Raw genomic sequence first — 144,179 nt, 5'->3', positions numbered from 1 at the left:
TGAAATTTACTTTTAATTTTGAATTAATTTCGAATTGAATTTCGAATTTAATTTAATTTTGAATTTTTAAATGAATTTTTAATTTTTAATTTAATTTTGAATTTTTAATTGAATTTTGAATTTTGAATTTAATTTCAAATTTAATTTGAATATTAATTTGAATTATGTGTTGGTGCAACCTTAGGTCAAGGTTGACCTGGTTGACCAGACTCGAGTTGACTTGACTCGAGTTGTGTTTTGATATTTGACGAGTTATGTTTGACAATGTTTGACGTGAACAGAAAAGTTGTATCTTGATGTTTTACAAGGATACAAGCTTGGGAGATTGTGGGTGCAACCCGTGGTCAAGGTTGACCTGGTTGACCCGAAGTGAGTTGACCTGACTCGGAAAAGTCCAAGCAGGGAGCTTGGCACGGGAAAAGTCCAAGCAGGGAGCTTGGCATGGGAAAAGTCCAAGCAGGGAGTTTGGCATGGTGAAAAGTCCAAGCAGGGAGTTTGGCATGGTGAAAAAGTCCAAGCAGGGAGTTTGGCATGGTGAAAAGTCCAAGCAGGGAGCTTGGCACGGGAAAAGTCCAAGTATGGAGACTTGGCACGGAGAATTCCAAGTATGGAAGCTTGGCACATGGGAAGTCGGAGGGGGCTCGGTAGCTCGTTCTCCGGACTGTGGTCAGAGAGGGCTCGGGAGCTCGTTCTCTGGACCGGATGGAAGTCGGAGAGGGCTCGGTAGCTCGTTCCCAGGAGTCAGAGAGGGCTCGGTGGCTCGTTCTCGGGACGGATGTGGAAAGTCCTGGTGAGTGAAGCGAGGCGATAAGTCCCGTGAGTGAAGCCAGGCGGTGGGAAAGTCTGGTGAGTGAAGCGGTGAAAATCTAGTGAGTGAAGCTAGGTGAAAGTCACGGTGAGTGAAGCCGGGAAGAGGAAAATCTAGATGGATCAAGGTGAGCGGACATCCGGTGTTGAGAAGGTCAAGTAGGTCAAGGGGGACCGGATACTTGACACGAAGAAAAGTCAAGTGGGTCAAAGGTTGACCGGACACTTGGTGGGGAGTCTTAGCAGGTCAAGGGTGGCGGATGCTAAGCATGATGTACCAACAGGTCAAGGTTGACCGGATGTTGGTTTGGAAGGCTTGGGACTTGGTTTGGGCAAAAACCAAGCTCTGGATCGTCGATGGATCGATCCGATGCATGAGTATCTGGATGATGCGGTGACCGATCGGTAATAACAGTAGCCTCTTGAGTGTTATCGATCGGTCTGCGGACCGATCGGCAGATCGTAAGGCAAGAAGTTCGGGAGAAAAAGGAAGGGACATGCATGCTGATCGGTCCCTGGACCGATCAGAGGAAGCTCTGATCGGTCCCCAGGACCGATCAGGGTCTTCCTGGACCGATCAGGACATAGCCTGATCGGTCCAGGCTTAGCCTGATCGGTCCCCAAGACCGATCAGGGACAGTGTGGACCGATCAGGTTGGAGCCTGATCGGTCCAGAACTATCCGTTGGCTCACAACGGTCTTCTGTCTTCTGCTGTCTTCTGGCTTCTTCTTCGCAGGTGGATGCAGGTATAAAAGAGGCTGAGGGCTTCTACAGAGGGACAACTTCTTACTTCTTCTTCCTCCTCTGAACTGAGCTGTTGTTCTTCTGAAAGCTGTGCTCTTGAGCTTTGCTGAGCTCCGAAGCTTCGTGTGAGCTTCTTCGACTGAGTTGCTTGTTGGCATTCGTCCGTGAAGTTGGTGCTTCATCCGGGACTTCAGTCGACGAGAAGGCAAGCGAGTATTTGTACATTCATTGTGTATTTTGTTCTTGCTCTTCTTTGTATTTCCATATTGCTGTTGCAAGCTATTGTGGCGAGGTTTCTCCACCCACAAGGAGTATTTATTAGCCGGTTCTCCGGGGACTCATCCACCGACGGATTGATAGGGCTCGTCCACCTTACGGATACACCGAGGAGTAGGAGTATCAACTCCGAACCTCGTTACATCCATCGAGTTTGAGGTTTGTCTTCTTCCTTTTCGTTTCTACGGTTTCATTTCCGCTGCGCTAACCCTAATCGTAGGAAGAAACGGGAAGAATTTGGGTCGGCTATTCACACCCCCCCTCTCTAGCCGCGATCGTCGATCCTAACATTATGTTCTTAATATTATTTTTCTATTAGCTCCCCCTGGATCATAGCCTCGATATGGTCTATCAAGGTAATAGACTTGATCCTTGGGGACCCAATAGTGACCAGTTCCAACTTGATTAACCAAGTTGGATTTTGGCACCCATGCTTGGAGAATTTTTCTATTATTTCTATTAACTAGCGATAAATATGATTTGTATTTTATTTTAGTTTTAAATCCAAGTCCAGTTTTGTTGTAAACAGCTCGCTGTTTTCCAAGAATATGATCCAGATTCTTGGAGCCCAAGATGAACCGTTCCAACGTGTCCTTGAGTTCTTTAATTTGAGCTTTCAAATTGGAATTTTCTTCCTCAAGTTGTTGGACTTGAGTTGAACTTCCAATTTAAACTGACTCAGTTAAAGAGCTCGAGTCAGTCACTTCCTTAAGGGCTGTTACCTCCTTTTGGAGCGACTTAACCCGGACGTTGGATTTAGCCAACTTTTTTACTAAGTAAGGTAATAATTCATGCAAGTTATCTAATTGAAATTCTACGAGTAGTGAACTTACAGTGGGTTTTGGTCCTTCGGAAACGAATGCGGATTCGTGGCTTCTATCAGACTCGGTGTCTGATTCGCTCTCGATGTCTGATTCGCTCTCGGTTTCTGAATCGGGCTCGAACTCGGACTCGGTTTCAACAACATGTGCTAGTACTGGTAGAGCGAGAAGGCTTGCTTGCTCTTCTTCCTCTGATTCGGATTCATCTGATGACTCGGACCAAGTTGCCTTCAGTGCTTTCTTCTTCTTGCTTGTTCCTGCAAATAACGCAACACCTTCCTCGGCCGGAATAGCATTAGTCTGCTCAACTAATTTATTTATTAAAACATGCTTACCTATTTTCGTATGAGGAATACCTTTGTGTAGCTCAATCAGATTCTCCCATAGCTCCTTAGCGCTTGAGAATGGGCCGACGCGATTCAGCTCCTTATTCGTTAAACCACACTGAAGTGTATACGTTGCTCTTGCGTTTGCTTCTACCTTTTTGATAAGGTTCGCGTCCCAGTTCTCGTACGGTAGTGGCTTGCCGGTGCCGTCAGTTGGCAGTTGAAACCTGATTTTGATGATCATCCAGACTTCAAAGTGAGTCTGGAGATATGCCTCCATCCGACCCTTCCAATCTCCGAAATCATCTCCGGAGAAGAGCGGTGGACGAGCAGTGTTGTAGCCTTCTTGATGAGCCATTTTAGAAAGACAATCTCGCAAAATAAACACAATAAAACTTGTTCCAAGACTTAGTCTTGGATTAGTAGTGCGGGAGAGAAATAAAGATAGTGATTCAGGAATTTCGAGAGCAAATAATAAAATATTATTAAAATATTATTAAAATATTATAAAAAAATATTACTACAAATTTTTGAAAACACGATATTTCACTAATTCCAATCAATGGTGAAAAGATGAAAATAGATTTTTTGAAAACAATTTTGGAGGGAAAAAAATGAAAGGCGTTGTACAAACGACAAAGCCACGATATTTTTTGAAAACAATTTTTTGAAAACACGATATTTCACTATACAAACGACAAAGCCACGAAAAATGCTTGAATGGTGGTTGCATCAGTTCAAAGCGAACCTCGCTCTGATACCAATTGTTGGATCGAGACGCGCTAGAGGGGGGGGTGAATAGCGCTCGTGGCTATTTCGTACGATTATCGGAAAATTATAAGAGTAATTAAAACGCAGCGGAATAAAATAAAGACAAAGACACAAAGGGATTTACTTCGTTCGGAGCCTAAGGCGACTCCTACTCGAAGGCCCACGATCCTTGATCGCTTCCGGTCGGCAACAACTATAAGCTCGATAAGAATTACAAATTATAAATGTAACAACAATTAGAATAACTTTGTACCGACAACTTAAAGAAGAGAAAAACGAAGCTCCGGGTCGTCGGAATGTTGCAGCAGCACTTCGGAATGACTTTGTTAGCAGCACGTTGAAGAAGGAAAGCTCAGAACTTCATATATTGAAGTGCTGGTCGAAACCCCCTTATAAAGGGTGTTCAAGGCGCCTTGAAGGCTATTCAAGGCGCCTCCATCTACTGGTCTTCGCGTGGATAACATCTGATCCGGTCGAACTTCATCCTCTCAAGGCGCCTTATAGCCCTCTCAAGGCGCCTTCAGCATACGCACGCTTGGCGCCTCGGTGGTGACCGGCTCGACTTTTGCACAGGCGCCTCAAGCTCCATGGGCGCCTCGGATTATTCATCAGGGCTTTAGGTTGCTCCTTTGCACCTGCAAGATACGTTAGTCCCAAACACTATCCTACAACACAAAGTTAGCACAATAAACATGATAAATAAAGTATAGACAGTCTCCGGACTGTCCGGGTCTGACTTCGGGTTTCCAACCGGAAACCCTAGGTCGACCCGACGCCTACTGTTCCCTCTATGGGGAACGCGTCCTCACCTACTCCCCTCAGGAGAGATTACCTGATGCCAGTCCGGTCCTCCAGACCTACTGGACTTTCCGCTTAGGGTTACCACCCCCTAAGACCTAGGGTTACCACCCCCTAGGGTTTTTCTCCACCTAGGGTTACCACCCCCTAGGACCTAAGGTTGCCACCCCTTAGGGTTTTCCTCTACCTAGGGTTACCGCCCCCTAGGACCTAAGGTTGCCGCCCCTTAGGGTTTTCCTCCACCTTGGGTTACCGCCCCCTAGGACCTAAGGTTGCCGCCCCTTAGGGTTTTCCTCCACCTAGGGTTACCGCCCCCTAGGATCTAAGGTTACCCCCCCCCCCCCCTTTAGGATTTTCATTCACCTAGGGTTACCACCCCCTAGGACCTAAGGTTACCCCCCTTAGGATTTTCCCCTGCCTAACCGCAGTTAGGACTTTCCTGAAACACTCATTCAACATGTTAGATAACAGAGAATCTTAACTTTGAATCCCTTTGCCATTATCAAAACTTAGGTTCGATCGTCGGATGCTTCCTGCACCAACAGTCATCTCATGCGCCATGCATAGCCAAGCTCTGATGCGGTCCCACAACTGTCTCGTCTGCAAGTAGTTGAAGAAGAGGTGCTCCTGCGTCTCCTCTGCATTGCCACAGAAAGCACAGACCCGCTCAGCATCATCAAGGTACTCCAACCAATCCCGGGTAGGCAACCTACAGTGCGCGAGTAATCAAAGAGTGAATCTATGACTGGGCTGGATGTGCTTCTTCCATACTATCCCTGCCCATGCAACATGGGCTCCAGCATCTCTGAAGAAGTCATACACCTGACTAGTGCCGCAGCGGCGTGAACTCTACTGGCCAAACCAGGTAGCCAAGGTCTGTTGAGCCATCGCTATGGAACCAGCCTAGGTAATCATCTGATCTCGTATCTGGGCTATCTGCTTGAGAAGCGGAGAATCTGTGTGCTTGGGCCTCCACCTCCATATGTCCGTGTCCTGCAGATATGTGTGATGAACCCACCGAATCCAGAGGGTGTCCTGCATCTCATGTATGCGCCAAAACACCTTTGATAATAGAGCAGTATTCCAAGCCTTTAGTTCTCTGAACCCCAACCCTCCTTCTTCTTTAGGTTTACACATGTTAAGCCAAGCAATAGGGGGGTGCTTCAATGTCCAAAGAAAAGTCCGACATAAGCTATAAATGCGCTCGATAACTCCAATCGACAGTGGTAGGATCGACATCCAGTAGCACTCCACCCCCTGCAGGACAGACTGTATCAACTGTGCTCTCCCCGCATAGGAAAGCGTGAGCTTCGACCAAGCACTGATCTTCCTACCCAGAGCATCAATGAGGGGGCTATAATCTGCAATCTTCAGCTTCTCCAAGGCTAAGGGGATCCCTAGGTATCTGTAAGGCACGTGTCCCTTTTAAAACCCCATAATGGTGAGCAAGTCCTACCGCACATCCTCCTCAAGTCCTGCCGCACATCCTCCTCAAGTCCAGCCATGTAGATGCAGGATTTGCTCAAGTTCAGCCGCAAGCCCGCTGTCATGCCAAAGTTCTCCAAGCAGCTCATGAGAATATTGGTGAAGGAACGGTCACCCCTGGAGAATAGCAGTAGATCGTCAACATATGCCAGGTGGGCTATGCGGAGCCCCTGGCACCTAGGATGAAAATGGAAATCTGCACGCTGTGTTTGCTGGCTAATCATGCGGGCCAAGTACTCCATGCATATCCCGAAAAGGTAAGGGGAGAGAGGATCACCCTGCCGTAGTCCTCTAGCACCTCTGAAATGTTCATACATGTCACCATTGATAGACAAGGAGAAACTGGTCGTAGTGATGCACTCCCGTATCCAAGCAATGTAGGTGGGTGGGAACTGCAGCCCTACTAGCGCCTCCAATAGGAAGTCCCAATGCACTGTGTCGAATGCCTTTTGGAGGTCTATCTTCATGATGATACGAGGGGAGATACGCTTCCTTTTGTAATTCCGCATGAGCTCCTGTGCTAGATGTATGTTATCTGTGATGGTTCTCCCCTTGACAAAAGAAGCCTGGGCCGGGTGAAGAAGATGATCAACAACCTCAGCAAGTCTAGATGCCAATAACTTCGAAATTATCTTGTAGAAGACTGTACAACACGATATAGGCCGGAAATCTGTAAGTCGACTAGCTTGTGGTACTTTCGGCACTAGTGAGATGAGCGTGTGATTCCATTGCTTGAGGAGCCTTCCATGTCTAAAGAATTCTTGTATGGCAGCCACCAAATCCCCTTTAACAGTGTCCCATGAATGCTTGAAGAATTTGGACCGATACCCATCCGGCCCCGGGGCTTTTTGATCACCAATGCTAAAGAGGGCTCTTTTGATGTCTTCTTCCAATGGCAGAAGGACCAATGATGCTTGCTGTTTGGCATTGAGTGCCCTCCCAAAAGCTATGCAATCGGCTCGGAGTGGTGTCCGTGAGATACGAGTGCCAAGAAGCTCTTTATATGTCTCCATGAATTTGCCTACAATTTCATCTAAGGTGGTTGTTGTGCCCCCATCTCTTTTCTCAAGCACCACAATCTCTCTTCGCCTATTTGTTCTTTTGACTAAGGCGTAGAAATAGGCCATGTTTCTATCCACCTCACGTAAGTAGCGGCACTTGGCTTTTTGGGCACAAAATAGGAAATCATCACGGTTGAGTTGATGGCTTGCTTGCGAGCTTCTTGGTAGTTCCCTTCAAAAGCACCATTAGTATAGCCTAATTCTTGCATGTGTTGTAGTTCCTCTTGTGCTCTTTGTGCTCTTTCTTTGATGTGCTGGAAATGAAGCTTGTTGAATTGCCGAAATGTGCCCTTTAGCCTTTGCAACTTTTTTTTGAGCCGAAATTGTGCATTTCCTTCAGTTGGATCCAAACTGAGGCTTGCCCATTTATCCTCCACCACACTACTATAAGCATCATGAGTAGTCCACCTGTTGAAGTACTTGAAAGGTTTGTTGATGTGATCCATGGCTCCCATAAAGGTGACCAAGCATGGGGTATGATCTGAGATGAAACCCGGTGGTAAGAAGTCAGCCATGCCTCTCATATCATGCTCTAACCATTTCTTGTTTATCATGCATCAATCTACATCAGATCGTCGAGCGCCGATATTAAATACGTGTCTACACTAAATCGTCGAGCGGTGACGTTAAACCCGAGTCTTCACCAAATCACCAAGCCACGACGTTAAACACGTGTTTTCACCAACGGTCGAGCGACGACCTTAAACCCGAGTCTTCCCCAACGGTCGAGCGGCGACCTTAAACCCAAGTCTTCCCCAATTATCGTACCAAATCTTCAAGCGGCGACGTTAAAATGCGTGTCCTCACTAACAGTAGAGCGACGACCTTAAATCCGAGCCTACCCCTATGGTCAAGCGATTAGTCGCAGATATGAGATCAGGGGCATTTACAGTCAAAGATAAGAAAAGTTGTGAAAGGAAATGCTTCGCCGAACGGGCGCACATATATTAAAACCAAAATTTTGAAGATTACATTTCAAGATCACAGTTGTAGGATAAAAACAAAAGCTTGGCCGAACGGGCGAGCTTACATTGAGACTCAAAAATTTACAGCACTCAGCCTCACTCAAGGTAGTCCAGAGCGTCGTCGGGTAGCGACTCGGTCATCTTATCCTGACTGATAACGTTGTCTTCAAGGTTTCGAGAAGGTGGCCGCCTGCCTTGAGCTGGTCGATCGTCTCGTCTATTGCGAGGTTGCTGAGCCGAACATAACGAGCGACAACTTTATCATTGAAAGCGTCCAAGCGGATGTAGTTCTGTCTTAGTGTTGCAAACCGACTCGGCTCAGTGTCCTGGCAAATCTTCATCGCCGCTCGGGAGCCCTCTAACTCAACCATTACCTTCCCTAGCTCATCCTGGGCTAGCTTCAGTGCTGCGTCCTTATCAGAGAGCTGCTCCTGGAGCTTGGTTTCCTGCGCCGATTGGCTCGCTCACTAAGTCACCATAAAATCTTCAGCCTCTTTGAGCTTGCTGGTGAGATCTCTGACGTCCTTGTTCTTCAGTTCCAGGTCCTCGATGGCCCGGTTCTTCCTAGTTGTAGCCAACTCAATCTTCTTGTCAAAAGTGCTGACATGCTTCTTGAGTCGACCCAACATCTCCTCCTAGCAGGAGGTTTTAGCCCGTTCAGCATCCAGGAGCTTGGTCGTCTTTTCCAGGTCGCCCTTCATCTTGGCCATTTCCCTCAGATCGGCGGTAGGTTGGCTGCTGGAGACTTGCTTCCGGAACTCATCCTCCAGATGAGTTAGCCTGTGGCACATGGCCAAACTCTCCATCCAACACTACAAACAGGAAAAGGGATTAGAGCCGATAGGAGGAAAGGTAATCACAAGGAGCTTACCCCAGTTGTCATTTGGGTATGACTGTTGGCGAGCGCGCCCGGGGGCATCACCGCCGCTCAGGATTGGGTTTCTTCCCAAACTTGGGCGAGCGGAGCCCGTATGATGACTTGATGCTCAAGAGTACTGACCGGGCACTCGGCTCACTATACTCCTCTGTTGGCAGGTGAAGGATCGTCGCGACCGCCCGAAGCCGAGTGGGCCGAGGTTGTTGGGTTGGTCGGCCAGGACGCAGATGCTGGGAGGATGGTCGATCGCCAAAACCTCAATGGTCGTGATGGCGGCATGGAAGCTAGGGGCTCCACGGTGATAAGCTCCTACGACAGCTTGGCCACTGAAGGAGTCCGGTCGGAGGATATCTCGGGCGTAGTCTCAGGAACCGCGGAGGGATTCGAGATGCCGACCTCGACCCTTTCGGCAGATCCCGCCACCGAGGCAACAGAGCATGAAGACTCTGTTCGGCGCCTTTTACGCCTTAGTAACGGCTCGCCGGAGGAATCCGAACTCTCCGAGCTGACAATGGCCACTTGCTCAGATGGTTGCTTCGAGCCGCCGGCAACCTCGACACTGGGGCTTGGCTGGCTGCCCCCCCCCCCCCCCCCCCCCCCCACTCGACAGGGTGGGAGTCGATGCGCTCTCATCTTGAGAGCCGACCGGCTGTATGCCACAGTTCGCTAATTCCTCAATGGCAACCGCCTCGATCTCGACATTCTGAAGCTTCGCAAGGCCGGACATTCGAGCACGCAGCATGACTTCAGCTGCAAAAGAAGCAGAAAAATCAGTTAGAATCAAAGGAAAAACGTATATGAAACCTCTTACCTAAGCTGGTCGGGAGCCTAGCATGGATCGGACTCGGGCCGAAGATGTACAACACGCCATCAATCAGCAACTTGTGGATGCCATACTTCTAGCCGGCCAGCATGGAGGCAATGTGAAGGTAGTCCGAGCGGCTCTTGTATTTCTTCAGGTCGGGTTGAGGTGATAGGCCGACCTGTCAACCGGTCCAGAAGCTCGGCCGTTCGGGGAGGCGTATAAAAAAGAAATATTCCTTCCAATGTTTATTGGAAGTCGGTATTTTGTCAAAGAAAACCAACCCGATTCGAGACTGAAACAGGAAGGTACCCAGTTCGGATTGTTTGGGGTAATAGAAGTAGTGAAAGGCTCGAGGAGTCAAAGGGATGTCGTGTAGCCGGAACTACACAATGACGCCGCACAAAAGGCGAAAGGAATTCGGTACAAGTTGTGGAAGGGGAACACGGAAATAATTATAAACTTCAATGATAAAGGGATGGATAGGGAAGTGGAGACCGACCATAAATTAGTCCTGGAACAGATAGATGGTGTCGGTCGACGGTTCATTTTGCCGATCGGATGAGGAAGCTAAAATGATCTCATGATCGAGGGGAATCTCGAAAGCGTTCTTAAGGCTCTTAACGTCACCCTCATGAAACCTAGTCTCCATGGTGGTGTACCAGAGTCCGGAAGGGAGGTCCGACACTGAGAAGAGCTCACCATTGCGATGGAAAGCAAAAATAGTGAAGGAAATACGAACGAAGAAGCAAAAAGATCACTGGAAAGACACGAGGAACAAGGAGAGGTCGGAGACCGAAAGAGAATAAGAGAAGGAAGCTTACGGGACGAGGATCATCGGAGCAGAAATGGAGAAGTGGCCGACAACACGTAAAAGGCCGCTAGAGAACGCGCACAGAATCGTCGGAGAACACAAGCACAACAACACGAAGGTGAAGGCAGTGAGGCAGTGAGGCAGTGAGCTCATATACCCCGGGCTCGGTCGACCGGAGTCGTCCGATCTAGGTCACGAAAATCTATGCAAAGATCCAACCGTTAAATTTAAACCGCCAAACATTGCCATCAATGCCTGTCACGTCAGGCGTGCGGCGGCTGCGGGTCCGACACATGGTGAGCTATCACTGGACGACAATTAAGAGCGGCATGGGAACCCGTTCTTCCTTAATGAAAAAGAATTTGCATGAATTCCAAGATATTCGGGTGACATCAGCCGAGCCCCCGCTCGCCTAAGATAGCCAAAGGAAAAATCCTACAAGGGTAAACATTTGTTCTTCCAATCGGATCAAAGAAGCATGATGCTTGGCTGAGCAACTACTTTCAGAAAGCCGATCGACGAGGATTAGGTACAGCCTGACTGGAGTCTATACAATGATGAAGGCTGATCGGGGAAGAAATCGGTGCACACTGGTCTACTCAGTCGGACTGCAGCCTTCTTCGACTAGACTTAAAGAGAAGGCTTGTGATGCGGTGATAAGGGGGGAAGGCCCGACCCTAGTGGAGGTCAGTGCCATGGTGGGGGCCAGTCAAGGCAGTCAAACGCCCCTAGGCCATTAGTCGATCGGGTAACATGCTTGCCCGATCGGGATAAGGAAGACCCGATCCGAAATCATAACAGCTCGACGAGGTTTCGAGCTTCTGACGCTCAGAAAGACTTCTAGGTATCTACAAGAGCACGCCAAGCGGCTTCCCCGTTCGGCCTTATATAGAGCTACCAGAACAAGGCGGATTTACGACCGAGTTATGCAGAAATAGAAGAGCGGTTGAGCGGCTTTCTCAAGACAGCGGAAGCGCCGGTCGAGCAGCCTCCCCGCTCGGCCAGATAACACATTCATCCGAGCCGAGCGACTATCCCACTTGGCTCAGTAAAAGACACTCCTAGCTTGATATTATCTTTTTAGGAGCATGTGCCACTGACAGGCGGCATAGTCGGCGGCTGGTTCAGACAGAAGATCGTACGACAGAAGCTTCCACTGTCACTTCAGAAATATGCTCGGCTCGTTAAGGTATTGTGTCAGAGACACTTTACTGATACATCTTTTCAGGGAAAATTTTGAGAAGCGTGCACGCCTTGGGAAGCATGCACACACACTATAGGAGCTCTATATAAATGGGTGTCCAAGCTTCAACGACGGTATGTGTTAGATGCGATAATCCACTATTGCTGTTACAATTCGCTACTTTGCTCTGCTTCAACACATCGCCGGTGACTGATTTGAGCGTCGGAGGGCCATCGCCAGGACCCCTTCCTTGGCTCGGCACTAACGCAGCTGTGATTGCAGGCAGTAGCGGATCTAGGGGGGAGCGGGGGTGTGCTTGAGCACCCCCTTGCTCTTGAAAAATTCCACCAGTATGTTGCAGTCCGAGGGACAATGAGAAGAAAGACAAGCTCCGACTCCCTTCTTTGAGCATCCTCTTTTTTTTTTGTTTGGATCCGCCACTGATTGCAGGGTCTCAAGTGTTGGATCGTGAAACGTCGATAGAGGGGGGGGGGTGAATATCGATTCGAAAAACAACATTGAAAAGAGTTAAGCACAGCGGAATTTAAAAGAACAGACACAGTAATTTTACTTTGTTCGGAGCCTGTGACGACTCCTACTCGAAGGCTCGTACTCCGTGAGTACTTTTGTTGGGCAATCACTATCAATTCGAATGATGATTACAAAATAATTAAGTACAAAAATTAACAGAAATAAAATATCGACAAGAGAAGAAGAATTAGACTTAAGAAAGCGCTTTGTCGGAATAGCCTCGCGGTGTCGCAGGAGTGTAGAGCAGCAGAGCAAGCAGTAGATTCTCAGTTCTGAATTGATATCTTGAAGCTCCACCCCTGGGGCTTCTTTTATATGCTGCTCCGGGCGTCTGGATCCCTTCCGGGCACCCTGGTGCGACGTGGCAAGTCTAATCAGCGAACTCCACGTGGCGACGACTTGGCTTGGATAAAACTTGCCTCCGGGCGCCCGGACCCCTCTTCTCCAGAAAGTCCTTCTCCTGCAAGAAAAAGTTAGTCCGAGGCAAATATACCCTGCAACACAGATTGTTAGCACAGTTTTATAGATAAGCAAAGTGAGTATGAATTAGCAAAAAGAGTATGACTTAGATTCCGTCTTTCCGAGACCGGAATCTAGTCACGATCTCGACTTAGATATCCGAAATGGATCTAAGCCGGATCGACGCCTAATGTTGCCTTCCTGGGAACGCGTCCTCACAGTTACTCCCCTCCAGTGACTTACCTCACTTACCTGCCAGACGTCCGGTCAGCCCGTCGACCCGTCTGGATTTCGTGCCAGCTATCCCGTCAGCCCGTCGACCTAGCTGGACTTCGTGCCTAAGCGTCCGGTCAGCCCGTCGACCCGCTTGGACTTCGTGCCAGCTATCCGGTCAGCCCGTCGACCTAGCTGGGCTTCGTGCAAGACATCTGGCCAGCCCGTCGACCTGTCTGGACTTCTTCTGCACACTCGATCAAAGTGTTAGACAACAATAAACTAACTTAACCTGATTTGCCATTCATCAAAACCTGAGTTAGACCGTTAGTGCTACCCGCACCAACAATCTCCCCCTTTTTGATGGAATGACAACCTGGTTAAGTTAGTGAAACTGATGCAAAAAAAAATAGAAAAAGAAACGAGTAAATGGTTTTTAAGTTAGTTTGTATTTTTCAGTTTGGTTTAGCTAACTTAACCACCTAACCCTCCCCCTTTGGCATTCATCAAAAGAACTAATGTCAAGTTAACTTAGGGGAGTTTAAAATTAAAAGATAGGGTTATCTTTACTTCTAAAAAAAAACTAAGTCTTGAAAAATAGATGATTTATAACTTAGTAACTTTGAAAAAAAAATTTTATGTTTGCAAACATCACTTTCAAAAAGGTAATTTTCAACACTAAGTTTTTGCAAATCAAATTATCAAAATTAAGTTAAACCTAATTTTTCAGAACTGGATTCAGGATAATTTTCAAAGTGAAGTTAAATTAAATTTAAACATTAAGAAAAATGATTTTAAACTTTACTTTTAGTTTTCAAAGGAGTTTGGTAAAACTAATTTTGGTAAAGTAAAATAATTTTTAAAATGAAGGAGTTTTTCAAATATTTTGTAAAATTCTTTTTCCAAAATCAAATTTTCAAAGTTCAAAAGTACTAGTTTCAAAAACATGGTTTAAAATACTTGATAAGTTCAGTTTTCAAAGACTAAGTAAAAAGGATAAAAAGTTTGTAATTTAACACAAACAATTTTGAGGTAAAAAGAATTTTCACAATTTTAAACAATTTGATTTTGAAGATTGATTTTTAAACTTTGATTTTTAAAATTAAGTTTAAAATTCAATTTGAAAAACTGAATTAGTTTTATTTCTCCCCCTGAACCTGACATTAAATCAAATGTCTAACCAGTTAGTTACTGACTGACTTATCAGAAGATAGCAGCTTTCACTTGGTTAGTTAAGTTAAGTTCAACCTTAACTTGATTAATGTATATTTTGTATTTAACGCCCAGACTTATATCGATGCACTGAAATAAGCATCTTAAGTCTTAGGCAAGTGGCCTATGCATCTTACCCCTTTCTATGTTCGTCAAACACAAGCAAGGTAAGCCTAGGGTTTTGGTGAGATGCTCAAAAACTAGTACTATGGGTATATGCTTTCTAAGGATTTTGAACTAGTCTAAGGCTAAAAGTATTTTTTTTAAATCTAAAAATGGGAAAGTTTAAAATAAAACATGTTTAACCTATAATTTGAGAACAATCATTTTTTGAAAATATTTTTGAAATTCTAAACTTCTAGACTATTAAGATCAAACATAATCAATCCATATCAGAAATAACGCTAGATAGATCAAAAGTATTCTACAAGTGATGTAGATAACAGAAGTGTGTCATAACTAGAGCTACTGAGATGAGGAAGGGGGTGGTCCAGATCCCAAGGAGCGGAGTAGTGTCATCAGTTCAGTGTGTCGAGTCTGCCCGTCAGCTCGTAACTCGGAGACCTCTCGCCGCATGTCTCGCTGAAAGTCAGAGTTCTCCCGCTGAAGACTCGCCATAGCTCTCTCTAGTCCGGTCATACGGTCGGCTAGAGTGCGAGGAGCGTGACGTGGTGCTTGAACTGGGGGTGGTGGTGGAGCCGGAGCGGCCTCTGTTAGGACCAAAAGTAGCTAGAGGGGGGGGGGGGGGGGGAATAGCTAGTCGCGTGCTCGTCGTTCGGCGTTGCTTGTTTCTTCAAAGATATGGCAGCGGAAAATACAGAAACAAATCACACAACGCTAACACGGTTGGTTTACTTGGTATCCACCTCACAAGAGGTGACTAGTCCAAGGATCCACACCGACGCACACACCCTCCACTAATAAAACTCTCCTTTATGGTAACTACCAAAGGCGGAGAAGCCCTACAAGACTCAATACAAGAAGAGAGGAAAGGGATACAAGAAATACAAGCTTACAAGCTTACAATGAGTGCAAAACCCTAACCCTAGTTTCTTCTTCTTGCTTTGATCCGCCTCTTGACTTGGAAGAACCTCCAAGAACCTTCAAGGACTGGCGATCTCGAGCTTGAGAAAAACTGTGGAGGAGCTGGTGAAGATCTGAGATGAATCGGTGAAGAGATGCCGCAGGATCGTCGCCTGCGGCCTTAATCGACGCAACGGTCGGATCTCGATCGATTTGAAAACTCCCAATCGATCGGGGAGGCTTTGGATCGATCCATGGATCGATCCAGAGCGCCTCTGTGCTCTGGAGAAAACGCCTGGATCGATCCACGGATCGATCCAGCGCTTATCGTGCGAACCAGCATCGTCTCAATCGATCCGTGGATCGATTGGGACCTCTGGATCGATCCATTGATCGATCCAGAGGCTCTCTGTTCGCTGGGAAAGGCCTGGATCGATCCACTGATCGATCCAGCTCTTGGTTTTTGCCCAAAACCAAGTCCTAAGTCTCTCAAACCAACATCCGGTCAACCTTGACCTATTGGTACATCATGCCTAGCATCTGGTCACTCCTTTGACCTGCTAGGACTTCCCACCAAGTGTCCGGTCAATCCCTTTGACCCACTTGGACTTTTCTCTTTGTGCCAAGTATCCGGTCACTCCCTTGACCTACTTGGACTTTTCTCTTTGTGCCAAGTATCCGGTCACTCCCTTGACCTACTTGGACTTCCCAACACCAGATGTCCGATCTGGATTTTCCCTTGCCTGGCTTCACTCACCAGGACTTCCATTCTGCCTAGCTTCACTCACTAGGACTTTCACCTGGCTTCACTCGCCAGGATTTTCCTCCTGCCTAGCTTCACTCACTAGGTCCTTTCTTTTGCCTTCGCAGTCAAGTATCCGGTCATCCTTGACCTACTTGACTCTTCTTCAATCACACTAATCAGTCCCTGATCAGAATCTCCCCATATGAACAACTGCACCTGCATTATCCATGTGTCTACATGTATTGTCAAACATCGAAACTATGACCAAGACTCAAGCTTGGTCAAACCAGTCAACCTTGACCTAAGGGATATTGCACCAACAATCTCCCCCTTTTTGATGTTTGACAATACCTTTAAGTTTGGACCATTCTGAGTTAAGCTAATCCCATAGCCTTAACTCCATTCATGCCAAAGTATGAATGTTGGTTCCCTTCATTCTCCCCCTATGACCTCCCCCATAGGTAATGAAGGTCTAACTTAAACCATGCATTCTCCCCCTATTGGCACACATCAAACCATCTTTGAGCACACATCAAACCGTGCCTCAAATTTGGGCACACATCAACAAATTCACTTGTTGAAAACTCTACGCTGAAGAGTTGCTCATCGTTGTTCACAACTTCACTCCTTGTGATCAACACGATAATGAAGGTCTCATACCCTTCATTATCCTTAATCCTACATTCTCCCTCAATGTAGGCAAATGCCCATCCTTGAGCATTATCCACTTGAAACCACTTGAACAATGAGGATATCCACTGCCCATTAAGGTTCAAACGCTCAACCTTGAGCATGTTCTTAACGGAAGGTTAACCATCTCCCAAGGTTCATGAAAAATAATTTTCATGTCTTTAAAGAGTCTCTGCCCCTAAAGACATGGCGGTAACTTCTGTCATTGCACCAACAATGACTTGGAACCCCTAAAACTTTAGGGAACCAATTTTAGAAGTTTGGAGGTTCAAATATTCAAAATTTGAAACAAACCTCAACCTAAACTTCAACTTAGCCTTCCTTAACCAATCCATCCTTGTTTTCTACACGAAAACACCCGTTTGATGTATACAAATGTATTTTCAGGGGTTTGGAATGGTTACATTGACTAAAATAGGTTTAGAGTGCTGAAATCAGACCTTCCCAGCCAAAATCAGCGTCCTGGATCGATTGGAGTTGGGTTCCAATCGACTCAACCTATTTGAATCGATCCATTGATCGATTCAGGATGTGTGGATCGATCGGCGGATCGATCCAGCGAGCTTCTGCTCGCGAGAATTGCCTTCTGAATCGATCCACTGATCGATTCAGGCACTCCAATCGATCCATGGATCGATCGGAGCTCTGATAGTTGCTGAATTTCAAATTCAGCCAACTTCAGAAACCCCTAGAAAATTCTACAAAAATCCAAAAATCGTAAAAATTTGTGTAGACATTATTTAGGGTATACTTTATCATGGAAAAATAGTTTTCTAAGAAAATACTTCATATTTTCAAAGATTGACACAAACTTGAAAACTTGCAAAAACTTTAGTGTTTTCTTCAAGTTTGTGTCTAACTATTCAATGACGATTACTATCAAAAGATAGCCTTCACCAAGGTTTTCCAAAATTATTTTAAAAACATTTTCAAAACCAATATCCCACCATGTTCCTTGGGCTTAATGCACATTACTTGTACACTAGCTTTCCCAATGATGGGAAAACACATAACTATGTGTTTTGATGAACTTAAAACTCAAAAGAATGCACTAAATCAACATATTGAGTTTTGTTCATCATCCTAACATCTCACTTGTATCTAATGTGCACTAAAACACATACAAGTCATCTTATAGGTCTTTGTGAGATGTGAAATTTTGGTTTTGCCCTATTCTAAGGATCATGCATATCTATCTAGGCATTTTAGAGATATTAGACATCCACCTAGGATGTCACTTGTTAATAAGTGTTGTTAAATGCCATTTGTCCTTATTTACAAGGAATTAAACTTAATGCATGATTATGTTATGACATACATCAAAAGGAAATAATTTTCAACAGAAAATATCCTATAACTACATGATGTATGAATGTCATGACATGGTATTTTTGGACTTTTCATAATAAAACATGAATGCAAAAATAAATATGATGTCATGGCATATAATAGGCAAACAATCATGGCAAGGTTTAGCATAAATAATATATATACCTAGATTATCTATCTAAGTATCCCTAGTCACTTAGCTAACTCAAAGTATACTACTTGTTTAAAAAAAAAAAATTAAACCTAGATTGCCCTAAATGCTTCACAGAAATGCCAAAACCTAAATTGACATTTCTATTTCTCTTGATTTGTTTATGCCACTTAAAAATTAAGCATGTCCTCAAATGTTGGCATATTCCATTTTTCATCAAGAGTAATCACATAAATCAAGGCCCGGATTGCCTTAAATTTCTAAGAGAATACCAAAATCCCAACTTGGTATTTCTCTAGGTTTTCCCAATTTATGTCATTTTAAGATAAAATCAATTTTTCCACCATTATGCACATTTTACTCTTTCAAGGAGTAAATAATAATTCCATTTCATTTTCAAAGGTTAACAAAAACCTTGAAAATGCTCCTTGAGTGTCAATTTCCTCAAAGTTGGGTTAACTACCCTTCTAATCGGAGTTGACACTCTCTAACCCATCTATGGGGTAGAGAAGATGCTCCTAGGAACCCAACACCTATTGGTGCTCCTTGGATGCTCTAGGTACTCACTAGGGATAACTTCCCTAGATACCTTCCTAGTGACCTTATTGGGCTTCTTCGAAGCCTTGGTCACATTTTCTAAGTCAACTCTAGGGATGGCCTCCCTTGTGACCTTGTTAGCGACTTTCTTAGACTTCTTAGAAGTCTTAGTCACTTTGGTTGCAAAGATACTTCTAGGGATATCTTCCCTTGTATCCTTGACTTGACCTCTAGACTTAGGGTTCGTTCCATAACTATATGGAACCCTATGATAACTAGGCACATCCTTCTTAGCTTTTGGTTTGTATCCCAAACCTCTATGGCCATTGGATGGCTTTGATTTTCCTAACCCTAAGTTATGCTCATTTTGCCCTAATAGGATATTTTCCATCCTTTTTAGGGTCTTTTCTATTTTATCAAGTCTTGACCTCAAGACTTGATTTTCTCTCACTAGGTCCTTAGTATTTGATTCATGAGCATTTTTGTTTCTAGGCTTGTATCTAGAATCCTTAGAGTTATCGCCTAGGTTTTTATCTACATTCCTAGCCTTAGGGATAGTAGTTTTGGCATGTAGGGCCACATGCTTTTCCTTAAAGCCCTCATGCTTCCTATTCTTATGGTAAATCGCATTAAAATAATAAAAATTAGAACTATCATGCTTTTTACCATAACGTAAAGAAATAGGCTCAATAAATGTTACCTTCTTCTTTACCTTTGAGGCTCCCCCTTGACTAGTGCCTCCTTGAGCCTTGACCATCTTCTTCCCCTTAGGGCATTGACTTCGGTAATGCCCTTTTTGTTGACACGAGAAGCACACAATGTGCTCCTTGCTCTTCTTTGTCCAGGGGGTGGTCTCCTTGGGCTTCTCCTTGCCCTTTTGTGTCACTTGACCCTTCTTCTTGGCCAAGTTGGGACACTTGCTCTTGTAGTGCCCACTTTCCCTACACTCAAAACATATTATATAATTTTTATTTTTAATTGAAACATTTATACCTTCTTGTGTAGGGATGACACTTGCTCCTCCATTTGATATTTCTTGAATGTTGGAGGTGGCACCTTCTTCTTCTTCACTTGACCCGGATGTAGAAGTTTCTCCTTCTTCTTGATCTGGCGTCACCAAGGATTGCTCCCCCTCAATCCTAGAGGTGGAGGCTTCATCATCTTGAACATGAAACAAAGAGTATGCTCCCTCCTTGTTCCCTTCGTTGCATTCCCTTGAGGATGAAGCTTCTTGGATTTCCTCTTCTTCGGAGGTTAAGCATCTCTCAACCTCGGAGTCCTCCTCTTGGTCTTGCACCAAAGAGTCACCCTCTCTGGATTCTTCATGATCTTGTACAGTGGAGGGGATCTCTTCATGAAGCTTGGCCAATTTGCTCCATAGTTCCTTTGCATCTTCAAATTCTCCAATTTTGCAAAGGATGGTGCTTGGCAATAAATTGACCAAAAGCTTGGTCACTTTGTCATTGGCCTCGCACCTTTGGACTTGCTCTTGGCTCCACTTGCTCCTCTTGAGAACTTTGCCCTTTGAATTTCTTGGAGCCTCGAAGCCTTCCATTAGAGCAAACCATTGCTCTATCTCCATCATAAGGAAATTTTCGATTCTTGATTTCCAAGAATCGAAACTCGTGGAAGTGTATGGTGGAGCCACTCTTGTGTCAAATCCAAGTCCATCTTGGAATTGCATCTTGAAGTTGAGCTTGATAAAGTCTTGAACTTGAAGAATTTGCTCCAACTTCTTCACCCTCTAGCTTTTCTTGTTATACTTGACCCTTCCGGCGATGATTCCGGTGAAGAGCGGCCTCGCTCTGATACCACTTGTTAGGACCAAAAGTAGCTAGAGGGGGGGGGGGGGGGTGAATAGCTAGTCGCGTGCTCGTCGTTCGGCGTTGCTTGTTTCTTCAAAGATATGGCAGCGGAAAATACAGAAACAAATCACACAACGCTAACACGGTTGGTTTACTTGGTATCCACCTCACAAGAGGTGACTAGTCCAAGGATCCACACCGACGCACACACCCTCCACTAATAAAACTCTCCTTTATGGTAACTACCAAAGGCGGAGAAGCCCTACAAGACTCAATACAAGAAGAGAGGAAAGAGATACAAGAAATACAAGCTTACAAGCTTACAAGCTTACAATGAGTGCAAAACCCTAACCCTAGTTTCTTCTTCTTGCTTTGATCCGCCTCTTGACTTGGAAGAACCTCCAAGAACCTTCAAGGACTGGCGATCTCGAGCTTGAGAAAAACTGTGGAGGAGCTGGTGAAGATCTGAGATGAATCGGTGAAGAGATGCCGCAGTCATCGCACGCCTGCAACTCAAATACGACGCAACGGTCGGATCTCGATCGATTTGAAAACTCCCAATCGATCGGGGAGGCTTTGGATCGATCCATGGATCGATCCAGAGCGCCTCTGTGCTCTGGAGAAAACGCCTGGATCGATCCACGGATCGATCCAGCGCTTATCGTGCGAACCAGCATCGTCTCAATCGATCCGTGGATCGATTGGGACCTCTGGATCGATCCATTGATCGATCCAGAGGCTCTCTGTTCGCTGGGAAAGGCCTGGATCGATCCACTGATCGATCCAGCTCTTGGTTTTTGCCCAAAACCAAGTCCTAAGTCTCTCAAACCAACATCCGGTCAACCTTGACCTATTGGTACATCATGCCTAGCATCTGGTCACTCCTTTGACCTGCTAGGACTTCCCACCAAGTGTCCGGTCAATCCCTTTGACCCACTTGGACTTTTCTCTTTGTGCCAAGTATCCGGTCACTCCCTTGACCTACTTGGACTTTTCTCTTTGTGCCAAGTATCCGGTCACTCCCTTGACCTACTTGGACTTCCCAACACCAGATGTCCGATCTGGATTTTCCCTTGCCTGGCTTCACTCACCAGGACTTCCATTCTGCCTAGCTTCACTCACTAGGACTTTCACCTGGCTTCACTCGCCAGGATTTTCCTCCTGCCTAGCTTCACTCACTAGGTCCTTTCTTTTGCCTTCGCAGTCAAGTATCCGGTCATCCTTGACCTACTTGACTCTTCTTCAATCACACTGATCAGTCCCTGATCAGAATCTCCCCATATGAACAACTGCACCTGCATTATCCATGTGTCTACATGTATTGTCAAACATCGAAACTATGACCAAGACTCAAGCTTGGTCAAACCAGTCAACCTTGACCTAAGGGATATTGCACCAACAGCCTCCTCCGAAAACAGTGCAAGCATGAACTCATCCTGCTCGGCCTCCCCCTGTGCGTCTAGATCGGGCTAGTGCTGTGCCCCCCCTCCGCCAAGACATAGTACCGTCGTCCTCATCTATGTGGATACCAGCTAGGGAGAAGTTCCTAGCTGCTATAACATCAAACTCGGTCATATAGCGAATGTCTCCTCTAGTGACATCAATGTCCAAAGAGGACATATATGCTGTCAGAATGTGACAGTAAGGCATGTTGACTCGTCTATTAGTCACGTATCCAGCAGAGTAGATAATGGTGGAGAAGATAGGTAGGCTGATGTCAATATCTAACCTATGACTCAGGGCATAAAGTAAAAATGAGTGAAATGGGCGCATCACAGCGATGTCACGTGTGGTCAGTGGTAGAATGCAGAAGACTAAGACCTTATAAAGAGCGTAGTCCTGGACTCGAAGGTCTACTGACCTAAACTGGGTCACAGTGGGTACTCGCTCTCCCCCAAAAAAATACGAATAAATCGTATCAAGAGTGATATGCGAGTAGAGATCTCCGAATGGTAGATCCCTGGGAGGATAGCACAAAAAAGGACAAGTGGATGGACGTAACTCTAAAAACTCCAGGATAGTCGTAGGGGATAGCGTGATATCAGTACCCGCTGCCCTAGTAGTATAGGTAAAGTCGTCTACTTTCACTAAGTTGTTGTAAGTGAGTTGAGTGAACTTGGTGTGATCTTCAGTCATGTGTTTGGAGCAACCACTGTCCAAAATCCACTTGGTTTCCTACAATGAGTAGGAATTAAGGTTAGTCTTTTAAAGTTAAATTTTTAAAATGATTTTTAAAGTTAATTTAATTTAAAATAATTTTTAAAGTTAATTTAATTTTAAAAATAATTTTTTTAAAGTTAATTTAATTTTTAAAAATAATTTTTAAAGTTATTTTGATTTTAAAAATAATTTTTAAAGTTAATTTAATTTTTAATATAATTTTTTAAAGTTAATTTAATTTTAAAAATAAAATTTTAAAGTTAATTTAATTTTTAAAATAATTTTTTAAAGTTAATTTAATTTTTAAAATAATTTTTTAATTTTAATAAATTTTTAAAGTTAAGTTAATTTTTAAAATAATAATTTTTTAATTTTAATAATTTTTAAAATAAATTTTTAAAGTTAAGTTAATTTTTAAAATAATTTTTAAAGTTAATTTAATTTTTAAAATAATTTTTTAATTTTAATAATTTTTAAAATAAATTTTTAAAGTTAAGTTAATTTTTAAAATAATTTTTAAAGTTAATTTAATTTTTAAAATAATTTTTTTTAAAGTTAATTTAATTTTTAAAATAATTTTTTTAAAGTTAATTTAATTTTTAAAATAATTTTTAAATTTTAATAATTTTTAAAATAAAATTTTAAAGTTAAAGTTTTTTAAAATAATTTTTAAAGTTAAGTTAATTTTTAAAGTTAAAAATAAATTAATCGTAATTCATTTTAGTTATTTAATTCGAAATTCAAATTTTAATTTAATTTGAAATTCAAAATTTAATTTTAATTTGACATTCAAAATTTAATTTTAATTAATTTTAATTTAATTTTAAAATTAATTAATTTAATCCTTATTCATCTCACCCGATCTAGATTATCAATCAGGGAATCCTATAATTTTGTGAGATGAATTAGATTTAATTACAGAGTTTGGTTTAACTTGTGTTAGATTCAGGTTTAGCTTTTGGTCTCAACGAATAGGCATTCTTCGGATAAACTTCTAAGCTTGGTGAGTCACTTGGACGTCATTAGAAGTAACCAACCTTTTGAGGTTTTCCGAATAGTCCTATCCACGGAGCTTAGTACTAAACCTTGGTCTAACTAGTTAGGATCCATTTAAAGGTAGCTTCAGTCAGTTCCACTTGGCCAAATGCACCAGATTGAAGCCATATCTTTCTAGGCATACGATGCCCAAGCTTCCCCAACGTGCTATCATCAAAAAACTTCACCAGTTCCATGATTCAAGTTAAACTGGGTCCCTTTTTAACTAATCCTAATTACCCTGCCGGGTTAGTTTATTTGGGTTACCCTGTCGGGTAAGTTAGTTTTGGAGGTGCCAGCTATTCTGGAGCCTCCCCCTGAATTATTGGCCTTTAATTTAAATTTTCGTCTTAGGTTTGTGTCTATTTCTTTTATAGTTATAATTAACTTGGTGATAATTTATATTTTGTTGAGTTTTAAAATGTTTAAATTTTGAATTTTTTTATTTAGGTTTGTATTTTATTTTTTGATTTGGTTTATTCGAGTTTATATAATATATTTTTTCTTTAGGTATATAATATTGATTAAGTCCTACTTACGTGGTCAAACATGCTTTCGGAACCCAAGCTTGATTAGTTGATTTGTATTGAGTTATTAATGATTTAAAAGTTTTATTTGAGTTCGACTTGTATCCGAGTTCGGTTTTATTATAACACGTCTTTTGATTATTCAAGATTAAGTCTAGATTTTTTGATCTTGTAGTGAATTTTTCTAGCATTTCTTTTAACTTATTAATTTCTGATTTTAATGATGAATTCTCCTCAAGTGTTAGATCTTGAGTTGGATTTGAATTTTTGATTTGTTCCTTGAGGTCTTGATTTTCCTTGGGTTACCCTGTCGGGTAAGTTATTTTCCTCAAGGAGTGATTTGGGTTAAATAGTAAATTATTTCTATTTTAAGCAATTTACTATTTAAGCAGGAAATAATTTTTTTTAAAAAAATTTTAAATTGAAATATACCTCATCCGGGCCTTCGGAAACGAGTACGGACTCGTGGCTCGATTCGGGTTCGGACCCGTCTTCCGATTCATCTCCCGATTCGTCTTCCGTTTCAGCTTCGCGGGCCATCAGCGCGAGGTGGCTCTGGTGCTTCTGCTCTTCTACCTCCGATTCGTCCGAGGAGTCGTCCCACGTTGCTTTGAGGGCCTTCTTTTTGGTCAGCTTTGGTTTGTCGAGCTTCAGTCTTGGGCATTCGTTCTTGTAGTGCCCTTTTTTGTTACATCCGAAGCAAGTCACGTTCTTTTGTTCCGCGGGAGAACTGATCTTTTGAAGGTCCTTCTTGCTGAAGCTCCTTTTTCTCCTGGTGAACATTTTTCTTACCAAGTTCACCAGGTATTCTTCGTCTTCGGAATCTTGATTGGAATCTTCTTCAGATTCAGACTTGCTCTTCTTTTCTTTGGAGGAGCCTGCAAATAAAGCAACACCTTTCTCGGCTCCAGCATTAGTTTGTTCATGCAGTTCTAACTCACAAAAAAGCTCGTCTAACTTTAATTTAGATAAATTTTTAAAAATTTTGTAGGCATCTACGATCGATGCCCACAAACTATTACGTGGAAACGCATTCAATGCGTACCTTATTAAGTCTCTGTTTTCCATCTGGTGGCCTATCGCGTGGAGTCCGTTGAGGATGTCCTTGATCCTCACGTGCAGTTGACTTGCCGTTTCCCCTTCCTGCAATTTTATATTAAATATTTTATTTAAAAGTAAGTCTCTTTTTGTTACCTTTGCGTCGCTCGTTCCTTCATGCAGCTCGATCAGTTTGTCCCATAATTCTTTAGTGTTCTGATGCGGTCCGACCCGGTTCAGCTCTTCTCGTGTTAGACCGCAGTGTAGCGTGTTGATTGCTTTGTTTTTTGTCGACGCCTTTTTCCTCATGTCCGGAGTCCATTGTTCCGTGTCTAGTGGATTTCCCGAGTTGTCGACTAGGGCTCGGTAGGCCTTTATGACGCTGAACCATTGATCGTAGTCTGTCTTTAGGTACACCTCCATTCTTTTCTTCCATTACGAGAAGTCATCCCCGTTGAATAGGGGAGGACGTACTGTGCTGAAGCCTTCTAGTTGAGACATCCTGCACACAAGTAAATAACGAAAAAAAAAATATCCCAAGACTTGGTCTTGGATTAGCAGTGCGGAAAAAAATAATAGAAGTATCTAAATTGGTGTTGCACCAATTTAGATTTAATTGCAACGAAAAAAAATTCCAAAACAGGTAATAATACCAGATTGGAATTAAGCGTAAAACTGAAAATCGAAAAAAATAAGAATTAATGTAAAATACCGGAAATAGGCGAATATTAATAAGGGAATTTTTTGGAATTTTTGGAAATTTTTCGAGAATTTTTCGGAGCTCGTACGGACGAGTTAACGGGGATAAGATTTGGGTTCCGGGAAAGCCTGTTTAGGCTACCCATTTAAGCAAGGAATTGTTTATTTTATAAATTCCTTTTTCCTTATTCTTTTTTTATTTTATTTTTTCCGCTGATTCCTTTCTCCCTGCTGAACTCGCGCCGACGCCAAGCTTCCTCCCGATCCTTGCCCTAACCGCTCGGCGGTTTCCCTTCACTTTTCCTTCATTTTCTTCCTTCCCGAGCCACACCACCGATTCCTCTACTCCCTAACTCTCTGCGTGCCTGCACCAACCCAGCACCACCTTTGCTCCGCCATCTCGCCGAGTGACGGTGCCACCACGGCCGCGCGCCGAGCCCTAGCTAGCCATCGGCGCCCCTCGCTGTGGAGTTTCCAGCGCCGGCCACCAGATCCGGGCCCTAGCGCCACTGTCACCACCACTGATCGAGCCGTCGCCGGTGCCCTAGATCATCGGCCAACTTCCTCCTCTGCCTTAGGTTATGCCGAGCCTCTTCTTTGTTTCTGGCTTCATCGCGCAGACGCACAGAAGCTCTTTGCGGTGCCCTAGCACTGCCGCCGACCTTCTCTTCCTCTGATTTCCGACGATCAAGAAGGTAAGGATTACTTAGTTGAAGTTTGGGATCTAACTATGTACTATGGTCGTATTCCTGATCTTCTCCCGTTCTGTTCAGTAGGGTTCAGTGAGTGAGGAGGGTCGCTAGCATTTACTTCTTCCGGCAGCGATCAGCTTTGGCTGTGGGTTGAGGTAAGCGTTAACCCTAGCTGCTGAAATGGGTGTTGGGTGATGGATTGCTAATTTTTAGGCATTTAACCATGATTGGACATCGGTATCACAACGTATACCTCCGACATTGATCAACTGAGGAATCCCTGTTCTTGGTGAGTTTTTGTGTTCATTTTGATGGTAGAATGCTTAGGGGGATATTGAATTCAATGTAGGAGTTATTGCTAAGAGTGTGTTGATCATTTAGTAGTAATTTATAGGTATGGATTATATTTAGTTTGAGATTCGATTTAGCTAATTAATTTATAGGTAATTAGCTAAATCTGTATATGTATTACAGGACCTTGACGCGAGACGAGTATCTCGATATCGGATTGGATCTTTATTATCGGAGGCGGGTACTTTTGACTTTTTGTCTTTGATATGCTTAGTAATGAAATTAACATGTTGCATTAATTGTGTTTCTTATCTGTTTCGGTTAATCACTACCCAAATCTTGGTACATGCTTGATTGATTGATTGGTTTGCATCTCATGTATATTTTACCTGTTTATACATGCTTATAGGGGTAGTGATATACCATGTTTTACCATGTTCAGGACCTAGGTTTTATACCTTCTGTGTACCTTTGGATTGTTTTGATTCGTTGACCTATGATGCATTTTTATATACATGTGGATTAGGTCAGGATATTTTGTGGTTAGTGCCATGCACCATTTGCATGATTGCATGCTGTGCGATAGTCCGCTCCATTATTGTTGAGCACATCGCCAGTTACATGGATCTGCACACACCACCACTCATGGGTTAGTGGTCGATTCAGGCTGAGTGTGTTGCAGCAGGGACTCTGTTAGGCACCGTTGGTCCGCTCATGGGTAGTGTGACACAACGTGTTATCCGAGATTCCTCCCGTCTTTGAGTACCGGGAGATGAGAGCATTCGCTCCCCATTTATGATTTGGGGTAGGAGGATAGGTGTACTCAAAAGCATCTCGTCCATTCGGCCACTCATCGGGAGTAGTGACGACAGAGTGCACCCCACCCGGCCTCACTATTGTGTATGAGATGATCGACTGGCGTCAGGGGTGACCAGGACGCATCATTGGCATCATATGCATGTGCATTTATTGCTTGTGTTTGTGCTTGCTGTATTTATATGCTGCATATTGTTTGGATACCTATGTTTGACATGCATACAGGATTCCTATACTACTCGGACTGTTTGTCCATATACTCAGGTCCTGGTTAGTACAGTTCCTCTCCTGTTTACTTCAGATGCATATTTTTATCTTTCTTATATCAGGAGACTGTACGCATGATTAGTGTTAGGTGTTATTTCTTTACTTTGCATATTAATTGTACCTGCTGAGTGTTGGACTCACCCCGCCTCCATTGTTGTTGTATTTCAGGTTGATGCTGTCAGGAGAGAGAGTTCCAGTCGCTAGTCCTCACTGCACGTAGTGCTAGATCCCTGCAGACCTCGAGGGTTTATTTACCATTTGGTTTGGTTTTTATTTGCTTATGTGTGTACTTGGTTATTTGAATACTTGGACATCGTATGTTTTTCTTTTGATATTAATGGATGTTCTATTCGATATGTTTTTACTACATGCCTGCCTGGACGGCAGAAGAGGTGAGTTTCGTCGGATTTGAGCTTTACGAGTATAGTTGAGTAGGGTGGATTTCGAGTCAGAGTACTATAGTTTGTGATTACTATTATTAACTGTGTGGTTGTGACAGCCAGAGGCTGAATATCTATATAAACTGCGTGGTGATTGTTTTTATTTATTGTTATTATTCCAACCGCCTGTGGCTGAGGTATGTGAGGATATAGAAAAGTTTCAGATTGCCCACCGTACAGGGGAGATGCTGCCGAAATTTTCTCGGACAGGGACTCCTCTGGGGCGTGACAATTTAGTGGTATCAGAGCTTAGGTTATACGATCTTTTGTTTTTGTATTTTGGATTTTTGAGATTTATCTGATACCAATTTAGTGGTATCAGAGCAAGTTTACGATACTTGCTATGTGTTCTGGATTTTTCGGGATTTATCTGATACCAATTTATTTGGTATCAGAGCGGGTTATGATACCTGCTTTTGGTGTTTTGGAGATTTATCGGATATCTGTTGTTGGTATTCTGGATATTTGGGTTAGCCAGGTTTACGAGTCAAACTGGACATTTTCGGATTTTCGATATGGTTATGTTTCGGATTTCAGTTTCAGATTTATTTGGATTTCCGGCGATATTCTCGTTCGAAATTTTGAGGTCAAAAGTTGGGGACTGGACAGCGACGGAACATCTCCAAACAACAAATAGGTATCATGTTTATTTTATGATTTTTATACTTGTAGTAATATCTGTAATTTAATTTAACAGATATGAGACGATCTACTCGTATTGCTGCGAAACGTGGTGTTGGACGACCACGTGCGAGGACCACGGGATCTCTGGATATGCCAGAAATGCCCACTGTTAGTGAGCCTGTCAGTCAGGGACTGACTCAGCATGCTGCGGGCACATTGGGTTTTCAGATCCCGACGGCTCCTATAGAGGTACCTACCTCGGTTGTGCCGAGCGTACCTATCCCCACAGTAGTTCCGGTACCATCAGGGGTACCATTGGCATACCCGACATCTGCTCCAGCGTAGCCTACGGCGTATTCAGTACCACCGCCACTGCCTACAGTAGCAGCAGCTGCACCATATCCGGTACCATTACCTACCGTACCTACAGCTGCGGTAACTTTTATTCCCCCGGCAGTACCACCGACGGCTTATGCTCCAGTTTATACAGCAGCACCGGGAGTTCCTCCTCCGGTTTATTCCGCGGTACCACCTGTAGCACCAGCTCCAGTAGTTCTGCCAGTTCCTGTTGCCATCCCGACACAGCTCACTGATATTGTCACTGCACGAGCTAGGATTCCAGCATTGGCTAAGTCGATGAAGACTCGTTTCACTCTTTTTCGCGGAGATCTCGATCCGAGTATGGCTCTGTCATGGATAGAGACTATGGAGCAGACTTTCTTCTATATGGCTTGCTCCGAGTGGGAGAAAGCAGAGCTGGCTGCCTATCATTTACGGGATGAAGCTAATGCCTGGTGGATTACTCAGCGTTCTATTATTGGTGAGCGCAATGTCACGTGGACTAGGTTCAGAGAGGCTTTTAAGAGCCGCTTCTTTCCACTGTCTTATCAGATGGCTCGCCGACAGGATTTTATGAGTCTGAGGTAGAATAACCGCTCAGTAACCGAGTATAATACTGAATTCCTCCGGTTGGCTCAGTTTTGTCCAGAGCTAGTTGCGGAGGACAGAACTCGCATGATGCAGGTTATTCAGGGACTGGATGGTTATCTGCATGTACGGCTTGCCGGTTTAGGGATCACATCTTACTCTGATGCACTGGCTCGAGCTTTGATGATAGAGTTAGCTCAGCAGACAGCATATCCGGACAGGAAAAGGAAGTATACGGGTCAGACATCATGGCAGATCCAGCAGTCACAGGCGACAGGACAGCATCAGAGTAGTCGCCGACGGTCAGGTCAGAGTACTTCTGGGGCGTCTCGTAGGCCTCAGAAGTCAGGGCGGTCTTCTTCAGGATATTCCCGGTTTTCTCAGCAGAACCGGCAACCACCTTCCGGTGATACTCATTGTTTTCGATGTGGATCCAGAGATCACCTTACCCTAGCTTGCTCTCTGGGACAGTCAGTTTGCTTTTATTGCAAACTGCCTGGGCACCAGAGCCGAGATTGTCAGCTGAAGGCTCAGCACACGGCTTTCGGAGGGTCAGGTCAGAGGGGACAGTCTAGTCAGTCAAGGGCATATCTTGGAGGGCAGAGAGCCCATTCCTCACAGCGTCAGCAGGGAGCAGCTCCCTCAGCAGCATCATTTGGCATGCTTGGACAGGAGTACTCCAGTGCTTCCATTGCACCCCAGAGTTCTGTTCCAGGACCTTATTATCCGACTTAGGGGCAGTATCAGACTCAGTCCCAGCCAGTTGCACAGTATCAGTCACCATCCTCTCAGTCTTATCTGGCACATAATCCAGCAGCACCTCAGTGGCAGGCTTCTGCCCAGCCGCAGCAGCCGCTGGCAGCGTTACCTCTTCCTCCTCCGCCAGAGACTGGACGAGTTCATGCGATTACCAGGGAGGATGCACAGCGGGCCGACGGATCCGTTTTCCGCGGTATGATTTCTATTTATGCATTTTCCGTTGATATATTGATTGATACTGGTAGCTCGCACTCTTTTATATCCCGTACCTTTATGCGGGAGATTGGTAGATTACCTACTGTTAGATTGCAGCGATTGACTGTCTCCCTACCGTCCGGTGATACATTAGACGTCACCCAGGAGATCAGAGGTTGCCCGTTAGACTTTGGCAACATGATACTTACGGTAGATCTTCTAGTATTGGAGATGATCGAGTTTGATATCATACTTGGCATGGATTGGCTATCAGTATATCATGCTACCGTTGATTGCCAGACGAGGGTGGTCACATTCCAACCTCCGAACCAACCCTCGTGGACTTTCACTGGCATTAGAGACGACGGCATCTCGATTATTTCAGCGATTCAGGCGCAGAAGCTGCTGTCTCACGGCTGTCATGGTTTTCTGTTATCTTTGATCAGTACTGAGGACAGTAGCAGTTCGCAGCTCTCCGACGTTTCTGTAGTCCGAGAGTATCCAGATGTATTCCCTGAGGAGCTTCCTGGTTTGCCTCCCAGAAGGCCAGTGGAGTTCACTATTGAGCTGATTCCGGGAACCGCGCCGACATCGAAAACTCCGTATCGTATGACACCAAAAGAGTTGAACGAGTTGAAGGTTCAACTCCAGGAGCTTTTAGATAGGGGATTCATTCGCCCTAGTGTTTCCCCATGGGGTTCTCCGGTATTATTTGTCAAGAAAAAGGACGGCACCATGAGGTTATGTATTGACTACAGACAGCTGAATGCAGTGACCGTCAGAAATAAATATCCTTTACCACGGATCGAGGATTTGTTTGATCAGCTCAGAGGTACTTCAGTGTATTCTAAGATTGATCTGCGATCCGGATATCATCAGTTGAGGGTCAGAGACTCAGATATCCAGAAGACAACTTTCCGTACGAGATACGGTCATTATGAGTTTTTGGTAATGCCATTTGGGCTTACCAATGCTCCAGCGGTGTTTATGGACTTGATGAACCGTATTTTTCTTGAGTATTTGGATCAGTTTGTTATCGTTTTCATTGATGACATATTGGTCTACTCGCATTCCGAGGAGGAGCGTGCACAACATCTTCGTATAGTCTTGGAGATTCTTAGACGACATCAGCTGTACGCGAAGTTCAGCAAGTGTGCATTCTGGTTATCCTCAGTCGGTTTTCTGGGACACGTGGTTTCTAGCAGAGGTATTTCAGTTGATCCTCAGAAGATCGAGGCTGTCACCAGTTGGGAGCAGCCGAAGTCAGTGCAGGAGATCCGCAGTTTTCTGGGACTAGCAGGATATTACCGACGTTTTGTCGAGGGTTTTTCGCGTATTGCTATGCCGTTGACACGTCTTACCAGGAAAGGCGTGAAGTTCACATGGTCCGAGGATTGCGAGATCAGCTTTCAGGAGCTGAAGCGGAGATTAGTGTCGGCTCCAGTTTTGGTCTTACCTTCTGGAGAGGATGGATTTGTACTCTATACCGACGCTTCTCTACAGGGTTTGGGCGCTGTTCTGATGCAGCACGGCAGAGTAGTCTCTTATGCTTCTCGTCAGCTGAAGGAGCATGAGAAGAACTACCCAGTTCATGACTTGGAGTTAGCTGCCATCATCTTTGCTCTGAAGCTTTGGCGGCATCATTTATACGGTATTACATTTGAGATTCTCACTGATCATAAGAGTCTCAAATATATTTTCACTCAGAAGGAGCTTAATCTCCGACAGAGGAGATGGATGGAGTTCCTAAAGGATTACGATTGTACCATTAGCTATCACCCGGGGAAAGCTAATGTGGTTGCCGATGCACTCAGCAGGAAGTCCAGAGGGACTTTGGCTTGCCACCGGACTTCAGTCACGGACTTGATTCAGAGTTTCTCTGAGTTAGATCTTGAGGAGCAGGGACCGACAGAGCAGGGTATTCTGGTTACCATGGTTGCTCAGTCGTCGATCAGGACGAAGATCCGAGAGGCTCAGGCTGGTGATCAGCATTGTCAGTTCATTGGCAGCCAGATAGCTTCCGGGCAGCAGACCGAGTTTACACGAGACGAGGAGGGTGTTATATACTTCCGAGGCAGATTATGCGTACCTCAGTCTCATCCGGTCTTACAGGAGCTATTTCAGGAGGCTCACCGTTCTCGATTTACGATCCATCCAGGCGGGACCCGTATGTATCGGGACTTGAGGCGTTCCTATTGGTGGAACAGTATGAAGAAAGACATCGCGGATTTTGTAGCTAGATGTCTTGTCTGTCAGCAGGTGAAGGCTAAACACCAGAGACCTGCATGGTTACTTCAGCGGATTCCTATTCCTGAGTGGAAGTGGGATCACATTACCATGGACTTTGTGGTGGGTTTACCGAGGACACGACGAGGCCATGACGCGATTTGGGTAATCGTTGATCGATTAACCAAATCCGCGCACTTTTTAGCGATTCGGAGGACTGATTCCTTGGATCGATTGGCAGATCTATATTGCCGAGAGATCATCAGACTACATGGTGTTCCGTTGAGTATCATTTCGGATAGAGATCCACGGTTTATGTCTCGTTTCTGGCAGAGTCTGCAGCAGGCCTTGGGCACACAGCTCCGTTTTAGTACATCCTTCCATCCACAGACAGATGGACAGTCAGAGCGGACCATTCAGACTTTAGAGGACCTGCTGTGGTCATGTGTTATGGATTTCGGAGGCAGTTGGGAGGACCATCTGCCGTTAGTAGAGTTTGCTTATAACAACAGCTTCCATTCGGCTATCCAGATGGCACCATTTGAGGCGTTGTATGGTAGACCTTGTCGGACACCCGTCCTCTGGGATGAGGTTGGAGAGGCCCAGTTGTTGGGACCTCATAGAGTTCAGCAGGATGCAGAGTTGGTCCGTACTATCAGACGGAGGATGTCAGAAGCGCAGGATCGCCAGAAGAGTTATGCTGATCGGAGACGCAGACCACTAGAGTTCTCTGTTGGCGACCATGTATTTCTACGAGTTTCACCCACGAAAGGGGTGAAGAGATTTGGCCTCAGAGGTAAGCTAGCTCCGTGGTACATTGGTCCTTTCGAGATCTTGGAGAGGATCGGAGCGGTAGCTTACCGACTGGCACTACCACCGTCCTTGTCAGGCATGCACAAGGTATTTCATGTATCCATGCTGAGGAGATATGTACCTGATCCGACGCATGTGCTGGCAGATATTCCAGTTCCAGTTCAGCCTGACATTACATATGAGGAGGTTCCGGTACGGATTCTCGACCGGAAAGAGCGTCAGTTGCGGAACTAGACTATCCGACTGGTTAAAGTCGGATGGCAGCATCATTCGGATGAGGAAGCTACTTGGGAGCTCGAGGATACTATCCGAGCTCGATATTCCCATCTTTTCACTTGAGGTATGTGATTCAGTTTACCGTTCAGCATTTATACTTTCTGTCTGTTATTAGTACTTGCTGATGGTAGATAACGAAATTTGGGGACCAAATTTTTATTAGTGGGGGAGAATGGAAAATACTGGAAATAGGCGAATATTAATAAGGGAATTTTCCGAAATTTTTGGAAATTTTTCGAGAATTTTTCGGAGCTCGTACGGACGAGTTAACGGGGATAAGATTTGGGTTCAGGGAAAGCTTGTTTAGGCTACCCATTTAAGCGAGGAATTGTTTATTTTATAAATTCCTTTTTCCTTATTCTTTTTTTTTAATTTTTTCCGCTGATTCCTTTCTCCCTGCCGAACTCGCGGCGACGCCAAGCTTCCTCCTGATCCTTGCCCTAACCGCTCGGCGGTTTCCCTTCACTTTTCCTTCATTTTCTTCCTTCCCGAGCCACACCACCAAGTCCTCTACTCCCTAACTCTCTGCGTGCCGGCACCAACCCAGCACCACCTTTGCTCTGCCATCTCGCCGAGTGACGGTGCCACCACGGCCGCGCGCCGAGCCCTAGCTAGGTATACTCCGACAGCATCCCATCCACTCGGTCACTCATCAGGAGTAGTGACGACAGAGTGCACGGTTGTCACAGCCCTACCCACTCGGCCTCACTATTGTGTGTGAGATGATCGACTGGCGTCAGGGGTGACCAGGACGCATCATTGGCATCATATGCATGATGCATTTATTGCTTGTGTTTGTGCTTGCTGCATTTATATGCTGCATATTGTTTGTATACCTATGTTTGACATGCATACAGGATTCCTATACCACTCGGACTGTTTGTCCTTATACTCAGGTCATGGTTAGTACAGTTCCTCTCCTGTTTACTTCAGATGCATATTTTTATCTTTCTTATATCAGGAGACTGTACGCATGATTAGTGTTAGGTGTTATTTCTTTACTTTGCATATCAATTATACCTGCTGAGTGTTGGACTCACCCCGCCTCCATTGTTGTTATATTTCAGGTTGATGCTGTCAGGAGAGAGAGTTCCAGTCGCTAGTCCTCACTGCACGTAGTGCTAGATCCCTGCAGACCTCGAGGGTTTATTTACCATTTGGTTTGGTTTTTATTTGCTTATGTGTGTACTTGGTTATTTGGATACTTGGACATCGTATGTTTTTCTTTTGATATTGATGGATGTTCTATTCGATATGTTTTTACTACATGCCTGCCTGGACGGCAGAAGAGGTGATTTTCGTCAGATTTGAGCTTTACGAATGTAGTTGAGTAGGGTGGATTTCGAGTCAGAGTACTATAGTTTGTGATTACTATTATTAACTGCGTGGTTGTGATAGCCAGAGGCTGAATATCTATATAAACTGCGTGGTGATTGTTTTTATTTATTGTTATTATTCCAGCCGCCTGTGGCTGAGGTATGTGAGGATGTAGAAAAGTTTCAGATTGTCCACCGTACAGGGGAGATGCTACCGAAATTTTCTCGGACAGGGACTCCTCTTGGGCGTGACAGTTAATATTTCACCCCCTGTCTGATTGGTGGTTGCACCAAATCAGAGCGGTACCTGCTCTGATACCACTTGTTAGATCGTGAAACGTCGATAGAGGGGGGGGGGGTGAATATCGATTCAAAAAACAACGTTGAAAAGAGTTAAGCACAGCGGAATTTAAAAGAACAGACACAGTAATTTTACTTCGTTCGGAGCCTGTGACGACTCCTACTCGAAGGCCCGTACTCCGTGAGTACTTTCGTTGGGCAATCATTATCAATTCGAATGATGATTACAAAATAATTAAGTACAAGAATTGACAGAAATAAAATACCGACAAGAGAAGAAGAATTAGACTTAAGAAAGTGCTTTGTCGGAATAGCCTCGCGGTGTCGCAGGAGTGTAGAGCAGCAGAGCAAGCAGTAGATTCTCAGTTCTGAATTGATATCTTGAAGCTCCACCTCTGGGGCTTCTTTTATATGCTGCTCCGGGCGCCCTGGTGCGACGTGGCAAGTCTAATTAGCGAACTCCACGTGGCGACAACTCGGCTTGGATAAAACTTGCCTCCGGGCGCCCGGATCCCCTCCGGGCGCCCGGACCCCTCTTCTCCAGAAAGTCCTTCTCCTGCAAGAAAAGGTTAGTCCGAGGCAAATATATCCTGCAACACAGATTGTTAGCACAGTTTTATAGATAAGCAAAGTGAGTATGAATTAGCAAAAAGAGTATGACTTAGATTCTGTCTTTCCGAGACCGGAATCTAGTCACGATCTCGACTTAGATATCCGAAATGGATCTAAGTCGGATCGACGCCTAATGTTCCCTTCCCGGGAACGCGTCCTCGCAGTCACTCCCCTCTAGTGACTTACCTCACTTACCTGCCAGACGTCCGGTCAGCCCGTCGACCCGTCTGGACTTCGTGCCAGCTATCCGGTCAGCCCGTCGACCTAGCTGGACTTCGTGCCTAAGCGTCCGGTCAGCCCGTCGACCCGCTTGGACTTCGTGTCAGCTATCCGGTCAGTCCGTCGACCTAGCTGGGCTTCGTGCCAGACATCTGGTCAGCCCGTCGACCTGTCTGGACTTCTTCTGCACACTCGATCAAAGTGTTAGACAACAACAAACTAACTTAACCTGATTTGTCATTCATCAAAACCTGAGTTAGACCGATGGTGCTACCCGCACCAATATCAAGGAGTCAACATACGGTCAATCGGAGCACCACATTTCCAGTTTCCATCACCTTGATTATCGGACAGGATTAAATATTATTATAAATTAATATAGATGAGTATTATAATATCCCTACAGTAACAATATTTAATTATTTGAACACTGTTAATAAGTAGATTTTATCTTAAAAAATTAAAAAATAAAATTTAAATATAAAGAATAAAAATAAATAAATGGATAATGGGACTTTCAAATCATCAATATTAATGATAAAATAAATATGAGTGTATGTTAAGTTAATAAAAAGAAGACATTACCTGACATGATATTTAAAGAGGTAACATATATTAACGTTCATATCAACGAGGATGCGCTTAGCTCATAATCAATTCAAATTAAGACAGTAAATGAATTAGCCCTGCTCGATTCGTTTACCGTCCTTCCCGCGGCGAAACAGACTAATTAAAATGTGTGTGTTTTTCAACTTTAAAACTGTCGGCCGCCACTGTTCATCTCACTTTAGTGGTAGGACAGGCTCAGTCTCCCATCCATCGTAAAGCAAATCGACTGTAATTAGCGTTTAATTAATACAGATCATAAATCTCTCGGCAACGTGAAGACCGCCGGCCCCAAATCAAACCCTAGACTTGAGGAGGAGGAGGAGGAAGAAGAGAGAGAGAGAGTTGAGCTGCACTCGTGCGGGTAATATAATTGACGTTTCGATTCTTCTTCTTGTTGTTGTTCCATGCAGGGGAGGGGGGGACCAGTAATATATGTGATATAACGCGATTCGAGTAGTGTAGATGATATGATCTGTTGCCGCCACTGAAAATGTCTGCCATTAAAGCAGTGCTCGAAAAGAAAAAGGATGAACAGAGGAGGCGAATCAGGACAGCAGTCTGTGACAATAATGCACGTAAACAAGGAAATTAAAGCGTGTTCGTACTATGAATAGGGCGAAGACTGGAATCTCATGTCAGTTCTTGCTGCCCGGCACCATCAAAATTACATTTTTTTTTTCTTTTCTTTTTTCTTTTTGGTTTGTTTTTCAAAGTTGGAGGAGGAGGAGGAGGAGGAGGAGGAAGTAATTGATCATGAAGTGATTGTTAAGATCGTTAGTTGTAATGCATAATTATGAGACGGACGGCGAACTACCGGCGGGAGGATCCGGCGCCGACGAGGAGGCAGCAGTTGCAGGCGGCGGCGGGGGGTTGGAAGAGGATTCCCCTGCGACGGCGGCGGCGCGTTTGCGTTTCTTCTTTTCGTAGGGGATGCCGCGGGCTTTGGCTTGGTTCTCGCGGACCTCGCGGAGGTAGATGCGGACGGGGCGGGCGGCGAAGGGGTTGGAGTCCGGGAGGCCGCCGTTCTCCTCGAAGGCGGCGCGGAGGCGGCCGATGAGGGCGTCGAGGGAGCCCCAGGCCTGGCGGAAGAGGCAGGCGCAGGAGGCCGGCGGGTTCGGCTGGCCGAAGAAGGCGCACCCCGCCTCGTGCACCTTCGTCTTCCCGAACTGGTCCAGGTACTTGAGGAACTCGATCACGTGCGCGCCGCTGCACCGCGCCAGCGTCAGCGGCGGCTTGTGGTTCCTCAAGTACTGCAAGAACGTGTTCCAGTCCCGCCGCTTCTGCGACTCGTACCGACTCAGCGGCGGCGGCGGAGGCGGCGGCGGGGCAGTCTTGTCGGCTGCCGGCGAAGAGGACGAACCGCCGCCTTCTCCGGACTCCATGCACGATCGCTACGCTAGCTATCTGATTCCCGCCTCCTCACCGCCGCCGATCAACAGACTGCTCCACTCCCGCGCGATCTCTGTTCTCGGCCGAGGCGCAGAGCGGAGCGGAGGGAGGTAGAAAAAGTGGGTCGCCAAGCGGCGTCGGAAGGGCGACGCGTATAGAGGGTAATCGAGACGCGGGCCCACGCCGGGTGGCGACGTGAGGTCTGTGAGACCGACGTTTCTTCTCGTCTGGGTTTAAATTTTGGGGGTGTCGAATTTTTATTGGAATAGCCAGGAAAACCTACGATCGTAAACCCGGTCCATCTTGGTTCGAATTAGTAAACCGGTTCAAACTATACTTGATTTAAACCGGACGTACTAACGCATATTTAGCATTTAACCTTTAATATTTGAGAAATGAAAAATGCTATAATTAAATAGGTAAACCACCTCTAGTTAATGTGTTCATTAATGTGGTTTAAACAATAGGTAAACCACCTCTAATGGGGTTTCTAATTAAGTATAAACGAGGAAATAAGATAAGTTTTTAGTGCCCCATACGACTTAATCTCCATCTTTATTAAAGGAAAAAAAAACAATACAATGTAGTTTGTTACAAGCAACCATATTTTATACTCATGCAGATAGGGTTAGTCGAGGATGGACCAGGGATACCTAATTTAGTAAGGTATTTATTAAGGAGTTATATTTAACTTCTATCTATTTTAAAAAGGAGAAGGTAAATTATTGAACCACCAGGTAGTTTAAATTTTATATTATCGAAATTGTGTAGGTAGTTTTGAAAATATCCAAATCGTATACCCGATACTCATTTTGCTCCTCCGCTCATTCGCTTTCCTTCACTGAATGTAGCAATCGATTCGGTACCAAAAAAAAAAAAAGTTTTTAATCAATTGTTACTTGTAGCAATCAATTATTTTTTTAAAAAAAATTAAAAATTCTTTTATGATAAAAAAATATGATTTTTAATATGGTGTATCGAATTGATATTTAAGGGTATGGATATAATCACGAGAAACAGACAAATATATAAGAAGTGATTCCATGTCATTCCAAACTCTCCAAGTCCATCAACCGATTTTGGTTGAAACCGGCTGATGAACTTAGAGAGCTTAGAATGACATGAAATAAGGTTCTATGTGCACGTTTAGTTCTCCTAATTATATATATGCATGCTCTCAAACATCATTTCCATAAGTCATATTGAGAGCATCAATTTTATAACACAAATTTATCTGAAAAATATGATTCATATTCAAAAAATTCGTTACTCTCAATATGATATATTGCATTGATGTTTGAGGGTATAAGTATAATCAGGAGAACTAGATGAGCATATAGGACTTTGTTCCATATTATTCTGAGCTCTCAAGGTCCTTCAGCCAGCTTTGATTAAAATTAGCTGATAAACCTAGAGAGCTCAGAATGACATAGAATCAGATCCTATGTGTTGATCTAGTTCTCCTGATTATATCTATTGTTTAACTGAAATCAACTAATGAACTTAAAAAGCTCAGAATGATATGAAATAAGGTCATATGTGCTCGTCTAATTCTCTTAATTATGTTCATACTCTCAAATATCATTTCCATAAGTTATATTAAGAGTATCAATTTTTTAAATACGAATATGTCTGAAAAATCTAATTCATATTCAAAAATTCGTTGCTATCAATATGATGTATTGAATTAAAGTTTGAAGATATAAATATAATCAGGAGATCCTAGATGAGCATATAGAACCTTATTCTATGTCATTCTGAGCTCTCTAGATTTCTCGTCGATTTTGGTTAAAATCAGCTGATGAACCTAGAAAGCTCAAAATGACATAGAATAAGATCCTATGTGTTCATCTAGTTTTCTTGATTATATCCATTATCTCAACATTAATTCAATACACCATATTAAGAGTAGCGAATTTTTGATTTTAATCATTTTTTATATAATATTTTTTAATCACAGAAATATATTAATAAATTAAAAATCTTTTTTTTTATCACAAAAATATACTGAATCTATTGCTACACTATAACAATCGATTCGGAAAGTGAATGAGCAATATGACAAAATGGGTATCAGATACGTGATTTGAGTATTTTTAAAGTTGCCTATGCGATTTGGTTAATTTGAAATTTAAACTACATGGTTAAGTAATAATTCACTTATAAAGAGATTTAGGAGTTTTAGAAATTTATAAAATAGTTATTTGATTTGTTATGTTATATAAGGTTGAATATTGGATTATGAAGTAAATACACAAGTAGAAAATAAGAGTTGTAAAGATGAACTGTTAAGATGGATGTGCGAACATATAAAAATAGACAAGTTAAAAAAAATGAATTTAAAGAAAAAGTTGGAGTGGTTTATTGAGAAAAATTTTGAGAGACTCATTTACAATAATATTATTATATACTTTGATAATCAATAAATATCTTAATTAAGTGGATCATAATAAATATAAAAATCAAAGATTAGTAGAATGGAAATTTGATTATTACTAACAATTGTGTTAGTTATCCATTTGCTTCTATTTGCCAAATTGAAAAATGATTTTAGCATATTATATTTATATATGTGCAATTGTATGGAGCAGTGATTAATATAAAGTACTGATAAATTTTTATATCACATTGATAGATCAATTTATATTCTCCAATATCTATTTTATTTGATTATCTTATCAGAAAACTTAAGGGTTTATTTAACCTGTCAATTTATTAAAATACAAGTTGTATGTACTAATTTGTCATAAGAAATTGGAGCATATATTTTGGTAATTAACTTTGTTATAGGTTTTGCATATATTTTTTATTATAGGTTTTTAATATTTATTTCCACTAATCCTATAATTCACAAATAATTAATTCTCATTCATTAGCTATTAATTTCCTTTAGATTTAAAGGTTACATACAATACGCCTAAGGATGTAATATTCGGATTCAATCAAAATTCCATATTGAAAAGATTTGATAAAAATCATGAGTTTAAAAAAATATAAGATATCTTTATTGGCATGAGATCTTTTAAAAAGAAAAGATCGGAGTCCTTTAATTTGGACAAGACATAGCATATGATACAATAGAAAAACACCGACAAAAGGATGAATGCTTCGAATTTTCGATAGGCAAAGTAAAGGCCTAAAGGGGAAGGTACTCTACCTTCAACAAGATTAGTCAAATAAAACCTGAATTATTAAAAAAAAATACTATAAATAATAAATTAGATATCAAGGATGGTATTTAAACATTTGGCTGTTGTGCAAAATAAATTATTATTGCTGTGAAGCATCCAACCACCTAATTTAGTTTAGACCTTAATTTTAAGTGAATACTTGCATAAATTATTTTATACAAGACAAACAAAATTAAGCCAAATTGATCTGATTCCATGCTAAAAAAAACATCCATTTTATTCATTTATTAGTAAGTTGAGATAATTTAATCTTCAATGTTTTTTAAAAACAAATTGATGAATATTATTATTTTTTTAGTTTTGATTATTGTTTGAGTTTAGTTTTTTTTGGGAGCCCGTGCAAAAGTGGAAGCAATTAACCTATCAAGTGTCATATTTATATTTTAAAATTATTTTAAAATTTAATTAAAAATTAAAATTGATATTTTATTAAATATTATTCGAAATAATATCTATAATATCATTGTTGATTTATAAATAAAAAATTAAATCAAATTCAGACCTAAGTCGACTTAGGCCCATGGACCAACCTCTATGCCCAACTTCTTGGTTATTTTGGTGATATGAAACAATCTAAGACAAGTCATGTTTATACTCTTTAAAAAAATATTAATATATATACATCATTTTTTTAAAAAAAATATATTAGAAAATAGTAATCTTAATATCAAGTTTACATAATTACTTTTATTGCATAATTACATTTGTATGTATCCTTGGTAGGCATACAAATCAATACAAAAATTTGATCAACTAAATCTGCGACAAACTATTCGACAAATCTTTTTGACTGAGAAATATCTCTAAGCACAATTTTGGTTAATCTCATCTACAATTTTGTCATTCACTTATTCAACAATACTATTAGTTGAGACAAATATAATTTAGCTAAAAAATTAACAATATCACATTTTTGAACATTTATCAACTTTTGTTTACCTTGTGCTTAATATAATTTCATTTCGCTAAGTACTTTCAAAACTTCCATTCAATTTCTCTTGAAAATGAGGGCAAGAACTATTATATCTCCTTCTCCATGCTCTATTAATATCTCATTTAGTAATTATTTATCTATGTTCTTAAAGAAAAAACCCTGTAAAATGTCTTCATCTTTGCCACATGTTTAATGCTTCCTAAAGTTCCTTGCTTTAACTCTTCTATGAAACACTCCTACAAATGAACTAGCTTTTGCAACTGATACAATCAATCTGTGGTGCAACATGCCTTTTTAACAAGTTGAGATTAAAATAAAAATATTCAAATTGATAACTTTTTAAACAATTCCTATAACCATGGCTTAAATTTGTATTTTTTTGATTTTTTAATAGAATTTTATTTTTTAAATAAATCATTTTTAAAAATTAAAATTCAATTTTGATTTAATTTTCGTATTCCTTAGCCATGATTTTAGATTTTTTTTCTTAATGATATACTTTTCATTTCTGAAATACTTTTCCAATTCAATTATTGAATCTTTTTCATTCTAAAACAAAACTTATATTCATAAGCTTCATATTAGCCCGGAGTTCACTCTCATAATCATCCCAACCAATCCTACAAACCTCTTGTGCATTCTCATTCAATCACGATAGGGTAGTAAGTCAAAATAGAAAAACTTATATTGAATTTAGGGATAACCATTGATAGCTTCCACCACATTAAGGTTACTAGCTCATTCTATAAATACCAACATAACTTTTGGTTAAAAACAGTTGAAGATTGATAAATTATTCTAAGTGTCTTATTTCTAAGATTTTTTTTACTATTCCGTGTAAATCAACAATTCAATTTTTTTTTTTTTGACTTTTTAAGATTTTCCTGACTATTATATGTTAATCAACAAGTTAATCTTTGTGCTTCGGCTACATCAATCTATCCCTCACTCCCACTAGGATTTCTGAAGTGTACAGGATATGAATTTGCTATGATATGCAAAGTTTTAGTATAAGTTGACATTGAAATTTGGATGGAATTATGTTAAAGAAATTTTTTAAAAAACAAGGCACAAGAATCCAATGCTGAAACAAGTTTCTGCAAACCTAATGAGCGTGCTTTGGCCACCCCCCACAAATCTCTCTCCTTTCTGCTGAACATCCCACTGTTTGGGAGGCAGAGGCTGACCTACCACCATGGATTCCTTCAATCATTCAGCAAGTCATGCAATTCAATCCAAAGCTGACTGCCAAAGTGACTAATTCCCAGTGTCTATCATCTTTAACTTTCCTGCCACATCACATTTGATTGACTACCACCAAAGTCTTTGAGAACTGAAATAAGTAGTAGCATCATTGCTCATGATGATCACAAATCAGGCTCATGATGGTCAGGGAATTCAGAGGTTTAAAGTTCATGAGGTCAAAGATCAAACCAGCACAGCAAAAAGATTGAATTCCAGGCTTTGGTTTTCAGAAAAGATGAAAGGATAAAAGTATTGAGTTCTGGTAATAGATAATCTTCTTTTGTTAAAAACCTGAACAATATTGACTAATTAAGCTGCAGTTAGATGAAAGAGACAGGCCTCAAGTTGAAATCCCAAACTATTTATAAAACTCCTCTCTCTGTGAACATGTCTACAATACTTCATAATCACATCTTGTCTTTCTCTGGAGACTGAAATAGATAGATAAGAATCTGATCTCTGGAGACTGAAATAAAGAGCTTAGTGAAGTTATATTTTGCATAGGTATAAGATGGAGTATGAGATTCTATTCTAAGATAATAATCAACTTTAAAATGGAGAAGAAATGTTGAGTACCAACAGGCCGGTTAAAGTTCAAGAGTCCATTAACCCGTTGAATTTGTTGGGTTTTTAATCAGATATGTTGGTGTTGAAACTCGAATCGAGGCCTCCAAGATGTGTACTAGGTACACTAACCAACTAAAATACCATTAGTACTGTTACTATCTATTAGTTAGTTTTTTAATAACTAATCAATAATTTTTTTACTATATTATTTTTTTAATAATTGGAAAAAGAGTGAGAGAATCTTTTGTTATACGATTATTCTTAATAACCATGGTCCAACATGTAAACAATTTTATGGATTTACAATTTTATATTTTTTTAATATAATAATCTTGAATCATGATAAACCATAGCGAATCATAAACCAAATTGTAAATCGACGATTTCAAACCATTAACCGTAACTATCTTGAACGATTAAGAATTGACCTATCAAGAATCATCAAACCAGCAATTCCAAACCATGATCAGATCTACCCCCTTGACACAAAGACAATGGGAAGGCTCTATACTATTCCCCACCTTGTACTTTTATTGGCTCACTAACTTGTAAGATATCATATAATGTAGGCAGTGACGGATCCAAGAATTTAAGTATAAAAAGGCAATTGTGATCTGAGCTGAACGCGGCCATTTTTTTTTTTTGAAAAATAAGTGTTCGATAAGTTAAAAAAAAAAAGAAAAAAAAATAGCAAAACACATGAACAAGAGAACGCCATAACAGAGGACGATTTAAAGACTCTAACAAGGTTTGAAGAAGAGGAGGATCCACATCAGCCTCCCCTACGAAATCACCCTCCTTCACTTAGTGATGCTCAAGAGAACTTTTAGATTAACTAAGTTGATGGTTAGCTCAAACTTCAGAATTATTAGTATTCTACCTTAAGAATATCCTGCTGAAGCAAAAAAAGTCTGATTCGATCAAGTTGTATACAGTCAAGTACCAAATCGTCAAATTTGTAAATCAAGACATTCCATAAATTTTATCTGAAAATGATGATAAACAAAAAGCTCTCTCAAAGGTTTCTTACAGACAGGTAGGACTATAGCTCCACCTGAAAAAATATTGCTAGTTTGTTATATATCAAATGGAGCAGGCAACATTGTATCACATGGACAACAAAGCTATAGGAATATGGGCACTGTGCTTTGCTTTCTCTAGAGTAATTCATGGTTCATGGAACTGTAATATAAAGCTGCATGCTGAATTTGTTGCGTATCAAAGAGAGTTATGAAAATGGATATGAATTTATCACAGTTGAAGGTCTCAGAATATCATAAAAAGATATGCTGGTATCATTAGTCACACAGGAACAAATTCATCACAACGATCATGTTGCAGCACCAAGAGTGTTCACAATCAATCAATAATTATCAAAGTAATATCAGCATAGGGAGTCACCTTGTATGGCAGGATCAACACCATTGGACAAAAGACTTTAGGCGTATCATCACACCTGAAGCGGAACACTGATAGTACTCAAGAGAAGCGAACGTTAGTAAAGACACTTCTCAAATTTGAAAGTTGCTGTAATCACTCGCTTGCAATTCTTTTAAAATCTCCAAGGTGACAAACAAAAGGAACTCTCCAGTGTAAATGGTGATCCAAGGGGAAAGCAGTAGAGAGAATATATCATACTGTTAGTAGATGTCCCAGGCTCAGTAATTTAGCAATTCTTTATCCATGGAGACCTGAGGGCCTGCAGACTTGAAAACAGCAAATGTATTGAAGGCGTGTCCTTTTCAGATGAGGGCAACTAATCCCACGATGTAACGGATAATGCAACCCAGAGATCATTGGATGTCCCACATATGTACATGCGATGTGTCTGGATTTCTTCCATGCTGGATGTAGGAATACCAGTAGCATAATGACTGTCTTGTATGCGATCATTAATGGAGAAGATTATTTCTCTCAAAATAGGTTCATGCCCATTTAGTAGATTTCCCATGCTCAATACTTTTCTCCATGATTGATTGGCGGTGGGAGGAGGAAACAAACTGGCAACAGCATTTCTTTCGTATGGCATTACTAGTTGCTTATTTTTGAACTCCTAAAACAAAGTCAGGAAATTAGAGAATAACACCAAAGAGCCCTCTTGCAAAAATAACTTGCTAGGATCTGTAATGATGATATCATAGAGATGCTGATAACTGTTGACTTCTTTATTGACAAGAATCTACTAAAAAAGGGTATATTTATCATAGTTTTTTACCATCCTCTAGAATTGAGGGATTTTACTTTGCATTCCACCTTATCCACTTCTGGAAAAGCCATACAGATTTTTCAAAAAATATCAATTTTCTCCTAGACTTTTGAGATTCTTTTTCTAACGTGCGATACATGGTTTTGTTAGAACTGGCCAACTAATGGACTAGGCATATCATGGACTATGATCTCTCTTTTTACCTAACTTGTCTTATGCCCAATCTATCCATCATGTGATCCACATGGCTAGTGTTGATTGCTATTTGATTAACAAAATCTAATCCTGTAATTTTACAGCCAATTAACATTTTTCTAAGTCTGGGTAAAATTTTGCCAAAACATGTAAAATATAGGGTGCAAAATGAGATTATTCCTAAACTAAAACCAGGGATATACCCCACCCAAATGACGAAAGCAACATTCCAACCAAAAATTTACGAAACTATCTCCAAAGCAGGTTTCAAATACAAGATCTACAGGTATTGGTTGAAGAGCAATTCAAAAATGCTTATATTAATTTGGCATTATGACAAATTTAAGGGGAAAGCAATTAAACACGATGTAGATAATTGAAATAATGCATAAATTATGTGTTGCAATCAAGCTGAGAAGGAAGCATGCTATTTTATCATGAAAGATAAAGGTAAGAATAAAATAAGTATGTGTCACCCAGACATGAATAGAGAGTATTAACAATATAAATATAAATTGGTCTCTTATCTAGCAGCTCGAGCTTTGGGACATGAAGTTAGCTAATCAACTTTAACAAAAGATGAAGTACCTGATCATAGCATATGCTCTCTAAACTGTTCCCCATTTTGGGCAGGTAAAATGCAAAATAGTCATTGAACACTGCTTCTGAAAGTCGTGGAGCTTCTATCAACTTACGATGAATTGAAGCTGCAAGGATTAGCAACTTCTCTATGTGCTCAAATACTAGACAAAGCCGTCTTAAGTCACCAATCAATTCATCCTTCTCAAGAAGATGATTTGCTGTAAAAAAAAAATAAGATTGTCACTATGTAGCATGTATTCCATTTTTCCATTTCACTAATGCTAAAAGTAGTGTAGTTAGAATGGACAATGGACACTACGGTCAAGCAGATGAAAAATGGAGTTCCAAACCAAGCCACAAGTCATTGACAACAATGGAGAGGTTAAATGATCGTTTCTGAGCCGCAATAAAGGAGTTTAAATAGCCATTCCAAACCATTGCTTGTGAAAGGACAATCACTGAGATGGTGAACTAGTCACATAGCCAACAAGAAGTTGTTAGATTTTCAAGATACTGTAGTTTTAACACTTTAACAAGACATCAATGGTTGACATTTGTGATGAAACATAATTAATACTTGAATTACAATTAAGAATCAATTTGCTACTGAATCTAAATTTTACAAGTTGAAAGGCAAGTGTTCCCGATGAGTCATTATCACATACCTTGAAAACATTTCAAATTTGATGCTATTGTAAGATAAAGCTGATCAAGTTTTGTTTTCATAGGTTTAAAATCACCACATGAAGTCTGGTTCAGAATGTCAGCTGATGCTCTGAAGGCTGTGCAAACCATTTGTTCAAGCAGCTGATATGGTTTCAAAGTTTCAAGGTAATGGAGTATCTGCACAAAGGATTAAAATTCTTGAATTTATATTCCTTAATAATTGATTTTTTTTTCTAGATTCCAAATAAAATTAGATTGTTGGGCTTCATTAAGGTGCAAATAAAAACATAATTTTAGCAAGTACTCGATATTTGATAAAATAAGTACCTTTTCTCCTTCTCGAATTGGATCAAGAAGAGGCTTCTGCTCAGAAATAGGCAAAGGTGGAGAAGCATTCCAAATCTGCCGCCATAAATTCCCATGTTCAGACATGCGTTGTGAAAGCTTTCCACGAGGAGGCCAGTCATTTAGTTCACCTGCACTTCCTTTCATCTTATTGTCCTCCCAATCACCAGGTGAATGCCACCGAATAAAATCTTCAAACACTGCATCTGGGTTTGCAGCCTTGAATGCTGACATATCTAATCAAGCAACATAAAACATTAAAATCCTTCAATGAATTTCTAATTTATATATATTCTTTCTTTAAGAAAAGCCAAGGGGGTTAGATAAGAATAGCGGGGAGAGTAGAACTAAAGGAAGAAACACCAGAAGATTTGACTGATTTAAGCTTAACAACCTATTTTGCCCTGCAGAAAGCTAAATAGAGAAAATGATTATAGAGCAGACTAAAAACAGGAGGAAAGTATAAATACTTTTTTATTGCTACTGTCCCACAGAGTGAGCCTACCACATTGCATCAAACATTAGAAAAAAAAACAGTTTATCATTAAAAAAAAATCTGAAAGTAAAGACAAAGTCACAATCAAATACCAAATGTCAATAAAAATTTACATTTACTTCCAAACCATGAGAAAAAAACATACGAAGGAGCTGAAAACAAATAAAAGAAACTAAGTTAAAACTTTAAATTCGAATATCAATAACTAGAAAAAAATTGGCAAACCAAAGAAAAGCTACAGAAGTCTTACCAGATGAGAGGATATCTCTTTCCAATTGTCCAGAGAAGCTCTGTACATAAGAATTACAATATGTCAAAAATCCCATGGATGAAATAGTAAAAAAATGTTGATAAATATATAGAATAAATATTTTTTAAAAAAAAAGACAGTCCAGTGCACGAAGCTCCCGCCATGCGAGGTCTTAGGGAACGATCCATTGTACGCAGCCTTACCCTACTTTTTGCAAGAGATTGTTTTTAGGATTTGAAGTCGTGACCTTTTGGTCATATGACAACAACTTTACCGTTACGCCAAGGCTCCCCTTCAAATATATAGAATAAATATGAAAAATAAAAATCTATATGTATATGAAATAAAATTATTCAAATATGTGCTAACTCCTTACTAGACTAACTTGGCATAAGTAGAATTCAAAGAAATAAAGCATTATGCCTTTATACGTGAGCACAAAGATCTACATTATATCAACTCTTGCTTCAGCATGTCCTTTCTCCAATAGTTAAAGAAATTTAGATTAACTGAGCCATTTTCCCATCCGGAAACTCCGTAAAAGTTTGATGGTTATTATTTTGAAATCAAATAGCCTATCATTCAGTGATATCCTTTCACAGGGCCAGTGGATAGAATTTCAATTAAATGGTAAAACCAAGGTAACCTTTCAATTTTCCATAAGCCACGGATCTCAAGGATTTCAGAATCAATCTTGTTGAAGTGGCGTAAAATCATACTAGGTTAATTAATTTGCAACTGTTTCCAATAAATTTGTGCTTATGCTATCCATGTAGCATAATGATGTAGCATCTTCATTTTCCTTAGAAATTGGTCTAAATAAACACTTGAAAATTCTTCCATTATGAAGTAAACTAACAACTTCAAAGGGATATATTTTAAACTTGAAACGTGAAATCACATCCATACTCATAGTCATAATTAACATATAGCATGGTTTTAAAAAGTAACTTGCACAGTTGCATAGGCATTTGCAGCAGTCAACAGCATCCCATAGACCCATACAACATATCTTTATGCAGTTTCAATATGCAAGACTACATGGCTTATGCATATGCAATTTGTGTGGCCATATATGGAGTCATATATGAGGATATACAAAAAAGTAAATAGATAAAAAAAATGACTAAATCTGTGATTCATCTGAATCAAATAAAAACATGGGTAATTACTTAACCTACTCATTCCTCAAATAATAAGAGCTTCATGATTTTTTTAATAGGTTTATCTCTTGTGATTGTGAAATACTTTGTAAGGTAAGCTTTTGGTGTTGTGACTTACACGCGTTAATTTAAACACTTGTCTACAGTTGTATGTTACATATATGATATATTCTAGATTGCTGATTATTATAGATTATCATAAATCGTGTTTATTGTTACACATATTTTGTATACACCCAAAGAAGTTTACACCCTATATGGAATAGTGATTGACATAAAAACAAATTTCAAGTTATTAAAAGAGTAAATTGTCCTAAACTCCCTGCATGCAAACTCAACTTCCTCCTCAATCCCTGCATAAGAAAAAAATTTGTTCTCACTCCCTTCATGCAAACTTTTCTTTGTTTCAAATCCCTAATGCACACGTACCTAATTGCCCTCATTTTTTTTAAGTACAAAAAGTCTAAAATGAAGTATAATTCTTTCTAAATTCAGCATATTTAAATTAGAATCTAATATATTTTTGATCAAATTAAGCACGACTCTTTTTCCGCCTGACTAATCAATTGATATACTCGATTCTAGTTAAATGGTATTGAATTTAGGAGGAAGTATATCATTATTTTTTATAGAACAAAATCTCTCATTATTTTTTATAGGTACAAAAAGTCCAAAATGAGATATAACTCCTTCTAAACTCAACATCATTAATTAGAATCGAGTATATCAATCAATTGGTCAAACAGAAAAAAAATCGTGCTCAATTTGATAGAAAATATACTATATTATAGTTTAAATATGTTGTATTTAGGAGGAATTATACTTCATTTTGGACTTTTTGTAAAAAAAAATACGGCCAATCAAGTAAATCAGTGTATATTAGGGAGTTGAAGCAAAGAAAAGTTTGCATGTAGAGAGTGAATAAATTTTTTTGACGCAAGGACTGAGGAGGAAATTGAGTTTGTTATTAAGGATTTTAGGACAATTTACTGTTATTAAAACAACACTGAGTTATTTAGGCAAGTTGGAGATTTGTGTTTTGTCATATTTATTTAATTTTCTAATAAATTTGGAAGGTGAATATTTGAGCAACTCACATGAGTAGTCTCAAAGCATCGAGATTGGAGCCTTGAAATGAAAAAGGTATATCTAGGAGTGCGGCAATAATAGTCTTCTAAGTTATAACTATATTTTTATCTTTTATTGTGTTAATTATTCCTTTCTAAATTAGATGACTCTAGTAGTAATATCAACTCTGCAATGGTCAACATGGTCAGGATAGAGAATTGGCTAAGGGACAGCTTGTGAACCAGCAAGTCTTGCCTAACAAATAAGAATATTAAGAGAGAAGCCTTAAAGTTAGAAATAGAAATAGAAATCAAACTTACAAAAGCATCACCAGAAGCTTCAACAGCACGAAGCCTTTCTTCATGCATATCTTCTGTCATAATTGGTGCATCCTAGAATTGAGAACATAGAAAGCACAATTAACAGATGAGAAATAAAGCTTTGATGTGTACAACTGCACAAAAGAACCAAGATGAAAAGATAACCTGTGTGTATGGAACATGCATCTTTTGAGACGAGCACAACAGCATCATTGAACCGACAACACCAGCTGATCCTTTCCGTTGTAGATTTGTTGTTGGTGAATTAGGATATTCTTCTGTATTAGTGTGTTTTTCAGAACTTGAGGAAGATAATTCTGGATCTTGATGCAGAAAAGTTCTTGGGTGACTGTAACAAAGTTTTAAGTAATTTAAATCTGTTGATAATGAACCATAAACAGGTTGTTGCGACCATAATGTGAGAGTTTTAGAATAATAATTTTAAACTTAATGGAGCTAGACTCAATGAAGCCAAAGAAAGGGCACACCTATCTCTTGTCAAGATTTAGGAAGTTGTCCAAGAAATCTATTTCGATCTTGAAAAAAATACAGCTCAGTGTTTTGAGATTTAGAGTACTATCCACACTCCTTAGCAGGGCCCTCTTAGTGTCACCCGTATAATGCATTAACGAAGTTGTGGTAGGAGATGCACCTTTCTTATGATCCAAAGTAGGAGCATCTGAATGATGATCTGAATTCTAAAATATAGCAATATGCAAAGAAAGAATTATTTGGTTTCCTCTAAGGATTCAATACTAATGTTGATGAAATGCATGACTGTCTGCTTGGGACCAAGTTGGTACGTCTCTGTGAGAAGCATTTTGCTGAAGTACAAAGGGAGGAGAGAAAAATGAGCCACACAGTCCCTCAGTAGATCACCAACCAAGCTCTATGCTTGCTACCTATAAGTGCAAGGAGATTCACTAAAAAATTGGTGTGACTGCTGCAATAAACTCTTTCAAACCAGGAAAACTTGCTGGAAAATATAGGTCCACCAATAAATTGAAATCCAATAATAAGGAGGAAAACTTAGCAAGTGTTGATACTATTACTGAGGTGGGAAAAGGTATAAAATTGAGCCTATCTAATGAACAAGTATAGATTTTTAACAGACTTTTAAGTTTTAAGCCAAACTCGGTTATCCAAGGGACTGAATGCTTCTACCTCCCAACTGAAAGCCTCCACTACACAATCACGTAGTTTGAAATTCTCATAGTTTAAGAAGGTGAATTGCATACTGGGAGGAATGGAAATTGAACTTGTTTCAAGACTGAAGATTGATAGGCTGAGGACAATCTTTTGTAAGTTAAATGATAATTCTTGAGACTCTAGCCTTGTACCAGATAATCAGTCCTTGAATTAAAGACAAATCTAATACGGAATTGCAGATTTCAGAAAGCAGGATAACTGATGTCTGGAAATTTGCTATTGAAGAGGCTGTTTGAAGGGGCTTCTGAAAGAAAAAACGAGGTGAAGGTTGAAAATAAAGTAGTCTGGATCTGCACCTCAGCGGTATGGCTAACCCAGATCTAATGAAACCAACTCCAAGCAATCTTTAAGCAGAAGCTAAAGCAGAGCAAAAATTTGATCAGAAACAGTGGATAAGCAGTGAAGAAAATAGAAAAATCTAAGACATGTACTCTATTCTGGAAGAAACTTGAATATAAAAAAGAAGCTGGAAATGTGGAAAGCCTAGGAGAAGCTTGTTCTGAAAGGACTGGAAGAAATATGGTCTAAAAAATAAAAACAAAATCAGATTAGTTTTAAAATGGACCACAAAAAAGAAAACCTCAAGCAATGTTACTGAGAGCATGAAGTCTTCACTATTATGAGCATCCAGATTCGATAAAAACAAAACAAAAAAAAGGACAGCCAGGTGCACGAAGCTCCCGCTATGCGGGGTCCCCTTGGGAAGGACCCATTGTACGCAGCCTTACCTTGCTTTTTTTTTGCAAAAGGCTGTTTCCAGGATTCGAACCCATGACCATATGAGCATCCAGATTCGATAAAGACAAGAAAACCAGCAAAATTTGATACTGGAAGAACTGCATGGTTCTGAGATGCAGTTTTCCTTGTTTCCTGAGAATCTAGAAGAAGACCTCACTACTTGGGAGCAAACATGCAGAGGAACACCGTGGTTGCACTGCTAGGAGTGGATGTGACCAAGCACATGGATTTCTCCAGTAAGCTTATGCAGTAGTGCAAGAGAAAGTTATTTGTTCCTTCCCTCTGGAAAAGACTCCCTATCGGATAAGGTCAGTAACACCAGAAGAGGAGAAAGCTATCATATCAGACATGAGAAGTTAGGTTCTTTTATGAGAATTAGTAAGCAGGGCTGTAAACAAGCCGAGCCGAACCGAGCCAAGTTTTGGGGTGTTCAAGCTTGTTTGATAAGGTAACCGAGGCAAGCCGAGCTTAAAATAAACCAAGCCTTTGAAATGATTATTCAAGCTTGGCTTGGTTTATTTTTTATGAACTTAAGCTTATTTAAAGCTTGGCTTGAGCTTGGTTCATTTAGATGTTATCGAACTCTCAATTCAAGCTTGGCTTGAGCTTGGTTCGAGCTTGATTCGTTTAGATGTTATCGAGCTCTCAATTCAAACTTGTTTGATTGTTTGAAACTTTTAATTGTTTGATTGGTTATTGAGCTTGATAATTTAAACTTATTTGCTTATTTTATTTTATTTTATTGTTTATTTAGCATATTGATAAGAGTTTTATTAATGAATAAGGTTCGTGAACATTGTTCACGAGTGATGTTCACGAACGTTAATGAGCTGAACACATATGTGTTCAAGCTTGTTTGTTTAGTTTCATGAGTTGTTCAAGCTTGTTTGTTTAGTTTAACGAATTGTTCAAGCTTGTTTGTTTAGTTTAACGAGTTGTTCAAGCTTGTTTGTTTAGTTTAACGAGATGTTCAAGCTTATTTGTTTAATTGATCTTGTGTATATTGAACGAACATAAACAAGCTCTTACCAAGTCAAACACCAAACTTATTCACGAATGCTTAGTCCAGCCCTACTGGGAAGGAAAAGGAACACGAGGCTCTAATACCATGTTAATTTTAGGGATGATAATACTCTTAGGTAATTTCCATCTACGTCAATATAGATTGCCATTATTGCTAATTTTCATTTACAACCCTCAGATTGGTATATTACAATTGAGATCTATGTATTTACAATTTGGTCCTCATCAATTTCCAACACAAAACATCATAGAAAAAATGCCATTTCCACCCTCCACCACTAACAGAATTCCTCTCCTAGCTACAAAACCATGTAAATGTTGCCTCCCTCACCAGAAAAAAAAAGGGTACTATTCTAGAACTACGCGGAAATTAATCCTATTTTATAAATCTGAATTCTAAAATGAAGGCATCCAATTATAATGAACAATATTGGTTGGTTCATAAGGAATCAAAGATTCAGTATATCCAGTCCTATTTTCAGGTGCAAACAAATGAATAACATAAAGTAGCTATGTAATCAACAATAAGACAGGAAGTGTATACAAAAAGTTGGAATGAGCATGTGGGAAATAAATTTTAAGAAAACTTTGATCCTAATTAAAATCTAAGTCAGTGTTACAACCCATGGATATGTATTTTGGAGCAAGTGGGTTTGCAGATTGCACTTATCTTTCTGATTGCACAGAAGCTCTTCTCACAGTTAGAAATTATTTGAAGGTTATCCACTTACAGTCTGGATGCTAAATGCTCAGGAAATGTTTTATGACAACGAATGTAAAAGCAAGACAACAGTGAGTGCATATCTTACCAGTCATTTTTATCTTTCACAGACTTGGATGGATAAGTTGCAGCATTTACCTGTATTTCAAGCTCAGGAGTGCTATTATCCAATCTTAACTGACAAAGACTAAAAAATCGTGGAAATAATGGGTCACCTTTTCATCATAAATCTGGTTCACATTTTCAGTGCTCTTGTCAAAGTGGCTTGATTTCTTCTCAATGCATATTGCAAGCTTGAAAAAATATGAAGAAAAGTGAAGATCACAATTTCATGACAGTAGATACTTCTATCTACCAACCTAAGAGTTTCATTTTGCATATGAAAGTTGTATACGCCAACAATGAATTGCACTATTAGTGATTATTATAAAGTATCTACTGATATGGTAAATTTTCATATTGCATTCACAAATTTAATTTTTTTTCATAACTTTTATTCCAAAAGCATTAATATTTAGTGATATGATAAATTTTCATAATGCATTTACGAATTTTAAGTTTTTCATAGCATCAATTTTAGAAGCATTAACATCTTTATATCTACTTTATTCAGCAATGTTATGAAGAAAATTAATTACAATGCTTGTCCTACCAACTCATTTATGCATTAGTTCAATTTTCAAATTACAAGATATGTTAATTTCAAGGTTTAAAATCTCGACTCATGCTGAGGTTTCGATTCTATATCGGAACGATACGGTTCCGGTATCATATCGTGCCGTGCTGATACAGTTTCAGTATTTTTTTTTATTTATATATAGTAATTATTAGATAAATATGTTTATTGTGTATAATTTAAAAATAAGTTGTATATTGATTTTATATAACCCCACCTAGTGGGATAGTATATTCAAATTATTGTGTATAATTTAAAAATCAATTTAAGAATTGATTTTATTTTTTAAAATTTTAAACTGTAGTCAAGTTCAATAATTGTGCTATTTTAGATGCTTGATGTCTTTTTTAGTTTGGCAACAATATTTTTTAATTTTGTTAGAGTTTAATGAGTATTTGTTACCCCATTTATTTTATTTTATTTTTCAATTTTAGTTGGATTGGAGCCTCTAAAAAGACTTGAACTCCCACTTTATAAGTAATCTTTCAACCAATAATATTTTCTATTCAATAAATTTATCATTGTAGAAGCTTGGTGATCTTTCAACAAATAATATTTTCTATTCAATAAATTTATCATTGTAGAAGCTTGGTGCTTCATGTTCATCTCCTTGCAGCTTGGTGTTGCACCACTAGCAGTATATGGTAATCTTAAGTATTTACTAATACTTCTATAAGGAAATGAGTAATGAAGGAGAGTGCAGCAAAAAGCTAAGGAGCTTTAGTGGTATAGATAAGCAGAAAATGGTTGACTCAACTAACATTGTGAAAGACTCAGTTGTTTCTTTCTAGCAAAATATAGAGGGACAGAGCACAAGTTGTTCAGATTCTTTTAAGTTACACTGAATCATTGATAGTGAACAATCTATTAACTTCTCTTCAAATGAAAAAGGTATTAGAACCAAAGGAAAAAAATTTTCTGGATGTCCATTCAACATTCAGGCAATGGAGTATCAGATGGGATGTGAACTCTCCAGGACGTTTTGGCTTTGAGAGAGGTAAAAGCTCACCACAGTGCTCTATCTCGAGATACTAAAACTAACTCAACACTACTTTTATAGTGAGGATACTGTGAATTAACCATTAAATTATAATCCATCCAACCTGATCTTCTGGTAGGCCATTGAAAATTGCCCATTTGTCATGTGACAGAGCTGCTGAGGAATGCATATGGGGTATATGCGGCACAAAGAAAATTCCATGTAGAGTATCCATATTCATCTGGATGGGTGATCTTCTATACTTCTAAAGTCTGTGTGCTTGAAGAGAAGATCCCAGCAAAGAAAATGGACCACAGCTGAGTGAATGAGTGAATATGAACACTGAAACACCATCATGCCAAAAAGGAGTCCTCTTCCATATCTAATGGCATGATAACTTAAGCATGGATGTAACATCACAATTTTCCAATCTCCAGTAGAAGTATATGTCATAGTGTAGAAGATGTGGCAAGTTAAGGGTCCATATTATTCTATTTTACTGAGAACCTCCAATATTTTGCTAATAAAGCCCAGTTATGAATCTCCAGATTGATATCCTTTAAACTTCCTCCAGCAGGGTCATTCTACCTGCCATGGCAAGGAAAGAAAAGGTATGGACACAATGGGTTGAGCATTTTTTCCCCACCTTCAATACTAGTGGTTTCTAATAAGGCAATTATTGGTATTTAGCAGCAATAATTCACAAAAGAACAAACCCTAAATTTGTGGATTGTGTTATTTAGCAGAACAGAAGGTTTTAAATCTCAGTTTAGAGCTAGTGCCACGTTGAGCTAAGGAAGCATAACATAGAAACTATGATTTAATTAGACACAAATTTTACCCTGTTTGTGCTCTGAATGCCTGGGAGACACTTTATCATAGGCATGCCTCAAACCACCACATGGCATAATACATGTAAAAAGACCAACTAATAGTTAAGTGTGTTGGTGCAATATCCCTTGGGTCAAGGTTGATCAAGTTGACTGAGCTTGAGTTGACTCAAGTTTGAGTCATGATGTTAGGATTTCGATGTTTGACAATATATGGAGATTGCAGGTGCCCAGACTGACAAGAAGAAGAGTCAAGTAGATCAAGGTTGACCGAATACTTAACTGGGAAAGTCCTAACTGGAGGTTAGGTAAGGATAAATCAAACGGGAAGGTTGGCGGAAGAGGAAAATCCAAGTGGATCAGTGTTGACCGGACACTTGGTGTGGAAAGTCCTAGTGAGTGAAGCTAGGCAGCTGGAAATCCTGGTAAGTGAAGCAAAGTGATGTGAAAGATCTAGTGAGTAAAGCTAGATAGATGGAAATCCTGGTGAGTGAAGTCAGGTGAAAGCCCTAGTGAGTGAAGCTAGGCAGTAAGAAAGTCCTGGTGAGTGAAGCCAGGCAATGGAAATCTAGGTGAATCAAGGATGACCGGACATCTGGTAATTGGAAGTCCAAGTAGGTCAAAGGATTAACCGGATACTTAGCACGAGGAGAAAAGTCCAGGTGGATCAAGGGATTGACCGAACATTTGGTGAAGAAGTCCCAACAGGTCAAGGTTGACCATATACTAGGCAGTGAGAAATCCCAACAGATCAAGATTGACTGGATATTGAGTTTAGGGACCCTAGACTTGAGTAGACAAGTTAGGGGTTGGTTAATCGATCAACCGATCGATTGAACCAGAGCCCAATCGATCGGCGGATCAATTGAGGATGCGCTACGAGTGAAGGCAGCGTAATCGATCAGTTGATCGATTAGGGAGACCTTCTCGCGAGCACAGAAAAGGTCCCAATCGATTAGCCGATCGAGTGGGCAACGCCGATCGATCAGTCGATCGATTGGGGTTGGATTTCTCGTAAGGATGCGAGGAAGTCTAAATCGATCAATCAATTGATTCAGGGCTTTTTCCAGCGAGAGCACAGAGGCGCTCTGGATCGATCAGTCGATTGATTCAAACCTTCTCAATCGATTGGTCAATCGATTGGGATATGACCGTTGCGCAGGTTGCGAGCTTTAGACGGCTGGGATTGCTCAGATCTGACGTGGCAATCGATCGCATGCTCAATTGATTGGGAGCCCTAGATCGTGAAGTATAAAGGCGACAGTAAGATTCAAACTCAACAACGCTTACACGAAGGTCCTCTCCACCGAGCTCACGATTCTTCCGCCAGTTCTTGGAGCATCTTGAGGACAAGTGTTGCTGCACTTCTAAGATTCAAGAGGCATCGACAAGCTACACGAGATTGAACAAGAGAGGTTATTCATTGTATTGTTTACATTTACTTCTTGTTTCGAGTTGTATGCTTGTGTGAGTTTGTACGAGGTTTCTCCACCTCCGGATTATTCCGAGGAGTATTTTTCTTGGTGGAGAGTGCTCGTGTGTGTGGATCCGTGGATTAGTCACCTCTTCTCAAGGTAGATACCAACTAAATCCTAGTGTTAGCATTGTGAGCTTGCTGTGAGATTTTCCGCTGCATCATCATCATCATCTTCGAAGCAAGCAAACAAGCATGGCGAGCTATTAACCCGCCTCCTCCCTAGCTCCGAAGTGACCCAACAAAGTGAATTAGGATAATAGAGGAAGGATCATAAACACTTATGAACCTTCAAATAGCTGATTGGAGGTCACCTACATGAATGACTTGGTTCTTTCTTTTCTTCCTTTTGAAAATACATTTAAAATAAAATCTTAAGCATGCTAAAAGATTAATCTTTAATGATCCTATCCGAGAGTCGAGGCGATGGATGTTGGGGGGCGTGGCGCTCCTGTTGACCGTTGGTGGACTCCGAGCTAGAGGATCCTGCAATCACAGCAACGTCAGTGCCGAGCTAGGGAGGGGTTCCCCAGCGATGACACCATACCTCAATGACCCGAGCTTATCTCTGACATGACAGTGGAAGCTTCCGTCGTACGATTCTCTGCCTGGCCATGCCGCCAACCATGTCGTCTGTCGGTGGCACGAGTTCCCACAAGGATATCGGCTGATCCTCCTTTTGTTTGTTAGTGGGCCGAGCGGGATGGCTGTTCAGTCAGCCCTCGGTCGTCCGGGTGGTCTGGCCTTTAGGCCGAGTGGAGTGGCCGCTCGACCAGCATTCCACTGTCCGAGTTCCGTTGTTGTGCCGAGCTATATCTAAGTGACTGCTCGGCTGCAATCCCGTTTCACCGATTCCGATGTTCGATGTAAGTCCGAGCGAGCTGGCCGCTCGGCGTATGCCTCGCCGGCACATGATTTTCTGAGCGTCGGAAGGTCGATATGTGACCGAGCTGTGGTAACATCGGGTTGATATCGGCTTGGCTATCCTTCACCCTGGTCGGGCAAGTGGGTTGTCCGATCGGCCAGCGATACAGGGGCATTGACCGCCTAGACTTTGACTTCCACCGTGGCAACGACCCTGGGTGGGCCCTTATCACCGGATCATTTAATATATAAGATAGAACAAAGTGATGGAAGATGTATTTTAGAGGTGATAAAAGAAACAAGCCATGCGCATAATGATAAAAGAAAAAAGTTATGCAAATCACTATGTGCATTCAAAATTATGCAGCAGGAAGGTCAGTGTATAACCGTGCCAATGTTTACTCATAAATTGATATGCTAAAGTAGTAGGGAAGGAAAGAACTCTAAGTAATGTTAATTGTAAAACATATGGGCTTTACCATTTGCAACTTCTGATGTATAAGACAAGTAGATAAGTCAATGCTGGAATCCTTTGGCATATTTGGCAAGGGTTGTGACTCATCCCAGCACCAGCGAATTTCACGAACAAATTCAATCCAGAGGGATGCTATAGCTATATTAACAACAAAGCTATTATTCAGATTAATGTAAACTATATAAATATATGATTGAATTCAGAAATAGAATGGAAGTCAAAGGTAAATAAAAATTCTTAAAGCAACAAACTAAAACTACAAATTGTTTATTCTATGAAGAGTATGTAAATGAGATCAGATAGAGATGCAAACCATGTATGTTACAACCACCAAACCAAAGTGAATGTAGGCAAAACTGAGCAAACAATGATTCTAGAGGTGCGCCTTTGACTGCACGACAGTTTTTATTTTCAAATTTTAGAGCCAAGCTTCCACCTGGAGGTAGGACAGAATATCAAATTTATAGAATGAAATAAAAAATATAATCATTTAAATATTATTCACAGTAACTAAAGCATGTTATAGTAAAACCGCAATCATCATTTTTTGGAATCAATCACAGTTGTTATCTACTCAACATGAAAGTTTCCCAATTCCTTTAGACAAAAGTACAACTGTAAATGTCTACATCCTAATTCTAGATTGGAAACCAAACGAAATTGAACTTACTATAGTGATTGTTGATCAATGACCATTGAAATTTGCGGTAAATTGAGTACTCTGAGTAATTTGATTGAGATGTCAAATAATATGGGACCCAACCCTAGTGAGATTGCAATAAGCTGGTCACAGCTGAACTCTAACTCGGCAAACACTCCATTTTACCTTATTGCATCTTTGCTTGAGTTGTTCATATTTATTGTTTGATTCATTAACAAGCAGTTGTTTATAACAAGTTTAATTTACCTTTCTTGATGACATGAGATTAGAGATTTCACGGATGCACATTTAGAATTATTCTACTTTTATTGCTATAGAGTTACTTGTGCTAACATGACATATGAGATGTACGTACACTAACATGGTAATCTGTTTGGATAATTTTATTGCATTGAGAGAGATAAGAGTTACCCGTACAAGTGATGAGATTGAATCTATGATGGTTAGGTCCTACAGTAGCTAGTTGGTGACAGTTAGATTTTGTTGACACTTAGCTGGAGATCACACAATGAAATAGAGAGATTATGAGTCAGCAATTGCTGTCTGTTTGCTTTAGTGAGAGATAGCAAGACTAGATACAGTTTTATGCCGGAGCAGACACTTTGATTTGATTTGGGTGCACACTCAGAGATACATGAAAATCCTCTGCCATCTAATTCTCCTCCGCTGTGGCCTAGGGTTGTTGGTCAGTACAACCAGTGGTGTTGAGCGTTCTCCTCCAACTAGTGCTCTATATCTAGGGTTGATGCTCGGCACACCTGCCGACACCAGCACAGCCAGTGAATTCTCATTCTGTCCGAGGACCAAAACTCCAACTGGGAACAAGATTTCTAAGCTTGCCTAAAATTATCATACATAATTAACTGGGATCCAAAACCTAAAGACTAATGATAATGGAATTGAGGCAGTTACAAAGATTAAGCAAAATGTAAATTCTTCATTAGATTACTCTTACTACACTTGTATCACAACCTAACTACTAATACAACAAGGATTCTAAGGATTTTCCAAAGAAATATTGTAAAGTAATAAATTTTGTCATTATGAGTGATAATCCTAATTTAGTGCTCAGTCTTATGCCAATCATGCTAGTGAACTTGTGGGATGAAAAGAAGACAACAAATCTAAAAAGTCTCAAGTAATCTAATAGGTGCTATGTATTGTTTATGGTTCAATTACTTAGATGAAAGATATGAGGGAGATGAAGGGAAAGCTCATAACATTACATATTAAAGTTCATCATATATGTACATCTTTTTGTCACTCTTCCCTCCTCTCCCTCTTATCTTTAAGTAATTGAAACTTAAGGTTGATAATTTAACAATCTTGGGTGAATCAACAACCAAGAAGCATACCTAACAAAAATTGTAAATATCCTTAGTCTAGACTTCACACTAAGTAAAAACTATGAGGAAATAGGGCTAGTTTGCTTTCTAAGCAATATTTCTATTTCTAACCAATTCTGAAGTAACAATCTTTTTGTCATTGTCAGTGATAAACCCATTCCAGGATTAGACCCTAGCAATCATGCCACTTACCAGTTACCTTACAGGATGAAAAGGGAAAGGCCAAATCTAAAAAGTTCCAAACCATCTGATACGTGCCATGTATTAGGGGTCAGTATCATTACAATCTTGGTCAGATCAAGGAAAAAGATTTGGACCAAGAACAATATCTAATTAAGTTTTTACTCAATAAACAATACATGGAAACCAAAATTCTCTCATATACCTCACAATGTGTAAGTAACAAACTGAGGCATCGCGTGCATGAACAACTAATTTGCCTTCCAAGGTATCATTTCTAATTATTCCAAACATTTGATTTGTAAAGGATGTTCCTACTTTAATAAATTAAAGAAAAATATATACAATGCCATCATTCAATAAGAAGACACGAACTAATTTCACACATCCAAGAGTCAATCAAGGAAGTATCATCTATATGCAAAATATAATAATATAACAAATAAAAATAAAAAAAATACCAGTATGCACCATAAAATGGACCACCTAGAGACAGATACCGTTGGCAATATGTTCTATAAGCAATTTCTGGTTCACGGTAATGTGTTGCAGGATCAGAGCATCGAGCATAAAAATATCAAGATAAAAAACTTGACACAAACAAATACATAGATGACAACTGGATTATCTGTGAGATACGATACCATCATGAAAAATTTCTTTCAGAACACGGTCGACGACAGTTGGGGGAGGTACAGTTGAAGACGTTGAACTACCAGATGCTGGATTTTCAGCTGTCTAACATAAAAGAGAAATAAAAAGTCAGGAAGAATGATTTGTGTACCAAATATGCCCATGCTACATGTATGGGAAAGCATAATAATAAAATATAACCTGAAACAAAGTCTTCCAAAAATTGTGCCTCGTATGATTTCTCTAGTGCACTTACTAGAAGATGTAATTGGGAAGCAAATCCAACAAACTTCCCAGGTACATCATTTGTCCTAGAAAGAATTATCAAAGAATGTCTTCAATGAAATTAAATAAGAAAAAGATGTGGATGATCAATCACTTTACCTTCCAATTCCACAATGGAGGGAACAAAATTAGGGGACAAAAAGGTAAATAAAGGGTGCAAACTGATAAAAAGCAAACTTTAGGAAGAAGTATTATATTCTTTTGGTCAGAGAAGAAGTATTATATGCTTTTGGTCAGAAAAGAAGTATTATATTTTACATATGATGATGTTTAAAATAAAATTTTAGACGAGTTGAAAACATAAGTACAAAACAACATAATGAACTCTTTAAATTTCTCTTTTGGTCAATAACAGCAGAGTTGTGAGCAGTTAATAAATAACCTGAGAAAATGTAAATAACCTGAGAAGATGACAAAATTGGAATGAAACATTGATTAGCGCACAAAAAAATCTATTATTCCAAGAAGAAAAACTAAACATCCCAAGAATATAGAGAAAATACTACCCCAAATTGGTTTAAGTTACAATGGATAATTCAATTGCAATTTTACTGCACTGTTATATCATCGTCAAGACATGTGTCCAAATTAAATGGGGGTTAAGAATATAGATCTTATGCTTCCATTGAGTTCTATGCAAGGATATATTATTAGTAATATTAAAATCAATTTAATATACTAATGAAATAACTTTTGTACAAGGGAAACGTTTGAAATCCTGTACCCTCCTACTCATTACGATTTAGATTTATCAGGTCAAACAAAGGATCATTGGTGCACCGATTTTGGTGGACAGTCAAAAGGAATGGCACATTCTGGATACTGCTCAGCAACCGAGCAATATACTGCATGTATCAAGAAGTATACTGCTTTATACTGAACAGTGTCTACTACCAACAGCTTATTGGTCATATAGCCAATTGGGTTATTTATACTGGTTTCAAGCTGTTTGCATTTTCCCTCAACCTCTATTCTCCTCTTTTCTCTCAATTTGTTTTGTAGTGTCGTAAAATATTAATCATGCATGCAAGCTCTGAAGCTGGAGAAAATCAATAAACATGTAAACATTGCAGTCATCTATTCCATAGCGGCAGCATTGTGTGGGTAAACTACAACTAGCCAACCGCTAGCAGAGGTTATCAGATTCCTAGAATGCAACAAAAAGTTTGATTTTGAAGAATTAACTGAAGACCATAGTTGTTCAGAAATTAGAATCATATATTTCAAGATTTATATCATACAATACAATCCAATATATGATTCACATATAAAAAGAAATGGTTCTTACATACCAATAGAAAATCAAAAGAATTGTGATGATTCTTTTGACTCAATGAGTCTTATTTTATACAATTATAAAAATTAAAAAGAAGACCCATTAAAATCTAACCCATTAATTTCTTAAACTTAACCAATTTAAAACAAATTTAACTAATTAAAAAAATTGGGCAAAAATCAAGGAGCACCCTTTTTTTAGAATTTCATATTACTAAATATATATGGTAACAAATTTCATTTCTTAATATATATGGTAAAATGTTATCTCGATTAAAAAGGTAATTTTTTCAGGAATGCAACAAGCATAGGTAAGAGGATACAAAAAGTAATTCAAAATTATTTCAGCAAGGTTCAATTGTGTTAAAGCATAACGGGTGTCGTACTGAAATTGTATTTTGATCAAAAAAATGTATACTTCGACGCGGAGCCATATTTTAAACCTTACTCAAGAGTAAATAGAGAGCAACATTTATTTTCTCAAGTTTTGAAAGATGGCAACTTACAGTGTTTGTTACCTTATTAATCGAAATTTGACAATATAATGGGTTGATGTGATTGAACTCAATTATTACTGTTAGAATATGTATAGGGGTATTTTTGACTTTTGTTCTATATCTTCTTTTCTATATAAAGGTCTAACTCGTGGTTCTCAGGACACGAGATTTTAGGTATTGCTTTAAACATGGTATTAGAGCAAGGTTAAAACCCTAATTTCTTTCCTCTCTGCCCCATCCGTTCCCCCGCGCCGCCGCCGCGTCATCCAGGAGGGTTTGCACCCGCCCCGCCTGAGCGCGCAGCCGGTCGTACCTGAGCTTCACCATGTCTGCTGGCCGCGACGACAAGAACTCGTCGAACTCCTCATCGGGCTCGAGCCTCGTCGGCCTTTCTCCTCGTCGGGAACCCGTCGAACTCCTCGTCGGCCTTTCTCTCTTCCGCGAGTTCTCCAGAGGCGACGAGTTGTCGGCTTCTTTAGTGCGAGGGGGGACGAGGCTACCACCAGTAAGGTCTCCACTCGTTTCTTTTCTTCCTCTGCCCTAATCCTGGGTTGCGCCGCCGCCACTGGAGGCCACACGGAGCAAGCCTCTGCCGCTGTTATTTTCTTCTGCCCTAGCTTTGGTTCGACGCTATTGCACAGAGCTTCGCCTCTGCCGCTGTTGGTTTTCCTCTGCCCTATCACCAGCAGCCAACAAGCCGGCGATTGCAACCCCTCCTTCTGTGGTTGGTTTCTAGGAAATCTCTTCCAGCAGAAGCAAGCTCAATTCATCTATTCCAGCAGTCCGGTTCATAGTTCTATTCATGGCTACATCTGGCGCGCCAAAGCCGAATACCTCAATCTTTACCAACCATATCACTGCAACCCTCTCTTCCGAGCAGTTGGATGGTAAAAATTATATCTCTTGGGCATCTCACATTAAGCTTTGACTTGTTGGACAGGGTTATGAGACACATCTCACTCAAACTAAAGAAGATGTTCAAGTCGTTGATCGTCCTCTGTGGAAAAAGGTTGACGCTCAGTTGTGTTGCATTATCCGAGCCACCATCCATCCATCTCTTAGGAATGTCTTCCGTACTCATAAAACCTGCAAAGCTGTTTGGACACAGGCTCAACAACTCTTTACAAACACCTCTCGACGACTCTATCAAGTTTGTGAAGATCTCATGACCATCCTCAGCGCCCATCAGATTAAGGATTCAATGTCAACTTATCTGGGTTCAGTCTCTAGCCTTCTTTGTGACTTCAATGAACTGCTCTCACCTGCGGCCAATCCTGTTGAAGAGCTTGAAAATCGGAAGAAATTTTTTATGTCTGCCTTTATATGGTCTGCCCACATATTATTCTCGTGTCCGTGATCAGATCTTGGGCAGCCCCACAAAAGCTACCATGGACAATACTTGGGCAACTCTTCTCCGTGTCCCGGCCAAAGTTTTGACGATGCCTTCTTCCGTTTCTGTCGACTCGTCAGCTTTGGTCTCTCGACACAAAGGACCTTCACCTCGCAAGGGAGGCAAAGGGCGTCCTTGGTGTGATCATTGTCACCGACCGGGACACACGATTGATAAGTGCTGGAGTCTACATGGTCATCCTCCTCGTGCTGCTCAAATCGTTCAGAGTTCTGTTGTTTCTTCAGCTTCCACTTCACAGTTAACACCTGATTCGACTCCAACACCTTCCTATACTGACTTTCTGAAATGGCTTGAGAATCGTTAGACGGCTGATTCCACTGCTACCATTGCACATGCTGGTACTTCCTTTGCTGGCATATCTCGTTTTTCGGGTTCTTGGGTTCTTGATTCTAGGGCCACCGATCATATCACTGGTAATAAATCTCTATTTTCCTCTCTCACTACTTCTGGTAATTTACCAATGGTCACCATGGCCAATGGTTCTCAAACTCAATCCCAGGGTATTGACATTGTTCATCCTTCTTCATCTCTTTCCATTCATAATGTTCTTTATGTTCCCGAAGCTCCTTTTAATTTATTGTCGATAAATCAACTCACTCGTTCTCTTGATTGTGTCATTTCTTTTACTAACACGTCTGTTTCCTTACAGGACCGGAGTACAGGGAGGATGATTGGCTTCAGATGTGAATCTCATGGCCTATATCGACTTCAACAACCCTCTTTTGTTGGTTCGGCAGCGTCATCTCCACTACTTATTCATGCTCAGTTGGGGCATCCAGGTCTTAATAAGTTGAAACAGTTACATCCTAGTCTTTCTCACTTAGAGTCTTTATCTTGTGAGTCGTGTCAATTAGTAAGCATATTCGTAGTTCTTTTTCTCCTCGCATTGAGAGTCGGGCTATGTCTCCTTTTGCTTTGGTTCATTCTGATATTTGGGGTCCGAGTCGTGTTTCTTCTACAATGGGGTCAAGGTATGTTGTTACTTTTATAGACGATTTTTCCCGTTGTACATGGATATATCTGATGAAGGATCATTCAGAATTGTTTCCTATTTTTGAATCCTTTTTCGTTGAAATAAAAACTCAATTTGGTACTTTCCTTCAAACTTTGCAAAGTGATAATGCACGCGAGTATTTATATACTCAGTTTCCTACTTTCTTGACATCTCATGGTGTGTTGCATCGCACAGAATGGGGTTGCAGAACGCAAGAATCGTTATCTCCTTGAGATCACTCGGACTCTTCTTCTTCATTCTCATGTCCCTCATCAGTTTTGGGGTGATACCGTACTTACTACTTATTATCTCATCAATCGCATGCCTTCATCCAGTCTCCAGGGTAAAATACCTCATCAGGTCCTTTATGCACATCAGTCTCTTCATCCTTTACCACCTCGGGTGTTTGGTTCAATATGTTTTACTCATGCTCTTGATCCCGGAGTTGACAAACTCTCTCCCCGGTCTCATAAGTGTGTCTTCCTTGAGTACCCACGGTCTCAGAAAGGGTACAAGTGTTATTCCCCTACTCTTCATCGGTACTTCATCTCTGCTGATGTCACATTCTTTGACTCGGTTCCTTTTTTCGATCCTTCTGCTTCACAGGCCGAGATTTCTCCCTCTCCACCTGCACCAGTAACTATCTTTTATCCTCTGGAGGCGCCTCTATCATCTCCAGCCTCGTCTCCTCCTTTGCAGGTTTATCAGCGTCGTCCTCGTTCTGCCTTGCCGCCGACCAACACTAACACTGCCGTGGGCACATCTTTGGAGCCAAGTCCCTCGCCGTTTCCTCCGGTCCCATCTCATGACTCTGATGTTCCTATTGTACTTCGAAAGGGTATGCGTTCCACTCGTAATCCTTCTCCTCACTATGTTTCTTTGAGCTATCATCGTCTTTCTCCATCCTATTATTATTGTCTGTCTTCCTTGTCGTCTGTTTCTCTCCCAAAGACTGCAAGTGATGCCTTTGCCCATCCAGGATGGAAACAAGTCATGTTTGATGAAATGAGTGCCTTACAGAGTAGTGGGACTTGGGGCCTCGTTCCTCTACCTCCTGGAAAATCAGTGGTTGGTTGTCGTTGGGTGTTTACGATGAAAGTTGGTGTGGACGGCATGGTTGATCGGCTTAAGGCTCGTCTCGTCGCTAAAGGCTATACTCAGGCATTTGGATTGGATTATGGAGACACTTTTTCTCATGTTACCAAGATGTCTTCTGTGCGTCTTTTCTTGTCTATTGCTGTAATTCGCCATTGGCCCCTTCATCAATTAGACATCAAAAATGCATTCTTATATGGTGACCTGCTCGAGGAAGTCTACATGGAGCAACCTCCGTGTTTTGTTGCTCAGGGGGAGTCTTCTGGTCTTGTATGTTACTTACGGAGATCTTTATATGGTCTTAAGCAGTCACCCAGAGCATGGTTCAGATTTAGTACCGTAATTCAACAGTTTGGCATGACTCGAAGTGAGGCTGATCATTCTGTCTTTTATCGCCATTCATCTACTGGTTGCATCTATGTAGTGGTTTATGTTGATGATATTGTCATCACAGGTAATAATCATCTTGAGATTTCACAAGTAAAACAACATCTTTTCAATCATTTCCAGACAAAGGATCTTGACAAACTCAAATATTTCCTAGGGATAGAAGTGGCACAGTCTAAAGATGGGATCATTATATCCCAAAGGAAGTATGCAATGGATATTCTGGAAGAAACAGGAATGTTAAACTCAAAGATAGTCGACAATTCCATGGATTCTAATGTCAAGCTCCTGCCAAATCAAGGGGAGCCTCTTTCAAATCCTGAACGGTATAGGCGATTAGTAGGGAAACTAAGCTACCTTACTGTCACTCGTCCGGATATCTCATTTGCAGTAAGTGTAATAAGTCAGTTTCTCAACTCTCCGTGCAAAGAACATTGGGATGTCGTGACTCGCATTATTCGATATATCAAGGGTGCACCAGGAAAGGGTCTTCTATATAAAGACAAAGGACATACTCAAATTGTGGGGTATTCTGATACAGATTGGGCTGGATCTCCCTCTAATAGAAGATCTACTTCAGGTTTTTGTATATTTGTCGGAGGTAACCTTGTTTCTTGGAAAAGCAAAAAGCAGAATGTTGTGGCAAGATCCAGTACAGAGGCAGAATATCGAGCTATGGCTATAGCCAGTCAAGAACTTATATGGTTAAAACAATTGCTTCAAGAACTAAGGTTTGGAGAGCTTACACCAATGTCACTCATATGTGACAACTAGGCCGCTATGCATATTGCCTCAAATCCAGTCTTCCATGAGAGGACAAAGCATATTGAAGTTGATTGTCACTTTGTCAGAGAGAAAGTCATATCTGGAGAAATATCTACTAGTTTTGTCAGCTCACATGATCAGCTAGCAGATATATTCACTAAGTCACTTAGAGATCCCCGAATTGATTACATATGTAACAAGCTTGGTGCATATGATCTATATTCTCCAGCTTGAGGGGGAGTGTTAGAATATGTATAAAGGTATTTTTGACTTTTGTTCTATATCTTCTTTTCTATATAAAGACCTAACTCGTGGTTCTCGACACGAGATTTTAGATTTTGCTTTAAACAATTACGATACAACCAGAATAAGTATTTATAATCTAAGAATAATTCAAGTTCATCCAGCACAGGAATGAGTTGGTATCATATTTAATGTTATGTCAGGGAAAGCATCTATTAAAATCCATATGCAAACCAAAAAGGTTATTGTTATACCACATGAGTAATCTTTTCGAAAAGAACCACAAATAAATCTTACATTTTCGGGGAAATGATAGGATATAGAAGCCACTTTTCTGCATCAAATGAGGATGCATTTTCTAGTTCTGCCATCTCAAGAGAACCCTCAAACATCTTATTTGACCAAATCACGAGCAGCTCAAAAGCTGAAACAAACAGGAGGTAATATGCCATATCACCAAATGATAAATCTGGGAGTTGCCACTATCTTAGAAAAGATGACTAATGAACTCAACAAAGACATCGTGGAAAATGAATAAAATAGATTTAATAAACCAAATTTCTTCTGGTAAGACTCAATTACCAATATAATATGTGCTAGGTGACAGAAATACATCTTGATATAAAAGTAGATTAACACAAGCATTTTAACATCTAAGAAATCACTAATCGAAGTTAGCAAAAATACTAACAGAACTTGAACCAAGTTTTGCAGAATCTTAATAATGTTCAATTTTAATATTTAAAATAATTACAAGCAAAACATATCCACATGAATGACTTAATTCTGTGCTTTTACTTCTTATATAAGTACATAAGTAACCATATGAAGGAACTTTTACTTCTTATATTTTCCTCTTTTCTGTAAAATGACAATCCAACATGTGTAGTGTTAACATCCATAGAGAACTAAATTATATATATAGTAGACATTTTGCCTCAGTTACAGTGTGTTTAAATGGGCATACCACACAAGAAAGTCAATTCTAAATTTTAAGTGGTAGCAACGAGCCATAAGAATCTCATATGAACACATGCATAGAATAACAGAAGCAGACAACACTATTACTACATGGATTTGAGAAATAAATTTATTTGCAAGGTTTTAGTTATGGAAATGTAACGTGTCAGCTAAGGTGTTTGTAACTAAAAAGTACCTGCTACTGGATCCTCAGCAGAATACCATTCTGTCCAAGGGCAGTCTTCATCCCATTGTGTTTTAGTGTGATTCAGAATAACAGTGTCTTTGGTTGATTCATTATCTTCAGGATCTATACTGGCAATCTCATCGTCAGATTCATATGGAGGAGTTCTATATGTGAGCTTCATGGCAAATTGAACTTTGAAAAAGCTTGCCGAAAAATCCATAGGATATAAGGCCTCCAGAAGCAATTAGAATATGTAAGAGTCATGAGAGATACATAGCATATATATGATCTGTTATCATTAAATAGTTCAATAATCAAACAGGTTACGATTTTCAAGCACAAAAAAGGGTAAAAGTAACAACAAAGAAATAAAAAGGTTGCTCAAGTATCAAATATGAAAATTTAGAAGGATTTATGGTGATGGGATTTAGGAACAATGGCTAAGACATGGAAAATACAAGATATTCATACTAATCATTCTTTTCCTCTTTATTAAATAAATGGAATATCATTCGTCTATCTTACTATGACAATGGGCAAAATTATATTTTGATTTTCATCTCGTTCATGCTTTATCCGCTTCCACTTCATGAACTTGAACTCCTCTTATTATCTTCTTCTGTTCTTCCTCTCCCTTTCCATGAGTTTCTCTTCCATCTTTTTTCTTCTTCATCTCTATGAACTACTCTGATATGTTTTCTCTTCCTCTCCATGAAATCTACTTTCATCTTCTTCTTAAACTCCATGAACTCCCCATTACTTCCTCTTCCTCACTTTGAGCTCCTCTTCCATTCCTCCCCATGAACGTCTCTTGCCATCTTCTTTCTTTTCCTCCCAGCTTATCATTATGATAACCTAGATAGCTCCTCATCCTTGTCAAGCTCTTGGAGGATAGCTGATACCTACTCAAATGTTCAGCGTTGATGGCCTCATATAATTGTCTTGACCTATGAAGAATCATAGACCAAAAGCTTCAGTAATTCCCAAAGTGGAGAATTGAGTAACCGATGGGATCATAAGCTTTATGAATGAAATCCCTCCCATCATTGGCGGTGCCACAATGGTGTTCATGGTCTTGACCGTGTCATCTTAGGTCCTAAAGGTGATAGAAGTTTCCAAGTAAATAGATCATAGGTAGAAAGATGAGGAGGGGGAATCTAAATTTTTCTTGTAGTGAATACAAAAGATTAAAAACTTCGTAGGTTATTTAGGTGAAAAAGAGAAAACAGAAGAATATCTCAAGTGGTAAGGGATCAATGTGCCAGTGACATGAAAATCAATTAAGAAGGCAAAGTGAGATTGGATTATCTCAGTCACAGATGGCTAATCTGCAATTGCCTAGAGAGTAATCTGTTAGAATCTTAATAAGAAGAAATAAAAATCAATTTAGAGTTGCAGTGACTTACAAATTTTGAGATAAATAACTCATAAAGACCCTCCAAATGCATGAGCCTTACTGGGACCTGACTGGCAATCCTATCAGCATCAAACCTTCTGGTGAATATAAGGCCCAAATTTTGGATTCCGATATATGCTCTTCGAGAAGGATCATGCACTGGAACAAATGCAGGCCAATTACTGCATGGAAACTATAAACTATTAGTAACGTCTGCTTGGTCTATGAACCAAACGAACATACAAAAACATCAACCATCCCCACCAGAATGTTAGCTAGTTTCCCTAGATTCTACTCATTCACAGAATTTACTGAAGGATGATTGGATTGCATGTCACTTATTAATTATATGCTACTCAGCTATATGAAATTAAACTAATGAACAAGTTATTTGGATATGCAAACAAAGTAGTATTGGATTATGAACTAGCTATCTCCCCAAAGTAAACAAAATTGTCTTAATTATTATGTTCTTAAGAAGCCCTAAATCATTGACAGGATAGTTATCATAAAAAGTCTACAAGAAACTGCAGGAAACATATATAAAATGAAAATGTTATGGATCGAGCTCATACAACAAAAGAGAATCTGGTGTCCATCAAATATAAGAGATACACACACGGCAGATTTAAAAAGGATAGTGCAAATCAAGAGAAGCAGATTTAGAAAGGATGGTGCAAATCAAGAGAATTGATTCAGTTATAATAATTTATAGTAATTGATTTTTATTTGAGTCAAGTATCTTTTATTTTAAGTAGAATTGAGTCTAGTATCTTTTTATTTTTAGTAAGAATAAAACTTTTCTTATTCAGGGGTTGTCTTCTTCCTTCGTCGAGAAGGAACGTCCTAGTTATATTTAAATGGTTGAAATAATGCAAGAAAGATTATCATTGAGTTTTTAAAAAAAAAATTAAATCCATAGATTGAGAGGTTCTCTAATTTCCTCGAGCCTCAAATCCCACCCTACCACCATAGGCCGTCAAGGTCGTAAAACCAAGAAGACAAAGGTTGATCCTGCCGACCAGCCGGTAAACCGTCCCATTACGCGATCCATAGCCAAGGATCTCAACAAATTGGTATTTAAGCCAAGTTTACCGATCCCAGGATCGCGTAAACCATTGTTTGAAGTGTCGTTCCATGTCACCCGGCACGGACGGTTTTTACCGTTCCGCCGGGCGGCCGAAACCGGCACGGGAGGCGTCCCCGTCTCGGCGGCGCCGGAGGAGATGTGGGACGCCTCCTTCGGCGCTGGAGGAGACGCGGGACGCCGCCGGCGGCGTCCCGCGACACCTTCGGCACCGAAGGCGTCGCGCGCGACGCCTTCTGCACGCGACGCCTTCGGCGTGCAGAAGGCGCCGCGCGACACCTTCTGCTGCGGCGCCGAAAGCGTCCGGCAGGGTCGCCGGACCTTGCAGGACGCTTCCGATGACCCTTCCGGCGCCGCCGGAAGGGTCCGGCGACGCTTCCAGCTTCGCCGGGCGCCCCCGCGAGATCGATCGCGGGCGGGCGCGATCTCGCGTACGCTACTGCGTTTTTTTTTTTCTATTTTTAATAATTATTTATTTTATTTTATTAATTTAAACAATTCCTAAGGAGGATGGGTAGAGCATGTGTGATATTTCGAAGAGGCTTTTATAAACCTAGTTAAATTATCCTAATAAAATATATAAAAAATATATTTAAAATTAAAATAAATTAAATAAATTTTATTAATTAATATATTGAAAAAATAATATTTTAAATTTCATTTAAAAATTTTAAAAAATATATAATAATTCTTATTTATATTCTAATATAGTTTTATTATTTAAATTTCATTTAAATTTTTTAAAAAATGTAAAAAAATTCTAAAAAAAAATTAAAAAAATTCTAATAAATTATATTTATATTCTGATTTTTTTAAAATTTTTTTTACTTGATATTTTTTACTATTTGAAATATATATTATTTAATTAATAATTAATTAAATGAATAAATAGTTAATTTATATAATTATTATTAATATAAAATAATATCTTGTATTAATTATTATTATTATTATTATTATAATAGATACTTCCATTTTAATTTGAATTATTGATATATCAATTCTATTTAAATAAAATTATTTTTAATTATTTTTTCTAACAATATTAAATTATTCAATAATTGAGAACTTATAATAAATCAATATACAACTTATTTTTATATACACAATAAACATATTTATCTTATCATTATTATATCTTATCATTATTATAGATAAATAAAAAATACCGAAACTATATCGGCACGGCACGATACGATACCAAAACCGTATCGTTCCGGCCCGAGACTGAAACCTCGGCACGGGTCGAAATTTTAAACCATGGCGTAAACTCGCTGTGACACCTGAATAAGGTGCTAAATTTCCTGGGAACTAGAGTATTCAAATTGGATATCCACTGTTAAATTTAATTTAGGCACGGAGATAGCGATCAACTGTCCATTATTGTTGTCACGACGTGAAAGTGCATCTGCTGCCACATTGTTTCGGCCTGCTCAATATTCAATGAGAAAATCAAAACCCAGCTTACTAATCCAGTGTTGTTGAGGCTTCAGCCTTATCGTCAAGTAAGTTTAGTGTCCAAGAACCATTCAAAACTGTCTCCTCGCTTTTATAGGCCTTTTAAAATCATTGACCGTGTGGGTAATGTCACTTACAAACTCCAATTGCCAGACCACGCCAAGCTCCACCCAGTTTTTCATGTGTCCTCTTTAAAGAAATATCATGGCAGCATCCCTAGCGTCCCCACTCTTCCCCCATACATTAGGAAGATTACATTCCTTCTCCTCTAGCAGTTCTAGACTATCGCTCACATTGTGGACGCTCCCAAATTCTGGTTCATTGGGAGGGCTTATCCCCTGCCGAGACTTCATGGGAAGATGCACTAGCTATCATGGAACGTTACCCATCATTCGTGTTTATGGACAAACCCGTTTCTCAGGGAGGGAGTAATGTTATGGACCGAGCCCGTACAACAAAAGAGAACCTGCAGCCCATCAAATATAAGAGATACACGCACGGCAGATTTAGAAAGGATGGTGCAAATCAAGAGAATTTAGAAAGGATGGTGCAAATCAAGAGAATTGATTCAGCTATAATAATTTATAGTAATTGATTTTTATTTGAGTCAAGTATCTTTTATTTTAAGTAGAATTGAGTCTAGTATCTTTTTATTTTTAATAAGAATAAAACATTTCTTATTCAGGGGTTGTCTTCTTCCTTCGTCGAGAAGGAACGTCCTAGTTGTATTTAAATGGTTGAAATAATGCAAGAAAGATTATCATTGAGTTTTAAAAAAAAAAATTAAATCCATAGATCGAGAGGTTCTCTAATTTCCTCGAGCCTCAAATCCCCCCCTACCACAATAGGTCGTCAAGGTCGTAAAACCAAGAAGACGAAGGTTGATCCTGCCGACCAGCCGGTAAACCGTCCCATTACACGATCCATAGCCAAAGGTCTCAACAAAAAGTCCATGTTAATCTCTTGCCAGAAAAAAAAGTAGACTACATGTGCAATATCTTGTCACTTATGTCCTATTTCACTTCTTCCAACAAAGTTCTCTTAGCCTACATGTGCAATATCATGTTATATTTCTCTTAAGTTCACTATATACTGTGTTCAAGAAAGTAATAAACTACAAAACCAAGAACATAGACTGACGAAAAAAACAATACATGGCTGGGTAGTAGAACTTTTGACTAGGCAACTAACCTGCCACAATTTGTCAAAGCAATTGCAACAGCACTTAATAATTTTGTAGATTCAGGTGCATCAAGAACTACCCCACTAGCACTTACAGGTGCAACAACCTGGTTGTGAAAGTAAAACATACATTAATAATTACAGACTAAACATGTATGGTTGTTAACTAGTTATATTAGCATAAGTATAACTAGGAAATGAGAATAACATCGTCATGACCAAAAAAAATGGTGACAAAAATAGCCACTTCAATTGCACAAAAAATGAAAGTGCCAGAACTTTAGAAGTTAGAAGTTATCCCAGATAAATATTCACTGTTAAAATCAAGGAGAAAAATGGCAAGGACATCAATCAGATGTGATTCTTCTAAAACAATAATAAGATGTTATGTTCTCCTACAGTTGTTGATTCATAAGGAAGTAGGAGAGCAATGAAATTAAAAGAAAAAATAAAAAGAACTAAGAGAAGTGTACCAATCCTCATGGACAAGCAAATAGCGCGGGTGAGAAAAACTTGTTAGCCAAGGATGCAGAGGATTTAGACCGATGATGAGGGGGCATGGTGGGTTTCGATTAGCCATGAGGGGATGGATAGGGTGTTAGGCAGCAACCAGTAGTGGGTTTCATAGTAAACAATGGGAGTTTCATGTCTTCTTGTATGTCAATCAACAAACGGAATGGAAAGTTTTACCTATGTCGACCAGCACGAAACAAGATTTAAAACCTATGCTAGATAAATACAATTAGTCCTTGTCATTTCTCGACACATGGAGACTATGTATTATATGGACAATAACCCACAAACTAAGAAAATGAATACATAAAAAAATGATATATAGAACAAAGGAACAAAAAACAATAGGAGAAAAAAGGGAGAGAAATAAGAGAGATTCTCTATATTTAAGAATTCCTATGATTAACAAAGATATTCCACAGAATATTCTTGGAGATATAACAAGACATAATTTCCAAAAGTACAAGAATCTTCTCAGCATTTAGCAGAAACTTTCCTCATCTTCCCCCGTGTCATGTAGAAACTTGGAAGTAATAAATTCCTAACAAAATGATAAATAACTTTTTAAGACACTATAGACACTAATAGTTTTATTTGCAAACCCAACCACAGAATGGCTCAACAACATAATGCTTGGTTCCACCATTCAATATTATGAATTGTTTTAGCAAATTTTTTTGATTCAGCCTGTAATAATGGCCCACAATCTTCAGATTTATATCTCCATTAATCAACACATACTTGGTGACCAGGTAGGAATTCAGGTAAGCTAGATAATTATTGAATTGAAATTTCTTTCTAAAATAACCCAAGCAGATGTTCCTCTATTTCCAAACTGTATCTATCATTATGGAACCATTTAAGACAATTATTTAACTGATTGTAATTGATACCCCACGACACAGTAAGTTTTATGTTTCAACCAATATACATGATGCTTTACTAGTGAATATTTAGAAATTTAGAAATTTCTTTGTGCAGCATATTAGATTTACATATCAACCAAGAAGTAGCATCTAGGGTAGTTTATGAGGAAAAACAGTGTGCGCCATGTGAACTGTAACATCACGCTATTATATTGTTAATGGTTATTGGTTAATGCTAGCAGAAACATGTATTAGTTTCGTGAGAAACCTACCAAGCAAGTTCTAAGCATAAATGGAAAATAAAAAACATACCAGAAAATCAGACACGCCAAAAGACAACTGCAGATCATGCAAATTGTCATCCCAATCTGCAGCTTTGCCTGTGACAATTTGAATTAAGGGGCCAGCAGTCACATTTATTATGAGAAAAGAAAGAACTTTACTTCAATATTCATTTACCATTACTAGAGACACCAAAGTAATGCTCAATGCGGTAAAATTTTGTACTATACTTTATCTCAGATTTGACCTTATACAAATTTGTTCGTGAACCCAATTGTTCTGCACCCTTTTGCTGCAAAAGAAAATAGTAATCCTTAGACAGGGAAGATGTATCATATCTATTTTATTGGTACAACATAAGTAGCGCTTAGTTCCTAACTGCTTAAGTAGCACAATGAGCACCTAGCGTTGTCGATCAAACACAAGTTGAGTCTTGCATCACATTGAACAACAAATAGTCCAAGATCTACAAGGTATTAATAAGGCTTGAGGTTCTGTTTATATGCCACATTTAAAATTATGATAGTATCATGTAAACAGCAGCATGGAAACTTGCAGCTACATACCACAGAAAGAGAAGTATAATACAGATAGCTCAGCTCTTAGTATGCTACTGTGTAATTGATGCAGGCATAGTAGTATACAGCCTAAAGATATAATATAGGACAAAATTATACAAAATTTCATAACAATTGCATAGGCAGAAAGACATAAAGTGTTGCACAGTGAATACCAACATATTGCACATTGGGGGAATCATTTAAGAAAACAAAAATTAGAAATTAAAATTAAAAAATAAAGGTTTTCAATACCAGAAACAACCAAAGTATAGTGAGAGATTTATTTCAAGCCTTGGCCCAGCAAACCTATAAATTAGATTAAACTTGGTTCAAACTTATAGAAAAGCATATCTTTTGGCATCACTAAACAGTGTTTCTTTAATTAGAATTCAGAAGATAAAGGATTGAATGCACTCTCAAACTATCGCTGAACGTGAACAAACAAAAAGAATAAATTAATAGATTAGAAATGAAAAACTAGTAGGTGTTATCACAGAATTTTAAGAGACATTTAGTTTGGATTCTAATATTGCCAATGAATTAGCTTTTCCATAAATTATTGTTTAGATCATGGTTTAAAATCTCGAGCCGTGAGGTTTCGGTCCCGGACAAAAATGATACAGTTTCGGTACTGTATCGTGTCGTACCACTATAGTTTCAGTATTTTTAAAATAGAAAATATATTAACTAAATTTAACAAATTTAATCTAAATATTTAAAAATAAAAAATTATATATATATATATATATATATAATGGGATAATTTTATTAGGTTTTAATTAAGCATATTTAAATTATCTCAATCATAGCTAGGAGTTGATTAAAATTTTTAACCTAAATTATTTAATTAAAGTCTAAGTTAAAAACTTTCCTCTGTTCCGCAACGACCACTGGCATGCGTGGCTGGGCCTACCCGATGAAGCCCGGATGCAACGCGACGCACTGACGTCATAGGTGTGCTTGTGCTGGTCGACGGGCGGAACGCGAAACAGCTCGAGATTTTAATTCATGATTCAGTTATTTAAAGATATAGAATATTTAAATAGTTTTGCTTGTTTATTAGTGTATAAATTATACTTGTTAAAAAAAATGATAAACCCAGCTAGCCCTGGGTGACCGGCCCTGCCCACGGAATTTTTCTAACGGCCACCAAGGTCGGCCAAGAAGCCCGGCATCCTTTGATTGTGAGCCTCATTTGAAGGAAAAACTCTTGCAAATTTGCCATAGCTGGGGATCGAACCACGAGTGTCTGGGTGACAACCTGGATGCCCTGCCACTGCATCATAGCTTCGAGGGCAAATTATACTTGTTAAAGAACCTATAGTAAGTGATATAAAATTTGAATAATTAAGAAAAATAATTTACCATAGATTATTTTATGCATGACAATTAAAGGATTAAAATTATATTTGTAAATTCAGTTAGTAAAATTGTTAAATATATAGGTTTAATAGATTTTATTATTTTATCACAATTCCTTATAGTAAGATTCAATAATTATATATTGACTAGTTCGTAAATATGTTATAAGATTTTATTACCCTTCCACATAGTGGAACAAGACTTGGTTGTTGTTGTAATAAAGTATCAAAATCACATTCCATTTTGGTCAGCACATGTGAAAGTTATTGTTTGGCCATCGACTGAAACTAGTAATGTGTTAGCATGGACATTCTCGGCGTTGAAAAGATGTGGTCATGGGTTGTGAATGCAAACGGTGCTGGAAGGGTAGATGTCTAGAAAGGTGGATAGGTAAGGAAGGAGCCGCCGAGTTCAAATGTCGCTATTTTGAGGAAGGGTAGATGCCATGGTCTTGAGGAAGGGGTGGAATAGGAAGTGGAATCTCATTAAGAATTATTTGATAAATAGAGTAGGGAAGGTTTTTTAGAAGTTTTATTTAATTATTGAGAGACCTTTTAGGTGTGTTAATTGATAAATATAATAGAGTAGATATTTAGACAATAACCATTGTATATTGATTGGTTCATAAATAGGTTATAATAATTATGTATCAAAATCTGATTTTATTTTGGTCAATACATGCGAGACTTATTGTTTGGCCATTAATTGAAATTAGTAATGTGCATGGACGTTCTCAGCATTGAAAGGTTGTGGTGTTGGGCTGTGAATGGAGGCAATCCTCGAAGCGTGTTAGGATTGTGTGGTAGAAGCGAAGAAACTTGTGCAAAAAGATCATGGCTTCAAATTTCGAGCCGTGATCTCTTTGGTTGAGATTCAAGATGGATAATTGTGTCATTCAATTTGGCGAAATAAAATATTTATAAATAAATACATACATACATCACACAGTGTGCGTGTGTAGTTTTGTTACCTGCTCACCCATCTATGGGCAACGCATGGGCACTTAGTGTAAAATTTTTTATTAAAAAAAATAATGTTTTTTAGGGTTTAGTGTTTAGGCTAAAGCAAGTGAAAAAATCTTTAAAAAAAAAAATTAACACTAGGTGCCCATGGGTTGCTATAGATGAGTGAGCAGGGTAACAAAACTCTCTCTCTCTCTCTCTCTCTCTCTCTATATATATATATATATATATTGTAAATTTTGATAGAAAAGCATATAAACACTAATTGTTATTGTCGTATCAAAGTGTAACACAACGAGTAGGTAAAGGTCCTTCATAATTTAACTGAGTAGCTACTAGAATCTAGTCCATAGGATCAGCATACCCAGTTTGTTTTAGAAGAGACCTCTTTGCCTTCTACAAAATCAAATAGAATATTCTGCTGGATTAATGTGTCGTAGGATTGAATCCAAGATTTCCTAATACAACTCATGCACAAACAACTTGAGGAAGCTAGTATAGGGCAAAGATCACCTATCTATTCCTTAACATGATTGAAGGAAGTTACGGTCAAGAGAAATTAGGGGAGTTGTCGTCGTGAGATTACAAAATGACATATGCACGATGCATTGTATAAGGTAGAGGATGAAACTATGCACAATAACACCGATGAATAAAAACAATGACTATAATTTTTCCCCCATTTTTATTTCCAATCCTATCAAGAAGAAAAACTGAAACAAATCCCAGCTACACTTTTCCTTCATTTTCTTTAGTGGAAAAGTTAAAGGGAAGAAAAGGCTATAAAATCTTTTTCTAGTTTTCTCCTATATTACTTCCATCCAATTTGGGTTGCAATCTCATTTTCACATACAATGTTGCTAAAATCCAAGAAAAAATTCTAAAAAAATAATATTAAATCTATTTTTGACTTGCGTTTCTATTTTTTATCTTTGACAAACAAAGTTTTGAAATTTTTCACTCTTTCTTTCCTCTGACAAAGGAAATAGTCATGGAAAATATTTTATAATTTTTCTCCAATGATTTTTTCCATGCCCTCTTTTTTCCGTAGTTGTTTCCTTCCTCTTTAAGCTTCCTACTCCTACTTCAACTATGTTCATATTATATTTCCAAATAAACACTGCATATTTCCTTAAAAAAAAAGAATTGGTCTGGAATAACAGTTTGTTTCGTGTTTCTACATATCTTTTGTGGCTAGTCGGGGTTCCTAATATTTCTCTAGAATCCAAGAAGTATTTTAGCTAATCGATAAAAATTGTTTACTTCAAACAGAATTCAATTGCTTGAAATGAAAGTTTGTAATTCCAATACATCTTTGTCTAGTAAATGCAATAGGGTTCACCATATGCTAAGGTTTTAAAACAACTGCACAAATTTGCAATACTAGTTCCTAAACATGAGAATATCTTAATACAATTGTTCATTTGCTCTACAACTACATCTTGCAAAAGTGTGTGTAACAAATTATGAAAAGATAAAACGCCATACCACCAAATTCTTATGGCCATCAACCATCCATGCACGGCAAATGGCTTCTATTTCAGATATGAACCTTGTCAAAAAGGAAAGGAGAAAGGATCAGTTAATCTGGAAATCAAGAAAAAATCAATCATAGGAATCAGTTCATATCCAAGCTTGAATAAAGGGAGATAAGTTGATCCTAAGCACCCTGCAAGGGATCGATGCATACTTCCATCACACTACAAAATGGTACCTTTCCCATGAAGATGCAAGTGTAAAATCGTCAAAACCCTCAAGCTGCCAAGAAAACCACATAATACATAACATGTCATCCAAAGGAAGATAAAATGTTAAACAAAGATGATTTACTGCCAAATATTTTACTTCTGAACACTGAATGAATTTGAAAATCCAGCCAGAATTGAGAACTTTGTAGTTCACTGACTGAAGTATATCATGCCAATGATTTTCAAAAAAAAAAATACATTTGAAATTTTGACTGGCGCATTCCAGCATGTCAAACAACTGATTCAAACCAATAACATTGCATGGCGATGTCGAACAATACGAACCTTGTGCTATTTGGAAGTGTGGCATTAATTGATCAGTATATCTGACTATAAATGGTGGCCTTTAAGGATAAAATTAACAAAGAATATAGAATAATTGATAAGATAAGAAAATGATTCATATATGATCTTCAATCAGAGTAGTCAGGTTCCCAAACAGATCATTCCCCATGACAGATCTTCAACCTTGTGTTAAAAGGTTGGGAAGATCAAGCAGAGAAATACGATATGACACTCCAGGGCCAATTCCCATCCCACAAGCGGACACAGATCATCAAGCAAACCTAATTCGCGGAAAGTGTCTCTTTCCTCGAATGCAATTCCCTGTCTATCTAAATCCTCAATTTATTCCTAAAAAAAAAATATGTAATTCATTCGGCATAATCAAGTTATTCACATCAGAAACCAACGGAAAACAGAATATTCGACCAAATAAAAGGACTGTAAAAACAAAGGATTTTAATGAAGGAGTTGAAGCAATTTTATTGAGATCGTGAGAAGATCTGAGGAAGAAAACTAGTAGAAAGGAGGGATCGGGGAAAAAACCTCTTCCATAATTTCTTCTTGCTCTTCGTCTTCCTCTTCGTCGTCTTCGACTATCCTTTTCTGCTTCGCATTGCTCGAAGACGCCATGGGCGACTCCTTACGCACGACGACTTCGAGATGCTGAGAAAAAAAGCGACGGGGAAGCAAAAAAGAGGAGACGACGAACCAAGCTATCATTCACAAACTTAGTCGCCTAAAAATGAGTCTATCGATACAGTCAAATACTTACGGACTTACCTTAGTTAAAAATAAATAAATCAATAAATAAATATATATATATATATATATATATATATATAGAAATTTGATATCTGATTTTAGTGTTTTTTTAAATTTTTTTTAATTTTTGAATTAAAAAATAATAATTAAAATATTTTTTAAAAATTTTATTTTTAGGGTTCAGGTTTTTGGATTATAGTATCAAAACTATTTTTTTCGACTGTCCGCGCGCAGGATATCACTGATTTTAGTGTTTTTTATTTTTTTTATTTTTGAATTAAAAAATAATAATTAAAATATTTTTTAAAAATTTTACTTTTAGGGTTCAGGTTTTTGGGTTATAGTATCAAAACTATTTTTTTTAGATTTTATCTCTAGGGTTCAGGCTTTGGGTTATAGTATCAAAGCTATTTAGGGTTCAGGCTTTGGATTATAGTATCAAAGCTATTTTTTTTTAGATTTTACCTTTAGGGTTCAGGCTTTGGGTTATAGTATCAATGCTATTTTTTTTTTTTAAGATTTTACCCCTAGAGTTTAGACTTTCCAATTGGATTATAATGTTTAGTAAAAAGAAAAATTAAAAATGAAATAAATTTAAGTATTTATGGAGTATTATAATATATTTAGGAGATATATTTATGTATTAGATATTTATATAAAAAAATATTGATATTTTTAATTAGAATTTTAAAAAAAAAAATTGATAAAAAAAGTCGGATATGTTGCGCGCGCACAGTCACACACTGTGCAACGCGCAACATATCATCACTATATATATATATATATATATATATATAGCATTGATATCGCGCATGTATAGTGTACAACTGTACATGTCGCGCAGGAAATCAGTATTTTGTTTTTCTTTTAATTTTTTTTAAAAATTTTAAATTAAAAAAATCAATATTTATATATATATATAAATCTTTAATATATAAATATATCCCCTAAACTCATTATAATACTCCATAAATATTTAAATATCTTTTATTTTTAAATTTTTTTTACTAAATACTATAATCTAATTAAAAAATCTAAAGGTTGGTTGCATGGTTGAGGCAACTAAATTTAAGCACCTCAATTTTTTTTTATTTTTATAAATAAAAAATTCTTTAAATCCAAAATTTTAAACATTCTAAATACATATACGGGAGCATCTAAATTTTTTTAGTTTTAATTTTTTTTAAACAGTTCTATAAAATTATAGAAATTTAATAGTTATTAACTAGTAACTTATAATTTAATTGTTAATTATATATAGTTATAGTGAATAATAGGTGCTAAGATAAGAAAAGGATAAAGAAAAGATACAATCTAAATTAAAATGAAAAATTCCTCTGGTTTGATTCGGAAAGGGAAGAACACTATAACTCAACTCTTAAATTATAAATCAAAATCTCATTAGCTCAACCCTTAAAAACACACACACAAAATAAAAAATAATTACGTATTTCAATTGGGGCGTCTGGATCAATTCCAGTTGCCCCCGACAAAGTAGTTTGATGCAACGGAATTCTACCTTCCATCTCAGAGTGATAATACGACTGTAGTTACTTTCTTCTCATATCATGTAGTAATGATGTCAAAGTTTTCTTCTCATTTTCTTCCCATTAAATGGTTAACTCTCCGAAGAATAATATGTGTGTTTGTTGGGGTATCCGACCAGGTTCCTTCGGTGCCTATACTATTATAGAGCCTAAAAAATAATATAATAGAATGAAAGAAAATGATAAAGAAAGGAGTAAAGCAAATGAGATCATATAGTAGAGAATCCTTCTCCACCCATCACTACTCAATGGATAATAATTTTGATCAAGTTAAACTAAAAAAATATATTAAATTAATTTATTTTAACAACATAATAGGTATACATAGCTACTACATACAATAAGAGTATTCTTAAAATTAAAATATATTAAGATATCATTTTAATATTTTTTTAAGAAAATATCTTTTTTTATGAAATCACTAAGTTTTAAATAATTATATTTTAATTTTAAATTTTAAATTTTTTTATTAAAAAACTACATGGTTTGAAATAAACCCCTCGACCTATATCTAGCGTATTCTTCTAAACTTTTTTTTTCTTCAGAAGAATTCGAGTAAGTAAGTACACATTACGACTGTGTTTGGTAAGGCATAATCTGCCTTGTAATGTAATCCTGATTACATTACAAGACAGATTATTTTGTTTGTTTCACTTTTAAACTTGTAATGTAATGTAATCTGGATTACAAAATGTAGTGAAGTTTTGTAATCTAGATTACAAAATAAATGCTATGTAATCCGATTACATTACAAGGTCATCGTCCCACCAAAAATTAAATACCGAATATACCCTTAGTCCACCGTCGGCCCCCGCCCCCCACCGCCGACCGCCGCCGCCGGCGGTCGGCGGGCGGCGGCGATGGTCGGCGCCCGCCGGCGGCGGTGGCGGTCGGTAGCTGCCGCAAGCTCCGGCAGAAGTGCGGCGACCGTCAGTAGAGGTCGTAGGACATTTTTGTCATTTTATAATAATACAAATTACATTCCTGATAAAAAATAATAGATACCAAACAAAAAAATATAATCATCCTTGTAATCAAATATTACATACATTACATTTCCAAACGTAATAATGTAATCAAGATTACATTACATTACATTAATTACATTACAAGCTAGATTACATTACACCCAACCAAACATAGCCTTAAAGTGATTCTTTCGGCAACCAATTAAAGTTAGCGAGTCTTTTTCTTATATTTGCAATCATGGTAATTATAGGGGTAACCTAAAATATTAATATGAATAATTTTGGCTCGAATTCCATTCCAAATAAAATTTAAGTTCAAATTTAATTTGAGTTGTTCAAACTTTAATTCGAGTAAAATTAAATTATAATTTAAAATGACTTAAATTTAAATTTGAGATCCAGTTTAAATTATTCAAATATTAATTTAAACATATTCAAATCAAATTTGAATAAAAAAACAAGTCCGATAGTTTAACTTGCGAGTCACTTGTAAGTAGAGTTCATCAACATGGACATGGAACGACTGGAATGGACGTTCCAACACAAGAACACCTCATGTCGTGCCAAAATTCAGAGAAATAATGTTTCTGGTTATGAGACGACATTCTTGGTCACTAAAATGACAAAAAATGACATGGCGGAATGAATTAAACGGAGGAAGAAGAAGGCTTCGACTTCTCAGTATCTCTCAGTGTCACCGCTCCTTATTGCTACTAGAGGAATCGGACGGCGTCAGATGCGCTCCCCAGCATGGCAGCTCATGGGTGCAAGGGCGACAATAGTAGTGAGATGCACGAGCGCACGTAAGACGGCTGACATCAATGATTTACTTCTAACTTAAATAGGATGATTTAAATATATTTATTCACCATCTAATCAATTTATTTCATTAAAATATGATAAAAAAAATAATATTTAAATTAAAAATCTAATAAATTTAACAAAAACATACATTTTTTAAAAAATTAATTATTAATTTTATTATTATTATTTTCAAAAGGAATGTTATGATGTCTACTTTATGTTGCACACCTAGTATTTTTATTTTCACCTTTTAAATCCTAAATCCTAAGATCTAACTCTAAGCTTTAAAAAAAAAAAAATTTGCACTGCATAATTTTATTATATTACACACTTTGTGTTGCACGTCTCATGAACACCTAGTATAATTTTTTTAAAGCTTAGTGTTTAGGGTTTATGGATAAAGATTTAGGGTTTAGGATATAGTATTTAAGCTAAAAAAAATACAAAGAAAAATTACATTAAGTGTTCATTATATATATATATATATATATATATTGTAAATTGTTCATTAGATGGTGTGCGCCCAATTTACTCACACCATCATAAATTGGACGACTGAGTGCAACTCCAAATGTCCAAACACCCGAACAAATTATACACACTCTTCTCTCCTTTCTATCGAATCGATCATAACCGCTACCTACATTTCACAAAATAGTGCATCATAAATAGGAGCTACTGAGCATACCTACGATCCCATATAAAGACATCACATCTCATAGGAAAAAAATGATTTACTGAGATGAAAATACAAAGATCAAATTTCTACCAAGATAATTGGAAGTTCAACTACTAAGAATCCTAGTGAACCTAAAAAATGAATACATGCCCGTCCCGAAAACTTAAGGATTCCTTTGCAAGGTTCGTCCACAGAGGCTGAGTCAACGCCTAAGATCAGGTCGAAAAGCGTAATCAATGGGTAAGGTGAATATTCCTGTACTACCCTTTGTCCATCCTAAAGGATGGAGAAGGCTAAGTTAGCTCAAGGATGATTATCTGTTAATTAAGGACGCGAGGTGATGTTCGAGTATGTATATATAAGCACTGCGCCTGCGTAACATAATTTCTTTTTTAAGCAATGCTCGTTTACACCGTAATCATAATAATCAAGGTTTTGTGAGCTCTTCAGTTATCTTTATCATAAAAGTAGCTAGCAAACTCTTCAGATCTTCATCTTCAGTTACACCACCAAATTCATCCGTTAACTGAGCCTCACTAATTAATGTTCAACTTAATTATTCCCCGCCCCAAAGCGGCTGTTGAATTCCACAACATTAAAGAACAATTCCAAGTAACTGAATTCCTTACACGATCACGATCCTCCCTAAATTAAGATCGATCAAGACAAGAAGCTTGACAGTTTAATCGGTTTAGTTCCCTATGTTTCTCCTCCACCGGAGATGGACGCAAAGCTCCTCGCCACCTTCCTCATCGCCGCCCTCCTCCTAACCATCCCTACTGCCGACTCTGCCCGCCGCCGCCGCCGCCGACTCGACCCTGGCCTTGTATTGGCAGAGCGGAATAGGAGAGTGATAACGGTGAGCAAGGATGGCCGAGGGAACTTCAGGACCGTCATAGACGCCCTCAGGAGCATCCCGAGAGGCAACACCCGACGAGTCATCGTGAAAATCGGTCCCGGAGTCTACACAGAGAAGCTCCTGCTCCACGCGTCGAAGCCGTACGTTACCTTCTACGGCCACCCGCGGGCCATGCCGACGATATCCTACGGCGCCACGGCATATTCGAAAAACGGGACTTGGAGAAGCGCCACCGTCGCCGTCGAGTCCGATTACTTCGTCGCCGCCAATATCATATTCGAGGTAGCTAGCTCACTCTCTCTGCTCTGCAACTGCACTTTCAGTCATGATTGAATTCAATTGATTTCCAATGCTCGAGCGAAGAACACGGCGCCGAGGCCTGGTGTCGGGATGGAGAACGCTCAGGCGGTGGCGATGAGGATATCCGGCGACAAGGCGGCCTTCTTCAACTGTAAGTTCTACGGATTTCAGGACACTCTCTGCGACGACAGAGGCAGGCATTTCTTCAAGGATTGTTTCATCAGAGGGACTGTCGATTTCATCTTCGGCTACGGGAGATCTCTCTACAAGGTACGCACGTAGCTATCGATTTCTCACTTCAGAAATTAAAAAAAACAATTCGGTACACGAAACTCCCGTTATACGAAGCCTCGGAAAAGAATTTCTTATATCTAATTTACTCTACTTTTTACAAAAAATTATTTTCAGGATTCAAAATCATGATCTATCACAAAGTAACAATTTTATCATTTCTCACTTCAAAAACTAATTAATATAATTCGCAGAACTGTGAGATCCAGTCGGTGGCCGACGGGGTGACGTACATTACAGCACAGGGCAGGAGCAGGAGCAGGAGCGACGACCATGGCGGATTCTCCTTCGTCGACTGTAGGATAACCGGGACAGGGAGTGCGTACCTTGGCCGAGCATGGAGGAACATGTCCAGGGTGGTGTTCGCTCGCACCTACATGGGGAAGAACGTCGATCCGAGAGGATGGGACGACAAGGGCAACCCTGCTGTCCAAAAGTAGCTTCATCTTCTTCTTCTTCTTCGTTGTTGTTGTTGGTCTGATGAATTAGAGTTTGTTGATCGTAGGACGGTGTTTTTTGCGGAGTACGAGTGCACGGGGCCAGGGGCGGTGAGGAATCGGCGGGTGAGCTACGGGAGAGAGCTGAACGACGAGCAGGCGAAGCCTTTCTTGACGACGAGGTTCGTTCAAGGGCGGACATGGCTTCTTCCTCCGCCGAGACTGATCATGTAGCAAGCTAGCTAGCTGGAATTTGCCTTGCCTAGCTTCTCGATCGCATTTCTGTAATCCAATAAATAGATATATCTTTTGATTTCTAGTTGTTCTAAGTTTATTCATAGTCATCCTTAGCAATTGGTTGATGATAAACTATTTTAAAGAAAAAAAAGAAAATGGCACAAATTAAAAGAGCATCATTTTTTTTAATCATAAATAAGTCAATTGTATTACATCTGCAGGGTAACAATTAGGATGAGTTTGGTTCAAATTAGTGTAATTTTAATTATATGATTACTAAGTAATCGTATAATTAAAGTTATAGAAAATAAAACATATATAACGTTGTTTTGAATACAATAAAAATTTATTTATTTGAAAATTTTAATAAATAACCTATTTTAATTTTTTACTATATTACCCTTAGTTATAAAACTAATCATATTTATTATTATTATTATTAAACTCTACGTTTTTTTATTTTTTATTTTTCATGTTTTTATTTATTTTTATGTGTTTTTTATATTTTTTTTATTTTTTCCATTTTTTATTTTAAAAAAATTTTAAAAGTTTTTTTATTTTTTTTTGAATTTTTATGTTTTTAATGTTTTTTATTTTTATATATTTTTCCTTTTTTTTAAAATTTTTTTAATGTTTTTTTATATTTTTCATGTTTTTTTATTATTTTTTACGTTTTTCTAATTTTTTATGTTTTTTTTATTTTTTTCCCTTTCTTTATTATTTTTAAATTTTTTTATGTGTTTTTTTATTCTTTAATTTTTTTTATGTTTTTTTTACAATTTTTAAATTTTTTTTTTAAAAATTATTTTATTTTTTTCTTTATATTTTTCAATTTTTCGAGGGTATTTTGGGTAAAAAAAATTCGTTAACCCTGGAATCAAGAAAAACTTCAGTTTTCGATTTCGGGTTGCATGCCCCTTTTGCTGACGTGTTGGGCATGAAACGTTATTCGGGAATCAACGATTACCTAAACCAAACAAGGTTTTCGTTGATAATCTTGGATGAATAACCAAAGTTATCAAGGATAACTCTGAACCAAACGCACCCTTACAGTTTTAAAATTTCAAACTAGGAGAATAAAGGTGATAAATAACTTTTATTCAATCATTTAACGTGATCTATATAATGATACAGAGTATAATGGAGGGTCGGGAAGTCAATAGTTAAGATGATTAATAGCCAAGATTATGTGACGGTCAAAAGTAAAGCAAGAGTGATGGTCAAGGACGGGAAGCTCTTGATCTGGTCCAAAAAAGGAAATAACAATCAAGGTCGAGAAGTTCCTCGGGGACTTGGTTCTCCTACCTCATAAGCACAACTCTCTATCAGCTTTTTAGCTTGTCGGGGCCCAAGGCTCAATCCCTTATTTTTGTAAGATCGTTGCACTAGAGGGAATTTTTTTTTTTTGGGGGGGGGGGGGGGGGAAATAACGCTCGTAGCTTTCCATTTGTTTAAAAAATAATCGAGTAAAATGCAACAGAATATAAGTTAAGTAAAAACAATCGCTAACATAGTTTGTTTTTACTTGGTTCGAAATCTATGATAACTCCTACTTTAAGGTCCACATTTGTTGAGTGCTTACTTTGAATAATTCACTATTAATCCGGAGAATTACAAGTGCAATAATTAATTACAATAATTGAAATTATACCGACAACTTAGAATTATGAAAGTAGAGTTTTTGGTTGTCGGAGCAGCGTTACGACTTTGTCGGATCATCTTTGGAGTAGCTCGTAGGAGAAGGATCTCAAATTCAAGTTGTGTCCAGGCATCTACTCGTGGTCTCCTTTTATTGATTTTTGAAGGCGCCTTCAATCCATTGAAGGCACCTCCAACGATGCAGCTTATCCGCGCAGCATTGAAGACGATAACTTCCGCAATCTGCGAAATTTATCCCTTTGAAGGCACCTTCAAGCTCATGGAAGGTGCCTTCCATCCGGTCTCCAAGGCGCCTTCAGGCGTATGGAAGGTGCCTCGCACCTCTTTTTGTGGGCCTTTAGCCAAGCCACCCGAGGTGCCTCCAACTACCCTGGAGGCGCCTTGATACTGTTCATCCGAACTTAAAATGTGCATTTCACTACTTGCAAGATATATTAGTCTAAAATATCAAACATACCATACAAAACAAAGTTAGCACAAATAAAATTTGAATAATAAAATTACTTGAGAGTCTTCAGACTGTCCGGTTCTGACTTTCAGATTTCTCGAAAACCCTAGGTAGAATCGACACCTACTGTTCCCTCAACGGGGAACACACCCTCAGGCCTCACCTACTCCTCTAAGGAGAAATTACCTTTTGCCAGATTGATCCTCTAGACTATCTGGACTTTTGCTTAGCGTCCGAGACTCCATGACTTCATGCTGAACATCCGATCCACGACCTGCCCTGTCTTCCACCTGGTGTCTGCGACTCCTAGGATTTTCACCTAGAGTCTTCGACTCTAGGGTTTCGTCTAAAGTCCTCGACCCTCCAAGACTTCGCCCAGTCCCTCGAACCAGTACTTTGTTGACTAACCACAGTTAAGACTTTCCGCAGCTAGGACTTTTCGTAGCTAGGACTTTCCACCTATCTAGTATCTGTTGGTGCGGTTAGCACTAACGGTCTAACTCAAATTTTGATGAATGATAAAATAGGTTAAGTTAGTTTTGTCGTTATCTAACACTCTGACCGAGTGTGCAGGAGAAGCCCAGACAGGTCGACGGGCTGACCTGATGTCTGGCACGAAGCCCAGCTAGGTCGACGGGCCGACCAGATAGCTAGCACGAAGCCCAGACAGGTCGAAGGGCTGACCAAACGTCTAGTAGGTAAGTGAAGGTAAGTCACTGGAGGGGAGTGACTGTGAGGACGCGTTCCCGGGAAGGGAACTTAGGCGCCGATCCGACTGAGAACAATTTCGGAACTCTAAGTCGAGATCTTGACTAGATTCCGGTCTCGAGGAGACGAAATCTAATTAATATTTTATTTAATGATAAACTGTGCTGACACTCTATTTTACAGGATATATATTTGCTTCGGACTAACGTTTTCTTGCAGGTAGGAAACCGCTGGAAAATGTTAGTTAGAGCCCTAGAGCCAATCATTTGATGATTGTTGTATGGACTCGTTGTATCATATTCTTATGTATATAAAGGCATTTGTTTATGGTTATTATGCTTACTTGTATTGGTGCCAAATAACTAAGTATAATAGTGCCCTTGAGTAGAAGGTTCTTACCTATATCAATCGGTTAGTTGAATCGATAGTGAGATGATATAGGGAACACTACTCTTAATCATTCCTAGTCAAGTATTAACATTCAGGGACAATGTTAATGCGACGAGACTAGCATGTAGGTCAACTCGATGACTTGATCTCACAAGTCATGGATATGGAGATATCAAGTTGACACATGGGTATGCATTGGAGAATGTATACTGAATGATCCGCCATGAGAAAGTATCATGGATCGTTATATGAGTGTCATATACTTTCTCATGTGGCTATTAGTATGACTACTAGTCCTTGGACCAGAAGTCACCATGGTTCCCTACATAAGGAGTTACATACTTTGGCTTCGTCAAACGTCACCCGTAACTGGGTGGACTATAAAGGTGATTACTGGGTATGTAACAAATTATGCGGAGGGATGTGAGTGATGTAGATGGGATCTATCCCTTCTATATGACGGGAGTGACATCGATATTCTTGATAGAGTGAGACCACGAAGTGCATGCCCATGCCCAAATGAGTCAATATGAGATATTGAACTCATTTGATTGAGTGAGTCTACTTGGGATTCAAGATTTAGATTGATTAGAGGATGACACGGTCTATGCCTCACATTGATCAATCTAGATGTCAAGGATAGAAGGACACTTGTCATATATTGTGAAGAGTCACAATTAGTAGTCACAAGGTGTTGTTGGATCTCAACATTCTTATAACTTGGGTAGTAATGATGTATTGCTAGATACCGCTCATTACTTATGCTTCTAAATGGTTTTAGGAGCATTGCCAACATTATAAGAACCTATAGGGTCACACACAAAGGGCAATTAGATGGATATTAGGTTCATGTGATCAACCAAATTGGATTAAGAGTAATCCAAAGTAAGCTAATTGAGTTGGACTCAATTTCGTTCATGTGTTAAATGAGTCTAATTTGGACTTAGACTCATTGAATCAATTTAATTCAATGAATAGATATTCATTAAATTAAAATTAACTTGAACCAATGGTTAGATTAGATCAACCATGGGAGAGAAGTGGTCAAGTTTGACTTGACTTGAGAGGAAGATGAAGGGTCAAGTTTGACTTGACTATTTGCCACCTCATTTGTGAGTTGACATTAAGTGAGCCAATTATGATGTGCCACATCATCAAGGCTAGCACATGTGTGTGCCACCTCATGAGGGAGATCAAGAGTTGTGACTCTTGATATCCCATGGAGGTTTAAAAGCCTTCTTGAAAAGTGGTCGGCCACTTATGTCATTGTGTGTGAGTTTCACTTTTGGTGTAACTCCCATCTTCTTCCTCCTCTCATCTTCTTCTCCCTCTCTTCCTCCTTGCCGTGACCATCAAAGGTGCTAGCACACCTTTTGTGTGGTTTTCTCCATCTCTTGCTTGTGTGGATACACATAGAGGAGTATCTACTTTGATACTCTCGAGATCCGGTGAACCTTGGACGAGCGAGATTAAGCGAAGGGCTTCGCATCAAGGGTAACCTCTTTATCTTGTAGATCTAAAGTAGATCTAGGTTAGAGAAACTCGTACATGAAATTTTGTTTTATAAACTTCGCACGGATCCATGGCATGGGGATTTCGGGGTTTCCGCAACGCAAAAAGCGTTTTTTGCGACTCGAAAAACCCAACAGTGGTATCAGATCCACATGCGAAGCGTGTACGAGTTTTAATTTGTATTTTTATGAAAATTACAGATCTGTGAATTTCTGTAAGTATGTGATTTTTATAGTTTTTATGAGTAATTTTCTTGTAGAAGTGAAGCACAAGTGTTTAGACACTTGTAGGCTTCGACTACCGAGAAAATATTTCCGAAACGGCAAGATTTCGCCCCAAAACGTTTTGGGACAGCGGGCTAAGGCGCTGTAGGATCGCTTATGAACACTCGCAATGGTTATATCGCGGGTAGGGGTGCTGCCCCTGACCCCGCAAGGGGCTTTGTTCCCCGATTGCGTCCGAAAATCGCTAAACGGGACCGCCGGAAATTTTTACTCATAAAAAATTATAAGAAAAATTACAGAAATTTATAGAAATTATATAATTTAGAATTATGTATTATTTTATGATGGTCATGACCCAAAAGACCCAATTATATTGGAAATTTGTGTTGTAATTCATATTATGGCCTGTGAGCCATTTTCTGTGATGTGCGTGTTGTATATGATACGCGACCTGCGCGTCGTGCCTTTCCTATTTTTATATTCCTATTGTAAATAGTTTAGACTCGAATGTAACTCGAGTTTCACCTTTGTAATGTACAAATTGGAGCAATGGAAGATCCACTCAAGACGGAATTACAAGGAGGGCGCGAGCAACACAAGGTGGTCAAAGGAAGAAGCTTGAGAAGCTGTTGACCTTAGGTTGACCATCCGATCTTCTCATTGGCTTGAGAAGATCGTAGTAGGGCCATGACTAATCACAAAATATTTAATTAATTTCTTGTGTGTGTATATGTCATGTATGCTAGAATAGTAATTAATTAGTGCCTTAACGATTAGATTAGATCTAAATCACGTACATGATGCGGCCTAACGATTAGATTAGATCTAAATCACGTATATGATACACCTCGTCGATTAGATTAGATCTCAATCGCGTCAACTCGTAATGCATACCATGCCGTGATACCTATCACTACCTCGATCACATGTTGTTGAATCTGCCAAAGCAGAGCAACATATATTATCTTGGTAGGGTACGGAGGGATAATTTTGGTCCCGCCTATCAACGCATGGGTGAGTACAACTCAATTAGATTGAGTAACTAGTTAACTCAATTGGATCGAGTTTAACTATAGACAATTTTCAATGGTTGGTAGATAGGTCAAAATCACGTTTATATTAACTCTTGGGCGTATTAGCCAAAGCTAACTCGAGTTTTAATATAAATGCGGATTTTGATCCTATAAATAAGAGTTGCATAGAGATGTAATTGATAATTAGTTACCTACCGATCATACTAAGTCTTGGGTGATTTAGCCAAAGCTAACTCAGGGCATAGTATGATGCGGATCTTGTCCCACATGAATTATAGAATTCAGTGGGAGCATCATTTAATTAAAGGCCTAATTAGATGATTAATAGAATATGATATTTATTTATTTTTCTGCATTTTTCTGTTGTAGATAACCATGTCATCAAATACGAACTCTTTCTCCCTGCGTTCTGTCCTTAAGAAGGACAAGCTCAACGGAGCTAATTTCCTGGACTGGTAGAGGAATATGAGAATTGTTCTCACACAAGAACGTAAACTGTACGTTCTGGAGCAGCCCATTCCGGAGGCACCTCCTACCACTGCCACGCGAGCTGACCGAGATGCTTACAAGAAGAATCAAGATGACGCATTAGATGTATCTTGTCTCATGCTCGCAACCATGAACTCTTAGCTTCAGAAGCAACATGAGTTGATGGGTGCTTATGATATGGTTGAACATCTTCGTCAACTGTATCAAGGACAAGCAGGGCACTGGAAGAGGAACTGCACAGGATACCTGGAAGATCTTAAGAAGAAGAGAAATAAGATTTCTACTTCAGGTATACATGTTATAGAAGTCAACCTCTCTAGTTTTTCATCGTGGGTATTAGATACTGGATGTGCTTCTCACATTTGTACTTATGTACAAGCATTGAGAAATAGCAGAGCATTGACGAAGGGCGAGATAGACCTACGAGTAGGCAATGGAGCACGGGTTGCTGCTGTTGCTGTAGGAAATTACTATCTATTTTTACCCTCTGGGCTTGTACTAGAATTAGATGAATGTTGTTATGTGCCTGCCTTGACTAAGAACATAATTTCAGTTTCTTGTTTGGACAAGAAAGGTTTTTCATTTATAATAAAGAATAAATGTTGTTCAGTTTATTTAAATGATATGTTCTATTATAGTGCACCTCTGATGAACGGACTCTATTATTTAGACCTTGAGAACCCTATCTATAACATAAGTATCAAGAGGTTCAAGTCAAATGACATGAACCAAACCTATTTCTGGCATTGTCGCTTAGGTCATATAAATGACAAACGCTTGTCCCAGCACCATAAAGATGGTTTGCTAGACTCATTTGATTTTGAATCATATGAGACATGCGAGTCATGCCTTCTAAGCAAGATGACCAAAACTCACTTTAGTGGACACAGTGAGAGAGCGACTGACTTGTTAGGTCTTATACATAGTGATGTATGTGGCCCTTTCAATGTCGCTGCTAGAGGTGGTTATAGGTACTTCATTACATTTACTGATGACTTCAGTAGATATAGTTATGTGTACCTGATGACACATAAGTCAAAATCCTTTGAAAAGTTCAAAGAATTCAAGAATGAAGTACAAAATCAGCTTGGCAAAAATATTAAGATACTTCGATCAGATCGAGGTGGTGAATACCTTAGCCATGAGTTTCGTGACTATCTAGCCGAGTGTGAGATTCTATCTCAACTCACTTCTCCTGGAACACCACAGTGGAATGGTGTATCCAAAAGGAGGAATCATACCTTATTAGATATGGTACGATCTATGATGAGTCATACAGATCTTCCTATATATCTTTGGGGCTATGCTCTAGAAACAACAACCTTCATTCTCAACCGAGTTCCATCTAAGGCTGTAATAAAGACACCATATAGGATATGGACTGGGAGAGATGCCCAGGTGTCTTTTATGAGGATTTAGGGTTGTGAGGCTTACGTTCGACGTCAAGTCTCGGACAAACTGAGACCCAAATCCGACAAGTGCTATTTTATTGGATATCCTAAGGAAACGAATGAATATTACTTCTATATTTCCAATCAACACAAGATAGTTGTGGCTAAGACTGGGGTATTTCTAGAAAGGGACTTTGTTTCTAGAAAGGCTAGTGGGAGTACGTTCGATCTTGAAGAAGTTCAAGATGTGGACCATAGCACTGAAGCCTCGATGGAAGTTGAACTGGAACCACAAAGTGTTGTGGATGATATTGTTCCACAAGGAGTTGAGGAACAACAACCAGTTCAAGTAGACCTACCTCTTCGCATGTCTGATAGGGTACGCCGTCAGCCTGAGATATATTCATTTCTCTTGTCTGACCATGATGACGTTGTGCTCATTGAGGATGAGTCTACCTCCTATCAGGAAGCTGTGATGAGTCCAGATTCTGAGAAATGGCTAGAGGCTATGAGATCCGAGATGGAATCCATGTACACTAACCAAGTATGGACTTTGGTTGATCCACCTGAAGGGGTCAAACCCATTGGTTGTAAGTGGGTCTTTAAGAGAAAGACTGACATGGATGGACTTATTTATAAGGGTCGCTTGGTAGCTAAATGTTTCAAGCAAATTCATGGTATTGACTATGATGAAACCTTTTCTCCAGTAGCGATGTTTAAATCCATTCGGATCATACTTGCTATTGCAGCGTACCACGATTATGAGATCTGGCAGATGGATGTCAAAACCGCGTTTCTGAATGGAAACCTGCTTGAGGATGTGTACATGATACAACCTGAGAGTTTTGCAGATCCACAGCATACTGGCAGAGTATGCAAGCTGCATAGGTCCATTTATGGACTAAAGCAAGCTTCTCGGAGCTGGAATCTTCGATTCGATGATGCAATCAAACAGTTTGGTTTCATCAAGAATAAAGATGAACCTTGTGTCTACAAGAAGGTTGTAGGGAACACAGTTGTCTTTCTTATATTATATGTGGATGACATACTACTCATTGGGAAGAACATCCCTTTGCTGCAGTCTGTCAAGACTTGGCTAGGGACTTGTTTCTCAATGAAGGACTTAGGTGAAACATCCCGCATTCTAGGGATGCAGATCTATAGAGATAGATCTAAGAGATTGTTTGGCTTAAGTCAGAGTACATACATCGACAAGGTACTACTTCGGTTTGCCATGCAGAACTCCAAGAAGGGATTTTTGCCGATGTCACATGGTGTGAGTCTTTCGAAGACTCAAGGTCCCTCTTCTAGAGAGGAGAGAGACCGCATGGATCAGATCCCTTATGCTTCAGCCATAGGATCTATCATATACGCCATGCTATGTACTCGTCCTGATGTCTCGTATGCTTTGAGCATGACGAGCAGATACCAGTCAGATCCAGGTGAAAGTCACTGGATAGCGGTCAAGAATATTCTTAAGTACTTGAGAAGGACTAAAAAATATTTCTTGATATATGGAGGCGATGATGAGCTAGCTGTAAAGGGTTACAGTGATGCCAGCTTCCAAACCGACCAGGATGATTATCGATCGCATTCAGGGTTCGTGTTTTGCATAAATGGTGGTGCTGTGAGCTGGAAGAGTTTGAAGCAGGACACAGTCGCTGATTCTACAACAGAGGCTGAGTATATTGCTGCATCAGAAGTAGCAAAGGAGGCAGTTTGGATCCGCAAGTTCATCACTGAACTTGGGGTGGTTCCTAGCATCGCTAACCCTATTGAGCTCTATTGTGATAACAATGGAGCAATTGCGCAGGCTAAAGAACCTCGCTCACACCAGCGGACCAAACACATACTACGGCGCTTCCATCTCATTCGAGAGATCATCGAGAGAGGAGATGTGAAGATTTACAGAGTACCCACAGAGGCTAACATCGCAGATCCCTTAACCAAGACTTTGACACAGAGAAAGCATGATGGTCACACTAAGTTATTAGTGTTAGGACCGATGTGCCCGCTAGAGGGGGGTGAATAGCGGCTCACCCAAATCGTTCGCTTCCTACGTTGTTAGCTTGCGCAGCGGAATAATACCAAAAATAAACAAGCTAAACAAAATACAAGACAAGAAAGAATGCAAACCAAGCTACACGATCATTTACGTGGTTCGGAGATAAAGCTCCTACTCCACGGCGTGTCCGTAAGGTGGACGATCCCTATCCGTCAGTGGATTACTCCCCGGAAGACCTCCGGCTAGCTCAAACTCCTTGTGGGTGGAGAAACCTCACCACAAACTCACCAAGACCTCTTGGACACAAGGAAAACTCTTGAGCACTTGTAGACTACTAATTAGACCTTAACCAAGTCTAATTTCGTCACCTTGGCCGGCCATACCAAGCTCCTTCTTATAGAGCTTGGAACAAATCAGAACCTGATTTGCCCGTTACCAGTCGACTGGTCCTTCCACCAGTCGACTGGTGCCAGCCCAATGGCTCTCTCAACGGCTATGCTACAGTGCATCAGTCGACTGCTACAGTCATCAGTCGACTGCTACAGTACCGCTACAGTACCGCTACAGTAACGCTACAGTAAACCCTAATTTTAGGATTTTACCTCGAGTACATTCGCTTATCACTCGTTCTCACCCGACCAACCTAGACCTAGCCTTCTAGCCTCCTCCATCAGCCTTGCGTCCCTCGGATGCCTCCCCATCCTTCACGTCTTGCCTTCTAGAGCTTCCATCGGCCTTGTCATTGTTGTCGGGTCTTCCTTTGCCAAGAGGTCGCGCCTCCGGGACTTCATCCATTGCCAAGTCACACTTGGACTTACGTTACCAAGACTACATGCTTGGACTTACACCGCCAAGACTCATCCTTGGACTTTCCTCCTTTGCCAAGATCACACTTGGACTTACGTTGCCAAGACTACATGCTTGGACTTACACCGCCAAGACTCACCCTTGGACTTTCCTTGTTGTACCTGTATCCTGCACACTCACAATGCATATCAAATACAACAATAAACCTAACTTAAACCTTTGTCCAAACATCAAAACCTAGGGCACCTAGATTGCTCCAACAATTAGGCCTTAGAGCCTATACTGATTGATACTAGTGCTAGTGGGAGATTGTTAGTTAGAGCCCTAGAGCCAATCATTTGATGATTGTTGTATGGACTCGTTGTATCATATTCTTATGTATATAAGACATTTGTTTATGGTTATTATGCTTACTTGTATTGGTGCCAAATAACTAAGTATAATAGCATCCTTGAGTAGAAGGTTCTTACCTATATCAATCGGTTAGTTGAATCGATAGTGAGATGATATAGGGAACACTACTCTTAATCATTCCTAGTCAAGTATTAACATTCAGAGACAATGTTAATGCAATGAGACTAGCATGTAGGTCAACTCGATGACTTGATCTCACAAGTCATGGATATGGAGATATCAAGTTGACACATGGGTATGCATTGGAGAATGTATACTGAATGACCCGCCATGAGAAAGTATCATGGATCATTATATGAGTGTCATATACTTTCTCATGTGACTATTAGTATGACTACTAGTCCTTGGACCTGAAGTCACCATGGTTCCCTACATAAGGAGTTACATACTTTGGCTTCGTCAAACGTCACCCGTAACTGGGTGGACTATAAAGGCGATTACTGGGTATGTAACAAATTATGCAGAGGGATGTGAGTGATGTAGATGGGATCTATCCCTCCTATATGACGGGAGTGACATCGATATTCTTGATAGAATGAGACCACGAAGTGCATGCCCATGCCCAAATGAGTCAATATGAGATATTGAGCTCATTTGATTGAGTGAGTCTACTTGGGATTCAAGATTTAGATTGATTAGAGGATGACACGGTCTATGCCTCACATTGATCAATCTAGATGTCAATGATAGAAGGACACTTGTCATATATTATGAAGAGTCACAATTAGTAGTCACAAGGTGATGTTAGATCTCAACATTCTTATAACTTGGGTAGTAATGATGTGTTGCTAGATACCGCTCATTACTTATGCTTCTAAATGGTTTTAGGAGCATTGCCAACGTTATAAGAACCTATAGGGTCACACACAAAGGGTAATTAGATGGAGATTAGGTTCATTTGATGAACCTAAAGGATTAGATTCATGTGATGAACCAAATTGGATTAAGAGTAATCCAAAGTAAGCTAATTGAGTTGGACTCAATTTCGTTCATGTGTTAAATGAACGGGAGGTACCCGGGCGCCCGGAGGCAAAAATTTATCTCAGCATCACCTCACCACGTAGAGCGCCCTGGTTGGCTCGGCTACGTCATGGTTAGGGTGCCCTGAAGGTTTCAGGTGCCCCGAACCTCCTATATAAGGAGGGTTAAGGCTGAATCTCAACACATAACTCACAATCTGATCTCTTGTGCTCCTGTGACGCTGCAAAGCTCCGACAACACGTTGTTCCTTTAGTTTCTTTCTTTGTCGGTATTATTTTATTTTTGTCATTGACATTCTTGTACTTAATTTGTAATCAAACATTCGAATTGCTAGTGAATTGCCCATTGAAAATACCCTTGTGTGCGGGCCTTGGAGTAGGAGTCGACACATGCTTTGAACTAAGTAAATCGAACTGTATTAGCATTGCTCTTTACTTTTCACTTATACATTTTCCGCTGCGTAATCTCTCGATAAAGTTTAAAATCGATATTCACCCCCCCCTCTATCGACTTTCACGATCCAACAAGTGGTATTAGAGCAGGTACCGCTCTGATTTGGTGCAGCCACCAATCAGACAAGAGGGTGAAACTTTCCTTTTATTCGTTTTTGGCTTTCAATTTTTCGCATAATTCCAAACTGGTATTATTACCTTTTTGGATTTTTTTTCATTGCAATTAAATCTAAATTGGTGCAACACCAATTTAGTTCTTTTTATTATTCTTAATTCTTCCCGCACTACTAATCCAAGACCAAGTCTTGGGACTTTGTCTGTCGTTGCTTTATTGTGTGCAGGGTCAGCATGTCTCAGATTGAAGGCTTCAGCACGATACGTCCTCCCCTATTCAACGGGGACGATTTTTCGTACTGAAAGAAAAGGACGGAAGTCTACCTGAAGATGGACTTCGACCAATGACTCAGCGTCACAAAAGCCTACAGAGCACCAGTTGACAACTCCGGAAATCTACTTGATCCGGAACAATGGACTCCAGACATGAAGAAGAAAGCATCAACGGATAACAAGGCAATCAACATGCTACAATGCAGACTGACAAGGGAAGAGCTGAACCGAGTAGGACCGCACCATAACGTGAAAAAACTTTGGGACAAGTTGATCGAGCTGCACGAAGGAACCAACGACTCTAAGGTAATGAAACATGATTTGTTATTAAATAGAATATTTAACATAAAAATGCAGGAAAGAGAAACGGCGAGTTAGCTTCACGCGAGGATCAAAGACATCCTCAACGGGCTCCATGCGATAAGCCACTAGATGGAAAACAGAGATTTGATAAGGTACGCGTTAAACGCATTTCCACGCAATAATTTGTGGGCATCTATCGTGGATGCCTATAAAATTTCAAAAAATCTATCTAAGTTAAAATTAGACGATCTATTTTGTGAATTAGAACTACACGAACATACTAACGCCCAAACAGAGAAAGGTATTGCCCTGTTTGCAGGTTCCCCCAAGGAAAGAACAAAGAACAAGTCTGAACCCGATGAAGATTCTGACCAGGATTATGAAGATAAAGAGTACCAGGTGAACCTGGTAAGGAAAATGCTCATCAGGAGGAAGAAGAGCTTCAACAAGAAGGACCTGCAGAAGATCAATTCTCCAACTGAATAAAGGAATGTGACGTGCTTCGTGTGCAACAAGAAAGGCCACTACAAGAACGAGTGCTCGAGATTGAAGAACGACAAACAGAAGACAACCAAAAAGAAGGCCCTCAAAGTGACGTGAGACGACTCTTCCTCGGACGAATCGGAGGCAGAAGATCAGAAGCAATAGAGTCACCTCGCGTTGATGGCCCGCGAAACAGAGTCGGAGGACGAATCGGAAGACGGGTTCGAACTCGAATCGAGCCACGAGTCGGTACTCGTTTCCGAAGGTTTCGAAGAGGTATACCAAAATTTAAATTGAAAGTTCTTTAAAATTATTTCTTGTTTAAATAGGAAATTAGTTAAATTAGAAGATAAAAACAAATTACTCCTTGAGGAAAACCAAAACCTTAAGGAACAAATTACAAAAAATAACCCAACTTGAGATCTAACACTTGAGGAGGAGAATTTATCACTAAAAATAGAAATTAATAAATTAAAAGAAATGTTAGAAAACTTTACAACAAGATCTAAAAATTTAGATTTAATCTTAAATAATCAAAAAATAATTTACAACAAAACCGGACTTGGCTATAAGTCAAGTTCAAATAAAACATTTAAATCATTAATAACCCAACATAAACCAACAAGTAAATCTTGGGTTCCGAAAGCGTGTTTAACCACGCAAGTAGGACTTAACCAATACTACATACCCAAAGAAAAAATACATTATATAAAACCAAATAAACCAAATCAAAAATTAAAATACAAACCTAGACCAACAAATTAAAAATCTAAATATTTTATGCCACACCAAGACTTAGAATATCATCAAGTAAATTACAACTACAAAAAGAATAGACATAAACCAAGAACCAAAAATTAAAAGGCCAATAATTCAGGGGGAGGCTCCAGAAGAGCTGACACCTCCAAAATTAACCTACCCGGCAGGGTAACCCAAACCAACCTACTCGACAGGGTAATAAGGACTAATTAGAAAGGGTTCAAGTTTAACTTGACCTATGGTACTAGTGAAGTTTTGGATGATAGTACGTTAGGGAAGCTTAGTCTATGCATGTCTAGGAAGATATGGCTTCAACCCGTTGCATTTGACTAAGTGGAACTGACCGAAGCTACCTTTTATGGATCATAACCAGTTAGACCAAGGTTTTGTACTAAGTCTAGTGGATATGACTATTTGGAAAACCTCGAAGACATTGTTACTCTAATGATGTCCAAGTGACTCACCATAGCCCAGAAGTTTATCTAGAGAATGCCCCCAAAGCTAAACCTGAATCTAACACAAAGTTAAACCAAACTCTAAAATTGAACATAATTCATCTCACAAAATTATAGAATTCCCTGATTGAAAACGTAGATCGGGTGAGATGACTAAGGACTCAATTAAATTAAATTAAATTTAAAAATCATTTTAAAAACTTTAAAAAACCTTTTAAAAATTATTTTTAAAACTTTAAAAATCCTTTTAAAAAACTCTTTTAAAAACTTTAATTTTTTTTAAAAACTCTTTTAAAAAAAAACTTTAAAAATCCTTTTAAAAACTTAAAAAATCCTTTTAAAAATTATTTTAAAAACTCTTTTAAAAACTTTAAAAATCCTTTTAAAAAATTATCTTTTAAAAACTTTAAAAATCCTTTTTAGAAATCATTTTTAAAAAAAGTCTTTTTTAAAAAAAAAACATTTAAAATTAACTTAAAATTAATTTTAAAACTTTATTAAATTCATTTTAAAATTAACTTAAATTTTTAATTAACTTAAGATTTATGTTAAAACTAACCTTAAAATTTTATCAGCCTAAACTTAGACTAACTCTAGTTCCTACCTATAGTAGGAAACCAAGTGGATTTTGGACGGGAGATCACACCAAATTCTCCCAACTTACTTATAAAAGCTTAGGGACAGTTGCCTTTGGAAACAATGACAAACTCAAGATAATTGGCATAGGTAACATTGAGCTAAAATTAGATTTCATTATCACAAATGTCTTACTTGTTGAAACTTTCAAGTATAATCTCCTAAGTATCAATCAATTGTGTGACACTAGGTATAAGGTTAGGTTCTTATCTTCAGAATGTTTAATCAAGCACCTAGATAACCCTAAAATAAGTCTAAAAGGGTTTAGAAAAGATAACATCTATGCAATCAACTTAACCACTTCTTCAATTAAGTGTTATTTAACACAAAAAGAAGAAACTTGATTATGGCATAGAAGAATGTCACACACAAATTTCAGAAATATAAACAAATTAAATGGATTAGTTAGAGGCTTACCAAAATTACCTAACTTAGACTCAACCATATGTAATGCTTGTCAACAAGGCAAACAAATAAAATCTACCCACAAACCAATTAACCAATCTCAAACTAATTCAATACTAGAACTTTTACATCTAGATCTGTTTGACTCCCATGGAGTCAAGTCTATAAACGGTAGTTTATATTGTCTAGTAATAATAGATGACTACTCTAGGTTCACTTGGGTAAAATTCTTAAAAAATAAGGATGAAACCTTTGAAATTTTTACAAACTTTTGTAAACAAGTTGAAAATGAAAAAGATCTTAAAATTAAAAGGATTAGAAGTGATAACGGGGGAGAATTTAAAAATCATAACTTTAATAAATTATGTCTTGAAAATGATTATCATCACGAATTTTCATGCCCTAAAACCCCTCAACAAAATGGGATTGTAGAAAGAAAAAATAGAACTTTACTTGAAGCCTCTAGAACTATGTTAAATGAATATAATCTTCCCAAATATTTCTGGGCAGAAGCTGTTAGTACAGCCTGTTGCATGCAAAATAGAACAATTCTAAATAAAGTACATAATAAAACCTTTTTCGAATTTTATTATAACAAACAACCCAATATAAAATATTTTAAAGTATTTGGGTGCCCAGCTTTCATCTTAAACACAAGGGAATATTTAAGAAAATTTACCTCTAAAGTAGAAAATGGGATTTTTGTGGGATACTCACTCAACAGTAGGGGATATAGAATATATAATAAGGTTACATTAAGAATTGAAGAAACCACCAATGTAAAATTTGAGGAATCCAAACCAAACTTAGATCAAACCCAACTTCAGCCAATTGAGTTCATTCAAAGCAATAGTAATCAAGAAGGAAACAATCAAGACTTAAATCATGAAGATGAAGAAAGAACTCAAGAAAATCAACCTCCTAGAACCATAAGAGTCAACCTAAATCATCTAACTGACCAGATAATTGGTGATCCAGATCTACGGGTTCAGACTAGGTCATCCTTTAGGAACCTAAGTCAAATTTCTCTAATTTCAAAAATTGAACCTAATACCATAGCTGAATCCTTGCTTGATCCAGACTGGGTCATAGCTATGCAGGAGGAAGTAGCTCAATTTGAGCGGAATGAAGTATGAGACTTAGTACCACCACCCAAAAATAAAAAGGTAATAGAAACAAAATGAGTTTTTAGAAATAAACTTAGTGAAACTTGGGAAATTACTAGAAATAAGGCTAGGCTTGTCGCCAAGGGGTTTAGTCAAATTAAAGGACTTGACTATGATGAAACTTATGCCCTAGTAGCTAGACTAGAGTCCATTAGAATGTTGCTCAGCTATGCAACCCATAAAGGGTTTAGACTATATCAAATTGACGTCAAATCAGCCTTCTTAAACAGATTAATAAAAGAAGAAGTCTATGCAGGACAACCACCTGGGTTTGAAAGTCTAGAACACCCTGAGTTTGTATTTAAATTAAAGAAAGCTTTATATGGACTTAAACAAGCACCTAGGGTATGGTATGAAAGGTTAACCTCTTACCTTATATCCAAAGGGTTTAACCAGGGTCAAATTGACCCAACCCTATTCGCTAAATTAATAAAAGAGGGCATATTCATAGACCAAATTTATGTAGATGATATAATTGTTGGGTCAACTAATTCAGAATTTTTAGATGAATTCATAAAGTTAATGGAACAATAATTTGAAATGAGTCTAGTAGGCAAGTTAACTTACTTTTTAGGATTACAAATCAAACAAACAAATGAAGGTAATTATATTTATCAACAAAAATACACTAGAGAATTACTTAAAAAATTTGGAATGGAAAACACTAAAAAAATAAAAACACCTATGGCAGTAAACACAATCCTAGATGAAGATGCAAATGGAAAACCAGTTGACTTAAAACACTATAGGAGTGCCATAGGTAGCCTATTGTACTTAACTGCAAGTCGACCCAATATCTTATTTGCAGTTAGTATGTATGCTAAATACCAAACCTGTGCTAAAGAATCACATTTGACTCTAGTCAAAAGAATCTTTAGATACCTTAAAGGAACAACAAATGTAGGTATTTGATATCCAAGAACTAATAATTTTGAATTAATAGGGTATTCTGACTCAGATTATACTGGATGTAAATTAGACCGTAAAAGCACAAGTGGTGGATGTCAACTACTAGGTGCATCACTTGTTAGCTGGTTTAGTAGAAAGTAACACTGCGTTACTCTATATACAACTGAGTCAGAATATATAGCCATAGGAGAATGCATTGCCCAACTATTATGGATGATGCACACATTAAAAGATTTTAACTTAAACCTCACAAATGTAAAAGTATTAATTGACAATATTAGTTCAATTAATTTAACAAAAAATCCTGTGTATCATTCCAGAACCAAACACATTAAAATTATGCATCACTTTATCAGAGACCATGTCACTAAAGGAGGCATTGAACTCAAGTACATTGAATCAAAATCTAATTTAGCTGACATATTTACTAAACCTCTCCCTGAAAGTGAGTTTAGCAATCTACGTAGAAAATTAGGGATGTGTCTAATAGATTAGGAATTTTAAAAATTATTTTCAAAAATGATAATTTTCAAATTCTAAGGTAAAATGCTTTTATGTTTTCAAAATTCTCTATTTTTAGTATTTCAAAATCAGTTTTAGCCTTAGACTAGAATAATCCCTTAGAAAGCATGTTCCCCTAGGGATAGTACTTGAGCATCTCACCAATATCCTAGGATTTCCTTGTTTGTGATTGCCAAACATAGAAAGGGGTGAGATGCATAGACAAATTGCCTGGACTTAAGATGCTTATGTCAGTGCATCAATATAAGTCTGAGCGTTAAATACTAAACAAATAGTAATCAAGTTAAGTCATTCGGTTTAGTCAAACACTAACTGATGCTTAGACTTAACTTGACTAACCAAGTGAAAGCTGCTATCCTCTAGATAGTCAGTAAATAGCTAACTGGTTAGACATATTTTGTAATGTCAGGTTCAGGGGGGGGGTTAATTATTCTTCTACTTAGTTTAAATTAATTTTTACAAAATACCTCTCTTTAAAACAAGTCAAAACTAAGTGTTTAAATTTTTTTTCAAAAAATTAGGTTTCAACGTTTCAACTTTCTGATTTAAACCTTCCAAACCTAGTTTTAAAAAGTTGGTTTTGAAAATTGGAGTCCTCAATTTTTGAAAATCATATTTGAAATTTAAAAACCAATTTATCTAAAAGGTTACAAAATGATATTGTACATTTTTTTTAAGTTTTTACAAAATCAAACCTGATTTTGGAAATTGATTTTGAAACTAAAAAATATTTTTGTTTTCAAACTTTAAACTTTTAAAACTTAAATCATGTTTTCTACTCAGTTATGATATTTAGACCTTCTAAGCTTAGATTTGAAAAGTTGACTTTGAAAAATAAGTTTTGTAACTTAGATTTCTTTTTTTATACTTTGTTTTGAAAAATTATATATTTTTTGAAAATTAAATTTTACAAACTTAAAATTGACAATAGATTTTACTTAGTTTCAAAAGTTGGTTTTGAAAATTGGATTTTACAAACTAAGTCTTGAAAAAAAAATAATATCTTATTTAGTTTTGAAAGTTAAAAAGTTAAATCAGTTTCTAAGTTCCCCAAGATAATCTGACTTACAGTTCTTAAATTTCTTGAACTTGATTTTTTTTCTAACTTGTTGTTCTATATTATTTTGATGAATGCCAAAGGGGGAGGGTTAGGTGGTTAAGTTAGTTAAACAAACACAAATAGAACAAAACTTAAAAGCTAACTTAACAACCATATGCTTGTTTCTTACATGCATATTTATCACTAACTTAACCAGGTTGTCATTGCATCAAAAAGGGGGAGATTGTTGGTGCGGTTAGTACTAACGGTCTAACTCAAATTTTGATAAATGACAAAATAGGTTAAGTTAGTTTTGTCGTTATCTAACACTCTGATATAGTGTGCAGGAGAAGCCCAGACAGGTCTACGGGCTGATCTGATGTCTGGCACGAAGCTCAGCTAGGTCGACGGGCAGACCGGATAGCTGGCATGAAGCCCAGACGGGTCGATGAGCTGACCGGACGTTTGGCACGAAGTCCAGCTAGGTCGATGGGCCGACCAGATAGCTGGCACGAAGCCCAGACAGGTCGAAGGGCTGACCGGACGTCTGGCAGGTAAGTGAAGGTAAGCCACTGGAGGGGAGTGACTGTGAGGACGCGCTCCCGGGAAGGGAACTTAGGCGCCCATCCGACTTAGAACCATTTCGGAACTCTAAGTCGAGATCTTGACTAGATTCTGGTCTTGAGGAGACAAAATCTAATTAATATTTTATTTAATGATAAACTGTGCTAACACTCTATTTTGCAGGATATATATTTACCTCGGACTAACGTTTTCTTGCAAGTAGGAAACCGCTGGAAAACAAGGGTCGGGCGCACAGGAGGTACCCGGATGCTCGGAGGTAAAAATTTATCCTCAGCGTCACCTCACCATGTGAAGTGCTCTAGTTGGCTCAACTACGTCATGGTCAGGGCGCCCTGAAGGTTCCAGGCACCCCGAACCTCCTATATAAGGAGGGTTAAGGCTGAAGCTCAACACAGAACTCACAATCTGATCTCTTGTGCTCCTGTGACGTTGTAAAGCTCCGACAACGCGCTGTTCCTCTAGTTTCTTTCTTTGTCGGTATTGTTTTATTTTTGTCATTAGCATTCTTGTACTTAATTTGTAATCAAACCTTCGAATTACTAGTGAATTGCCCATCGAAATTAAAGCACCCTTATGTGCGGGCCTTGGAGTAGGAGTCGACACATGCTCCGAACCAAGTAAAACGAATTGTGTTAATGTTGCTCTTTACTTTTCACTTATACATTTTCCGCTGCGTAATCTCTCGATAAAGTTTAAAATCGATATTCACCCCCCCCCTCCCTCTATCGACTTTCACGATCCAACAGTATCAACTAGGACTTTCTTTTGCCTAAGATCACTTAGGACTTTCCTGCAAACTTAGTTAACCTTGTTAGACAATAAGAAACCTTAACTTTGAATTCTTTGCTATAATCGGAATTTAGGTTTGATCGTTCGATACTTTTTGTACTAATAATTTCCTCATGGGTACTGCCCCTGTTTACACAAGGTCGACTTTTTAGCTGGTCGGGCTCCCAGGGCTTGGTCCCCTCATTTCTCCTGGACACTGTCCTAGTCTATACTTGGTCGACTTCTCAGCTGGTCGGAAGACAACATTGTCTGAGAATTGTAACAACTTGTCAGAGAATAACAGCTATTCATTAGAGAAAATTCTGATACTTTGCCACCTGCATAGCACGGAACCTTCCTGTACCGAATGAGAATCCACCGTACTTCAGCCATCACTTGACATACCTTGACACTTGACATTCTCTAATGTTTCATCATTGCAGAGGTTATGAGAGACAATAAAAAAGGAAGATTCTCTCCATTGACCAAGTACGCGCACACATACGCATCTACTATAATACTACTGTTCATTATCTTTATGCTCTTTTTGCTTTGTGCTACTTCTAACTTGAGCGTCAGAGGATTTACGTCGGAGACCTCTTCCCTCGTTCTCGCTCTAATGCCTTGTGTGATTTCTCTGTGTGTGCAGGCTTGTGAGTATCATCGGCGACCTTTCCTTCATCCCCACCCTGCCCCCACCCCGCTGTAAGGGGGGAAAAGCTTGCAACGCCCCTGTAGGCCTTAGAGTCAAGTTCTCTTTTCACCAACGTTCTTACTTTTGTCACAGGTTCCCCCATCCGACTCAACTCCCATACAAGATCATATAAGGAAGCTACAACCATAAGCAAATGGTAAGTAAAATGTAGACATAGAAGCATATAATCTTTCCATCTTTATTTTCCTTATTTTCTTATGTCTAATGTGACTTCGAAGTAAGATGGACAAATTTATTTTAAGGAAACTGCGTCAAATAGAGGACTCAACATGTCAATTTTCCATTAAATAAGGATTAATAACTTTAAACCCCCTTGTATTTTATAGTAGGTTGCATTTTGCCCCCCTTATTTAAAAAACTACACTTAACCCCCTTTGACATAAGTAAAAAAGAGAAAAAAAGGTAAATGACCAAATAACCCTAACCTAAATCAAACTTTAAAAAAAAAAAATAATCCCCTAAAATCGTTGAAAACTTAACCTTAACCCAACCTGATTTATATATATGCCCAAAATCTCATTTATTCCTAGAAAAAATATCCTCACAAAATTCACACATGTACCAATATAAATAACAGAAAATAGCAACTCTGAAAGGGATAATCGGTCAAAAACTCATTCCACCAAACAAAAAAGAGTCAGAATTCTAAATTGATGAATCAAAATTAAATAAAGATAGAATAAAGGTTATCATTAAAAATCAAAATAAAGACCCTTTGATGATTTATAAAAAAAATCACCCTTTTAATTTTTGTCCAAAAGTAAATTTTCATTTCAAAGCAGCTAAAAATATTTTTCGTTTCAAAAGGTGCTGATTCGAAATGAAAATTTACTTTTGGACAAAAATTAAAAGGATGATTTTTTTATAAATCATCAAAGGGTCTTTATTTTGATTTTTAATGATAAACTTTATTCTATCTTTATTTAATTTTGATTCATCAATTTAGAATTCCGACTCTTTTTTATTCGGTGAAATGAGTTTTTGACCGATTATCCCTTTCAGAGTTGCTATTTTTCTGTTATTTATGCTGGTACATGTGTGAATTTTGTGAGGATATTTTTTCTAGGAACAAGTGAAATTTTGGGCCTATAAATAAATCAAGTTGGGGTTAAAGTTAAGCTTTCAACGATTTTACAGGATTATTTTTATTTTTCATTTTCTTCTAAAAGCCTAATTTAAGTTAGGGTTATTTTGGTCATTTACCTTTTTTTTTCTTTTTTTTACTTATGTCAAAGGGGGGTTAAGTGTAATTTTTCAAATAAAAGGGGGCAAAATGCAACCTGCTATAAAATACAAGGGGGTTTAAAGTTATTAACCCTTTAAATAATTTTATAATTGTTACAATATAAAATTGTCAATTTTCCATTTAAATAATTTTATAATTATTACAATATAAAATTATCTTGTCCAATAATATTCACGTAATAGTTATGAAATTATTAGATGACTAACAGTAGCTATAAAACTTTAACTACTGTATAATAGCTATAAAACTTTAATTACTATAATATTATAGTAATTATAATTTAATAATTATTTATTCTGTTTATACATACAACCCATTTAAGATTTAATATGACATAATCATGTTTTTCCGTGTTGACCCTGGGACGAATTGGCGGGACGTTGGGGGAACATATTCATCTTTTACCACCAATATGACATAATCATGTGATTACAAATTCAGAAATTCAAGGGCATTATTTTTTCCATCAAAATCCAATCACAAAAGATGAAATTTGAACCCTAAATTCAATGGAGGTGAATTGGAGATGAGTTGCTTTCCTATCAAACGTGAGATGGCAAAAGAATTTGCACCACATTAAATTGATTGCTCCATGAGGGTTGGTGATCGTGAAGCCATTATTAATTAGACGTCGTAATTAATTAGATGTGACTGATGAAATTCACATCCACACTCACCAAACTCGACAAAAATCCATTCTTTTTTCATGCCAAATTCTTCAAACAAGCTCATAGATTCTCTTCCAAGACTCCATTTCTTCTCATTAATTACCTTTTTATTTTTGGCCCAATTTGATTTAATTCACGGGCAAATCGGAAAGACAACAGCCTAATTTTAATAATTCAATTTCCGTAATTTTCTACAGTCGCCGGCGCAACAGCATCGCCGCCGGCGTCGGCCGGGCGTCCCAGAGCTTGACGACGCTGCCGTTAAGTTCCGTCATGTCCTGGTGGCTGTACCACCCGAGGTGCCCCGCTCTCTTAACGGCCGTCCATTCCAAGCTCCAGTTGCCGCTCCACGGCGCCGCCCCTCTCGACCGCCGGTCGATCTCGTCGAAATCGTGGTTGACGGGGTCGGATCGCTCGCCGGAGTAGTAGGCGGTGAACCGAGACTTCGGCGTGCCGCTGCTCGGATCGCTCAGGTGGCAGGCCGGAGGAAGAGAGGCGAGGTCGAGCTTGAGCTTCTCGGGCTCTGAGAGGGAGACATCCTGAGGAGGAGAGTGAGAAATGGAGGCGGCGGCGGCGGCGCCCCTGATGCTCCAGAGGCCGAGGGCGACGGCTGCGGCCACGAGGAGAGCGAGGTAGGTCACGGCGGCGTCGACCGGAAGCGCGTAGAGCCGGAGCGCTAAGACATCGAGAGGGACCTCGAGCAAGTCCATCGGAAGAAGAGATCAGTGGGAATGGGGAAGGCGACGGAAGAAGAGGATAAATATAGGGCCGGAGCGGGTTAATCGTGGCCGTACGATTTGAGTGGCGAAATCGCAACGGGCGGAAGATGCTGCGGAAGATGCCTTTGGGATCCTTTCACAGATGGTGAGCGGCGGGCCCCGGCCCCGACTTGATCGGACACGTGGACAACGGAGTCGGCGGTTACGTGTGAGAATGGGCCGCCGAGACGCCAAATCTCTCCGAATACGCCGCACGATGCGTTGCATGCGCATGTGGTTTCTGGCTACGTGGATTGATACGTATAATCGTACGGGTATATTCGCCTCTATAAAAACATGGCGTATATTCGTGGGGAATCATTTTGATTCGGATCGGGTAATTAAGCAGAAAAACTAAGAAAAAGGAAATGAAGAGTTGTAGAACACCAGCAAGATACACAGATATGCCTTCTGTATGATACCGTAGTAGCTATTCAAAGAGAATTCTAATAACTTACAAGGGATAATAAAGTTGTAGAACACCAGCAAGATCTGACACAAGAAATAAAGATCTTAAACAGCTCGCACAGAGCCAGAGAGAAGTAATCGACTTCAAACTTTATAACACACTTCGCCATCGCAGATGTATCCTTCCTTGACACTATCACCACCATCACCAGTGTTGGTGATCTCTGTATCATGCTCTAGTGCGCACTTCGGATGCAAATCGAAGTCACAAGAATTGCAGTAAAAGGACCAATCATTTCCCTCATCATTGCAACGATCACAAATGTAACTCTTGCGACGACTCTTCACGAGTTCATGCTCCTCGTGTAGCTCGTGCTTAAGCTTCTCAGGCCAACCCTTTGCCGTCTCCTCGACCTCCAACTCAATCTCCTGGATTCGCTCCTTGGTGAAAGGATAGGCAGCGGCGCCATGAGCCCAAACCAGATCTCTTGCTTCAGTGGTGATGGTTTTACCGGTCGGGCTAATGGCCACAAGTGATGGAATGCCATAGATCTTAAATGTGCGACTCAGAAGCTTCTTCCTTTCATCTCCAAAGGGCAGTGCTAGCCATGGCATTTCTGTGTAGAAGTCATTGAAGGAGCTCTCATCCTGATCACTTGACACAAATATAAGTTCGAAAGCACTATCCTTCTCCTTGATCTTGTGGTATACCTCAATTAACTTGGGTAAGAAGGCACGACAAGGAGGGCACCACTGTGCTGAGAAGTAAAGGAGTATATGCTTACCGACAAGTTCAGACACTGGAACCTAATCAATATGAGCAATTAGGCAAAAGTAAATGGTTGTTTGAATCATACCTCTTAAGCAGAATAAACAACTGTACTTTATTTCCAAAAGAGAAAAAAGTGATACAAGTAATAGAAGGCAATGGGTAATACTTTCAACACTAATATTCAGGTATGAGAAGTGATTTACCGAGAAGGTAATCTAACCCTAAATTCTTTTTTTCAACTGACGATCAAATGAAAAAGGTGTATCAATAACCACTTTGCTTCCGGATAATAATCTAGTTTGTGAATCTAAGTTCCCATCCTCATGAACTGACAAGGTTAATGAAGACTTTGCTTTGATAATAATAGTTCCTGCCTTGTAGTTAGATTTAACCACAGTGTTTTGATGGTTCACAATACAACTTAAGTTAGCTATGTATGTGATAATGAGTATGCAGTCTACATGATTTATTTAAAGATTGAAGATGAACTTTATGAATTGAAGGTGGAACTGTGAGGAACTTGGTGTTGGTGAATTGACCTCTAGGGTTTCGATATTTGATAATGTACATAAGTCTGGTAAGTTTGATCAAGGGTTGATCCAAATAGGACTTGATGTTTGGAAGAGAGAAGTCTAGTCAGACTAGATAACTAGCAAGAGTAAGTCCTAATCGAAAGATAGACAGGTGAGAAGTCTACTAGGGACTATTTCTAACCGGAAGTTAGGTAAGGGGAAGTCCTGGTGAATGAAGCCAGACCCTAGTGAGTGGAGCTAGGTGGCGGAAGTCATGGTGAGTGAAGCGACAGGTGAGAAGTCTACTAGGGACTATTTCTAACCGGAAGTTAGGTAAGGGGAAGTCCTGGTGAATGAAGCCAGACCCTAGTGAGTGGAGCTAGGTGGCGGAAGTCATGGTGAGTGAAGCCAGACCCTAGTGAGTGAAGTTAGGTGATAGAAGTCATGGTGAGTGAAGCCAGACTCTAGTGAGTGAAGCTAAGCGATGAAAGTCCTGGTGAGTGAAGCTAAACAATGGAAGTCCTAGTGAGCGAAGCTAGGCCATAGTGGGTGAAGCTAGGTGGGGAAAGTCATGGTGAGTGAAGCCAGACAATGGAAGACATAATGAGTGAAGCTAGGCAACCCTAAGGGGAGGTAACCCTAGGTAATGAGAAGTCTTGGTGGAGTAAACTCTAAGCATGTGTGACCAACTAGTTTCCAGTCGATCGCGCACGGTCGACTGGATCATCAAATCCTGAAAGCTGTTAACACTATTTTACCTTGTTTCATATTTATTATGCTAATTCAGTATTGTAGGTAAGTCTTAATGGATCAGATTGATCAGACACTAAGCATAATCAGAGAAAGTCCAAACAGGTTTGGAAGGACCAAATGTTTAGCAAGTGAAGCATTGGAGGAGAGTGATCTAGTGAGGACGACTTTAGGCGCTAATCCAGTTTAGGTCCATTTTAGATGTTTAAACTGAGACCATAACTAGATCCTGGTCTTAGACAGACAAGATCTAATTAATAATGCTATTTTATTATTGTGTTAACTCTGTTTGTAGGGTATAACTTGTTATTTGGGCTAACACATTTTGTAGGGGTGAAAAACACCTCAAGCCTCGGGTGAGTAGTGATCCGAGGTGCCTCTTGTTCGAGTGGAGGCACCTCAAATGCTTTGGTCGAAGTCCCCGTGCGGAAGGGCGCGGAGGCGCCTCCCATACGGATCGAGGCGCCTTGAAGCTTGACGCTGAAGGTGCTTCAAAGAGCTTTAAAGGCGTCCTCCAGAGGATAAAATCCTTAAGTTGCGGGTTTTATCGATTCCAAAGATAAGGGAATAAAAGTTGCTGTTGGAGGCGCCTCTAACGAAGCTGGAGGTGCCCTCTCAGTCCATATAAACCCTATTTGAGCAGCCATCAACACAAATCTTCTCTACGAGCTGTAAAGACCTTTCTACTATGGCAAACATGTCCGATTGCTACTGTGCTACTTCTCCGCGACTTCCAACTGCTGCTAGCAAATCGACACCAACTCTTGAGCGCTTCCGGATCCTCTTTCTGTGAGTTGGTAACGAAGTTAATTACTGCATCTCTTTATTATTTGCAAAAAGGGAGTGTAGGCTGTTACACTTCCCTTTCTTCAATATCTTATATTCGATTCTCTCTTCTGGCGGTTCCGGAAAAGGTTTATAGTGGATTACTCGACGATACGGTCCGAGAGATCGTGAGTCTTGGAGTAGGAGTCGCCGAAGGCTCCGAACTAAGTAACTCCTTAGGTTCGAATTCTGTTTTTCTTTACTTAATTGCTTTTTTTTTCCGCTGCACACTAGTATTTCAAAAAGATAATTGTTTTTAAAATACACGTGATTCACTTTCTCTCTCACGTGTGTACCGATCCTACACTTGGAACTTGTGGATAGTTATCAAGATTGAAGATGGACCTAATGTATGCATATATTGTATTGTGAATGATGTTGTAACCTTGAGTTTATTTCATGTAAATTGTTGCGTTGATGAGATTTAACTTTCAGCTAAAGTTTGTTATCTAGGGAGCTTTATCCTAGACTCTAGAGGCTATTTGATAGGTTGTTTTGATGTTCAAGATTGATCCTTAGTAGTTGGAAGGTCTAACAAATAAAAAAAAACATTAACTCACCACTGAGACAATTGATCTAAAGCTTAGGTTGACCAAAGATCTTTAATCAACCTAAAACTTAGGTCAACTAAAAATATTGCCAGTGTCAAGTTTCTCTTAAATTATGAGTAAATAATCATATCATATAAGTACATATTTATAAATGCACATACAAGTAGAAACTAGAAATCACCAGGTACAGAATTTAGAATGTTAGTATGCAACACACATCGAAAAGCCTGTCATGTATAGATTATGACTTAAGTTGGTAGATATGAATTAAGTTTATCATAGTCTCGTAAATAGTTTGTGGAAGTTGATTAAAGAGTAGGCATGACAACAGGTCGGGTTTGGGCCGGGTTTGGTCAATCCCAGAATCCGCCTAACAAGAAAAAAATGAACCCAAATTCAAACCCGCCCCACCTACTTTTTCAACCCACCCCGCCCTGACCCCACTCAAAACTTGGTGGGTTCGGGGTGGGTTGGACCCGCCAACCCGCTATATATATAAGATTTATTATTATTATTATTATTATTATTATTATTATTATTATTATTATATGCAGGGCGGGTTCGGGACGGGTTCATTGAAACCCATAACCCACACCGAACCCGGTCAATAGATTTAGACCCGCCCTGTAACCCGTTTGACCGGATTTAAACCCGCCCTAAACAGGGCGGGTTTAATACGGGGTCGGGTTTAAACCCGACCCATTGCCATCCCTATCAAAGAGTTCTATTCCAATATGCTGCTAAGTTTATTTGGGGTTGTAAATAAATGTAATGTTCATTTAGAAGATAGATACTAAGGGTTTACCCTTGTATCCATTGGGAAGAAGGTATCTTCTAGTAGATCAACTGAAAAGAAAGAAAGAGTATTTAGGTAGTACCTTAACACCATCCTTTCCAATGACATAATCCTGCTCCCCGGAAACAAGAAGCGATAGGAGAGTTTGAGATTCCATCTTTGTCTTCTCTTTTTCTGCAATCTCCTTTAACTTCTCAGTAGAGAATGGATATGCCTCGATCCCATGTTCTTCTATAAGTTCAGTTACATTAGAGTGTACAGTCTTTCCATCAGAACCAATTATAACCAGCGTAGGAATTGTTTCTAGCTCAAAGTAGCGGACTAGTTTATGACAGATATCGTCCTTGAGAGGGATAGCAAGCCATGGCATATCCTCGAATCCTTGGTCATAAGATGATTCATCGTCATCCAAGTTGATTTGGACAACTTCAAAGTTCTCACCATTTTCTTTCAGCTTTTGATACATCTCCACAAGTAGTTTTGTGAAATCATCACCTGAAGTGAAAGAGCTAATCATAAAGTATATACCAACAATTTTTCCTTCAAGATTAGAAACAGGTACCTGTTTCAAATGCAAAAAAAAAAAAAAAGACAAGGTCAAATGAATGCATTTAAGATATTACAGATCAACCTAAGAGTAAAGAGTAGTTACTTTATGATTATCCTTTGAGATGACATAATCACGAGAGGAGGTGACAAGCAAGCTTTGAATAGTTTGATTCTGTTTTGCAGCCTGTTCGTCTTCTTTCAACTTTTGAATCCTTTCAGATGTAAAAGGATAAGCCTCGGGTCCATAGTCATTCACAATCTGAACAACCTCAGAAGTAAGAACTTTCCCATCAGCATCAAGGACCACTAGATGGGGTATCCCACCAACATCAAACAAATCGTTGAGGTTATCACGGACATCAGAGTCTTCAAAGGGAATAGCAAGCCATGGCATCTCAGAAAAGTAATCAGTAAAAGATTCTTTATCCTCATCAGCCGAGATAAAAACAATCTCAAACTTGCAGCATCTTGATGATAGCTCATTGTAAGTTTCAACTAGTTTTGGAGTAAATCTTTGGCAGGGTCCACACCAAGAAGCTGAGAAGTAAATACCAACAGCTTTACCATCTAGTTCGCTAATCTTTACCTGGAAAATTATACATGGAGACACGATTTCATAAATATAATTAACTTTGTTTAAATCTTCAAGAGCGTTAGTGTAGGTGTAACATAGTCCACGTTAAGAGACTGAAGTTGTAGCTAGTTGAGTTAAGAATGTAGTGGCAAAAAACACATCACCTACAACCCAAGTACCAGGCATTACAATCACGCTAAGCTACCTAGGGAAATAGATTCAGTTCAAGTACAAAATCTGTTTCGCAATGCCTGCAGCATATGCTTCACAGCATACTGTTATATAAAACACCTATCATATCCAGTTAACTAGTTATCCTATTTATCTCCAGAATCAAATATAAGAAATTCTGAATTCAAGATTAAAAAGTAAACAATGTTATCTGATACAAATATCTAGTACAAACCACAACATTGATTATGTCATAGTAAGATCGGTAAAATGGTTGTCAAAGTCGACTAACACTAATACAAATCAGCTGTCAGATCAAGATCATTGGGAAATTTACAAAAAAAAAACAAGAATAATTTTTAGAAAAATGGCTAGAATGAGTTAGGCTTCACTAGTAAATGAATGAAATCAGTTTGGATTAGATTTTTTTTTACTTGTTTGGCTCTCAGTTTTAATCACTCAACCTCGCCATGCTTGAGATAATGTCAGAAAAAGGAAATAAAGTAGCGGAATGAAAACAATCAAAGGAAAGTGGTATGGATCTTTTGCGATAGGGAGAAAGTAGCTTCGCGGACAACACGGTTCAGAATAAACACTAAACAGCAATGGAGTGATATTTTCGGAATTGGGTGCACAATTTGTGAGTGTTAAATTACCAGAAAAAAGGTAGAAGAAGTGGAAGCATATGCCTGCAGCGTATGCTTCACAATATACTGTTCTATAAAACACCTATCATATCCAGTTAACTAGTTATCGTATTTATCTCCAGAATCAAATATAAGAAATTCCGAATTCAAGATTAAAAGGTAAACAATGCTATCTCATACAAATTTCTAGTACAAACCACAAACATTGATCATGTCATAGCAAACCTGAACCAAGTCTGAATGAAAAGGTGATCATAGTAAGATCTGGTAAAATGGCAAATCAGCTATCAGATCAGCGTTGACAAAAATTGATCTGATGTTTTTTTGAGAAATTGAACATCTCAAGATCATTGGAAAAATTTACAAAAAAACAAGATTAAGTTTTTAAAAAAAGGGCTAGAATGAGTTAGACTTCAGTAGTAAATGAATGAAATCAGTTTAAAAATCACTCAACCTCGCCATGTTTGAGATAATGTCGGGAAAAAGGAAACAGAGTATCGGAATGAAAACAATCGAAGGAAAGTGGTATGGACCTTTTGCGATCGGGAGAAAGTAGCTTCGCTAATTCAAAAATTGTTTGCTCCGACAACACGATTCAGAATAAACAGCAACGGAGTGATATTTTCGGAATTGGGTGCGCAATTTGTGAGTAATTTCTAAAACTAAGCGGAAGCAGGGAGTAGCCAGAAACCTGATCGCCGTTGTTTCGGAGGAGGAAGTCCCGCCGGTCGGTGGCGAGGAGGGATCCGAGGTTGTGGGTGGCTGCAGCGGCCTTCCTCTCGCCGTCGGATTCCACGCCGTTATCGTGCTCCGCCATCGATGCGTCTTCAAGCTCTGTCAACCGATCGTTTCTTGCAGTGGAAGGAATAGAAAGGAGACGACGTCTTGTGATGCTTCAGATCGAAGCAGTTCCATTGCTGTATTGACTTAGTTCATTATAAATCTTTGACTATTCGGGGAAATAAATATTAAATAAAAGGCATTTAAGCTATACATTAAGTATTTTATATAAAAACATTATTTATTAATTTAATTAAAATTATTAAACTCAATTAAAATATTTTAAAATTATTACAATAGTTACCACATAACTACATCATTTTAATCAAATTTAAATAATTTTAACTAAATTAATAAAAATATTTTACTATAATAATACTTCATATGTAATAATTTTAATACACAAATTTTACTCTAATCTATTTAATGTTTGACATTCATTGATCAACATTTTTTTACTTCATATCCTTGTAGCATTTCTTTCAACATTTTTTTTCCTACTTCCTCTGTCGTATTCATGGGAACGTTGCTTGCCTTTGTCCATACTTTCATTGTCCCTTCTTCATTTAAGCCACGTGAATCTACCTAATATTTTTTTTTTCATAATTGTCATCATATATTCAATTTATGCAGATTAATTTTAACCATGATTAATTTCATCTTATAAAAATTTTTCATCAATTATCAAAATAAATAAAGAAGCAGTTGCAGTGAATGACTTAGTCCATTAGTTCATAAAGTTGGGACTTGAACCTTATATATCTAAAAAACTAAGAAACTATTCCGTTGCTGTACTCAAGGATTGAAAAGCATGTTAAAGAGAGGAGAGGATGAATATCATTCATAGTTTTTTTAATTTTTTTTGTAAAACTTGGGAGTACTTAGCCGAAAGTAAAGAAAATAAAACAATGCAAACACAGTTTAGTTTTACTTGGTTTGAAACCTGTGAGTACTCCTATTCCAATGTCTGCGATCATCGATCACTTTTGTTAGACATTTCATTAATAATTCGAATATTACAAGAGAATACAGAATTTAAAGTACAAGTAATAAAAATAAGTATACCGACGACTTTAGAGTAGAAGATTGAGCGTCGTCATTGGAGCAACATTTCCGCGTCGTGAAGAGCTTTTCAAAATAGCATGCAAGCACGGAAGTCGTAGAGAATTAATGTATCAACATGCAGGTTGAGCCTCTTTATAAATGGTAATCCAGGTGCCTCTATACCTTTGAGGCACTTGGACCAGAATGATTTGATCTGAGCTCGTTGCAGCTTATCCACTTCCAGACACCTCAATCCCTTTGAAGCGCCTCAATCGCTAATGTGACGAGCGCTAAGTGGAGCTCCTCTTGGTTGATTCTATCTCATCCCAGAAGGGAATCCAAAGTATCTAGATTTACATCTTTTGGATTTTTTTTTTAAAATTAGTAATCAGTTAATTAAGTTTAGTTTATTTTTTCTTAATTTTATTTAATTTGATCTTAAAATTTAGGAAATCAAGTCTTGTTAGTTAATTTATCCTAAATCTTAGAGAATAAGTTTAGTTGTTTATTTTTTCGTCTAGATTTTTTTTGAGGATTTTGAGAGCTATATAAACGTATACTTAGATAATGTTTAAGACGAGTTATTTTGATATTGAATCAATTGGTTTCTCTTAAGTCACATTATGACCACATCTCTTTTCTGTGTCATCTTGATTTTATAATAGGTTTAAGCCTAATTTAGGCTATTTTTTTTATTACTTCTCTCTTGTTTTCTTGTTAATCCCTCTATAACTTCACACCCCAATATAATAATCTATATATTGCTCAATTTCAGTTGGTATAAGAGCTCATTAAGATCTAATGGAGGTTATCATGGACGTAGGCAGATTCTAAATACGGAAGCCTAACACTATGATCATAATATCCAGGATGTAATGATGATTGAGGATTTAAAGAAGCAAATTGCAGAGTTATTTCAGTGTCTAGCGGTGCAAGATATTGAAAAAAAAGGTAGATCCGCTAGCTTAGCTGCCCCCCTAGTGCCGGCCCCACGGATATGGAGGGAGGTTCATGCAGGTACACAGGCCATAGGCGTATGGTGGGGTAAACCCCAGGTCGTCAGTTCTTGAGAATCGACCTCTGGCCATTATGCCAGAGATACCATACGCCCACCGTCTGTGCTACGCCCTGGGGGCAACGGTGCAAGATCTTGAAGATAGTGAGGTGCATGGTCGAGGTTGTGATAGATAGGTTCTAGCTGAGGATGTCTCACACTGTGATCATAGTGCTCGAGATCTTAATGGTTATAAGTTATGTTATTTTAATTTAAATAAAATTTTTCTTCAGAAATATATAGATGATAAAATCGAAATAGTTGGTGGTCCAATTTATGACGAAGATAAGACTGAGTTAACTAGTGAGTCAATTTATGATGATGAAGAAGTGGATGAATTGATAGGGACTTTTAAATTGAGGAAGAAGCAAAACAAATTCAAGGTTATGACACGGATGGTATCCTTGTTTGCAATATCGAAGAAAAATGCACCACTAAAACTTGTTCGTAATTTTTTCAAAAACAAGATGTGAATGATCAGTGTGACGCAATAGGTTCTAAGGATATCACTGATAGTATAAAAGAGAATGATATGAATATTACAGAAGTCAAACAAATATCTACTATTTTATCCAAATTGGATTCTTTCAACAGTTGTTCTGTAGGAAATAGGAACGTGGGCATGCTCACACCCACTTTCTTTTGGGAAAAGTCCTTTTTACCCCTATGATAATTCTCATTATAAAGGGTGCATCCAAGAGTGGTTCACAGGGTGTGGAAGAACGAGAGGAAGAAGAATATCTGAGGTTACGGGATTTGACTTATGAAATTGCGAAGAGCTTTTCGATTTTGTAATTGCTCTTCCAACAGTAAATCTGAAGATCACATTTTACCGTTGCCGATTGTAGATCTATGGGAGATCGTCGTTAGTGTTAACAGTTTACATTTTAATTTCATGCATTTAGAGTACAACATTGGTATCAGAGCGGTATGCATTCTAAAAGCATGAAATTCTAAAAACAACCCTATGAAATTTGTTGTATGCCTCAACAAACTTGTTTAATGTCGGAGATCATTGAAATCGTGACATAGTTGTGATTTCTGCCATCGTCGGGCACTGGTAGATACCAGTCGTCGCAGAGCTCTCGAGCCATGAAGGAGTAGAGCAAGTCGCTTGTAAATCGCGATTGTGTGTCGCGATTTCCTCTTGAGCCTATGACATTAAAAGTCGCGATAACCACGACCATGTTATGGTTATCTCCAGTGGCCAACGACCCTATTACGACGGAAGGAAATCATCGCCACCGGTTAATGAGGCTGATGGACACGGCCTCACAGGGTTTGTCTCTCGGTGGAGGATTAGACCATTTCCAACCGATACTCTTTTACACCATTTTAGTGTAAAATGAATACCAAAAATTTATACCATTTTTATACAAGTGCCTTTTTTTAAATATAATATATTATAATATTAAATGTATATTTAAAATATTCTTAAATATTATAAATTAATATTATTTAATTTAATTAAATTTATTATGCAAATTTTATATATTATAAATTTATATTAGTTATTAACTTAAATAAGTAATATTTAAAAGTATTTATTATATTACTCAAGATTATAAATATTTAAAAATTTATAATAGTGGTAATTTCATAACAAACACACAATTAAACATTTAAATTTTCAAATTGCATAAATATAAAATACATAATAACCCAGAATACAATTTAAAGTTGTGACAAACACTAAAGTAAACATACATTTAAAATAACTATAATAGCATTGCAATACTAAATAAATCATTATTTAATATTCTGAAAAATCACTTCCTAATAAATAACCGAAATAATCATGAAATTGACTAGAACCATTCAAAGGATCTTGAGATCCTTGTCTTTCTTCTTGAGACGAATTGAATTTAGATCCTTCTTCTTGACATGGAATTGATTGAGATTTTTAGTTTTCAGTCCTCTTTTGTATAACTTGGACTTGTTCATCGCGAATAAATTCACGCATTATCGAATCAGCGATGGTATTTAAATCTTTGAATAAAATTTTATTCTCTTCCTTGAATATAGCAGCATCAGTACTTTGATCCAGCGTTGCAACAAGTTCATCATTTTGTGAAACCATTTTTGTGAGTTATTGTTCATTCTTTCTCTTTAGTTTTGCTTTCTGCACCCCAATGTGTCATTTAGTTGAAATATTACCACTATCAGAATTAGTGATGTTAAGATTAAATGAAGAGACATGTGGAGATGAAGGTGAATAAAAATCTTTCTCGAGATTATATGATTGAGAATAATCATCTTAAGCAGTTTGTCGTACGCTCTTATAGATGTAGTTTTGGCATTGCCACTGTTGAATTTCTCAATACCTTGAAGAATGATCCACACATGTCCAAATTGTTGGTGCAACCTTAGGTCAAGGTTGACCTGGTTGACCAGACTCGAGTTGACTTGACTCGAGTTGTGTTTTGATGTTTGGCGAGTTATGTTTGACAATGTTTGACGTGAACAGAAAAGTTGTATCTTGATGTTTTACAAGGATACAAGCTTGGGAGATTGTGGGTGCAACCCGTGGTCAAGGTTGACCTGGTTGACCCTAGGTGAGTTGACCTGACTCGGAAAAGTCCAAGCAGGGAGCTTGGCACAGGAAAAGTCCAAGCAGGGAGCTTGGCATGGGAAAAGTCCAAGCAGGGAGTTTGGCATGGTGAAAAGTCCAAGAAGGGAGTTTGGCATGGTGAAAAGTCCAAGCAGGGAGCTTGGCACGGGAAAAGTCCAAGTATGGAGACTTGGCACGGAGAAATCCAAGTATGGAAGCTTGGCACATGGGAAGTCGGAGAGGGCTCGGTAGCTCGTTCTCCGGACCGGGTCGAGAGGGCTCGGAGCTCTCGGACCGGATGGAAGTCGGAGAGGGCTCTGTAGCTCATTCCCGAACGTGGTCGAGAGGGCTCTGCACTGCTCTGGACCGGATGTGAAAGTCCCGTGAGTGAAGCCAGAGTGATAAGTCCCGTGAGTGAAGCCGGGGAAAGTCCCGTGAGTGAAGCCGCAAAGGAAAGTCCTGGTGAGTGAAGCTGGCGGTTGGAAAGTCCCGTGAGTGAAGCCAGATGGAAAACCCCGGTGAGGGAAGCTGTAAAAGTCCTAGTGAGTGAAGCTAGGTAAAGTCCCGGTGAGTGAGGCACAGGAAAAATCCAGATGGATCAAGGGTGATCGGACATCTGGTGTTGGAAAGACCAAGTGGGTCAAAGGGATTGACCGGAAACTTGGTGGGGGATCTTAGCAGGTCAAGGGAGTGACCGGATGCTAAGCATGATGTATCAACAGGTCAAGATTGACCGGATGGTGGTTTGGAAGGCTTGGGACTTGGTTTGGGCAAAAACCAAGCTCTGGATCAATCAGTGGATCGATCCAGTGATACACTGGGTATCTGGATCGGTCTGGTGACCGATTAGTAACCAAACAAGAGCTCATCGAGATATCTCGATCGGCCTGCACCGATCAGGAAACAACGATCGAAGGGGAGAAAAAGGAAGGACATGCATGCCGATCGGTCCTCGACCGATCGAGCTCGATCGGTCCCCGGACCGATCTTCCTGGACCGATCAGGATATGTCCTGATCGGTCCAGGTATATCCGTTGAGAGACAACGGCTATCTCCGTCTTCTTCGCTGTCTTCTTTGCAGTGTAGGTTATAAAAGGAGATCTTGTACTCCTATTCTTGCTGGTGCAAGAAAGATTGTGGCGAGGTTTCTCCACCCAGAAGGAGTATATATATTAGCCGGTTCTCCGGGGACTCATCCACCGACGGATTGATAGGCTTCGTCCACCTTACGGACAAGCCGAGGAGTAGGAGTATATCTCCGAACCTTGTTACATCGACGCGTATTGAGGTTTGATTTCTCCGCTTTCGTTTCTACGGTTTCATTTCCGCTGCGCTAACCATAATTGTAGGAAGAAACGCGAAGAATTTGGGGCGGCTATTCACACCCCCCCTCTCTAGCCGCGGCCGTCGATCCTAACAAGTGGTATCAGAGCAAGGTCGCTCTTCGCCGGATTAACACCCGAGGGAGCACAAGCTAGAGATGGATCAACTCGGAGAAGACATCACAATTCCACCTTTCTATGACTGCGACGACTTCGCGTATTGGAAGGTAATAATGAGGTATTTTCTTATGACTAACCTTGAAAATTGGAGTTGTGTTCAATTAGGTTTCAAGCCTCCAATGGATAAGGAAGGAAAACCACTCGAGAAGAAGAAGTGGACAAGGGAACAAATCCACCATTCCACAATCAACGATGAGGTAATGAAAGTATTTGAATTCTCATTACCTAATGACATTCTATGTAAGATAGGTGGATACAACAATGCCAAGGAGTTGTGGAACAACTTGGCTAAGTTCCATGAGGGGAACTCCACTTCAAGCCATGAAGAGGAGTCAAGTGAGCCAAGGAGTTCACATCATGGAGGGATGAATTTAGAAGTTGAGGGCTACTCAACATCTAAAGAAGAAGAGGAGGAGAGTTCCTCTTCAAGTTCGGAGCAAGGAGAAGAAGAAGCTTCTACCTCTGGAAGGGATGAAAGAGAGAGCTTACATCCCACCTCAACCCTAGGTAACTCAAGCAATTTAAGTTCTAGTAAATTGCATATATTATGCTTTGAGTGTAGGGAACTTGGACATTACAAGAGTAAATGCCCAAAGAGGGTTAGGAAGACTCCACCGGCGCTAAAGATCAAGGAAGCCGGAGTCCCGATACGCAAGAGCAAGGAGCACGTGGTGTGCTTCCAATGCAAGCGAAGGGAACATTATCGGAGCCAATGTCCGAGGGGGAGGCAACCTCACAAGGACAAGAAGACGAGCACATCGATAGGGGGAGCTAAGGCAAACCCTAAGGTAATCTCTAAGGCACATTATTGCAATAATAATAAGACACATGCTAGTAGCCTTATTGCTATTGTTAATAATGGTAAGCATGATAACATTAGAAATCGATACACATGCTTAGGTGCCAAACATGTGAGCCTAGATAAGGATAACACTAGGAAAGCCAACCCTAGAATTAACCCATCTAAGGCTAAGGAAAACCTAGGTAGGAATCCCAAATCAACTAGACACATGCCTAGGAATGCCTCAAAGAAAAATGACAAATCAAGTCTTGAGGTATTAAAGAAGGAAAATCAAGTCATGAGGTCAAGACTTGACATGTTAGAAAAGACCCTTAAAAATTTAGAAAAGTCAAATATAGGGTCTAAGGGGCAAAAACCAAAGCCCAAGGACATGAAAGGTTTGGGTCACAAACCTAAGTCCCAAGTGGTCAAGCCCACTTATCACAATGTTCCATTAGATTATGGAACAAAATCTAGGGCAAGGAAGACCATCACCAAGGTCACAAGGGGAGTCACCCCTAGAGTTGATCTTGATGAGTCCCAAATGACCAAGGCTTCAAAGCCTAGGAGGGTCATTAGAAGGGTTGCTAGGGAAGTCATCCCTAGTGAATACTTAGTGAACCCAATGAGCTCCAATAGGTATTGGGTTCCTAGGAGCGTGATTTCATCACGCTAGATTAGTTAGGGTGTGCCAACCTTACTTGAATAGGTAGTTAACCTAATCATGGCAAAAGGTGGCACTTTAGGATTTTTCAAGGTATAATCAAGCCTTGAAAATGAAATTAAGAATTATTCCTAAGGTGATTAGAATGTGACAATCAAATTTGAGGAGTTTTCTAGAGTCAATCTAATTGGCACATAGTGATCTAAAAATCTTTGGTATAAGATGCTAGGTCTATTACACTTAGGAATATAGAACCTATGGCAAAATGATCAAAATTATCAAAAATGACAATTAAGGCTAGAATTAGGTATTTTCTATACCTTTATATATTATTTGCCATGTATTATTTGCCATATGCCATGTCATGACATCATATTTATTTTATGATCATTTAAAATGTCATGATAATGCTTAGGTTAGTTAAATGTCATGCTTTATTTAAGTTTCATACTTTATGCCATGACATCATGACATTGGCACATGTTTCCATTTATGATACAATTATATGCCATGTCATCATCTTGTGCATTAATGATCAATGAAATTGATTTAAGGACTAAAACACAATTTGATATGAAGATCAAATTGTTATTTAGAAAAATGCATGAGAACTTAGATTAAGCTAACCTAAACTCATATCTCACGTCAAAATTGACTTGGATGTGTTTGATACACCTTAGATGTGTGTGAGATATTAGGATTGTGAGTTAGGATCAAGGTGCATAGTTCTTGTACCTAGATGAGCCTAATTCTAATTGGGGATCATAGGGAAAGCTTGTGTACAAGTCATGTACATTTAGCCCTAAGATTGTGGTCCCAAATTAAAGGGTTTAAAATCATTTTAAAATTGATTTGAAAAACTTTGATGAAGCTTTTCTAGTGATAGCTCTCATCATTGAGCAAAGTGATACAAAGATGAGTTAACTTTGAGTTATTTCAAAGACTTTTGAACTTTGTATCAAGATTGAAAAATGGAAGATATTTTCATAGAAAACTATTTTTCCTTGATAGTATATGTTATAAGGAATGTATCCTCAAAGTTTTATAATTTCTGGAATTTTCTGAAATTTTGTAGGGGTTTCTGAATTTCGGAAGGAAATTCAGAAACTGATATCAGAGGTTGTGGATTGATCAGAAGGGAGTCTGATCGGTCCAGGCAGTTGTGGATCGATCACTGTGACCGATCCAGGGAAGACCTGATCGGTCTGGTGACCGATCAGGGCGTGCCAGTTTCGACTGTGCTGTCTGAAATTTCTGAAATTTCAGCAATGAAGTTGGTGTTTTGGATTTCTAAAGGGTTGAAACTCTCCAAGACATTGTTGGTGCAATGGTCAAGGGAGAGTTGACCTTTAGGGGGAATTTTACCTATTAGTCAAGGGGAGTTGACTTTTAGGGGGAGTTTTTACTCCTAAAGACTTGAGTGATATGGGATTATCACTAAGTTAATTGTTGACCTTAGTATCAAGGGGGAAATTAAGGGTTTCAATGAAATGTATGAGACCTTCATTAGAAAGAAACTCTTGACTTTGATTCACTCTTTTTGATGTGTGTCAAAAAGGGGGAGAGTGTAGGTTTGGGGAGAATGTTCAAGGAAGAACATTAGAAAACCTAAGTTTGATTATGAGTTTTGTCAAACATCAAAAAGGGGGAGATTGTTGGTGCAACCTTAGGTCAAGGTTGACCTGGTTGACCAGACTCGAGTTGACTTGACTCGAGTTGTGTTTTGATGTTTGACGAGTTATGTTTGACAATGTTTGACGTGAACAGAAAAGTTGTATCTTGATGTTTTACAAGGATACAAGGTTGGGAGATTGTGGGTGCAACCCGTGGTCAAGGTTGACCTGGTTGACCCGAGGTGAGTTGACCTGACTCGGAAAAGTCCAAGCAGGGAGCTTGGCACGGGAAAAGTCCAAGCAGGGAGCTTGGCATGGGAAAAGTCCAAGCAGGGAGTTTGGCATGGTGAAAAGTCCAAGAAGGGAGTTTGGCATGGTGAAAAGTCCAAGCAGGGAGCTTGGCACGGGAAAAGTCCAAGTATGGAGACTTGGCAAGGAGAAATCCAAGTATGGAAGCTTGGCACATGGGAAGTCGGAGAGGGCTCGGTAGCTCGTTCTCCGGACTGTGGTCAGAGAGGGCTCGGGAGCTCGTTCTCTGGACCGGATGGAAGTCGGAGAGGGCTCAGCCTGCTCTCGAACTGTGGTCGAGAGGGCCTCGGAGCCTCGCTCTCGGACCGGATATGGAAAGTCCCGTGAGTGAAGCCAGCAGACGGATAAGTCCCGGTGAGTGAAGCTGGTGGGAAAGTCTTGTGAGTGAAGCCAAGTGGGAAAGTCCCGTGAGTGAAGCCAGGCAAGGAAAGTCCCGGTGAGTGAAGCTGTGTAGTGGGAAAGTCAGTGAAGTGAGGCAGGTGAAAGTCCCGTGAGTGAAGCCGGCAGATGGAAAATGAAGCCAGGAAGGTAAAAGTCCTAGTGAGTGAAGCTAGGTAAAGTCCCGGTGAGTGAGGCAAGGAAAATCCGGATGGATCAAGGGTGATCGGACATCCGGTGTTGAAAACCAAGTGGGTCAAAGGGATTGACCGGACACTGGTGGGATCTTAGCAGGTCAAGGGAGTGACCGGATGCTAAGCATGATGTACCAACAGTCAAGATTGACCGGATGGTGGTTTGAAGGCTTGGGACTTGGTTTGGGCAAAATCCAAGCCGGATCGATCGCTGGATCGATCCGCTGATACATGGTATCTCGATCGTCCGTGACCGATCAAGAATCAAACAAGAGCTCATCGAAGTTATCTCGATCGGTCTGCACCGATCGGAAACAACGATCGAAGGGAGAAAAGGAAGGATGATGCCGATCGGTCCCTGGACCGATCGGAAGCTCGATCGGTCCCCGTGACCGATCGAGTTTTCGACCGATCGATATATCCCGATCGGTCCGTATATCCGCTGAGAGACAACGCCATCTCCGCCTTCTTCACTGCCTTCTTTGCAAAGCAGTTATAAAAGGAGATCAAGGGCTTCTACAGTCTTCTTCTTCCTCTCCTCACCGCTACCTCTTGCTTCAGAAGAGCTTGCTGTTCGAGCTTTGAGCTCTTCTTAGTCAAGCGTGAGCTTCCTACCGGGTCTCCAACGCTTGTCAGATGGCCCGTGAAGTTGCCGCTCATCAATGTACGAGAAGGCAAGATTGTTTGTTTTTACATTCATATTGTTGCTTCTTCTTGTGTATTCTTGTACTCCTATTCTTGCTGGTGCAAGAAAGATTGTGGCGAGGTTTCTCCACCCAGAAGGAGTATATATATTAGCCGGTTCTCCGGGGACTCATCCACCGACGGATTGATAGGCTTCGTCCACCTTACGGACACGCCGAGGAGTAGGAGTATATCTCCGAACCTCGTTACATCGACGCGTATTGAGGTTTGATTTCTCCGCTTTCGTTTCTACTGTTTCATTTTCGCTGCGCTAACCATAATTGTAGGAAGAAACGCGAAGAATTTGGGGCGGCTATTCACACCCCCCCTCTCTAGCCGCGACCGTCGATCCTAACACAAATTTGAAGCCCTTTGAGTAATTAGGGTCTTGTACTAATAACATTTGAGCATGATTTATCTGTAAGAAAATAATACAATTATGAAATAAAATTAATAACTAAATTAGATATTGATTACAAAATTGATATACCCTACAAAATAAATAATGATAACAACTTACAATATCTTCCTCTGATGCTCCACTTAGATTCAATTCTTCGATTTGTCGTATGTAACCCTTCAATTTGGAAACAGTAATAGTGATAGTATTCATTCTTTTTTGTAATGATCTTCTAGGTCGCTCTGAATTTTTGAAATTTGGATCTAGATTATACTCCATCTCAACTCTTGCCTAAAATTGATCATCTTTTAGTTGATTCATATGATTAGATTTTGAGAAATATGAAGGTAAATATGACATAAATATTTATCTTCTTCAACTGAGTAGGATGATGAATGAGAATTCGAACTCATTTTTTTTTCAAGAGTAAAGGTGCATTGTGATGACCATGTCTAGTATCCCATTATATAGGAAAAAAAGTATGTGCATTGTATAAGATTTGTGTGTGCATTGTGATGTCCTGTCACTTGTAAAAATAATAATGTTGTGTGTGCATTGTGATGTCCTATCTCCTGAAATAATAATAATGGTGTATGCATTGTGATATCTCGTCGCCTACAAAAATAATAATGTTATGTGTGCATTGTGTAGGACCCTTGGCAACTGGCTAAAGAGGGGTGAATTAGCCTGCACAATAAAAAAAATCTTTCTCGAACTTTTATAGCTTTAATAAATCTAACACTTACATAAAAAATAAAAGACTAATTAAAGAAAGGAAGATGCTACAATTTTTACTTGGTTACAACAGTGAAGGTTGTTAATCCAAGACTCTAAAGCACTAATCAAATTCTCCTTTAGGTGTAGGCAGAGAAGCCTCTTACAGCAGTTGAAGTACTCAATTACAAAGCTAGACTGAATCAGAATCGATTACAAGTATTCTATCTTAGCTTTTGGGACCAGGGCTATATTTATAGCCTTGGTCAAGGCGCCTGGAAGGGTTCCAGGTGCCTGGGGGGATAAACTTTGATCCCATCACAACGAAACTTGACATGTTGCTTTCCGGATAAAATCCTGCTTCAGGTGCCTGGAAGGGTTTCGGGCACCTGGACCAGGTATGGGCCTTGGATTTGAAAAGTCAACATTTTGTTGACTTTTTGTCCCGGCCTTCTGCTCCAGTTCCGTTCGCATTGGTCTGGATCTTCTGCTTCGGCTCCACTCGCTTAGGTGATTTCGGCCATCTGGATAGGGCTCACCTAAACCCATTCTTCGGTCTTCGAGCAAACTTTCGCTTCGGCTTCTCGTCCCTCGGAAACGCCGCGACCTCCTTCTCGTCCGCCCATGTACTCTTCCGCAGCACCTCGTATCTCGGACACACCAAGCCCGTCGACTCTCTCTCGTGCCGTCCTTCTAGCTAGCTGCGTCTTTCGCTCGACTTTCTGTGCTCCTAAGTTTCTGCACACTTAGACACAGGGGTTAAATACCAACAAAACCTAACTTTGCTTGGTTGATCACATTAAAATTACCACAGGATACTTACAATCTCCCCCTTTTTTATATGAGCAAATTCAAGTTAAGTTAGAGTAAATCTCAAAAATAATAGTTATAAAAATAATAATTATAAAATTGACAAAATTAAAAACATTTTATAAAATTATACTACCCTCCCCCTAGGTTTAATCTTCACTACTCTCCCTTTTGATTACATTAAAAATGAGGTACTTTAAAAATACTATTTAAAAAAAGTCTAAGGGAAAAATTCTAGAAAAATATTAAAGTTTAAGCTTGAAAAATCTGTTTTTTATTAAAAAAAATTAACATATGGCAAAAAAAAAAAATTCATATAAAGTAAAAATTTTGTTTAATAATTTAAAAATTTTAACATTTAGAAAAATTTAAATTTTTTTCATAAAGTTATTTTTTTGAAAAAATTAATTTCTAACAAAATATTTGGCAATTGAAAGTATTTTTATAACAACTAAATGTTTAACAGTTAGTCAATTAAATACTTATTTCAATAATTAACTTCCAGGTTATGGCGAGACACTAGGCTTTTTTGGTTATTGGAACAACAACCATTTTTAGATAAAATCTTTTAAAGAAATTAAATATTTAATTTTCTATCTGAAAGTCCTAGGTAAAAAAAAATCAATTTCAACATGATTTTGGAACCAAAAATAGATTACTTCCTATAGGATTAATTAAATATTTCTTAGGAATATATTTTTATGATATTTTCCTAATTTAACCCTTGTGGTATTTAAAGTACCAATTTAATCCATTGTATTTTCTAACATGTTGAATATGTGAGCATGCATGAGTTTTTAAAATTTCTATTTCCTTTTTTAATTTTTTATTTACAATTTTTCTTTGTAGAAATCTTCTAATCAACAAGAATCAGCTAATGTTGATTTTAATTCCTTATTTTCTTTTTCTAACTTACAATAATTTTTTGATAATATTTTTACAAATTGAAATAATTTGTCAGGAGGAAGAGACCGTACTTGACTTACCTTGTCGATCCTATAATCTGAAGCTCCCCCTGAAGTGTTATTTTCTTCCGATGTCGCTCCCCCTTCATCTATGCTCTCAATGCTCATTTCAAACGAACTTGCTTTGTCTTCATCTTCTTGGTGACTTGCCACTAGCACAAGTTCGACGATTGCTTCTATCTCTGATTCGGACGACGTTTCGTCCCACGTTGCCTTTAGAGTTTTATACTTGTTATGGGCTGCCTTCTTATTCTTTTGCTTGCCCATGTCCTTGCTCTTTAATTTTGGGTAGTTATTTTATTGGTTCAATGTCCCCTAGGTTAGGTTGACCAGGTTGACTAGGTTGACTAAGCTTGAGTTGGCTCAACTTGAGTTTTGATATTTGGGTTTCGATGTTTGACAATACATGGATATTGCAAATGCAATTGTCCGATTGTAGAGATTATTGATACAATTCTCCTTTGGTCAAGGATTGACTAGTTTGATGTAAAGAAGAGTCAAGTAGGTTAAGGTTGATCGGATACTTGATAGGGAAAGTTCTAACTGGAGGTAGGCAGTTGGAAATCCTAGTGAGTGAAGCCAAGTGAAATACCTAGTGAGAGAAGCTAGGTAGTTGACAAATCCTGGTGAGTGAAGCCAGGTGAAAGACCTAGTGAGTGAAGCTAGGTAGGTGAAAGTCCCGATGAGTGAAGCCGGGCAATGGGAAAATCCTGGTGAGTGAAGCCAGGTAAAAACCCTAGTGAGTGAAGCTAGGTGAAAGTCTTGGTGAGTGAAGCCAGATAGATGGAAAGTCTTGGTGAGTGAATCTAGGCAGATGGAAAAACCTGGTGAGTGAAGCCAGACACGTGGAGATCCAGGTGAGTCAAGGTTGATCGGAAACTTGGTGTTGGGAAGCCTAAGTAGGTCAAAGGACTGACTAGATACTTGGCACGAGGAAATCCAGATGGGTCAAGGGTGACCGGACATCTGGTGGAAGTCCAAGTGGGTCATGGATGACCAGACACTTGGCACGAGATGGTAAGTCCAAGTGGGTTAAGGTTGACCGGATACTTGGCACGAGGAGAAAAGTCCAAGTGGGTCAAAGGATTGACCGGACACTTGGTGAAGAAGTCCTAGCAGGTCAAGGTTGACCGAATGCTAGGCACGAGGAGTTCCAAGAGGTCACGGTTGATCAGATATTGGAATTGGGGACCCTAGACTAGAGTTAAGCAAGTCAAAGGGAAGTCAATCGATCAACTGATCGATTGAATTGTGGTTCAATCGATCTGCTGATCGATTGAAGGTGTGCTGCGAAGAAGGCTAGCCCAATCAATCGACCGATCGATTGAGAAATGAAATCGCGAGCATAGAATGCTCCCCAATCGATCGACCAATCGATCGGGCTCCCTAATCGATCGATCGATCGATTGGGCTCCCTAATCGATTGGGGCAAGTTTTCTTGCGCAGATGCAAGAGCACAGAAGAATGCTAAATTGATCAACCGATTGATTCAGCCTCCCTAATCGATCAGCTGATCGATTGGGATGTGACCGTTGCACAGGTAATGTGTCTGACGTGGCAATCGATTGGGAGCATGCTTAATCGATTGGGAGCCCTAGAAGTGTGAAGTATATAGCCGTTGGTGAGCTTCTTCTCCGCAATGCTTCTTCCCCGATCTGATTGCGATTCTCTTCGACACTCACCGCTGGACTTTGAGCTTAGAAGAGAAGTGCTGTTGCACTTTCCAAAGGGTCCAAAGGCGATCTACATCAATAAGATTAAGCAAAAGAAGGTTTTTATTTATACACTTGTGTATTTTCTTCTTGTTTGAGTGTATCTTGTTACGTGAGTCTTGTACGAGATTTTTCCACCTCTGGTAGTTACCGAGAAGGAGTGTTTTCTTAGTGGAGAGTGCTTGTGTGTGTGGATCCTTGAATTAGTCATCTCATCTTGAGGTGGATACCAAGTAAATCCTCTTGTTAGCATTGTGAATGTTTGCTTCTAGTTCTTTTCCGCTGCACATCATCACAAAGCATCAAGACAACAAACGCGACGAGCTATTCACCCCCCTCTAGCTACAAATTAACTCTAACAAGTGGTATCAGAGTGAGGTCGCTCTTCACCGGAATCATCGTCGGAAGGGGCAACGAGCTAGAGGGAGAAGAAGTTGAAGAAAATTTCAACAATTCAAAGACTTCAAAGGCTCAACTTCAAATGGAATTCTAAGATGGACTTGGATTCGCCACAAGGGTGCCTCCATCATTCATATCAATGAGCTTCGATTCTTGGAAATGAAGGATCGAAAATTTCTTCATGATGGAGATAGAGCAATAGTTTGCTTTAATGGAAGGCTTTGAAGCTCCAAAAGATTCAAAGAGAGAAATTATCAAGAAAAGCAAATGGAGTAAGGAGCAAACTTAAAGGTGCGAGGTGAACGACAAGGTAACCAAATTATTGGTTAGTCTATTGTCAAGCACAATCATTTACAAAATTGGAGAATACAAGGATGCAAATGAACTGTAGAGCAAATTGGCCAAGCTTCATGAAGAACCCTCCACTGCATTAAACCAAGAGAATCCAAAGAGGGTGACTCATTGGAGCAAGACCAAGAGGAAGAGGAATCCGAAGTTGAGAGATGCTCAACTTCTGAAAAAGAAGTCCAAGAAGCTTCATACTCAAAGGAATGCAAAGAAAAAGACAAGGAGGGAGCATACTCCTTGTTTCATATACACAAGGATGATGATGAAGATAAAGCCTCTACCTCTAGGATTCAGGGGGAGTGTAGATTATTGACATCGGAGCAAGAAGAGGCTTCACTTCTGGATCAAGTGAAGAAGAAGAGGATGAGGCAATCTCCACAAGTCAAGCGAAATTAATTGGAGGATCGAGTGCCATCACTACACGTAAAGGTACAATTAGTTCAATTAATAATAAAAATTATATTATATGCTTTGAGTGTAGAGAACATGGGTACTACAAGAGTAAGTGCCCTAAATTGGCCAAGAAGAAGGGCCAAGTGACACCTAAGGGCAAAGAGAAGCCCAAGGAGACCGCCTCCACAATAAAGAAGAGCAAGGAGCACATTGTGTACTTTTCTTGCAACCAAAAAGGACATTATCGGAGCCAATGTCCAAAGGGGAAGAAATCGGTCAAGCCTAAAGGAGGAAGCACAAGTCAAGGGGGAGCTTCCAAGGTAAAACTCAAGATATCATTTATTGAGCCTATCCATTTAAATCATGGTAAAAAGTATGCTAGTTCTAACTTATATCATTTTAATGCTATTTACCATAAAAATAGGAGGCATGATAGTGTTAAAGGAAATCATGTGGCCTATCATGCTAAAATTACAACTCTTAAGGCTAGGAAAAGGTAGATAAACTAGGCAATAACTCTAAGGATTTTAATTATAGGACTAAAAATAAAAATACTCATGAAAATCAAGAAAAATCCAAATATAAGGATTTAAGGTTGGAAAACCAAGCCTTGAGGTCAATGCTTGATAAAATAGAAGAGACCCTAAATAAAATAAAAAATATTATTAAGGGTCAAAATGAGTATAACCTAGGGATAATTAGATAAGAATCATCCAATGATAGGAGGGGTTTAGGATACAAACCTAAAACCAAAATGGATGAAGCCTCTTATCATAGGGTTCCATATAATTATAGAACTAACTCTAGGTCTAGGGGTCAAGTCAAAGATACAAGGGAAGTTATCCCTAGAAGTATTTTTGCCAAGACAAATGTGACTAAGACTTCTAAGAAGTTAAAGAAAGTCACTAAGAAGGTCATAAAGGAAACTATCCCTATAGTTGACCTAGAGGAAGTGACTAAGGCTTCTAAGAAGCCTAGAACGGTCATTAGGAAGGTATCTAGGGAAGTTATCTCTAGTGAATACCTTGAACATCCAAGGAGTACCAATAGGTGTTGGGTTCCTAGGAGTATATTCTCTACACCCTAGAGGGTTAGAGAGTGTCAACTCAAATTGGAAGGGTGGTTAACTCAATCTTGATGTAGTTAGTACTTGGAGAGCATTTTCAAGATTTTTGTAAATCATTGAAAATTGTTGGTCCCTTTGGAGGCCGGCAAGAGGGGAGGGGTAAATTGCCCTACAAAATAAAACTCGAACCTTTCTCGGATTTCAACTATATAATGAACACTTGTAATAAATAAATAAAAGAGACTAAGTAAAGAAAAGCAGACACCAGAGTTTTACTTGGTTTGCAATCAGGGGATTGCTAATCCAAGGAATGTAAGCGCACTATCTGATTCTCCTCTGGGCGGAGTAGCCTCTTTACAACGTTGACAGCACAAATGAAAAGAACAGAATTGAAAGCACAGAAGGAATTGATTACAAGTTCGTTGTACTGAATGTACGGATCAGTACTTTATTTATAGTACTGGTCCGGGCACCCCCGGGGGGATAAATTTTATCCCCCAATGGTCAGCTCGCGATCGCCCGATCCGTCAACATGAACCCCGGCGCCTGCAATGGTTCCGGCGCCGAGGTCCGGCGCCTGAATTGATCCGTGCCCGGACTGCCAAGTCAACAAAGTTGACTCGGTCCGTGCTCTGCTCCGGTTCACTCGTCTCGCCTCGCCTTGGTCCGGGTCTGTTCACTCCGGCTCCGCTGGTTTGGGTGATCTCGGCCTTCCAGAATAGGGCTCACCCGAACCCATGTTCCGGCCTTCTCCTCGAGCAGCCTTCCTTCCCGGTTTCTCGTCCCTCGAGCGTCGCGCACGCTCTTCTCGTCCACCGGTGTACTCTTCCACGGACATCTCGTCCCTCGAGCGCACTGAGCCCGTCGACTCTCTCCCGTGCCGTCCTTCTCGCTAGCCACGTCTTCCGCTCGACTTCCTGTGTTCCTAAGCTCCTGCACACTTAGACACAAGGGTTAAACAAACGCAGGACCTAACTTAGCTTGTTTGATCACATCAAAACACCTTGGGGTTCCAACAATCTCCCCCTTTTTGATGTGAGCAACCCAAGTTAAGTTAGGGTAACCATATGCAATAAAAACGATTTATATTCCAATAAGTCCAAATATTTTTCAATTGAAAAATTATAGTACCTCCCCCTAGACTTAACATAGTTCTCCCCCTTTGATCACATAAAAATTGGGGTTATTAATAAGTCTAAGGTAAATTCAAACAAAAACTTTAAGTGTAAAATATTTAATAATGTCTAAGTAAAATTCAATTTAAAGACACTCTTCAGAATTTTTCTTTCGAGAAAAAAAAATTAAGTAAAACATTTTTCAGATAAAACAGTCATAAGTGTTAAAAAAAAATTAAGTTAAAACTGAAGCTCTAGGGATAAGTCAAAACTTTTGTGGTTTGTAAGGTGTAAGGTGTAAAAATTTATCAATTTCTAAATTCCGCTTCCACTTCGCAACTCCCTTGGTATCAGAGCTTGTCATACTCTAATTCTTTAAGCCTGTTGGTATTATGCAACCTTGAAGATCAAAAGGACAGATCCTAACTTGACGAAGAAAGGCATGGAGGCCTGAAGAAGTCAAGGGCACATCTGTATGAGATTCTCCGGGAAGGAACTACCCTCGCCTGAAGAACAAGAGTCCCTGTAAGTTCTGATAAATTTATGAGCACCTTTGTTACTGCAAGAAATACTATTTCTTATCGGGAAGCTATTTCAGCCACTGAATCTATAGAAACCCCTTCTATTGGTTTTGCCAAACCAAGTGATTTTCAAGGTATAACGCCTGGAATCGCTGCTATTATTAAGCAAAACAATACCAAAATCCATTTGCTTACCCAAATATCTTAAACCTTAAGGGAAATCCAACAAGAGCTTCGGAAACAAAACACTCCACACACTCCTCTCCCACAAGACTTAATTTCTAAACTTCAAAACCTATCTCTTGGCCCTTCTAAACCCAAGGAGAAGCCAAGAAAGTTAAGAGTGTTCAAGGATCCATATAAAATCCTAAGACAGGAGTAGGAAAAATTAAAAGGTACATGGCTGCCACCAGAACTGAACAACAGGTAGCTACTACACCACTATTTGAAGATCAAATAAGAAGCTACAGAAGGAATCAGCGACGCCTTTATAACACTCAACAAGCAGCAAGAAGAATTGGGCGTCAACTTACTGGTGGAGGAACAACAAGATATACCCTTGAACAACAACTGGAACCAGAAGCCCAGTTACAACTTTCAATGCAAGAGCGAGCATCCATAGTACCTGCAGAGGTACTATATCATTCCAGAAGAGATGACGCACATCATCGGATTTATGTGCATAGATCAGAAGAAGCAATACTGGTAACAGATAATCACCAGGTTGATAGAAACTTCATTCAAGAAGAAAGCTTTGCTCATTTACAAAGGAGCCGCATGCAATACATCCACCTGGGTGTGCTCCAGGTACGTATTCAAATCCTACACAGGCAATATGAAGGAACCATGGCACTAGTAGTCTTTAGGGACAACCGATGGCAAGGAGACCAAGCTATCCTAGCAACAATGGAGGTAGATTTGACACGAGGAAGTCAAATGATCTATGTAATCCCAGAAGTTATGATGACTATTGGGGATTTCTACAGAAATATTCAGATTTCCATCCTTACAAGAGGATATGAAGCTTGGCAAAATAGCGAAGCTAATCTGCTAATTACCAGAGGTATGGTAGGAAGGCTTTCTAACACACCTAATGTTGGATTTGCCTATGAAGTGCAGGGAGTTGTGGATTATCTAACCTCTCATGGCGTAAATGCTCTCCCTGGACGAAGATTGTCAACAAGAAGTTTACAAGGATTAAATTGGGTAATAAACCCAACTCAAATTTCAATACCAATGCAACCCGTGGAGGTAAATAGCCAAACCATGATGGACGGAAGAATTTCACTTAGCTTCAACAACTATACTGCTGCCACAACACCAGAACAACCAAAATACAATGACAAAGATGAAGAAATACTAGCAGTCTGGATTGAAACAAAACCAGGAGTCCATGTCTATTATGATGGGGAAGCTGAGAATTACTATGAAGAGCAAAAATTGAAGTATAAGACAGGAAGATGGGATACTCTCGGCTAACCTAGTGGAAAATTTGACTACTATGTCAATTATGATATCCCAGAAATTCCTTCTTTTCCAGAAATCCCTCCTACTGGATGGGAAGATGAAGTTGATGAAACAAATAACTCACAAAAGGAAGAATCTATAGCCGCAAGTGAAAGGTATTCTTCAACAACTGAACCCCATATTCTCATAAATAAAATTTCTCCAAATGCAGTGACACCTTCAAGACAATCAGAGGGATCAGCAGGATTAGATATCTCAGCAAGTCATGCAGCAGTTATAGAACCCAATGGCCGAGATTTAATCCATACAGGCCTACGAATTGAAATCCCATATGGATACTATGGGAGATTAGCATCAAGATCAGGCCTGGCTTGGAAAACTGGAATTGAAGTCGGGGCTAGAGTCATTGACTCTGATTACAGAGGGGAAGTTCAGGTACTTCTATTTAATCGAACTAACCTCCCGATTTATATTTTTCCACAGCAGAAGATAGCACAGCTAATACTTGAAAAAATAGCTATCCCGGAGGTTTATGAAGTTCCTCATCTTAGTCACACCGAAAGAGGAAACAAAGGGTTCGGATCAACTGAAGCCCAAAATCAGAAAACTTTAACCCCAGAAAAGAACCCTATTTCACAAGATCCACGGTATTTTACTTCACAAGATATATTTGCCCTCTTAATGCCCAAGGAAACAACAGCAGTCCTTGTTCAAGATGATTCATTCCAAAGTAATTTTGAGCAAGACCATACAGTGGATACAAGCCCAGGGGCCGCTGTACCACGGTCCATGGACCCTATTCTTAATTATCAGGACCTTGATGATTCTTATTTGGACTATATACAATATTTATCAACCCTCAGCGGGCAGCAACCACCACAATGGGATAGTTCTCCTAATTCTGACAACGACTGGACCAACCCATTTGCGAGCAAAGGTGGTGGGAGGCAAGAGGTATTTATTCAATTAAACCCTCAAGAATGCGACAAATTTATTGAACTAGTCGCTGCCAATGTAGAGATGGAGTATCCTTGTTTAAGAAGGTTAGTGGAAGAAGTTTCACCAGCCACAGAGCAAATTTATTCCACTAGTACTGTGATATCCCCATATCGCCCCCTTACAGACACGGCTATGGGTCCCCCAGGATACCCCCCAGCTGATGACCTGACAAGAAATCCTCCGGCTTTCCAACCTATTTATGAACAGCAGCCACCAAAAGCTAAATTCAAGGGAGGAATGAATAATGAGTTATGGACTCTACCCTCTGCACAGCAGCAAAGCGGTGCATTATTCGTAATCCCAGAACAACTAAATCTTTTTGATGATGCTTTCTCAAGATGGGAATCTATAACAAAAAATTTTATAGCATCACAATCATTTTCAGATGCAAAGGAGAAGGTTGAATTTATTGAGAACCTCTTGGGTGAAATAGAAAAAATTACGTGGGTCCAATGGCGGATGACAT

The 144,179-nt window shown here is 39.2% G+C and overlaps 5 protein-coding genes across 5 annotated transcripts; 1 reads left to right on the top strand and 4 right to left on the bottom strand.

Annotated features, from left to right (window-relative positions):
• Positions 1-37,843: 37,843 nt before the first annotated feature.
• LOC122032961 (protein G1-like7) lies at positions 37,844-38,873 on the bottom strand. Its single transcript, XM_042592277.1, has one exon. The coding sequence runs from the start codon at positions 38,647-38,649 to the stop codon at positions 38,059-38,061; it is 591 nt and encodes a 196-aa protein (XP_042448211.1). The 5' UTR covers positions 38,650-38,873; the 3' UTR covers positions 37,844-38,058.
• Positions 38,874-45,840: 6,967 nt separating this feature from the next.
• On the bottom strand, positions 45,841-84,222 carry LOC122031761 (rab3 GTPase-activating protein catalytic subunit-like). The gene is made up of 22 exons (XM_042590891.1): positions 84,037-84,222; positions 83,175-83,218; positions 82,949-83,012; positions 78,754-78,868; positions 78,607-78,674; positions 76,925-77,022; positions 73,199-73,370; positions 71,802-72,024; positions 70,943-71,069; positions 63,895-64,004; positions 63,705-63,794; positions 61,187-61,309; positions 60,878-61,011; positions 55,791-55,868; positions 55,664-55,713; positions 52,050-52,233; positions 51,885-51,956; positions 49,334-49,373; positions 48,570-48,823; positions 48,242-48,419; positions 47,583-47,794; positions 45,841-46,646 (listed from the first exon to the last, which is right to left on the bottom strand). Exons 1-22 carry the CDS (start codon positions 84,211-84,213, stop codon positions 46,350-46,352), a joined length of 2,910 nt encoding a protein of 969 aa, XP_042446825.1. The 5' UTR covers positions 84,214-84,222; the 3' UTR covers positions 45,841-46,349.
• A 4,752-nt stretch (positions 84,223-88,974) lies between these two features.
• Positions 88,975-90,374, top strand: LOC122031250 (putative pectinesterase 63). The gene is made up of 4 exons (XM_042590386.1): positions 88,975-89,394; positions 89,476-89,682; positions 89,898-90,139; positions 90,209-90,374. The coding sequence occupies exons 1-4, from the start codon at positions 88,975-88,977 to the stop codon at positions 90,372-90,374; spliced, it is 1,035 nt and encodes a 344-aa protein (XP_042446320.1).
• A 23,576-nt stretch (positions 90,375-113,950) lies between these two features.
• Positions 113,951-114,684, bottom strand: LOC122031778. The gene has a single exon (XM_042590915.1). The coding sequence runs from the start codon at positions 114,645-114,647 to the stop codon at positions 114,129-114,131; it is 519 nt and encodes a 172-aa protein (XP_042446849.1). The 5' UTR covers positions 114,648-114,684; the 3' UTR covers positions 113,951-114,128.
• A 406-nt stretch (positions 114,685-115,090) lies between these two features.
• LOC122031777 (probable nucleoredoxin 1) lies at positions 115,091-122,180 on the bottom strand. The gene is made up of 4 exons (XM_042590914.1): positions 121,942-122,180; positions 119,962-120,444; positions 119,392-119,871; positions 115,091-115,910 (listed from the first exon to the last, which is right to left on the bottom strand). The coding sequence occupies exons 1-4, from the start codon at positions 122,065-122,067 to the stop codon at positions 115,248-115,250; spliced, it is 1,752 nt and encodes a 583-aa protein (XP_042446848.1). The 5' UTR covers positions 122,068-122,180; the 3' UTR covers positions 115,091-115,247.
• Between the last annotated feature and the right edge of the window lie 21,999 nt (positions 122,181-144,179).

This window comes from Zingiber officinale, chromosome 11A (assembly GCF_018446385.1).
Source record: "Zingiber officinale cultivar Zhangliang chromosome 11A, Zo_v1.1, whole genome shotgun sequence".
NCBI classification, from domain to species: domain Eukaryota; kingdom Viridiplantae; phylum Streptophyta; class Magnoliopsida; order Zingiberales; family Zingiberaceae; genus Zingiber; species Zingiber officinale.
The sequence above is the reverse complement of the archived record's forward strand: the minus strand, read 5'-3'. Positions and strand labels throughout refer to the sequence as shown.

Bases quoted from the DNA above. Each gene is read 5' to 3' on its own strand.
- LOC122032961 (XM_042592277.1), bottom strand. From the start codon at position 38,649: ATGGAGTCCGGAGAAGGCGGCGGTTCGTCCTCTTCGCCGGCAGCCGAC.
- LOC122031761 (XM_042590891.1), bottom strand. From the start codon at position 84,213: ATGATAGCTTGGTTCGTCGTCTCCTCTTTTTTGCTTCCCCGTCGCTTT. The intron at 47,795-48,241 runs GTATGTGATAAT...TTTTTTTTACAG, and splicing joins AAATTTGAAATGTTTTCAAG to CAAATCATCTTCTTGAGAAG. The intron at 46,647-47,582 runs GTACTTCATCTT...ACTTTGTTTTAG, and splicing joins AGAGCATATGCTATGATCAG to GAGTTCAAAAATAAGCAACT.
- LOC122031250 (XM_042590386.1), top strand. From the start codon at position 88,975: ATGGACGCAAAGCTCCTCGCCACCTTCCTCATCGCCGCCCTCCTCCTA. The intron at 89,683-89,897 runs GTACGCACGTAG...TATAATTCGCAG, and splicing joins ACGGGAGATCTCTCTACAAG to AACTGTGAGATCCAGTCGGT. The intron at 90,140-90,208 runs GTAGCTTCATCT...TGTTGATCGTAG, and splicing joins GGCAACCCTGCTGTCCAAAA to GACGGTGTTTTTTGCGGAGT.
- LOC122031778 (XM_042590915.1), bottom strand. From the start codon at position 114,647: ATGGACTTGCTCGAGGTCCCTCTCGATGTCTTAGCGCTCCGGCTCTAC.
- LOC122031777 (XM_042590914.1), bottom strand. From the start codon at position 122,067: ATGGCGGAGCACGATAACGGCGTGGAATCCGACGGCGAGAGGAAGGCC. The intron at 120,445-121,941 runs GTTTCTGGCTAC...ATAATTTTCCAG, and splicing joins TCCGAAACAACGGCGATCAG to GTAAAGATTAGCGAACTAGA. The intron at 115,911-119,391 runs GTACTACCTAAA...CATATTGATTAG, and splicing joins TTGGAAAGGATGGTGTTAAG to GTTCCAGTGTCTGAACTTGT.